The 108013-nt window shown below is 52.0% G+C and overlaps 3 protein-coding genes and 1 non-coding gene across 15 annotated transcripts; 1 reads left to right on the forward strand and 3 right to left on the reverse strand.

The window, feature by feature from the left end:
* Positions 1 to 3719: 3719 nt before the first annotated feature.
* GAS2L1 (growth arrest specific 2 like 1) lies at positions 3720 to 9288 on the forward strand. 2 transcript variants are annotated; one of them, XM_027577639.2, is made up of 6 exons: positions 3720 to 3858; positions 4626 to 5475; positions 6854 to 6961; positions 7050 to 7146; positions 7246 to 7417; positions 7953 to 9288. In XM_027577639.2, exons 2-6 carry the CDS (start codon positions 4732 to 4734, stop codon positions 8983 to 8985), a joined length of 2154 nt encoding a protein of 717 aa, XP_027433440.1. In that variant the 5' UTR covers positions 3720 to 3858; positions 4626 to 4731; the 3' UTR covers positions 8986 to 9288. The 2 variants fall into 2 exon arrangements, with proteins under 2 accessions (XP_027433440.1, XP_027433441.1); XM_027577640.2 differs by having other exon boundaries at positions 4824 to 5475.
* A 161-nt stretch (positions 9289 to 9449) lies between these two features.
* Positions 9450 to 11770, reverse strand: RASL10A (RAS like family 10 member A). 4 transcript variants are annotated; one of them, XM_027576392.1, is made up of 4 exons: positions 11521 to 11770; positions 11198 to 11272; positions 10336 to 10478; positions 9450 to 10081 (listed from the first exon to the last, which is right to left on the reverse strand). In XM_027576392.1, exons 1-4 carry the CDS (start codon positions 11737 to 11739, stop codon positions 9814 to 9816), a joined length of 705 nt encoding a protein of 234 aa, XP_027432193.1. In that variant the 5' UTR covers positions 11740 to 11770; the 3' UTR covers positions 9450 to 9813. The 4 variants fall into 4 exon arrangements, with proteins under 4 accessions (XP_027432193.1, XP_027432192.1, XP_027432195.1 ...); XM_027576391.1 differs by having other exon boundaries at positions 10354 to 10478; positions 11198 to 11323; XM_027576394.1 differs by lacking the exon at positions 11198 to 11272 and having other exon boundaries at positions 10354 to 10478.
* Positions 11771 to 21086: 9316 nt separating this feature from the next.
* Positions 21087 to 104677, reverse strand: AP1B1 (adaptor related protein complex 1 subunit beta 1). 8 transcript variants are annotated; one of them, XM_027576723.2, is made up of 23 exons: positions 104596 to 104677; positions 55435 to 55497; positions 52307 to 52412; positions 49762 to 49897; positions 48747 to 48992; positions 47169 to 47359; positions 46134 to 46355; positions 43260 to 43380; positions 42679 to 42774; positions 41287 to 41402; positions 40771 to 40936; positions 35150 to 35248; positions 34365 to 34624; positions 33339 to 33540; positions 32552 to 32572; positions 31879 to 32022; positions 27309 to 27454; positions 25360 to 25489; positions 24978 to 25062; positions 24166 to 24252; positions 23905 to 24059; positions 23197 to 23205; positions 21087 to 22337 (listed from the first exon to the last, which is right to left on the reverse strand). In XM_027576723.2, the coding sequence occupies exons 2-23, from the start codon at positions 55469 to 55471 to the stop codon at positions 22263 to 22265; spliced, it is 2850 nt and encodes a 949-aa protein (XP_027432524.1). In that variant the 5' UTR covers positions 55472 to 55497; positions 104596 to 104677; the 3' UTR covers positions 21087 to 22262. The 8 variants fall into 8 exon arrangements, with proteins under 8 accessions (XP_027432524.1, XP_027432529.1, XP_027432522.1 ...); XM_027576728.2 differs by lacking the exon at positions 104596 to 104677 and adding an exon at positions 75159 to 75299 and having other exon boundaries at positions 33417 to 33540; XM_027576721.2 differs by lacking the exon at positions 104596 to 104677 and adding an exon at positions 75159 to 75299.
* On the reverse strand, positions 26660 to 26756 carry LOC113913422. Its single transcript, XR_003517205.1, has one exon. It is a non-coding gene; the product is annotated as a small nucleolar RNA SNORD125 (small nucleolar RNA).
* Positions 104678 to 108013: the final 3336 nt, after the last annotated feature.

Genomic DNA, 108013 nt, shown 5'->3' on the forward strand with positions numbered 1-108013 from the left:
TTTGGTAGTGTTTATGTCAGAGGGCTGATTTCTCTCAGCCGAAAGAAACATCTGGACTGCACTGGCCTCAGAGGACCTCAGGCAGCCTGAGTCCCAAGCGCTGTCTTGCAGGGCTGCACGAAGCTGGTCAGTGCCCCTGGAGCTGGAGGGGGAGGAAAAGCAGGGCTGCGGCCGCCAGGGAAGTCCTGCTTCTGCCCCACAGCCTGCTCCGAACTCTCCAGGAGCTCTCGGTCGGGCACACAAAAACCATTTCTGTCACAGCCTCATGGGCCCGCGAGGCCCCACTCCACAGTCCTGGACAAAGGCTGAGGCGTCGGTGGGGAGACCGACCTGTGCCCTGCACACGCGCAGACCACAGCGAGTGGCTCACCTGCCCCGTGGGAAGGAACGTGGGGCTCCAGGCCTGCAGCAGCTGTGGGGCCGAGGACAGGGCAGTGACCGGGGCCAGCGGCCGAGGCAACTGGGAGCCAGGCTCCCAGACACCGGGACCCCAGGGCCAATGGCCAGCTCTTGAGCTGCCCCCTCCCACCCCCCCACGGAGCTGCCAGGCACAGGGCAAGCGATGGGCAGTGCAGTGGAGGCAGGTGGGAAAGCGGGCCCTCTGGGGCTTTCCGGCTTTGATTTCTACTCCTGGAGGGCACAGGAGGCAGCCCAGGGAAGCGGAGGGTCACTTGTCCCACAGCCGGGGCAGGAGCAAGCAGCTGTCATGCTTGGACCCGCACTGGAACAGAGGAGCCTAAAGACCCCTGTGGGTCACTCACTCCCCCAGGGCTGTGCTCACAGGCTCAGGGTAACCTGCCGAGCTTGGAGTGGACCCGACCAGCACCTGAGCTGCCCGGCACCAGGGCCAAGTCCTGCCAGTGAGGGCTTTACTTGAAGACTCCATGGCCATCATCTGACCTCCACCTGCAACCAAGGCCAAGCACGCAGTTCCCTGGCACCCATCAGTGGAGGCAAGAAATCTGGCCACGTGCCCACTGGCCACAGGCAAGACCATATCTGCCTTGGCGGCACAACCTTCTGTACAGCGGGGTGGCCCCTGGCGTCTGCGGGAATGGGTTCAGGACAACCATAGCCCAAACCTCCTGTCCCTCCAGCAGTTTCTGTGACTTCCCTTGGTCCTGCAAGGAACAGCAGAGGTCACCACACAACAGAGGGGGTCAAAGCTGAGGCCCTCCACAGCCTGGGCCAGGGGTCTGGCCTTGCCAGTCAGCCCTACTACCCCTGCCAGCTGTCCTATAACGAGAATGTTGGAGTCTGTGCTCTGGAGGGGGCCTCTGTGATGGCAGGCCACAGCCCAGGGGATGGGAGATAGGGAAGAGCAAGCCCCCACCCCCGTGTCCCCTCTTCCTCAGAGGAATAGTAGACACCTGTCCCGACTGCTAACTAATGATACCATTTTCACAGCTCTATGATGCACGGTCCCATTGTCCACACAGTACAACTGGGGCTCAGAGAGGTTAACCATCTCACCCAACAGTGACCAAGAGCAGGGCTTGGGTTGAATCTGACTCTCTTATGTCTAGAGCCCTGTCGTTGAGCAAGGTAGATATAAGCAGGAATCAAATTCCCGCACAGCTGCTGACCGCACACATCCCTTGCCCTCTCTGGGCCTCAGTGTTCCCACATGGTAAAATGAGAACACATAAAATCATCCTACCTCATAGGATTATTTTGAGGACTAAATTACTTCATTTCCACACCTTGCTCTTCCCCCTGAAACCGGAGTTCCCTTGCCCCATCTCCAGCAGCCCTCTCTCCCAGGTATCAGCTGTCCCAGACCTGGGAGTCATTCTTGACGCTATCCTCACATTCACACCCATTCACCGGCACATCCCATTAGCTCTCCCCTCAAATACAGCCAGAATCCACCAATCTCCACCATCCCCACTGGTATCACCTGGTCTCCTCTGGGGTTCCTGCCCTGCCCACCACAGCAACCACAGGGAACCGGCTAAGACCTAAGTCAGGTTGCACCCCTCCCCTGCAATCAATCCCTCCATGGCTCCCATGTCCCTCCAAAGAGGCATGGCCCACAAAGCTTTACTCGCTCCGCCCCCAATCTCTCTATCTTCATCCCTCCCTCCACCCCAACCTCACAGGACTCCTTACTCTTTCTTGAACACACCAACCACATGCCCACCTCAGGGCCTTTGCACTGGCCGTTCCCACTGCCTGAAATACTCTCCTTCCAACCATCCACACGGTTCCTTCCTTTAGCTCCTTTCCTGACCACTGATTTAAAACTGCAGTCTCATCCCACCCCACACTCCTAGGTCACACCCCTTGGCTCCACCTCTCTTCTCTGGTGCCTCATCCCTGTTTCAGCCCAGGGGCTGCCTCCCTACCACACTGTGAACCCTTAGAGCTGGCTCTGTTTCCTTCCCCACATTTTGCTCTTGGTTCCCAGTGCCAGAAGAGACCCAGCACACAGTAGGTGCCACATAAGTGTCAGGCATTACTATTACTATTTACCGGCCTTCCTCACTCTTTGTGGGTAGGAGTGCTGAAGGAGAGGGTAGATCAGAACCTGCACCACTTGGGTATCTAGGACGCTGGGCTGTGAGCCCATGAGTCATGAGGACTCAGTGAGATGATGCACGTGATCAGCCTGGCAACCAGCAGGTCTGGCACACAGTAGGTACTCAACAAATGGTCCTGATCCTTGAATGAGGATATTCCCATTATAGCCATGTTCAAACCCGGACTCCACCAGCTGATCTCTTGAGCCCTAGTTTGGGCAAAAGAGAGTCCCTCATACAGGTGACTTGACTAGTTTAGGTCAAGGGCACATAGCAGGCCTGGTGCACAGTAGGAGTTTAATGAAAGCTCTGAGACTTGGCTATGGGTGGTGGTGCTTCCCCCCAGGCTGGCCCGGTTTGGCCAGCGAGGCTGCGGCCCAGCCAGGCCTGGCCTCCCCGCCCAGCCAGCAGCAGGGGGCAGGATTTCCCGCGGCTCCCAGCCTGGTCCCTCCCCAGCAGTTTGAAAAGAAACCAGCAGGAATTAACCCTCCCGAGCCAAACTGACCCAGGCCACTTCATTATCCTCCTTTCCCCTTAATTCTGTGCCTGACCTGGGTAGCCAGAGGTGGTTGGGGATAGGCCTCTCCCCAAAGGGCATGGGCCAAGGTGTCAGATCCGCAGGCCTCAGCCACCTGCCCACCCCTCTGAGCCTCAGCGTCCTCATCAGAGAAACGGGTTCCCTCAACCTCAAGGTTAAAGATGAGTATTCAGTGAGGAGTGGCACACCCGGGTGGGCAGAATAGGCCATCCTCCCCCACCTCCACGAGGCCTGCACTGCTGGTAGGAAGCTCGCACCCAGAGTCACGCTGGCCTCATTTATCTGACCTAGGAAGGTTCACTCCAGACGGAGGTGACTTTGCAGCCCCAGTCCCTATCGCTTCCTGAGTTGTCTTGGGAACAGGCCGTGCGGCCCTCCCGAGGAGGCAGCTCTCCGGGGAAGGGGTGTAATTAAAAAGGCCCAAACCTCTCCCCAGGAGAGACCAAGGAGGTTTGGAAGGGACCGTTGAGACCAGCCTGAGCGGGGATGGGGCGTCCGGGCTAGCGGGGTCGCCTGGGGGCCCTGGTCCCGCCCCCACCCCAGTCAGGAGACTCCAGCTCCTCCCTCGGTCCGCCCCGCCAGCGCTGGAACAGCTCTGCCCCTTTAAGAGCGCGCGGCCCCGCCCGCCCCCTCGGGCCGGATCCGAATTCCAGGGAGGCGGGGCGGAGACGGCGGGCGGGTGCGGAGGCCTCAGCCGCCGGACCGGATCGCTGTGGCTCGGGCGGCGCCTCCCTGCGGCGGCCCGGCCCCGCTCGGCCCCGCCGGGGCGATGCTCCCCGAGGCCGCAGGATGAGCGAGGTGAGCGCGGGGACCCCCAGCAACCCCTGCCTGGCGCGCAATCACGGGGACCTGGCAGCTGCGGCCTCCGTTCCCCGGGGCTGTGTGACCTTGGGCGGCCCCCGCACCCTCTCTGGGCCGAAGACGGGAGGCCAGCGGGGGCTGTCGGAGGCCCTTCCGAGTCCCGGCCCCGCACGCACCCGGCCTGCGGCGCTAGGGAGGCTCCTCGGAGGAGGCGGGGCCTGGCTCCGGCACCCCGGGGCTGCCCCTGGTGCTTGCCGTCCGCAGCGCGGCTCAGGTCGGCCTGGCTTCGCCACGCACTGCTCTGCGACCTTGAGCGAGCCCTTACCCTCTCTGCTCCTCAGTTTCCTCATCTGTAAAATGGAGATAAAATCACTAACACTCAGCCCTGGCAGGGTCATTGCGGTTACTGTTACTGCTGTTATGTCGTTGTTATAATGACACAGTCCTTAGGGAAGGGGAGCTGAGGGAGTACCCGGGACTTTCGCAGAGGAGGTGGGCCGGGTACCAGCCCTGAGCAATGGCCCTAAGCATTCCTGCGGTTGGGACCCGGATTCCTGGACAGGTCCTGCCTGTCCACTGTGAGTCCACGCCTGGGGGCTGCATCTCTAGGGCTCTGCTTTGCACCTACCATGGGGGGCAATAAGGATGCATGTGTGCCTGCCAGGGAGGGAGGATTCAGCCAAGTCCCCCATCACCTCCCTCCCAGAGGGAAATAGTAAACACTTACAGATACTAAGTCATTCATACAAAAATTATCTCATTAGGTCCTGCAAGGAAGGTACTCTTATTGTACCCATTTCACTGACGAGGAAACTGAGGTACAGTGAAGTTTCTCACAGCCAGCACACAGAACCAGGCATCTGGCCTGAGATGACAGGCGAGTTGCAGGTGGTCAGCGGCTTAGTCTGTACTGAGTGCTTCGTGGGTCCTCACAGCAGTCCTGTGTCCCTGCCCACCCACAGTGACTCAGCTGGCCCGGGCATGGCGGACCCCGTGGCGGGCATCGCGGGCTCGGCAGCCAAGAGCGTGCGGCCGTTCCGCTCGAGTGAGGCCTACGTGGAGGCCATGAAAGAGGACCTGGCCGAGTGGCTCAACGCCTTGTATGGCCTGGGTTTGCCCAGCGGTGGTGATGGCTTCCTGACGGGGCTGGCCACGGGCACCACCCTGTGCCAACACGCCAATGCTGTCACCGAGGCCGCCCGCGCTTTGGCCGCTGCCCGTCCAGCCCGCGGGGTGGCCTTTCAGGCGCACACTGTGGCGCCTGGCTCTTTCATGGCCCGCGACAACGTGGCCACGTTCATCGGCTGGTGCCGAACAGAGCTGGGTGTGCCTGAAGTGCTCATGTTTGAGACGGAGGACCTGGTGCTGCGAAAGAATGAGAAAAGCGTGGTACTGTGCCTGCTGGAGGTGGCGCGGCGTGGGGCCCGCCTTGGCCTCCTTGCCCCTCGCCTTGTGCAGTTTGAACAGGAGATCGAGCGGGAGCTACGTGCTGCACCCCCAGCCTCCCATGCCCCCACGGCCGAGGACGATGCCCCCGAAACTGCCACCACAGCAGGGGCTCCTGCCCGTGGGCCCCGCATGACACCCAGCGACCTGCGCAACCTCGACGAGCTGGTGAGTCCGCCAATGAGGGCGCGCGCCCATGGCCCTGCCTTACGCCCCCACCGCGTGCCAGGGACGGGACAGTCTGTCCCATGGGGTGGTGCATATGTTGAGCATCAAGTGTATACCTGGCCCCAAGGAGATGGGCACCACCCAGACAGGAAGAAGTGCTGGGTGAGGGCACATGGCCCTACTGGGCCAGGGATAAAATCTGAACTGCACTGCATGATCTCCCCACTTCCTTTAAGGGCTACCCGTGCACCAGAGAAGTGCTGTATACTCCCTCATCCAGGGGGCCGCATGATTTGACCCCTTCTGTATGTACTCGAGGGCTAGACAGTTGCATCCACATCACAGAGCTCGAGGTTTGAGTGGGTGCCTGTGATGCTTGGCTGTGAGCAAGATGCCCGGCACACAGTAGGCTCTCAGTGAGTGCCTAGGGAAGCTCCCCAGGGCTCTACAGGCGCACCCACTCCCCTGCGACCCTGTGCACATCACTGATCTGGGAAGCCAGGCCCAGAGCTGCTGCTAGGAGCCAGAAGTCCTCTTAGGAGGACGGGATTAGCTCTACTGTGAGCATAAGAGGTACCAGACCGTACCCCCAGCTCCCTCCTCCTCTTCTCAGGACCTGGGTATTCCTGACGCCCCCGCAGCCTGGCCAACAGTTGCCTTCTTATCAGGAGGTTAGGACTATGATGTGCCTATCCCAGAGGGGGGTAGCCAGTTGGCCATGGGCAGAGGCTGCCACCCCACCCCTGTCTTGGGCCAGGGTCACCCGAGGCCCATTTCCTCGGGCTCCACTGTGGGCTGGGAGGCGGGCAGGGCCGCCCACATAGCCAGCCTGGCAGCTCCCGGCCTTGGCGGGGGCATGTGGGCAGATGTGTGCTTGCTGGGCGTGTGGCCTGGGTGTGCATGTTGGTGAGAGAGTGTGTGTGTGTGTATGTGTGTGTGTGTACCCACCCTACACGTCTGTGGCACCGATGTGGTGTGGGTCCCCTGCACTCGTGTCCCATGGCCTGCCTCCTCCCAGGACCTGGCCTCCCTGTGGGGCCTCAGCGTCTGTGAAGTAGGTGAAGGGGGAGTGAGGACGGCTTCCAGGACTGCCCCAGGCTCTGGGGCTGGAGGGATGCGCCTCACTGGGGTCCCAAGCCCTGACCTGACCACAGCGCCACCATCCTTTCCTGGTCAGCTCCCTGACCTCTGACAGCCAAAGGGGAAGGGGAGCTGGTGAAAGGTCAAGTGTAGAGCCTGCACCCAAGTCAGGGGCAACGCAATCTGTGCCCCGTTTACCCGGAAGGACCTGCTTCCTCCTGAGCCTGGAGCTGCTGACATCAGGCCCCAGGAGGAGGGACTGGATCCCTGACCACCAGTCTCTCCTCTCTGACCTCAGGTGAGGGAGATCTTGGGCTACTGCACCTGCCCAGACCAGTTTCCCATGATCAAAGTCTCGGAGGGGAAGTACCGCGTGGGAGACTCCAGTCTCCTCATCTTTGTGCGGGTAAGAGCTCGGGGCTGCCCTGCAGGCCCACGGGGGGCTGCTGGGCCCATCCGACAGGCCGTGACCTGCCCACGCTGGGCTCCCACAGGTGCTGAGAAGCCACGTGATGGTGCGCGTGGGTGGCGGCTGGGACACTCTGGAGCACTATCTGGACAAGCATGACCCTTGCCGCTGCTCGTCCTCGGGTCAGTGCCCATGGCGGGGGCGAGGGGGGCTGGGTGGGCAGAGCGCTCGTGTTGGTGGCACCATCCTTCACTTGCCACCTGTTCTCTCACCCCCTGCAGCCCACCGCCCGCCCCAGCCCAGGGCTCGAACATTCTCCCCACAGAGGGTGTCGCCCACCCCCAGCCCTCGCGCTGGCAGCCCAGCCCCTGGGAGTGAGCGACGGAGCTCCCGGCCAGAAGTGACGCCCATTAGCCTACGCACCTCAAAGGAGGGAACAGAGACCCCCCTCAGGTGAGAGGCAGGATGGCCTGGGGCCGGGGGGGGGGGGGAGGCATCCGCCCTGGCCTGGATGACAAAGGAGCCTGTGCTCCATAGTGACTCACACCCTGGGAAAAGTTCCCGTGGGTGGGGGCAGGCCTGGCTTCCTATCTCCATGGCAACCCAAGCAGCCGAACAACACAGCTGGGGCAGGCCCTGGGGGCTGGGCGGCGGCCAGTCCTACCCACTTCCCTCTGGCCTGCCCAGGAAGCTGGAGGCCTGGGGAGGGGGAGCTCGGAGCCTGGCTTCTTCCGCTGCCTTGGGGTGGAGGGTGGCCCTGGCTGCCGGAAGCTGCTGCCAAGTCCCTCACTTCTCTCTGGAAGTCCCCAGGAGGACCGAAGCCCTTGACAAGCCCCCACCACCACCACAGGTGTCTTCCCCGCCCCCAACCACTTGGCTGCTTGTTCCTTCCTTTCCCGGCCCTTTCTGCATGCCAGTCCTGTCTCTGTCTGCCCCATCTCCCATTCTCTCCCCCCCCCCCCCTCTCTCTCTCGTTCCCCTGCCCCAGGGCCCGGGACCAGCTGCCCCCCCATCCCCGCTCCCGCCGCTACTCCGGGGACAGCGACTCCTCAGCGTCCTCAGCCCAGAGCGGCCCCCTTGGTGTCCGCGAAGACACGGGCACCGGCCCCCGGAGGGAGCGGCCCAGCCGGCGTCTGACCACAGGCACCCCGGCCTCCCCGAGACGGCCCCCCGCCCCGCGCAGCCAGTCCAGAGACCGACTGGATCGGGGGCGGCCCCGTGGAGCCCCAGGAGGCAGGGCAGCCCAGCTGTCGGCCGCCAGCCCCGCCCGGCGGGCCCGGAGCCAGAGTCGTGAGGAGCAGACCACGCTGCTGGTGCACAGGGACCGAGATGGGCAGCACTCGTGGGTGCCCCGGGGCAGGGCCAGTGGGGGCTCAGGCAGGAGCAGCCCCCAGACTGCCCGGGCTCGCAGCCCTGCGGCGCCCCGGCCTCTCCGGGTCTCCAGCCCCAGCCCAGAGGCAGGCGCCACACCGGCCAGCGTCTTCCGCACCCCCCTACAGCTTGACCCGAAGCAGGAACAGCAGCTGTTCCGGCGCTTGGAAGAGGAGTTCCTGGCCAATGCCCGAGCCCTTGAGGCCGCTGCTGGCGGGAGCCCTGCAGGACCAGCCTTTGACCCAGCTCGGGCCCCAGACCCCCCAGCTCCTGACTCGGCCTACTGTTCCTCCAGCAGCTCCTCTTCATCCCTCAGTGTCCTGGGTGGCAAGTGTGGCCAACCTGGGGACTCTGGCCGGATGGCCAATGGGCTGCCCGGGCCCCGAGGCCCAATCCTGTCCAGCTCTTCTGATGAAGGCAGCCCCTGCCCTGGTGTGAGGGGCCCACCAGACGCACCTGGAAGCCCCCCGGCTGGCCTGGAGCTCCCAAGGACCTGGGCACGGGGCCGGATGGACACACAGCCAGACCGAAAACCCTCACGCATTCCCACGCCTCGGGGCCCTCGCCGCCCATCTGGATCCACAGAGCCTGGGTCCTGGCATGCCCTGCACTCTGTGAGCCCAAGGGCAGAGCCGGATTCCTGGATGTGATGAACCAGCCCAGCTGCCCCAGCCCCCAGGCCCACATTCCTTCTCTTCCTTTTCCTTCGTGGCCTTAACCCCTCTGCAGCAGGGAGCCCCCCCCCACCCCTGCCTCTCGGGTACCAGACCTCATGGGACCAGACCCCTTGGGACCACATGGCACAATGGGACCTCTGTCGTACATTCCGGTTGGGGGATGAGTGTTGCTATTTAATTACTAATATTATTGAATGCCTTAGAGGAGGCCAGTGAGGACCCCTCCTGAGGTCCTGTGGCCCTGCAGAGCCTGACAGTAAAGTATTGTTCCAGCCACTTGTGTCTGCTTCTTGGGGTCAGACTTGGGGCCATCACACCTTTGGGGGAACGCTTATTACATGTTGGGATTCTGGCATTAGGTGCCAGGGAGCAATGCCTGGCAGCTCTGACCTCTTAAGCTTGAGACCCTGCAGCCCATCCGAGAAATGCGAGGTGCGCTTGCATTGTTTTCCCCTTTATTACCTCCCAAGAGGTGTGACTTAAGAGTTTGTCCAGTGAAGCCGCAGGGGCAACCTGAGAGCTTCCAATCAGATTAATAGCGAAGTCCAATGGGATTGTAACCCAATGAGGTCCCAGAAAGGACTGCTCGAGCCCAATGTAGCTTGGGGCCTGGCTAGGTCCAATGAGGCTCAGAGTGTCCTGTCGCCCAGGAGACTGACTCGGAGGTTTCCTCATCCAATCAGGGAGGAGACTTTGTCCTGTCCAATCCGAGAGAAGTTGGGCAATTTCGTCCAATCCAGGTACCCGGTTGCGCCAATCAAACCACCCTCCCCCCACCATCGGCGTCGTCGTCCAGTTCAGTCACATGAGGCTGCAGCGCGCGGGGTGCAGCGCCCCCTGCAGGCGCAGGGCTGGGTGCGCAGGGCGCGCGCGCACCAAAGCGCAACGCAGCAGCTCGCGGAAAAGACGCAGCACGTGCCAATTGTACTTGGCGGAGCACTCGAGGTAGCCGCAGCGCCAGCCCCTGCGCACCAGGGCGGCCAGCGCGCGCCGAGGTCCGAAGCGCAGCCGCTGCCGGTCTCGCTTGTTGCCTACCACGAGGATGGGAGCCTCGGGTGCGCCCGCCGGCCTGTGGGCCAAATGGGGACGCGGGCTGCCGTGCCGGACACCCCACGGCCCGGGACCCCTCCCCCCAGTGGGTATATACACTCCTGTGGCCAAAGACACCCCCCCCCCGCCAGGAAATACCAGACCCGAGGGGCCCAAAGACCGCATAGCTGGTAGGCCCGAGACCCGGCCAGGACTGGGGAAGAACCCGCCCATTGCCCTTGGGCAAAGGCCCAGCCAGTCTGGCAAAAGCTCCCCTCCTCTGCCCACACACACCTGTGGCCGTGTCCCCACCTGGTCTCCGAGATGCGCTGCCGTAGCGCCTTCACGTAGTCGAAACTGTCGGGGCTGCAGATGTCATAGACGAGCACGAAGGCGTCCGTGTCCTGCAAGCTCCAGTCCTTGGGGTCTGGCCACTCCTGGGGCGGGAGGCCAGAGTTTCTCACTTTCTGACCGCCAAACCCTCTGAACGGTCTTGACGCTAAACCCACAGTTCATCCTCAGGCCCCGGCTGTCCCCACCCCCTGTGCGCCATCTCCCCCCAACAAGCTCCATAGGCCCTTACTGTCTTCACGGTGGCCAGGGTAAACATTTCCAACCCGTGCCTGAAGCCAGTCAGCTACCAGCCCTCCTCACCCTCGGCCTCCTCTCTGCCCACCCCCTAGCTTCCTCCTTCCAGCTTTCCAAAGCTCGGCTCGCGGCTGGCCCCTTGGGCCCTCCCTCCCTATTTCCTACAGCTGCCTCTAAGCTCTGGGCTCCGTATTCCCCAGGCCCTCGGAGACCATTGATTATGGACAGCTGTACACATTCGGACCTCCCCGCCTAAGCACATGCTGTTCTTTCCACCTGGCAGGCTTTTGCCACTTCTTTTAATCAAAACTTCACTCATCCTTCCAGGGTCAGCCCCAATGTCACCCTCTCCAGGAAGCCCTGCTTAATTCTGGGTGCTCTTTCCTCTTCACCTCTCTGAGGCATCCAGCTCCAAGGATTCAAAGTCTGTCCTGGACTTCGCACAAATTGCTAAGCGAGTCACAGAATAGGGCAGCAGAGAATGACTGCCCTAGAAAGTACACCTGTGTCTGGCCCCATCCTCCTCCCACTGAGGCTCTGCCTAAGGCCCCAGACATACAGTGCTCACCCTCAGGGAGACACAACCATGCTCTGTCGTGCACTGATCCAGAACCACCAGCGGAGGCAGGCAAATATACAGGCACTTTAGGCGAGTGAGGAAAAAGCCGCTTTTCAAAATCGCAGGGCCTCGGGCCTGATCTTGGGCCGCTCCAGGCCGTCAAGAAGGAGAGAGAGACACACACAAACGCCCCAGGACACACTCATCCTTCAATCCATGAACACAGTTGGGCCCCCCGGGGCTGTCCAGGCAGACACGCACGTGTGCACCGAGCACCCGCCACACATACACACACGCTGTTACACGCCCCTGCCCGCCCCTCGAGCCGCTACCTCTGGACCCCCGGGGTTCTGACCCGGACGAGCGCCGTCGCCGTCGCGGATGCTCAGGTCGTAGACGGCGCCGTCGAGCAGCACCGCGGGCCGGTAGAGGCGTGGCCCGTCCGTGGGCCGGTGGCGTTCGGGATAGTCACCAAACAGGAACTGGCGGATGATGGCCGTCTTGCCCACGCCCGGGGCGCCCAGCACGGCCACCCGCAGGCTGCCCCCCATGGCCCGCGCGCCGTACCGCGCCCAGCGCTGGAAAGCCTCATGGGCCAGCGCCGCGCGGTGCGCCCCGCGTGCCCTGCCCGGTGCGCCCCGGCCCCGCGCTCCTCGTCGCCCCCCGGAGCACCCTGGGCCGCGAGAGGCCGGGCCAGAGGACTGAGCTGGCGGTGGTCGGAGGGCAGACAGACAGCCGAGCAGGCCGACGGAGGACGCACGAGCAGCTCCGGCAGGTGCCGAAGCTCGGGAGAGAACAGACCCCGCGCGCCGTGCAGACACCGCCTCCGCCCCGCAGCGCGACTGGAGGCGCCGGCGGCCGCGCGAGCACCGAGGTCCGACCTCCTGGCCGAGCGGGTCCCGCGGCGGATCGGGGCGCGGGGGCGGCGCTGCCTCTCGGTGCTTCCGTCCCCCCGTCCTTCTGTCGCTCCGGCGCCCTGAGTCGCCGCCCCAGCCAGCGGCGCGAGCGAGCGATCGGAGCTTCCCGGAGGCGGCGATGAGGTAACCGCCGGCCCGCCCCTCCCCACCTCTCCCCTACCCGCCCGGGACGCTCCTCCTGGGAAGGGTCGCGGGAAGGTGACTGGGGCGCAGGGAGCCGGGGGAGGGATCCAACCCCCTCCGTGTCCCGCGCTCCTCTCACCCGCTCCAAAATAGAAGTCCCTTCCCGCCCACGTCCGCGTCCGCTCCTCCAAACACTGCTCCCGCAAGCTGGCTCCAGACAAACCCAGCCCGCCGGAGTCAGGCCGCCCGGGGTCGGATCTACAGCCACAGCTGTGTGACCTTGGGCGAGTCTCCGCGCTGCTCCGGCTCTCTGCTCCGCAGCCATCAGACGCAGACACCTTGCTTGAGATCCTACTACGTGCTGGCCCCTTTACTAAGCTGTTGCCCGGTGATCACTGAATCTACTACAGCCTTAGCCTGGTTATCTCCGTTTGAGAGAGGAAAACAGGCCCGGGAGGGGGCTCTCCAAGGTTGGGGGGCAGTGGGTGGCCCCTGACGCACAGCCTGTGGTCTCCTCTGAGGAGCCCTCCCACTTTTGTCCTGCACACAGAGGTGAATGTCCAGCATGAAACAATATATCAGGTGGCCGTCATCCAGGTGGGGCTGGACAGAGTGTGCTGAGCCTGGTACACACCAGGTCACAGTAGCTCAGCCCCGAAGCCCTGTCCCAACAAGGCTGAAAGATCCAGGAATTGGTCAGCACCACTTCTGTCACTGCTAAGGCCAAGTTTTCTCCACCTGTAGCCTGTAGCTTCCCTCGAAGCCCCAATTCCCCCCTCCCTGGAGCTAGTGAGAAGCTCCTTCACCATTACAGCTTGGAAAGTCTGGGTTTGTCCAGCCCCCATCCTCTGATGCTGCCTGCCTCCTCCCTGCAGAGGGGGGCTCTCCCATTTCTCTGACCGGATACACAGGTACATCTCTATGTTTCTGCACTGACCAAGGTTTTCACTTGGGTGTCTCTTCAACAAGCATTCCCAGTCTTAAAAGCTCACTGGAGAGGCGGGGAGGGAGAGAGAGGGAAAAATCCTACCTTAGGAGAGTAGGTTCTAGAACACATGGGTTCCAGGAATTGTAGGAGCATAGAGTGGGAAGTGGAGGAGAGAGGGGAGCTTAGCCCTGAAGTGAGGAGAGAGTGCATCCTCCAGGGAAGCAGGTGATGGCAACAGAAGGCTGTGTACTGGTTGTGTTTTCATCTTCCCATGCTGGGTCAGGGAACTGGGTCTGCTTTCACTCTTCTCCTCAGCCACTAGGGAGCTCAGAGCCAGACTTATGGCTACCTCTGACAGGTGTTCCAGGTCTTCAAGCCCAGTGAGTGGGGGACTACTGGCTTCATCTTCCTTTCCTGCCATGATTCTTTCCCTTCCACCCAACTTCCCCACTCACTTTATAACATTTCAGACTTACGGGTTTTGTGAGCTGCCTCAATTCCTTTGGCGAACAAGGCTGAGCATAAATAAACTAAGCTCCCCTTCCATTTTGGCATTCAGGAGAGTGCGGGGCTGACATCAGGATGGTCTTCCTTAAGGCCCTGGGTGGGACCAGCATCTCTGACTGGAGCACCCCCTCTTCTTGCTCCTTGGGAGCAAGACCACCCTTGGGAGCTAGTTCTGTTATGTCCTTCCTCTGGAAAACCTTCCTTGCTTCACTTTCTGACAGAGTGCCTTATTGGGCAAGGCTTCTTCAGAACCAGCAAACAGGGCTGTGTGTGGGTGGGTGGGGGGCATCTCTGGGTCCCAGTGTGCTTTCTCAGTGCATGGTTTTCATGGTTTGGGAATGATGGAGGACACTCTGGACGGGGAAAGTCCTAAACCTCCTAAAAAGCCCTGCAGACTGCACAGGGGTGACCCATTCCCTAGGAAACTCGTGCGCCAGCGCCCCTAGCAGCAGTCCCCGTTTAACAAGGGCCTGTGAGGTCCCACGCCCCAACCCATAGCTGCATGCTCACTGAGGCCCAAGGGTGCAAAGGTTTTCCTGAGATTTCCCAGCAGGAGAGTGGTGGCACAGGCCCTGGAACCCAGGACATTATGCCATCAGGTCTGACTATCTGAGCAGCCCAGGGACCAGAGGGCCTTCAGGAAAAGATCAGCTGGAGCCTGTGGCCCCATGGGGAGGGACTTTGAGGAAGCCCCTTTCATCCGTGGGGACTGAGCCAAGCAGTGATGGGAGTGGGCCGCCCAGGTGCCAGGCTCCCCAAAGACTAGCAAGCCAGAGAACTTGGGCTGGGATGTGAATTTCTAAGTTTCCCTTGGCGGTCCCCTCACTCCTTCCCCAAGGAGAAGCAGCGGGAGTGCTGTCTGTTGCACCACGGCCCCCAGGCTCCTCACATGCTTCCCATTCAGTGCTCCAGAGAGCACTCATCAAGGATCCATACATCTGTTCCTGTGGCACATAGGACCTGGTGCTGGGCCCACGGTGGCCAGGCTGGTTCCTGCCTGCCCTCTGTGGCTTGTGAAGGAGCCAGGCATGCAGCCAGGCACAGCCAGATGGAAAGGCCTGGGGTCTCTGGGGGCTGAGGCGACCCAGGGGAGGCACTAGGCTACTGAGGTGGGGGGCTCAGGAAAGGCCTAATGCCACACCTAAGCTGAGCCCTGAAGGGTTAAGCCACAGAAAGTGGGGTGGGCTGGGAGGTTGTTGGGAGGCCCCGGGCAGGTGCAGGGCAGGCACCTGGTGGAGAATCCTGAGCCCACAGCCTCCTGATGCCAGCCTGCTGAGCACCGCCCTTCCCTGCCACCTGTGCCCACACAGCTTCTCCCCAGCTGGCCCGATTCCAGCCCTTTCCTGAGGTCGAGCACCCTGGACTGCATCCAGCTCCCAGGAGCATTTGCTCTGGGCCCCGCCCCAACCTTGCATCATGGTCTGTCCTGACCTTTAACACTTGTCCACAAGTCCACTTGTCCCAACAGTGACTCACCCCCTGAGCCCTGGATGGGGGGGGTACCCCTCTCTCAGATGCTTGGCATATAGTGGGTCCTTGGTCATCCTTATAATGCCACCCACTGAGGGTAGTGGTCAGCCTCTTGAAGGCCCTCAGGACGCGAGGAGGCAGCACAGAGTGGGTGCTGAGTTTGAGGTCTTCTCCCAGGAGTGTGTAATCTGTGCAAATTACTTAAACTCTCTGAGCCTGTTTCCCTCTCCGTAATGGGATAACAATGGTCTTGACTTCACACCGTTGTGGGAGGAGATGGGATAAAACGGAGAGAAAAACAAGATAATTTAGTAAGGTGGGAGGGGTAAAAGATGTGTACATATAAAACAATTTCATTTTATATGCAAATAGCTACTAGTTATGAAACAACGGAGGGACACGTGTGTCTACATGGGTAAATGTGCACACAGATATTCCTAGCTCTGTCTACTGAGAGGTCCTAGAAGTGCTAGCCCAGGAGCAACAAACACCCAGCACTCACTTAGATCTTGGTTTCTAAGGCCACTCACCAATGAAAGGCACCACGCTCCTTGGAGAAATGGCTGATGCTAGGGTCGGGGCAGGACAAATACAAGATGAGCCTGGAGCATCTTGTAATGCCAGAAAGCAAAGAAGTCACAAAGTAACGAAAGGATGGGCCATATCAAAGGGACACAGAGGCTACCCGAAAGAGCTCCCAATGGCCAAATTGGCACAATGTATGCAACAAAATAAATAATGCACTTTTGGATTAAATCCAAATTGGAAAATAAATACCCATTAGTCCAGACTGATATAAATGACTAAATTAATAAATAAATATGGGAGAAGAAACCAATTCTTTCCTACAGAAGAATTTCAAGTCATTCTGTAGCTATTCCCTGCCCCCACAGTCTTTCCCAAGTGCAGGCTACACTTAGTGACTTGCTTCTAAAGAACAGACTAGGGGAAGGCGAAGAGAGTAACTTCACAGTGGAGAAAGCTGGAAACATGACCTTGGCCAAGTGATCAGGCTAACGTGACAGTGATAGACCGATGTTGTGTGCCCCTGATCTGATGTAACAAAGAAGGGCAACTCTCTGGTCTTAAACCCACAACCCCGTCTAACCACGAGAAAAACATCAGACAGACTGAAATTGAGGGATAGTCTACAATATACCCCACCAGTACTCCTTGAAATTGTCAAGGTCGTGAAAAAACAAAGTCCAAGAAACTGTCACAGATGAGCGGAGCCTGAGAAGACATGACAACCACATGGAATGTGGGATCTGGGCACAGAATGAGGACATGAGTGGGTAAACTAGTCAAATCTGAATAAAGTCTGGAGTTTAGTTTACAAATTATATATTACATAACTTATTTTATAAATATATATTATTCTTTTTTTAAAAAAAGATTTTATTTGACAGAGAGAGTATGAGCAGTGGGAGCAGCAGGTAGAGGGAGAAGCAGACTCCCCACTGAGCAGGGAGCCTGATGTGGGGCTCCATCCTGCGACTCCAGGATCATGACCTGAGCCGAAGGCAGTCACTTAACCATCCAGGCACCCAAGGACAAACTAGTTTTAAAGTTCAATTGGGACAAAGAGGGTGAATAAGAGGGCACTATAAATAAAGAAATATAAAGGTACAATACTTTTTTAAAAAATGCAGTGGCCAATGAATAGACAAAATTCTCTGCTGCAGAACAGGGTCCACAAAAGCACTCATATACATATGGAAATGTAGTACATGTTACAAATGACATTTCAGCTCTGTGGGGAAAAGATGAATTACTCAGTGAATGGTGTGGAGACAACTGGGTAACCATCTGGGAAAAGAGAAAGTTGGATCCCTACCTTGTCCCTAACATAAAGCCCAGATGGAACAGGATTGAAATGCACAAACGAAGATCAGACAAGCACCAGATCAGGCAAATATAAAAGAAATTAAAGGAAGATAGCATACAAAAACAATTGCGGCATGGTAAAGTCAGACTGTAACAAAACGGGGAGAAATAATGACAGATCAGTAAGAAGACCAATAATTATACAAATGGGCAAAAAAAATGAAACATGAATATGAAGCAGCTCACAGAATAGGACATGCAGGGGCACCTGGGTGGTTCAGTCAGTTAAGCGTCTGACTCTTGATCTCAGCTCAGGTCATGATCTCAGGGTTGTGAGATCACAACCTGTGATCTCAGTGCAGAGTCTGCTTGAGATTCTCTCTCCCTCTCCCTCTCCCTCTGGCCCCAACCCCCGCGCGTGTGCATTTATGCTCACTCTCAAATAAATCAATAAATAAAATATTTTTTAAAAAGAGAATAGGACATGCAAATGGCTTGCAAACACACGAACGGAGGCACATTGAAAACACAGTAAGGGGCGCCTGGGTGGCTCAGTTGGTTAAGCGACTGCCTTCGGCTCAGGTCATGATCCTGGGGTCCCGGGATCGAGTCCCGCATCGGGCTCCCTGCTCCACGGGAAGCCTGCTTCTCCCTCTGCCACTCCCCCTGCTTGTGCTCCCTCTCTTGCTGTGTCTCTCTCTGTCAAATAAATAAAATCTTAAAAAAAAACACACACACACACACAGTAAAGTACCACTCTTCACCATCAGTTTGGCACACATCTGTACACTGGGTTGTCTGTGACGGTATGGGGGAACGGAGGCATCTCACTCCTGGCTGGCAGGAATGTAAATTGGAGAATTTTTAGCAAGAGCTATCAAAATTATGAGCGCACCTACCTTTGACCCAGCAACTTGTGCCTGAGGAATTTATCCATGTATGAAAGTGAGTATTTTTTGCAGTATCACTCATACTAGCAACACCCAAGACCAACTCAATGGGCATTGTGGGGCTTCTGGTTTTGGACCGTACCTCCATTCGATGGAAAACCACACAGCCATTATAAAAAGGCATGAGGATGCTCTCTGTAATGGGCTGATAAAGTAGAAGTCTCCAAGACAGAATATGGTGCAGATCGGGGTGTATTCCATGCTACCCATTGTGTATAAAAGGGGAAAAAGCCATATTAGACATCTTTGAGTCTCTTTGGAAGGTAACATTGGTTCCTTTGCAGAGAGGAATGAGGAGTAGGATTTTTCACTTCTTTTTTTGCCTTTTGGATTTTGAGCCATGTGAATACATTACCTTCTCAAAACAAGAAGTACAATTTAAAACAGAAAATGCCATACTCTCCAGTCTAGCAATTCTGGAGCTAGATCCTACAGCTACATCTGTTGCCCATGAGCAAGGGCGTATGTAGGCAGATATTTACTGCACTGTTGCTTGGACTCACAGAAGATGGAAACAGACCGAATGTCCGTCCATAGGCACCAGCTAATGGCAGCCCATTCACACAAGAAATTCTGAGGTGGGTCTGTTTGTGCGGATAGGTTAAGAAAAGCAAAGTGCTGGTAGTATCTGGAATGTGCTGCCATTTGTTTGGTAAATATCTCTGTGGATTTGCTTCTAATCTAATACAGAATATTCCTAAAAAAAAAAAAAAAAACCCAAATCTAGCAACAAAGTTTGCCTCTAGGGAGAAAAACTAAGAACTGAGGAAGGGTGGGAGGGATCTTTTGTGTGGCTTATCTTTTACCAATGGTCCAGAATCTAGCCCTCTCCATAGGAAAAAAAAAAATTTGCAAAAGCAAACCACTAGCTGAAGATAAAGAAAAGAAAATGAGGTCACCCCGCAGGCCTTAGCCCAGTGTCTGGCACACAGGGAACCCCTCAGGCCCCTGGCTGAGTTCCCTGACTGGCTGGGAAGGCTCAGAACCTCGGCAGGATGCTAAGGCTCCCGGGAGGTGTCAGGCCCTGAGGGGGCAGGCCCAAGCACATCAGGACCAGGCAGTGTGACCTGAGAAGAGGTACGTGATAGGTCCTCAGTAAGGTGGGGGGAAACAGGGAAGCCAAAGGGCACAGAGTTGGGACTGATTGGCTATCCCCTAAAGCACGTCTCCTAAAGGCCTGGGTCTTAATGGTGGCCCTGGGTGCTTGTTTTTCTTTTCTTTTCTTTTTTTTTTTTTAAGATTTTATTTATTTATTTGAGAGAGAGAGAGAATGAGAGAGAGAGAGCACGAGAGGGAAGAGGGTCAGAGGGAGAAGCAGACTCCCTGCTGAGCAGGGAGCCCGATGCGGGACTCGATCCCGGGACTCCAGGATCATGACCTGAGCCGAAGGCAGTCGCTTAACCAACTGAGCCACCCAGGCGCCCCTTTCTGATGCAGTTATGTGGGAAGGCCCAGGCTTGGGGAACTGGGAATGAGCATGCTCTCTGCCTCGGTTTCTTTTCTTTTTTTTTTTTAGATTTTATTTATTTGAGGGGGGCTTGGGTGGCTCAGTTTTTTAAGTGTCTGCCTTTGGCTCAGGTCATGATTTCAGAGTCCTGGGATTGAGCCTGGCATTGGGCTCCCTGCTCAGCGTGGAGCCTGCTTCTCCCTCTGCCACTCCCCCTGCTTCTGCTCTCTGACAAATAAATTTTAAAAATTAAAAAAAAAAAAAAGACTTTATTTGAGAGAGAGAGAGACAGAGCATGAGTAGAGGGGAGGGGCAGGAGAGGGAGAAGCAGACTCCCTGCTGAGGAAGCCTGACCTGGGACTTGATCCCAGGACCTGGAGATGATGACCCGAGCCAAAGGCATATGCTTTAATCGACTGAGCCACCCAGGCGCCCAACTCTCTGCAAGTGTTAAGACTCTGCTGGGTCCCATCATGCCAGGTGCCCTTTGAGTGGGAGAAAGGCACAATCATGGTCAGGTCCTGCCCACAATGGCCTGAGGCCTGAGCACAGCTTTACACATGAGGGCAAACCCCAGGTGTTCGACGATGGTCCCGGGTGCTCCATTCGAGCAGGGCAGACTTTCTCCTCACCCCCAGCTACTTGGTCCTGGACCTGTTCACCCAACACCACTCCACTGCGGAGAGCTTTTCCCGCACAACTCTGCCCTCGGTGGCAGAGGGGTGGGGAGCCGTAACCCTGGCAGTGCACGCACAGGGCTCTTGGGTGGGAGCCAGGCGCCCAAGCAGTCAGGAGCAGCAGGTGACAATGCAGGCCAGGGCGAAAGTCTCCTCAAGGGCCCCACACCCCTCTCCTCTAGTCCTCAGCCAGCGGTACTCCAGCTGCATCAGTGTAGGGTCTTCTGAGCCCTGGACTTTCAGGTAAACTGAAACCTGGATTGTGCCATCAAGGGATTTGGTTGGCTCTGGACTTTTCAGCCCCGGGGGTCAGAGGTGGGGCAGTGGAGGGCCAGGTACTCCTGCTGATGCGCTCTTCTTTCAGCCCCCCAGTGCTAGAAGGCAGCAGTGGGTCAGAAGTGGGCAGTGTAGGGAAGGGCTGGGCTGAAATGGGGTGAGGGCACCCAGGCTGCTCCTCCCTTAGAGGCAGGCTGAAGGTTCCCAGGGCCACCAGGCAGAGAACCACAGGCAGCTTTGCCATCGGGGCCCTGCCCAGGGTCTGGCTGGCCTCCCCTGGAATCCAGGCCAATGCCAGCACTGGGCCACAGGGGATTGTCCTTGGTGGCAGCTGGGTGGGCGCCAGCTTAGTAGTCCCCCTCAGCCGGCCGCAGATTCAGGGTGGGGAGGAGCCTGCCCAGACAGGCCTGGTGCCCCGCCTACCCGACCGTTCCCTCTCTCCTGCAACGACCCCCCCACCAGAGTACCTCCCCTCGGCTCCTGGGAGCCTTCGTGATGGCAGGGAGCGGAGGAAAACCAAAATAGAAGTCAGCCCTCTCCGCCAACATCAAAAGGCAAGACAGCTGGGTGGAGTTCCGATCAAGGGCAAGAGCAGTGCCTGGGAGACCAGCAGGCCCCAGAGGTCTGTTTTTAAGAACAGGGTAGATGGAAAGGCGCTATCCTCAGAGTGCCAGGGAAGGGGCTAAGCACACAGCTCGAGCCCTGGATCCTGGACCCAGGACCCCACCCACAAGAGCCTTAGGACCTGACACACGGCCAGGGACACACTTGATGTCATCATTTTTATTCACTTTCTCTTTGAAAGTAAGAGTAAACATACATTATATATACGTGTGTGTATATCATGTGTACTATGCTATACGTATATACGTATGTGTATGTGTAGGGATGTAACGCTATGAATGTTACAGTTACCGCAGGGGTCAGAAAACAACCCTCCCCCACTCGGAGGCAATTTTCAGTTCTGGCATTTAGTGGAGGGGGAAAAAAGTGTCCGTGATTGCCAAAAGCAGAATCTGTCTTTATTATTAAACAGCAGTACAGGAAAACCTAACGCTCTGTCAGACACAACTGAAATCTGGGAGGCCAGGGGGAGGGTAGCAGACACTAAGGAGAAACCCCAAAGAAACCCCAGATGGGAAGCACCCCGCTCACCCACGTGCCCCATCCCTCAGTCCTGGCCCTGCTCCAGGAACACGGGGGACGCCAAGGACAATACTACCGGCAGTCAGCGTCTTCGGGGGCAAGAGAAGGGAGTGGGGTGAGTGGGTGTGTGCAACTGCCGGGGAGCAGAGGCCTGGGCCAGGGCTTTGGACATTTCTGCCCATGTTGCCCGTATGGGTCAGTGCTCAGGAGGCTGAGGCCCGACTGGCACAACCACAGGGGCCCAGCCTGGGTGGATGCAGAGAGGGAGGGTAGGGGTGTAGGCCCCGGGAGCCCCAGACCCGACAGAAGGGCTCTGCTGGCACGCCAAGGGACTCTCCACACACACCAGGACAGCCTGGCTCGAGAGCGGGCATGGGGAGGCCCTCTAACACTGACCCGAGAGAGACTGAGGGGCAGGGAGCTTCGGGAGAAGCCAGGAGCCCGGGGAGGGAGCCACAGAAGTCGCCCGCAGGCATCGGTCGGGAAAAGGAAGAGAAGAACCCTAGGTCTGCCCGAGCAGCTTCTGTGGCCTCTCTGGGTCTATGTCCTTTGCCCCCCCCCCCCTCACCTGACCCTGTCAGCAGCAGCAGAAGAGCGGAGTCCCCAAGCACAGGGGTACACTGTGATTTCACTCCAGGAGGAATGCTGCCCTGCCCTGAGGACCCACGCGGGCCCGGCAGTCAGGACCAGGGAACTCCATGGTGGCCAGGAGCCTTGCTCGGCCTCTCCAGAAAGGAGGTGCTGCCCCTTCCAGGGGACTCCTTGTTGGGGCTGGCAGAAGGCTGGGGTGGGCACTAGATGGGGCCTCAGTTCTTGAGGATGGTCTCGTAGGCCTGGTACACGTGTTGGGACACCTCTGGCGCTCGACATTTCAGGGACAGCTGCAGGAGGAGAGAGGTCAGGGGATGGAGAGGGCTCAAAATTCCCCAGGCTCCTCTCTGGGGCTGGGAAGGAACCCAGGGAGGGAGGAGAGAGTGAGAGCCAGATGGAAGAGTGTGGTGCGCACACGTGGCCTGCTGGTGGCGCGGCTGGGACAGCTGTGTAGTAAAGCGGAGGGGGTGGCTGCCACGGCCAGCTGGGTGCGGACCAAATATACTCGCAGCCCACACACCTGCCGTCAGCCTGGCCCCCGCGGGCCTCACAGCGTGAATCATGAGCTGGCGGGGAGGGCCCGGCCCCCGGCCCACAGAGCTGCTGGGGCCCTTTCCCCCCTGGGAAGGCCTGGGGTCTCCGAGGAGGTATGGGCGCTGAGAGGGCGCAGGTCTCTGCTTGGAGAGATGGGGGCGGGGGCCCCGGGGAGTCTTCCTGGGTTCTGGCACATGAGGCGAGGCGTTGCCACAGTGGGAGCCGAAGAGCAGGCAGAGAAGCAAGTGCCACCAGCACTTCTGCTAAAATCACTGCTGCCCCAGGGGGCGATGAGGAAAGGGAGGAGCGCATGACGCTCTGGAAGCTGGCAGTGGTGGCCCTGCGGGGCCCTGATCTCCTCTGAAGGGCTCTGTGCGTGCCGTGCGTGCTGGGAAGTGGGGGTACCAGCTCCTCAATCGGGTTCACCTGGCTGGGAAGCTCTGGGGTGCTCCATGCCTGCGGCCTGCATGCACGGCTGCCGGGCTTTGGGGAGCAGCAGGGGAAGGCGGGGCTAGGAGAGGCAGGGTGCACTGGAGCCAGGCCAGGAGATGGGCTGTGCAAGGTGTGGCTGGGGAGGGTGGAGGGGAAAGAGGAAGAGAAGAGCAATCTGCTAACCTCCAGGTCCTGCACCACGGGCACCAGCAGGGAAGGCGGGCATGCAGCAACCAAACACAGGGAGATGGAAGTTACCACCGCCGAAGCCATTGCCGCAGCCCCCGCCCCACCTCAGAGCCAGCGCCGCACCGCAGGGCCCGGGGAGCAGCGTCTGGAGGGCCACGCCTGCCAGAGACCGGGGTGCAGGGGGGAGAAGCAAAGCCCGGCACTTTCTGGGGCCTGAACAGCAGCACGGCTGCCAGGACAACCACGCACTCCGTGGAAGCCATGTCCTGACTGCGGTCTGACACAAAGGCCAGGAAGGACACGGTGCTCGCCAGCAGTGCCCTCCCAGGCAGGCCCTTGGGCAAGGGAAGAGCAGGAAGAGGGCCAGGGCCTGGGCCCAGCAGTGCCATTTCCCAGTCAGGTGGGCCTTGGGCCAACTGGGCCACCTCACGGGGCCCAAACGTATAGAATTTTCTAGTCCAACTCACTGTTTGGTGACAGTTTCGTGTCTTATCTGGGTAACCAGATGGGACTGAGTTGGAAGCGAGGGTCAGAATTCTGATGCTCATTCATTTCAGGTTCAGAGGGACCCCAACCTAGCTGGGCTAGAGTGCACCCCATTAGACTGACCCCTGGTCCGGGAAGAAGAGAGGGAAGGAGAGGCTGCCCGGAACATGGAGGTAGACACGCCAGGGCCGGCAGGGCAGGAGCGGGGACCCTCACCGTGAAGCTGGGGTTGCTCGGCTGGATACGCAGCTCCGCCAGCACCCAGATGCCGTTGGTCAGCTTCAGGGACTGGTAGAGCATGTCCTGGCCCTCCACGTTCCTCTTGGCGACCGTGAAGATGTTGCTGCTCTGTAGTCTGCTGCTCACAGCCTCTGAGAGTGAGAAGGGCCCCCAGTCAGCAGTGGGAGAGGGCCGGGGGTACAGGTGAAGGGCAATGTGGACGGGGTGGGAAGGTGGGGGAGGGCTGGAGAGTCCTACCCGCATTGAGGGGGCAGTCTCTGATCTGGAACTGGGCTTCATTTTCATTGGGAATGTCCTTCCACGTGGCCAGGAACATCTGCCGGTCTGCGGGGGTACAAGGTAGAAGACAGGACCCTGATAAACCTGGGGCCCCACTCAATAACATCCAGCAAGAAATGGGTCTTTTGGGGGTGCCAACTTGAAGCTGAAGACAGGCACTAGGTCTGCCATGGCCCCCTCCTGCTTCCCCGAACAAACCTTCAGCTCCGTGACAGCGGCCACCAGGGCTGCTTCCAAAAGATCCTGGGCTTCCCCCCTCCCCTTGGGCCTTAAATCTTCCTTCCCAGTATCCACATATGCACTCCCACCTGCTCTGGCCCAGGCAGCCTGCCCGTTAATCACAGCCTGTGTCACAGGGCTTCTGTGGTGACCGAGAGGTGACGTGGGCAAAGTCCTTTGCTCAGCTCTGAGCTGGCAGCCCTCCCAGCATGGGGATGAGTCTTCTTAGGGGTTCCAAGCAGCGCACAGGAGATGGACATTGAGTGTGACATCGTCTGGGTTCCCCAGCTCGGGAGGCCATGGGAGGGCTGTCTAAGGACTATGGGCAAGGCAGAGGGGCGGGCAGAGCAGAATTCAGGAGTACACAGCTCCTGCATGGCATGGCCCCCACTGTGGGACAGAGCTGGCCAGACAACACCCAGGGGTCCTTGACGGAGGAGGTGTGACCCTCGCCTCAGGCTCTGCAGAGGGGCCGGCGACTCACAGACTCCATCGTGGGGCCAAGCCAATCGTTATATTCCAGGGACTCTCGGGGCAACCTCAGGACTCACCCATCTTCCCATCCTCCACAAAGAGGATGTGCAGTGGGTACAAAGTGCTGAAGTAGAAGACGTCAATGTTGTTCTTCACGGCCACCTAGGAACAAGGCCACCCAATCAGTCCCTGATGCTTGATACCGCCTGTGAAGCCCCAGGAAGGGCCTGCTCCCTGTGCCTTCACCTGAGCAGGTTCCCTCACACACCTTCCCTGGTAACCACGCCCCTCTGTCCCCTTGGATCAGGTCTCCCCTGCCAGGCCTCTGGCAAAGAGCACAGCTCCAAAAACATACCCCTTTGCCAACAAAGGCCAGGCCCCGGACCCCTCCGGCAGGCTCCTCCCCTGTGGTAGGTGGGAAGCTAAGGAGTGGGGTGCTTAGCCCTGCCTGGAACACACCTGGAGGTTGTTCAGAGGCTCCATCTTCATGACCGAGCCCACCGTGTTGAGAGGCAGGGATATCTCCACAGTCTGGTTGGGGCTGAGTGGTGCGTGCACCTGGAGGGGGGCAGCAGGGGCCAGGCCGAAGCTGGGGAGAGAGAAGCCCCCGCGGGAATGGCAGGGGAAGCAGGTGCTGACGTGGGATGGGTGGGGTCCTCAGGTTCCAGAGCTAGGGCAGCAGTTGGCAAGAAGCCTCTCCAGTAAGCTGGCGTCACCTGAGCTCTAGGCCCAGGACAGATGGACAAGTTCCTGACCCCCACTCTCAATGGCTGTGTGGACAAGAGGAATGAGCCCTGGGCCAGCTGCAGGCCCAAGGCCATCTCAGCTCCACTTTCTCTTCTGGGCTACGCACCGAGCAGGCCCAGGTGAGCATGGCCTTACTCAGTCCTGCACTTGAGAAGCTCCAGCTAACACCAGGGGCCTGAACTATAAGCTGCTTCTAACTGAAGACTCTGAATGCCCAGGTTTCTGCTACCAATCCCCATCTTCCAAGAAGGATGTGACCATCCCAAGTGAGACACCAGGTTTTACTGTCTGGGCTAGAATTGGCCAGAGATTCAGGAAAGCCCTACTTCTTAGTAAAGCAACACGTAGGTAAATCAGGAGGGGAGGATCCCCATGAGCATGACACACAGGACCATAAAGCGACAGCTCACTGTGCCCAGGCTGGGCATTTGATATTATACCAACTCCTACCCTCATAAAAACAGAGAGAGGTACACATTCTCTCATCTTCCAAGACATGGAAACTCGGAGGGGCAGGCCTATGCTCAGACCCTGTGGAATGAGTAGCACCGCTGAGGATCCAGAGCTTGAGCTGCCTGACCTGGCCTGCACTCTGCCCACGATGGCAATCAGACCTGCCTGGGACATGGTGGGAGACGATGCGGGGAACCCCAGGCCTCTGTGGTGGCCTGCTCTTCAGGCTTTCCTGGAAGATCCCCCAGAGCCTGCTGTGTGATCCTGGGCAAGGCACTGGTCCTTTCTGAACCCAGGTGTCATTATCTACTGAAAAGGGAAAAATGGCATTGACCTCACTGGGCTGTCAAGTAGCTCAAAGTAAGATAATACTTCTACTAAAGTCCTCAGCACAGGGCCTGCCACCCAGGGCGTTGTCAGCACGCTCTAAGTCTGTTGTGAGTAATCGTCGAGACTTCCCCCTTGGAACCTGGAGTGCTTCTATGAACTCTAGGGCCATCTGATGATAACTAGCAGAGCTGACAGAGGGTCAGGACCCACCGGCCTGCGGGCTCTCCTTGAGAAAGCAGCCCCTTCAGTCAACTTCTTAGAGGCTCAGTTTGCTCATCACTAGAGCCGCTCAGGAAGAAGAATCATCAAGAGAGGCTGCTTGGGTCCCCCAGAGAGCCCCGGCCTAGCTGGCCTGGTCCATGAAGACCCCAATGGTACCAGAGAGGAAACCTTCCCCAGGACCTCCAGTGCAGGGGACCTAGTGGGGTGAGGAGCCTGGAGCAGCCATTACTCCCAGAGGCCCCGTCTGTGGTTTAAACCTGTATCACAAGGGGCTGGCTGGGATGCAGGCCCGCTCCCCGTCAGCCCTCTTGGAGCTAGGCCCTGAGGTGGCAGCAACTTGGGCCTGGAGAGGAGGCTCCATCCTGTCTTGTGGGGTGTTTGCCAAAGGCAAGCTCCTAGTCTGGAGCTGGGGATTTTTGTCAGCAAACACTCTTTGAGCAGTGGAGGAAGGCGAAAATAAGGGGAGACAACCTACCCCTCTGCCTGGTACTTTGGAGTCCACATAAAGAGGTCGTGGGGAAGGGAAAAAAAAATCATTGCTTTAGAGAGTTTTGGCCTGAGATGCAGTTGTGAGGCACCAGACCCCCCAGAGCTCTTGGCCCCTGCCTGCGGTCACCAGCAAGGGCTCTCATCACACTGGCCTTGGGAGCTCTCACCTGTTGCGGTTAAACTGGATGGCAAAGTCAGTCATGACCTGTAGGGCCTTGTTGGTCAGCTGTAGGTCCATGGAGATGGAGCCCACCTGGCGGGTGAAGGTACCTGAAATCTCCAAGCCCTTGGCCTTCATGGCCGGAAGCCACACCTGTAGGGAAGACAGTGGAGGAGGCTCAGGTCTGCCACTCCCCTAAAAGTTAACAGCCCGCCTGAGGCGACCCACCCCTCACCCAACTCTTCTCCTCCACCGTCTTCTCTCCCTCTCCTTTAGGGGCCTCCCAGATTGACCACACCTGCCTTTACCACTAGGAGATGGTCATGTGGATCTCGGGATGAGAGGAACAATCCCACATGGCCTACCCAGGGCCACCACCACAGTGTGGCTGTGTATCTGAGCCGCTTGGTGTAGAGAGGTGCCTGGTGTGCCCAAGAGCTGACCTGAGTCTTCAGAGGTCCGAGAAGGAACACTCGGTAAGTAGTGGTGACAAAGGGGATGAGATAAGTGGGCCTGGCCAGCGTCCTGAAGAGCCAAGTAGAGTCGAGAGGAGCCCAAGGGCATCCAGGGCCTCAGCCAGAGCCCAAGGCCTCCCTGGCTGTCACAGTCTGTCGTTCCTCACAGAAGGCAGAGCTGGCCTTTTCGTTGTAGAAACTGGGCTCACCACGGACAGTACCTAAGAGGACCTCTCGCCTGGCAGGCCCTCTGCTGCTTGGCTGTCACAGGAGTCTCAGCTCAAGAGCCGCCTCCTCTGGGAAGCCTGCACCTAGGTTCCTTCCCTACGTCCACACTACTATGACATTTTAGCAGATAAATGTGAGCCTGTGTGTCTGTCTCTCCTGCACCCCGTCAGCTCTTTGAGGGAAGGGCTCTGCTTTTCTTTTTTACATCCTTGGCTTAGATCTTGCTGTGGCACGGGCATTCAGGCAGTGTTTGCAGAGCGAAGCTTGAATTAAAGCCCCAACCATGAAGGACATCTGCACGCGTCATCCAGGGCCATGCAAATGCCTTTGAGGCCCTTATTCTCTCAGATCCCTCACAGCCCCCTCCCTGCCCTGGCCAGAAGTCAAAAGGCCCAGGCCTCCTGGAGGGCTGCCCATGTGTCGGCGAACATCTCACTGTCTCTTAAGGTGCCAACACCAGGAACCTCAGAGCTGTCTGGGTCCCCACCCTCAGCCGACCCCAAGCCCCACCCCACAGTCACGCAGCCTGGGCCCGTCCCCACCACCTCCTCCATCTGCCGCCAGGGCCTCTGCTTCTCTCAGCAGGCAGCATGTGCGTCTGGGCCACAGTCAGAGTCCACCAGGTAAGACAGCAGCCCCCCGGGGCACCCCAATCCCTCCCCCCCCCCCCGCTCTCCACAGCAGCTCAAGTCATCTTCTAAAGTGCAAATCTGGGGGCGCCTGGCTGACTCTTGAGCTTGGGGTCATGAGTCTGAGCCCCACATGGGGCAGAGAGATCACTTAAACAAATAAAATTTAAACCCCTCCAATGCTGCGACACTTCCACTGCCCATGGCCTCCAAGTCCTGGCGCCTGCCTCCGCCGGGCTTCGACTGAACCTGCTCCTCTGCCCCCTGCCCCACTCTGTCCCCTCTGTCTGGAAAGTGCTTCTGCAGGCCCACCCCCACCCCCACTGTACTCGCTAACCTAATCATCCTTTGTTTTCCTGGGACAAAGGTGTGAGGGCAGAATCACAGGGCTTCAGCCTCAGCTGAGACAGGCAAGCAGAGAGGTCCGAGCCACCCCCCCACCCCGCCCCACGGGCCACCTTTCACAGATCTTGCAGAACTGCCTCTGTTACTGAGACTGGCTGCTGCCCATGGGGACTTTTCTCTTGGTCACCATGGCTTCAGGGAGTCTAGCACAGGTCCTACCACGGAACCAACCCTCAACATTTACTGAAGGACCCAAGGAAACGTCACCACCCACTGGTCCAAAGACATGAGGAACTCCCAAGTTCTTGCGCAGAAAAGGCCTCATTCCCTTGACCAGGAAGGTTAGAGAACACAGTTACCCCCACAGGTGTGGTGGGGAGAATGCACCGGGGACAAACCATTCCAGGCAGTCACACGGCTGGGGAATCATAGCTGACACACCCACACCCCAGAGACTCCTGTGTCTAAGATAATGGGGAAAGTCCTGTGTTGTGAGAACTCTTCCAGGCAGCTTGCCCTGAATTCCTCTGACCAGGTGATCCCCTAACCTCTCATTTCTAGCACTCACTGTTGGTCCGCCCATCTGGGCCTCCACTAAGGAAAAGCAGCGATGGGGCGCCTGGGTGGCTCAGTCGTTAAGCGTCTGCCTTCGGCTCGGGTCATGATCCCAGGGTCCTGGGATTGAGCCCCACATTGGGCTCCCTGCTCCGCAGGAAGCCTGCTTCTCCCTCTCCCACTCCCCTGCTTGTGTTCCCTCTCTCGTTGTGTCTCTGTCAAATAAATAAATAAAATCTTAAAAAAAAAAAAAAAAGACAAAGCAGTGGTAGCATCCGTTAAAATGAACACACACACAAAGGGCCAGCTCTGGACTTCATATTCCTGGCACCTCTGCAGTCCTGGCAAGGCCTGGTGCCCACAGGATTGCAGGAGTCTTTGCTGCTCTTCTGTCACTCGGTCCTGCCTTATGCCTGTTACATTGGGCTTTTAACACGTATGCGCTGGCCTCATGCACGGAGGCAGCCAGTCTGGGTAGTAATTAGTGATTCTGACGACCCAGGACATTAAGGCACACAGGATGTTCTCAAACACTATGTGGCAGGATCATATCGGGATCAGGAATGGGGGCTTTGGTGCCACCAACCTGCATTTAGTTTTGACTCTGTCACTTAGCCACTATGTGACCTTAGGCAAAAGCGTTCAAGATTTGTCAACTGCACAGCAGGAAGAACAGTGCCATCAGGCTTCTGGCGGGATTCAGTGGGGCCTGCAGTCCCTGGCACATCTGCCCGGAGCTCTGGCCACCACCGCTGCAGGCACGGCTGCCACACCTGGTGAGGCCAAGGCAGGCGCTGGCTCACAGCTCCCCAGACCCAACCGAAAGCTCACCTCACCCCTAAAGCCCAGCAGCGTCCTGCTCTGGGGAGGGGATTTTGGAAGAGAGAGAGGGGCTCTGGCTGGGAACGAAGTGGCAGACACAGTGTCTGCCCCGAGCTTTGAGGGGGTCAGGCCAGGTCCATGCCCTCTGGCAGCTTCCTTGATGCTGAGGCTGTGGCCCACACTGCGCCCTCCTCGGTGCCAGGCCCACATGTTCCTGCCTCGCAAACCCAGCTCTCCATCCCCAGCCATCCCACTGCTGGAGCCATCATCCCTCCTTTCCCACCAGCCCCCACATCCTGCCAGCTCCACCTCCCAAGGAGCTCTCCAGTGCAGCCTTTTGCCTCCGCCCTCAACGGTGCCCTTGTCCAGGTGCCACCAGTACACAGGAGTTCCTGCCGGTCTCCTCACTGGGCACCTTGTCTCTGTCCTTGCCCTTCCAACCTACCTGGCGCAGTGTAGCCAATGCAATCACTCTCCAGTGCAAATCCGTTTCATCTCTGCTTAACCTTCTAACGGCTCCGCCACACCAGGACTGAGAGAGACCCTCACGGCCTGGCGATGCGGACCTTGCCAGTTTCTTCCCTCCCTAATCTCTAGTCTAGGCGGGAGTCTTGGGGAGTACCAGGCCTAGGCAGCACGGTGGGCACCTATGGGGCAAATGCAGGTGGCATAATGGCGGGGTCAGGGATGCTGGACGTGCTGCCGGAAGGACAACAATCCCCTCAATGAGCAACTCTCCTGCATCCCTTTCAACATATCCTGAAATTGCTGGGAACCCAACTATGGTGAAAATCAAAGAAAGCCTGTTCTTTGTTTTATGAGCACTTTACTGGGAGTCAGTCACCATTTCAGGAACTAAAGGCACCACTAGCCCCATGGTTCCAGCACCTGCGCTACAAACGCTAGGTGTGGCCATCAACACCCGACAACTTCATGAGATCTTCTGGGGTGGGTGTACCCAAGCCTTTACAATACTAAAATGTATCATTTTATTTTCTTCCCTTTGTGTCTCTTTATGAAGTGCTGGCGTCTTACTAATATTGAAGTGATACGTATAGCTAGGCTGCACAGTCCACACATCTCCTTTGAGCACAGGAAACAAAGGACACATTAGACAACGTCTATCACCAATAAGGGGCACCAGGTGGGACAGCCCTGAGAACTGCTGCTCCAACTAGATGGGACCTCTGCCAGTTCTCTGGGAGGTACGGGCTCTCCCTCCCCTCCAAGCTTGGCCACAGGCTGTGATAGCCACCTGGAGCCTTCTCCCCACTTTCACCTAATTCTGACTTGATCCACAGGCCTGAGCCCCAGCAACCCTGCTCTGGGAGGTCTTCCCAGGCCCCCGGGACCACGTGGTCTCTTCCCTGTGCTCTCAACAGCCCCTGGCTGCCCTCAGCATCGTGTTAGCAAACTGTTGCTCCTGGAGCCTATCCCTGTTGGCCTGAGCCAATTCCATGGAATGGGCCATTTAAGGAACCCAGACATCAGTGAGTGTCTAACTTCCCTCTGCTCCTGCCACGGGAGGACGTGTGGTACTTACTGCTTTGGGGGCCACATACGACCCTGACAGTGTGCCCACGCCACTGGTCAGGTCAAAGAGGTCACTCAGGCCACTGCCCATGGATGCTCCTAGGTTGGCTGGGACTGCTGCTGCTGGGGGTGCCACAAAGTTGGGGCCCCCAATCTGAAAAGGAAGGGAAAGGGGTCAGAGGCAGGCATTAGAGGTGGGGACATCAGGGGCCCAGCATGAGTGGAGCAACCCGGCACTTAGAAAATGGGACGGGGCAGGAAGGGGGGCCGCGGGACTGCTGTCACACCAGCTTTAAGTTGCAGAGATGACAGGATAACAGGGGTGGAAAAGAAAGACTGTGCCCTCCTATGACCTGCAAGTCTCCAGCCTTAGGGGTGACCTCTGGGAAAGGGCTGGGACACGGGTAAACTAATCCACAGCCCACCGATAAAAGGAGTACCCAAGACCACTGCCGAGAGGCTGTGCTAAGTGGACAGGAGCACTAGGATGTCACAGAGGGCCCGTGGAAACTGAGAGCATGACAAGGCAACTTTGTCTTAGGGTACTGAGGATGGGACACTGGATAGAAGGCCATGGCTCAGCAGGGAGGGACTGCTTTGACATCATCCACCCCTTGGGACGCTGGGCCAGCACTCAGCAAGAGCAGAGACAAAGGCTTGGTGGCGCAAGGGTTGAACCATACCCCTTCAGGCTCATCCCCCATCTCCAAGCAGAAGCAGGCAGGGTGAAGAGAACAGGCAGCCACATGCAGAGAGAAAAGCCAGGAAATAAGACAGAGACAAGAGAGAGGGAAAGAAAGAAAAGATTAGTCACTGCTGCTCCACTGAGAGGAGTCTGGGGCGAAACAGCGCCAGGCTTAAGGGGGGGCCCAGACCATTTCCATGAAGGGCACTACTTCTGGGGCTTCACTCCACCACCCACGTCTTGTGCCATGGCCCTTCCTACCCTTTCCTATGTGATGCCTTGGGGACCTGAGCCAGACATGGCCAAGTGACAGGGGCTCTGCTACCCCCTCCTGCTGGCTCTACCAGCTGCCTGAAGTCCCAGGGAGATACCCAGTCTAGTCTTACCACCCCCTTTCTACAGGGGAGAAGAGAAGGGACTGTCCCTGACCCCTCATGGGCCTCTCAGGCCTCCTGGGCTGTTGCCCCAAGCTGGTGCAGGGTGTGAGAGTAAGTGGACACCGGTCTGGCTCCTCTAGCCCTACAGGCTCCAGATCTCTTGGGGCTCAGTGGCCCGGCAAGGGACTAAGTCCGGTGTCTGCCACATACTGTGCGCTCTTAGAGGGAAGGTCACCTGAACTCTTGAAGCCTCAGTTTTCTCCCCTTTAGGTAGGGAGTGACACAGTCACCTTTGCAGACAGGTGTACCCTGAGGCCCTTGGTTGGTGAACGGCACAGACAGGGTGCTCAGTGATTGTTCCTCTGAAGGTCGTTATCAATGTCATCCAGAGGGGGCCCCAGGACATACCAGGCTGTCGAGGCCTCCACCAAGAAGGTCCACAGCTCCCATCTGCACTGAGGAGGTGGCTAGGGGTGGGCCGCTCACCGGGGGGCCGAGGTCCAGGTTGAGGAGGTCACCCAGCAGGTCGCCCTGGGTGGGGATGACATCTGGCTGCTCACTAGAGGGCGCTCCGGCAGGGGCCGTCTCAGGGCTCTCTGTGCTCTCGCTCCTGTGATGACACAGGAGGGTGAGGGTCAGTGGGGTGGGCGCTGGGCTGTTTCAGGGAGGTCAGAGTCCTCAGTCTCCAGGATAGGCACATGGGTCTCCACACTGCTCCAGAGGGCTCTCTACAGGCCCCCTCCTCTTCCCCCTTCCCACGCCTGATTCATCTTTTTGGCTCTCCAAGAGATCCAGCATCATGGGGGTGATCAAGGGAGGGGCCCTCTGTATTTCCACCACTCAGGGCACTCTAAAGACTGGATGCCTGCCCTGGAGAACTGGGCACCTAGGCCAAACCAACCACCAGGGGGTGGCAGAGGAGGGTGAGAAGAACAGGGCTCTGGAATTAGAATTGGGTCTGGGCCTAGCTGTGCTGGCTGTGGGATGCTGCCCCAGGCCCTCAAGCTCTCTGTCCTATTGTCCTTGTACGTTAAATGGGGATACCTCTTAGAGCTATTATAAGGATCAAATGAGGTCACCCTGGCATGTAGTAAACAGTCATTAAAAAGTCACTAGAATGGGGGCGCCTGGGTGGCTCAGTAGGTTAAGCGTCGGACTCTTGGTTTCAGCTCAGGTCATATCTCAGGCAGTGGGATCAAGCCCCACATTAGGCTCCATGCTCACTGTGAAGTCTGCTTGAGATTCTCTCTCCCTCTCCCTCTGCCCCTCCCACTGCTCGTGCGCGCGCTCTCTCTCTAAAATAAATAAATTAATTAAAAAAAAAAAAGTCACTAGAATGGTAATTTCCCTCAGACTCAGGCCTGAGTGCCTGGGCTAATGAACTGGAAAACCAGGTGGGAAGGCTCAGCCTGGACACTGGCCCACTTCACTCACGAGGCAGTGCGAGGTGGCAGGCTCTTGTGCACAACGCCCCGGCCCCCCTCCACAAAGGCACTGGGAGGCTTATGGTAGACGGACGCCAGGGTGCCAATGTAGCAGATGAGCTCGTCCAGCAGTGTGGGCTCAATGAGGTCCGTCTCTTCAGAGATGAGTGGCTTCTCAGCCAACACCACCTCCTTGGCAGCCACTGGGTCCGTGGAGAGCAGACGCCAGTAGATGTAGCCACGGTCCCGCAAGTCCGGGTTATCAGAGTCCTTAAGCAGCGGGAGGTGATGAGAAGCATATTAAACTCAGAGCAGAGCAACTAGCTGAGCAGGAAGGAGCTCCTCCCAAAACCCCATGACCCAGGCATGGTCACAGTGCTGGCCGACGACACTGATTCTGAGAGTCCCATGAACCTGTCCCTAAACATGGCCTGGCCCCTCAATTTCCTCCCCTAGCCCAGGGTTAAACAGTACATTCCCACTCCTGTCCCCACTCCTCACGCCCCTCCAAAATCTGCCCTCCCTATCCTACAAATACTCTGGTTCTTCTGGACCTCCCTCCCCTCTTTTGTTTGCAGTCTGTCTCAACTTCACCACCTGACCCACTCCATTTTGATTTTATCTGTGACTGAGTTCCCTGAGCAGGAATCCTGGATCACTCTAGGGCCAATCCCCCAGTGAGGCCAGTCTTAGGGGCAGGACCTTGGCACAAAGGTCTGGCTGGCTCCTTAGACCAAAGTGCGCCCTGTGGAGTGAGACCTACATGGGGCACAGCAGAGAGGCTGGGGCACTGACCTGAGTGGCCAAGCTGAGGACCTGCTGCACCAGCTCCTGGGTCTCTGTAGGCTTCTTCAGAAACAGTTTCACGATGGCTGTCAGTAGCTGCAGCTGGACCTGCAAGAAGACAGAGAGGTGACAAGGAAGAAGTAGCAAGGGCTTCATGTGGGGATGGGAGGAAACCAAATGAGGGCCTTAAAAGACAGAAAAGGGCATTTTTCAAAGGCCCTGGAAGCTGAGAGCAGCTTTCCTAGGTTTGGAGTTGGCCACAGAACAGACTAAGGCCAGGGGGCTGTTGGTAGTGCTGAGTAGCCTGGACCTTGGCATTACCACTCAGGGAGGAGCTGGCCACGACTATCTGGCAACCCTACCCTAGGGTCCCAGAAATCTGTCAGGGCACCTAGCCTCACAGTGCCTTAAGGAGTTCGCAGCTTAAGAAGGCAACTTGTGTAGCTGGTGTGCTTCTTAAAAGGACCATCTGTCAACAAGCGGAGATGGTGCCAGCGACGGACTGGGCCGGGAGGGCCCACAGAGCCAGCCAGTCATTGAGGAGCAGGGCTTCTACCAGAAGGTGGGAACCACTCCTGCCCAGTCCTCTCTCAGCCCCCGTCTCTCACCCTGCTGCTGCTGCCTTCACCTGATCATGTGCCCAGCTGCCCTCAGCCTGGCCAACATCTTCTCACCCCTCGGAGCTCATGCTGTCCCCAGCACCCCCACACTTCTGCAGCCTCTTGGACCCCCTCCTCAGCACTGCCCCACAGTATTAGAAATGCTTTCCAGTCACCAGCCTGTCCTGTGAAGACAGCCCTCTGAGGGCAGAGATCATGCCTGTCACATCTGTATCCCTGGTTATTGCTCTATTGAGTGTCCAGTGCAGGCACTTGCTAACTCAAAAAACATCTCTGAAAGAACAGTTCTATGCACATAGCCCTTCCTTAGCCACATCTCACTTCTGCCAGTCCTGGGACAAGAGGGCAGCCTGAGGCTCCTGAGCCCGGGCTGTGCCAGGGACAGGCCTGTGGCAGGAGGGAGGGAACCGGGCGTGGTCGGCAGGATGAAGGCACAGAGAGTGGGCTGATAGCAGGAGGCAGGATGGAGGAGATGTGGTCTGCTTCTGGAATCAAGCAATCCAGAGTCCTGGTCATTCAGTTACATGTGGGCCAACAACAGAGGAGCGGTGGGCTGGCTACTGTCAGGGTAGGGGGCAGCCCAGGGACTGGTTTCTAGAACCTGGCTACAGCCCCTGGCCAGGCAGTCCAGGGGAAGCTATTTCTCCTCATTTGGTGCAGAGATGGGTGGCCTGCTTCAGGAGGTTCTTGTGAACTCACAAAATCACAACTTATGACTGCTGACTTTGAAGCCAGAGTTACATCACACCTCATTTGAACGTGACTCTGGACAAATCATACAACTTCTCTGAGTCCACTTCCTCATCTATAATATCAGTATAAATACCTCACAGGTTTAATGGAAGAGTCCATGAGACAAGAAATGTAAAGAACCTATCGTGTATTCTGCTCAACACACGACACCTGTCACCATGGCCATCAATATCACCATAGCCAGCACACAGGGATTCTTTACTGAGTCCTCAATCCAGGTCAGCTGGCTGCCTGGCATCATTCATTACTGTCGGGTTTGCTCTACCGCCTAGGAACTTGGGCCACCAGCCCGAGTCCTCCCACCCCTCACCAACACACTGACACCCCGCATGTTAGCCTGCATGTTCAAGGCAACCCTCCTGCAATGATGCCACTGCCCCTGCCATCCAGACGGGCGAGACGCAGGCTGGACTGACACACCACCCTAGGCAAGAGTTTCTGAGCTCCCTGTCCATGGTTGGAGAGGCCTAGGAGCCCAGGACAAGGGGACTCAAAGAAACAATCTAAAGTTTGTTCCCTGGGGCGCCTGTGTGGCTCAGTTGGTTGAATGTACAACTTTTTTTTTTTTAAGATTTTATTTATTTATTTGACAGAGACAGCGAGAGCAGGAACACAAGCAGGAAAAGTGGGAGAGGGAGAAGCAGGCTTCCCGCCGAGCAGGGAGCCTGATGTGGGACTCGATCCCAGGACTCTGGGATCATGACCTGAGCCGAAGGCAGCCGCTTAACGACTGAGCCACCCAGGCGCCCAACTGTACAACTCTTGATCTTGGCTCAGGTCTTGATCTCAGGGTCATAAGTTCAAGCCCCATGTTTGGCTCCACGCCCAATAAATATAATAATAAATAAAATATAAATAAATATAATAAATAAATAAGTTCCCAAACTGCAAGGCACTAAACAAGTATTCTTATAAAAACTTTGAATGATGGGGCGCCTGGGTGGCTCAGCTGGTTAAGCATCTGCCATTGGCTTGGGTCGTGATCCCATTGGGGAGCCTGCTTCTCTCTCTCCCTCTGCTGCTACCCCCCCTTGTGCCCTCTCACGCTGTGTCTCTCTCAAATAAACAACAACAACAACAACAAACTCTGAATGGTGTTGTGAACCCAGGAGGCACAGGGAGCTGGCCAGTGAATTAAAACCACCATCACCCCAACCAGCAACCGTGTGCAGAGCACTGGAGTGGCCAGTTTATACACATCATCCAATCAGCTTTGCAGCAACCCTGCGCTGGAGACAAAGAAACTGGCTTGGCAAGTTTAACTTGCTTCAGGCCACCCAATGGGGAGGAGCATAGATTAGATTGTTTCTTCAAACCAGGCTCCTGCTCAAGCTTTCCCTTGTCCCACTTCTCTAAGCCTGGGCTCCTCAGCAGGCTTTGCCCAAGGGGGAAGTGACTACAAAAGTATATGGGCAGAAACACCTCCCAGAGGACATCCTCTGCAGTAAACCCAGGCAGGACCTGATTGCAGGGGCAGAAGGGATCCCAAGCCAGGCTCTGCTTCTCTCAGAGACAAGCAAGTGAGGAGGCTAGTATGGTGAAAGTAAAAGCAGCTCAGGGCAGGCTGACAGTGGACTTGGCAGGTGGCAGTGGGAGTGGGTGATGGTAGGAGTTAGTACTATTATTTTGTGATGGACATCTGTTGTTTTTGCCCATCCAGCATCTAGTCTGTCTTCTGGTAACAGAAATGCTGGCTTTCCTTCAGAGAATCACCCTCCTCTCTGCCCCACAGAGATTGGGACAGGAGTCTGACAGACCTGGCCAACTGGAATTATAGCAATTAGCTCAAGATAATGCAAAGAGGCCTGGACCGCTGCTGGAACTACCAGAAGGAAGGGAGTTAGGGGAGTCACTGTGCTGTAAGGACATAGCCTGGAACAACTGACCCCACGAAGGCCTACTCCTGGGAGTCTTTCTAAAGGAGAAGCCACCCCAGGGAGACAGACACAGCCCGGATGCCACCATCTGGGTATCCTCACCCAAGCATGCGAGAAGAGAACACGCTCCCAGAACTTACCAGCTACAGGAACCAGCAGGTCCCCTTTGCTGCCTGGACCAATTTACTTTTAAACCACTTCTGATCAACACCAATACTACCATTCATGAATGCTTATCATGGGCTGGGCCCACGTTAAGGACATTGCACAAAGCATTCCATTTAACTCTCAGAGCAACAGGGTGAGGCAGAGTCTTAGTGTCTAGGCACCAAGCCAGGAAGGGACCGAAGAGGGGTTTGGAGTCTGGGGTCTCCTATTCCAAGGCTCATGCTCTGACCCAACAGGTTACACTCCCCAGTTGGGCAGCAAAGACTTCTGAGCTTACAAACACGTTTTAAAAGCCCTCTTGCAGGAGCAGACAGTGCCTGGTTCACAGAAAAGGGAATACAAATGAAAAGACGCTCAACCCCACTCAACAGAAATGCAAACAAAACCAACCAGGTACACCTTGTTGTTCATCAGATTGGCAAAAACAGTTTGCGAATGTACTAGGTTGGCAAGGAGGTAAGGGGAGGATTATGCCACCTCTGAGACTGGACTCTAAACCAGAACAGTCTCTACACCAAAGGGAATGTGGAACAGCTTGCCACGTCTCCAATGCACAGGCCCTTTCACCAGAAAGAATTTATCTCATGATTTACCCCCAGCTATACTCGCAGATGTGCCCTACATAGATTATTCATAGCAGTATTGATTAAAAGAGGAGAAGACTGACACCTACATATCCATCAGGGGAGGCTGGTTAAATAAACATGGAACTACGCAGCCGTAAAGAGTCCCATCAGTTAGTAATAGCAGCACCTTCAGATACATTTTTAAGGGAAAAAGGCAAGGTGCTGTACAATTTGAATGTGTATAGCATGCTACCAGTAGTGTTTATTTTTAAGTAATCACTACACTTAACGTTGGGCTCAAACTCACAGCCCCGAGATCAGAAGTCACATGTATAGCCACATGCTCTACCGACAGAGCCAGCCAGGCACGCCACAGTATGAGAGGTGGGGGCCTGGGTGGCTCAGTCAGTTAAACATCCCATTCTTGATCTCAGCTCAGCTCTTGATCTCAGGGTCACGAGTTCAAGCCCCACGTTGGGCTCCATGCTGCCTGTGGAGACTACTTAAAAAAAATAAATAAATAGAGGCAACATATATACAGTGGTGGATCCTCATGATCTGCAAAGCCTGTATTTTGAATTTGCCTATTTCCTAAAATGTACTTGAAACCCCAAAATCAATGTTTGGGGAGCTTTCATGATCTTTCACAATGAAGTGCAGAGCAATGAAAAGTTCAAGTTGCCTGAGGTACACACTCCCAGCTGAGGTCAAGGAGGTGATGCTCTGCCTTGTTGCTTCTGCTCTCATACCACAAATGAATGTCCTTTTCACAATCTATTTACTTCCACATCTTTCACGTTTTGCTTTTTGTTGGTGATTCACTGTTTAAAATGGCCCCCACCCCAAGGGTCACACTGAAGTGCTGTCTAGTGTTCTGACGCACGAGGAGGCCGATGTGCCTTATGGAGAAAATATATGTGTTAGAGAAGCTTTGTGCAGGCCTGAATTATAGCGCTGGTGGCCATGAGTTCAACGTGAATGAATCAACGATATATATTAAATAAGGTGTCCCTAAACAGAAACACACAAAAAAACAAGATTATGTATTGATTGACAAAAATGTTGTGATCAGAGGCTCGTAGGAACAATGGTCCAGTACTCGCTAATTCAGTGTTTGCAGTGACTTTATAGAACATAATTATCACAAATAATGAGAACCAACTATATACATGTATGTTTACTTGCACGTAAGGGTGTGTATTCCTTATACTTTCTCTGGAAAGACAAGAAACCAATAAATGACACTGATGATCCCCGTGAGCAGAACTGGGTCGCCAGGAGAGCGGTAGGAAGAAGACTTTTCACCATATATCTGTTCATATTTTTTCAATATTGAAGCAAGCCAATTATTACTTATCCAAAGATAAATATGAAATTAAAGCCCCAAATTTCTGCCTGCCTTCAGTGTCCACCATCACAGACTCCCCACAGTCCCCTGTAGGTAATGCAGGGTGAGAGGAAAAGGGGCCACCCCTGTGAGCCCCACCTCACTTATCTGTCCACACCGTCTGTGCTGTGTCACGAAGGGCTGGGCCCTCTCAGCCTCTGGCCGAGGGGAGGGTTTCAGGGTGGGATGGACTGCAGCGGTACCAAGCTGCCTGTCATGACCCACACCCTGGCCCAAGTCGCCCCACCTGATGGCTCACCTGGGTGCTCTCATCATGGAAGCCCTCCAGGAAGCTCTCCAGCAGCTCATCAGCGTTGTCAATTCGCTCGGCGTACTCGCCTACAATCCAAATCATGGCAGCCCGGGCCTCAGGCTCATCCAGGGAGTCTAGGTTCTCACACAGTGTGGCAATCACGCTCTCATACCTAAGAGATGAGCACAGGGCCAGCATGTGAGCAATGAAGGAGCCCAGGCAACCCAGAGGAGGCCCAGCAGGGGCCGAGAGAGACAGGAAGATGCCCCACAAGATCCTGAGAGGGTGGTATGTAATGGGATTTGAGTTTATTTGTTACATTTAAGTGCTTATTTAGTTTGGGGAGTGGAGGAGGGGTGACTCGGGAGAAATAAGAAAAAACAATAGGTTTCTTTTGAGAATGCCACTTGTGGCAGAGAAGTAAGGAAGAAGGGAAAGGCTCCTTGTTGCATTTCCTCCGCCCCACCTGCCTGTCTCCAGCAGAGCCACATCACCCTCACACTGGGAGGGGTGGGCACATACTTGTTGGGGTACTTGCGGAAGATGTCCTTGATGACCACAATGGCTTCCTGGACCACGTAGTTGACCTTGGTCTGGATGAGATCGAGCAGCGTACTCACACAGCGCTCTGCAGATTGCTGTGGGAAGAGGAATGTGGGCAAGGCCCTTGCACCCACTTCCAACAGAACCTCTGAAGATCATGCCTTGGCCAAGGGCTCAGTCATGTCTTGCCCCCTTCCTTGCCACAGAGGGAAAACAAGAGAACACTCTCCCCAGAAAACAAGTGGGAAAATGAATACAAAATGACAGCTTGAGGACGGCAGGGACCTAGAGAGACAGAATTAGATTGAGAAGGCCAGTAGGGCTCCTGAGAGTGGGGCGGGTATCTGAAGTGCTTCCAGGCCAAGCCTTGAGGGCAGTGACTATGCTTCAGCCTGACACTACCTCACTTCTACTTGTTTCCAAAATGGGCCCCTATGACCAAAAACAGAAAGTCTCTACTTGAACCACCCCCCACCCCTTATTCCAATATGCTGCACTAATGCCCTTATGGGAGAGATTCTCAGGATGCCATCATAAGCACCAAGGGGAAAATGCCTCAAGGGGCTGGGCTGGGGTGACCAGCTGTCCGAGGATCTCCCAGTCCCCAGTGGACTAACTTAAAGAAAGTCAGCTCGGGGCGCCTGGGTGGCTCAGTCATTAAGCGTCTGCCTTCGGCTCGGGTCATGATCCCAGGGTCCTGGGATCGAGCCCCGCATCGGGCTCCCTGCTCCGCGGGGAGTCTGCTTCTCCCTCTCCCACTCCCCCTGCTTGTGTTCCCTCTCTCGCTATCTCTCTGTCAAATAAAAAAATAAAACCTTTAAAAAAAAAAAAGTGCATGAGATCTCAGCTCAAAAAAAAAGAAAGTCAGCTCAGTGGTCAAGGAACATCACCATAGGCAGAGAACAGGAGGGATGAAATGCCAGGACACAGGGGCTGGACAGTCCTTGGGAGCTTGGAGAAAAGGGCATGTGGATAATTGAATCATGATTATTGCTAATTTGTTCAGCAGGCAGAGAACCCTGCTCCAAAATCCCATGAAGTGAAAGCTAAGTCTACCAGGGCCATCACCAGCTGGGGCTGCCCCACCATCTTAGCTAATGCTTTGGGAGAACCCATGGTTACAGACGGGTTTGTTTCATCTGCAACAACCCGCCCCACTCTCAGAAGCCCTACTGGCCTAAAGGTGATCAGAGAGAGGAGGAGGAGCCCAAGCAGATCTGCACAATGGGTGCCTTGGGGCCTCCAGTGGTGACCCTCAGGCCTTCCTGGACCAGGAGTAGCTGGCAGGTTCTGCTAGAATCAGACTGGTTTCCTGGTTTCAGCTTCCTTTCCCTTCCTCTCCCCCTACAGAGGACAGTCCCAGAGCCTCACCTCCACCTTGATGGCACAGCGCCCAATGGCTCGCACAGCCTTCCGTACAAAGTCCACATCCACCTCTGTTGCATACTCTTTCAACTCTGCCAGGACCTGTGGCCCAAACAGAGAAGATGGGGTTGGTGGGGTGGGAGTGGGGGGGTGGGATCTGCCAGGGCAACCAACATGCCTGGACAATGGGTATGCACAGACCCCTAGAAGGATGGGATTCTGCCTCCTGCTCGAGGAAGAAGGGCCAAGGGAAGGACACAGCTATCAGGTGCCCCAAGAAAGCAGGGAAGAACTAGTTGCCGGGACCGGACAACCCTTGTTTAGGCCGAGCTGGCTAACACAGCCACCTAACTACCACTTTTCAATGAATAGATAATAAGTAATAGTAGGGAGAACGAATGCTTTAATCACAAAAATATCAGTTAAGATTTGTTTAGTGCTTGCTTACAGAGCCCTGTGCTAAAGCACTCTTTGTGAGATGAACAGTTGCCGGTGAGACTAGGCAGCCCGCTCAGAGACCACAGTTCGGTGGTGGTGTTGCTGTCCAACACCAAAGCCCATGCCCCGGGCCATAGCCCTCTGCTGACCTGGGCGATGTTGGCCTGGGAGGCCAGGCGGATCATGATGTCCAGCTTCTCCAGCTTCACGTAGATGGGGTCATTGTATTTCACAAAGAAGACCTTCATTTCGTGCTTCAGGATCTCAGGCCTGGTGGCAAGATAGGATTGTCCAAACAACAAAAAGCAAGGCATAAGCTCTGTGAGAAAACCCCTTCCATGTTTACTGGGACACTTCTGGGGCCTAAGGTAGATCCTGACATCCGTGAAGGCAGTCACTGCCACAGCTGCATGTTCCTGGGAGAGGGTCCATTGACTGGCCTGAGCCCAGGTTCTGACTGGCCATTGTATGTCCAACCATATCCCAGGAGGGGAAGAGGGAATATGAGTAAGAGAGAGTTCATATTCGAGAGGTAGCAGGCAGCAGGCGACGGCCATGGGAATCTGACCTCCATGCCAATCCCAGCTTGTGACCTCAAGCCTCTGCTTCCTCACTCATGAAATCAGAATGACACCATGTAGGAAGTGTTAGCACTGCAGGCCTCAGTCTCCAGTCTTAGAAAGGCCTGATGTCTGGGAACTCTTGTTTTTGGAAGTGTTCCACTGTTGCCTAAATAATAAAGGTGGCTAACTGTGCCTAGACTGTTTGTACAAACCATATGATTTATGCTGAGTATCTGCTTTCCTTCTGGGAGTCTGAGATTTTGGTAGGTGACTATGTGATCAGCCCCCCATAAAAACCCAGGGTGCTGAGTCTCCAATAGGCATCCCTGGGCAGAAAAATTATACATATGCTGTTGCATCTTGCTACTGGGGGACGAATGTGCTGTGTGTGACCCCCTTCATGGGAAGGAAGGACCATAAGGAAGCCTGTACATGGATTCCTCCAGACTCCACCTGGGTATCCTTGCTATGTCCATACTAAATCTAAGCCATGAAAACAAGTATATGCTGACTCCCACGAGTCCTTCTAGTGAATCTCTGAACGTGGGGGTCGTCCCGGGACCCTGACCGATGCCTATATCACAGCACTGTTGTGAGAGTTAGACGGGAAGCATCTAGCATGATCGATGCCTGCCTCAGAGAAGGCACCTGCTACGCGGGAGCTGTCAGTCACCAGTGTTGCTGCTCCTCCCTCAACTGGTACCACCCACTTCGTTTCTCTTAGGATGAGGAAACCTGTAGGTGGAGGGGCTTGCACCAGGTCACACATCTAGTGCTAATAAGGGTGGAATCGAGAGTCACCGCTCTCAACTCCTACTTCTCTGCCCTTTCCAGAACTGAAGGAAGGAAGGAGAAAGAATGAGGACAGACGGTGAGGAGGGGAGAAGACACAGCAGAGAGAAAGGAGGGACCCTACCCAGGCAGTACTCAGTGCTGCTGTGCAAGCTGCGGGAGGTCCTGGCAAAGCAAGGAGACTTTGTTGTGCCTGGTGGGGGAGACAGGGTCCCAAGCTGGGGCGGGGGACATGGTTTCTGCAATCAGGACCTGGCAAAAACTGCCCAACCACATGGGGACTGGACCAGATGGTGCTTGCGCAACACGGTCGACTTCTTAAGAGATTTGCCATGTTAAATATAGCACAGGGAGCCCTTCATGCTGATAGGGATCTACAGGTCACTACACCTCGCTAAATCCCACACCGCAATGAATCCCTAGTCTCATGGCTTTGTTTAGGCACCCAAAAAGCTTTCCCAAATTTGCCTCCCAAACCTTCTCAACTGCTACGATTCCACTGATATCTCTGGGTCCCCAAGAGTGTCCTAAGAACCAGAGTGATGCTACAAGGACAGGAAGAAGTGCTGTCTTCCAAGAAAGAATGTCCACAAGAGGCCCTTATTCTCTGTGCCCAGCAAAGGGGCTGCTGTAACATATGGACGCTCATGAGTTAGTTGTTGAGTGAGCCATTTGACCAAATAGGCTGGGAGGAGAACTCCGGAGGCCAGGCCCATTCTGTTTTCTGGATTGTTCCAGAGAACCCCTCCTATTCTTGGCCCCTCAGACTGGCACTGCTAACTGTTTTTCAGCTCTACCCATCCTGGGTATCAGGTACCTTCTCTTAGAAGCAGTGGCTTACAGCTGTGGCTGTTCCCATGGGGCCAACAGAAATGGGCTTCTTCCTTTTTTTTTTTTTTGAAGTAGGCTCTATGCCCAGTGTGGAGCCCAATGCAGGGCTTGAACTCACGACCCTGAGATCAAGACCTGAGCTGAGATCAAGAGTCAGATGCTTAACTGATTGAGCCACCCAGGCACTGCCAGATATGGGCATCTGAGTGACTCTCACATACCCCTCCTCAGACCCAAGGCCAATGCAAAGTCCACAGTATCTCACCACTCTGGGGTCCTCCAAAGTCAGAAAATTTGGCTAATGCTATAGACTCTGATCCCAGCAAAAATACACACACAGAATCTTACACACTGTTTGAGGGGGGTTCTGTGGACTGTGGAGCCATCCACTGTTTGTGGTTAAGAAGCATCATGCTGGTGCTCGCTTCGGCACCACAGATACTAAAAAAGAAGCATCATGCTGGTCTTGACCTGATCTGCTACCTCATTAGGCTAAGCCAGGGTTTCTCACCCTCAGCACTACTAACAGTTTGGGCTGGATGGTTCTCGGGGGGTGGGGCTGTCCTGCACACTATAGGATGCTGAGCAGCAGCCTTGGCCTCTGCCTATTAGTGCCAGTAGCACCCCCTGAAGTCTGACAACCAAAAACGTGTCCAGACATTTCCAAATGTTCTCTGGGGGACAAAGCTGCCTGTGGTTAAGACTCCTAGGTTAAGCTATTGAGACTTCCTACACGGCAACAGGTCAGTTTCCCTTTAGTGTCCTGTTCCCAGGAGACATCCCTACTCCCCGCCACCCCCAGGCACACACCCTGCACATATGCAGCAGTCTGGGTACCTTTTCTGTACGATGAGGTTGATGTTGCGCAGGGCCACGTACTGCAGCTCAGGCTCGGCTGACAGCAGCGTGACCAGGGGCGGGGCCAGCTTCTTCAGCAGCGTGCCATAGTAGTCCAGGTCCTTGGACAACATCTCCATGAATTTCATCAGCACCTTCACAGCAGACAGCACCACAGCAGAGTTGGCGTGGGAGAGCCTGGGGGTGACCCGCTCGCAGATGCTGGGGTCCATTCCAAGGGGGGCAAACAGGAGAGACAGACAAGGGCAACACCCTGGTTTTAGTTACTGAGAGAGCATGTTTCCTGTAGGAGGATCTAGATCCTGCTTCTGGTGCTTGTTAACTGACGCCAACAAGTTAAAATCACTCTGAGTCTCAGTTTCCTCGTCTAGAAAACAGAGATGATGGGGCCATCTTCCCAGGGTTGCCGAGGGCTTACGTGAGTCAATGCACGTAAAGCCCCAAGCATCATGCACGGTAGTTAATAAATACTGGGGAAGTGTCAAGCCCCTCCCTTCCCCCCATGGCAAGGGCATTCAAAAGGGGCAAGATATCATGTTGGTTCCGTCCAAAGGTCAAGGGAGACCCAGCTGGGTGACCTGCATGACTTCATCTACCTTCTTAGCCAGTGTTTCCTTACCTGTAAAATGTGGACAATGACGGGGCAGTTTTCACAGAGGTGCTTCAAGGAGCATCTAATGCATAGGAAGCACTCAGCAGAGCCCCAGCCACCCAGAAAGATCCAATGAATGGTGACTCTGGTGCTATTCACCTCCTTTACTCAGCCCAAGGTGACCAGGGTCTCTGTCAACAACCAGATGCTTGGGGCTTTACGTGCGCTGGCTTCTGTTCTGTCTGTATCATGCTGAGCAGGGAGCTGACTGCCTGGCTCTGGGCTCCCTTGTGTGTGTGAGGATGGTCTGTGGGGCAAGGCCCTGGCAAAGGGCCCAGCAGAGGTCTGAGGCCCAGCTCATGATTGGAGCCCTGAAAGGACCAGGTCCCACTGGGCTGGCAAGCAAAGAGCAGCCTGCTCACCTCTGGGCCTCCCGGTCATCCTTGGGCGTATAGTTGGCCAGGCAGTCCAGGATGAAGATCTGGCCCCACTCGGTGCACTCGTTCAGGGCTGTCAGCAGCTTATTAATGGACTGCGGGTTCAGATCAAGCAGGTTGCTGCTGGGGTGAGACTCAGCGATCTCTGAGAGGGCAGCCACTGCGTTTGCCACCACCTGGTTGAGAGGGTGGAAGGGGCAGAGGCTGGGGGCGTTGCTCGGGCCAAGGGACATTGGGGCTAATCATGCTGGCAGGTCAGAGGTTGAATATCCTGAAAGGAACAGGACCCGATGGACAGGGTCTGAAAATGGAGACCCACTCCGAGCACTCATTCTACTGACTCTCCTGTGAGCCAGAAAGAACATTAAGTGCCCCCACCAGTGAAAAAAAAGAGGGAAATGAAAAGAAAGATCTAGTTCCAAATGCCTGGCAACAGAAAACATTCCTAGCTACCTAACACACAGCCCATGCCTACCAGCTACAACAGCTTCCTTTGGGGAGTGTCAAGTGTGCTTCCTGGAGCTAGAAGATCCTTGCAGAGCTCCTCAGGGCTGCTGGTAACAAATGGGGGCTGGAATCCAGAGGGGTTGCCAGGTGAAGCACTGGGCTCTCAACCCATTTCTACCAGAGCAGCTATTTTTATGTGTGTTCTGCAGGGTTTTCACCTTTTCCCTATAACAGACAGTGCTCCAATGGCCAATCCTGTATTGGCCACTCAGGGTCCATGTGTGATCAGTGTTTCCATAGGACAGAGTGGAAAGGCTGGGCTGAGAGGTCTGTGCATTTCACTTTATTTATTTATTTATTAAGATTTTATTTATTTATTCATGAGAGAGAGAGAGGCAGAGGCAGAGGGAGAAGCAGGTTCCCTGCTGAGCAGGGAGCCCAATGCGGGACTTGATCCCAGGACCCCGGGATCATGACCTGAGCCAAAGGCAGACGCTTAACCATCTGAGCCACCCAGGCACCCAGTGTGAATTCTACTTTAAATAGGGCCTGTTGAACTGCCATCCAAACTGCTGCCACACCCCCGTCCTCCCAGCCACCTCCTGGTGCCCTGCCCTCCAGGCCATGCTACTTCAAGGGTGACGCTCTGCAACCCTGCAACCCCAGAGATGTGGGGAAAGGGAAAAGTACCCACATTTAGAGCTCACTGATGATCTCAGTGAGAAGTCAGTGACAATGACAGTGACTGGAAGGGGAAGGAGAACACTAGTCTTGGCTGCATGCCCACTGTTACCTTCACAGCTTAAGCCTCACAGTACTCCTGCCAGCCACGGATAGTTAGATCCATTTTACTGATGAAGAAAAGAGGACTCTGGAAGGTTAGGCAGCCTGCCCAAGGTCACACAGCTCATGTTAGAAAGGGTGCAGAGAAGGGAATCCAGGTCTAACTCCCTCCAAAGTTGGTGCCCGAACCACTGCAGGCACGAGAACAATCAGCCTACCCAGCAAGGCTCTGACTTCCAGGAACCGGGGAGTGCCTGGTGGAGGATGAAGCCAAGGTGTTCCCAAGCAACCCAGGAGGTAGTGGAAGTGGCATGGTGGGTGGCAACAGCTTACCATGGGGTTCGAGTCAGAGATGAGGTCTTTCAGGGTGTCCAGGAAGCCCTGGTCCTCCACCAGCTGGGCATTGATGTCGTGGAGCTTGGCTACACACACAGCCGCTGTTTTGCGCACGTATGGGTCCTCGTCCTTCAGGCACTTCCGGAGTGGCTCACACAGGTACTCTGTGATCTTGTCAACGCGGATGCAGCCCATGGTCCGCACAGCCAGGGCCCGGATCAGGGGATTAGGATCCTCACAGTCCTGAGGGGAACCAGCCATTGGCCGGGAGTAGGGGCAGGCTCAGCAACATCAGACGCTGCTGTGGGATCTCCCACCAACTGTGGCCAACAGCACTAAAAGTAAGTGCCATGTATGGGCATTTAGCATTTGCCAGATGCTGTGCTGAGGCTTTGTGTATTGTTGACTCTGATTCTCACAGCAAGCATACAATACTGTTCCCGTTTTACAGGTAAAGCAGCCAAGGCTCGCAGGAAGACTGGGAGCTCACCCAGTCACAGAGCAGAGCCATGATTCAAACCCACATCCATCCAGCACCATAACCCACAGAATCCCTCATGTGCCTGTATCTGAGCACTGTGGGGAGAGGAGAGCTAGGAGGGTTCTAAAGGTACACAGAACTGACACTTCAAGTCTCTGTTTGCTCCTTAATCTAGAAGGAAAACACAAAAAGGGGCAAAGTCTAGAAGGGGAACAGAGAAGCTCTCAGATGCTTGCTGAATCCTGCCCTGGCAAAGGATGTAGGACAATGGTGTATCCCAGGGGAACATGGGGATCAATATAGGCCTTAGGCTACCTCACACAGAATGAGTTAGCAGGGTCTGTAGCAACTGATTTTCTGAGAGAGTGGGAGCCCTCTGCTGGAGGACTAGGAGGCCCTCAGGCTGGGTGTCAGAGGGACTGGAAAGGAGACTGAGTGTTTTTACTCAGGGCCATAGTGTCCCACCCCGAGATGGAGGGAAGATGGAGCAGTGAACACCTATGCCCTTCCTCCCACCAAGCTTCTACTCACCTTCACAAAGGTGTTGACAGCCATGATGGCCATGTCGGGCTGACTCTTGGCGTAGTTCATCAAATACAAGTACACCAGCTTCTTCAGCTCTAGGTTGTCTGTCTGCATACAGTTCACCACGTCAGGGAAGAGGGCACTGGAAAGTCAAAACGGCATGAGTGTAGGTAAGGCTGAAGAAAGGAAGATTTTTCAGAGAGCTAATGGGGGGGTTTGGGGTGGGGTAGGGGCACAGAGACAGTGGATGAGAGAGAAGGAAAAAAATAACAGGACTTCCAAGTAAAAGGGAAGACATCAGCTATGCTCTGTTACCATGAACACTTATGGGTAGCACTGGAACCCAAAAAGTGACTTGAAAAGCAAAGTCCTCTGTTCTTTTCACAAAGTTCATTCATACAGTAGCTCTACAGCCCATTAGGCCTGGCTCAAACCCAGCTCTGCCTCCTGCTAACTGTATGAAATTGGGAAAATTCCTTCATCCCCCACCCCATGTCTCAGTTTGCTCACCTGCAGGAAAGGTGCAACAAAATCCCATTACACAGGGCCCTTGTGATAATTAAAGAAGACAACATATTTCAGGTATCTGGTCCTTGACATCTAGCAGGTGCAGAATAAATGAAAACAACTATTTTCCTTCCCTGATACTTAACGTCGCCCCCTTATATTTGGGTTGCTGGTTCCAGAAGGCTATAGGGAAGCAGGAATGGGCCATGCTGCTTTCACCACAAGGTGAAAACTAGCCCAGCATGTACAGGACATGCGCTATATGCTGGGCTTGGCACTAAGGGCTTTATATATGTGATCTCAATTAACAGCCCCAAGAAGCCAGTGTGTTATCCCCATTTTACAGAAGACAATACTGAGGCTCATAAATGTCAAATAACCTGGCTGGCTCTAAAACCTGTGCTCATGACTGCTGTTATTCTGGGTGGAGCCCTTCCCAACACGGAACCCCAGAGTCCCAGAGTCCCAAACCCCTTGAGATGTGAAATATGCTCAGAGGTCAATTTTCTCTCCTGGAATCATCGCCTCCCCTCTCAGCTCTCAAGTCTTGTGACTTAGTGGCCGAGAACATGGTAGACTTAAGAGGTCAAAGTAAGCTCCCTGGGCTCCCTTAGGAAGGAACTCAGTTGATGCTGACATTGATGCAGCACCTTGGAAGATGAAGAACCAGGAAGAGGGGGGTGGAGAGGAGAACCCACTGATGGGCCTGTCACATCAGCACAACAAGTTCACTTGAGACAGAAGAACAGAGATGCTTCCTCTGTAAGGAGGTGACAGCAGTGTTCTAGTTGAAGGGGAGAGTGGCTTTGTCCTGGAAGGATGTGACTTGGAAGGAGGCCCAGTTCTCCAGCAGATGCCCAATCCTTTTGCCACTCTGTCTATAGCAGGTCTCTCTGCAGAACTGTTTCTACTGTGGCGCTGTCAGGAGGTCCCTTGCTGAAGTGGCAAGAGGATTGGGCAATCCGTGGAGAAGTCTGGAGAAGTGTGATCCTGACATGCGATCCGGATGAGGAACTGCTCCACATCAGCGCCCAGGCCTGTGAGGCATGGAGCTGGGCAGCATAAGGGCACAGAGGAGAGGGTATGGGTGGAAACGCCCTGGATTTGGATTTCAGAAGGGCTGGGCTTGAGTCCTAGTTCTGCTATTAACCACATGACTGCTGAGCAGTCACTATACCCCTTCTTTATCTGGTTTCCTTAGCAGGAAACACATCATTACCTACAATATGGGAATTGTAAGTATCTGAAGGTTTTCTGCATACTCTCAAATACTGTGCGACTGTTAGGTGGTTGCAGAATCCAGTCCCTGTCCTCAGGGACTTTATGACACAGTGGGCAGGTAAACACAAGTACACATAAGAAAAGGACAGTCTAGAATTAGTGCCGGGTGACAGGAACACAGAGCAAATTCTGCACATTCAGGCCAGTGGGCTGGGGTGACGAGGGAGGGCAACAGGGAGACCTTGAATGGGTTGTTGATGGGAAACAAGCTGGTAAATGGAAAAGGGACACTCTACACAGGGGAAAAGCACGAGCAAAGGTGAGGCAGCAATGCTACGTATGATCTGCTCTGGAAATCAGATGCAAACCAGAGGCTGCAAAGTGGCAACAAATCCGATAAACCCCATCTGCAGGCACATGTTAGTGTCACTGCAGTGTTTGTTTAGTATCATCTGGCAATCTAAACAAATAAGGAGATTTAAAATGAATAATTTAGATTTCTTATTCTTTTAAAAAGCCAGGCCTGCCCATGCTGGGTTCATTTTCCCCAGCTGGCAGCAATCCTCTGGAATTCCTGCAGGGTCCCTGCCACATCCACTTCATAGCTTGTTACCTTTTTGACCTTGCCCACCTCCCTCACCGTGCGGCCGCCCGACCCTGGTAGCATGGGACCCAGGACCCCTCTGTACCAGAAACCTTCTGTTTGGAAAGGGGGTTCATGAAGGCAGCCACGGGTCCCCAGAGATACCGTCAAGGAGCCATCTGAACTATACCCGAGCTATGGAGCCCCGCTCTAGCTGCCACCCGGCCTACGCCTGCACACCTGACATCTTTGCCCACGGTCATTGACGCAATCACTTTCTTTACCGCCTCCTTCTTCTTCTCCTTCTTGTCACTGTTGAGCTCTGCCTTCAGCTCGAAGATCTCCCCTAAAAAAGGAGGCAGGCATGAGTGATCCACCCCCACCCTGCCAGGGGTCCACTCCCAGTCCCCAAATTCCAGAAGAATGGGAGGCGAGAGGCAGGTAAGAGGCTCTGTGCTGCCAGCGGAGGGCAGCTTTAGGACCTTGGCCTCAGTGACAGAGGTAGCAGAGAGGGACAGATCTGAGGAGGGCAGCTTGGAGGCCGTGCTGGACTGAGCAGAGGGAACTGTGGAGGCTACCAAGGTTCTGAGGGAGACAAGAAGTGTGAGGACAGGTCCTGCTCAGCCAGACAGTTAAAAACATTCAGAGGAAAGCAAAATTCTCCTCAGCTACCACCCTCACCCAAAGCCCTCAAGGCGGCGTGTGATGGAATCTGGGACTGAAGATCTGAGGGGAGAGGGTAGGATTTGCTCGATTCCCACACTTGGCTTTTCCTGTTTTCCTAGAACCTCCAGTTAAAACAGTGCACTCAGGGTTTCACTTCCTGAGCCACAAGTGGTTGCTCAGCTCTGAAAATGGGAATTCAGCTGCCCCATGAGGGCTCGAGCGCATAATATGCTGTTCTTAAGAACTTGATGATCTGGAAAAAACAAATGAGGAAATAGGGTTGTTCAGGGCCCAGATAACCCCAATGACAGGTTACAAAGGCAGACTTTGGAATCAGCCAGGCCTCCCGCCCTCAAAACAGCAGCCACCAGGATTTCCTGAGCCCTTCTCTCAGGCAGGCGCCACACTTTTCCCCATTTCTCATTTCATCCTCATGACAACTCTGCGTTTCCCCCCATTTTACGGATGAGCAAATGGAGGCTATGACTGGCCCAAGAACACACCTCTAGTAGCAGGTAGGGCCAAGATTCAAAATTGCATCTGCCAGCTCCAAAGCCCATATGCTTGGGCCAACCAAGGATATCACTTTGCTTCTCTGAACCTGTTTCGTCTAATCTCTCTGCTTTGACGGGGGCAGTGGATTCCCTCATTTAACACTCAGATGTAAAATGCTCATCTCAGCGCCTGGCACTCAGTGGCCTGCATTAAAGGTGACTGCTATTGTTATTTGCCATGTGACCCTTGGCTTGGATTCCTCTTGAAATTCGAGTCCTGAGCTTCCCTCTCAAGTTACTTGGGGGTGGGAATAAAGCCAAAGACTGTCATGTGGGGGGAAGTTCTGAAGAAGTTCTAGATGGATTTACAGTGAGAAAAAGAAAACTTGCAGGTTTTTATCATGACTGAACAATGTGGTGCTTGGGAAAGAACTTAAGATGACAGACAGCAAACAAAGTTAATTAAGAACAATCACACAGTAGAGCCCAGGGCAAGGCCACACTGAGGATATTGCTCAACAGAGCCAGGAGAAATCTGCAGACCTTGCAGTTCAAACTCTTGACTTCTGTAGGATTGGAGGGACACATGCCCTTCCCCTGCCAGAGACTGAGGGGGCCCTGTCTCTCTGCTGCGGGATCTAACAGACCATGATGACTTTGACCCTGGGTTCTGCTGCAGGGCTGTCCCAGCTTTGCTCAGAGCCTTTGGTCAGATTCAATACAACTGGCTGTCAATTGATGGATCTAGGCCTGAGTCACTTCAGTTCTAAGAAAGCTGATGAGGTGAACTTCCGATCTGCCTGTTGCCAAAACGTCTCTTTCCTCTAATGGGCCCCAAATCCAATCAGTCACCAAGCCTACCTCCTCAATTGCATACAAAGCGTCCGATTCTCTCTACCCACAATACTACACCCCAGCCCACCCCCTCCCCCGGCTCAGGTACTATCATCTCTCATGGGTACTGGTCCCCCTGCTTCCCCAAATCTTCACCCCTTCAATTCTTTACTAGAAACTGCCTTGGACCTTCTCTTGCTTAAGACCATCACTGATGTCTGGTTTGGACCTAGGCATCCCTCTACAGACATTCTCCTCAAAACAAAACCCACAAAAACCCCACCCCTGACACCCCAATACACTTAGCACTAGGTTCACCCCCTCTAGCCCCTTACCTCTCCAACTCTCCTTCCATCACACTCTTCAGTAACTTGTGCCCGGGTGCTTTCCTTCCCCTGAGCAGAGCAAGTGCTCTGCTCTGCCCCACCCCCCGACCCCTTCCCCCTTTTAACTAGCTAGCTCTACCCAAGGTTCTCCCACAGCCCCTTGCACTTCCCTTACCACAGCACCTACCACCTTTAGAGTGATTACTATTTAATAGACTGTCTTCTCTGCTTAACTGCAAGTAAAGCCAGGTCAGAGACTCCAATCTGTCTCCATGGCACAGGGAGGGGGCTCAGGAAAAACTGGCTAGAACAATAAAGAAGGGCTCACTAAGGGGCAGACTGCAGGTTCTGGCTCAGCTGCCTCAACAACAGACTCTTTTCATCTGGTCAGCAGGCATGTGTCAATCTCATTTGGAAGGAAGAGCCGGTCAGAAAGATGCTTACAGGATTCAAGCACATTCATCAGCCACTACAACCACCTCTGTTTCCCAGAAAGCAGAAACAACCACAATACTCTACAACATAAGACTAGCTTAGCAAATTTCAGTGCAGCAACTCAGCAGACTAACATTGAGTAGTTAGAACTGTGGGGAAATGTTTAAGATAATGTGAAATGAAAAACAGGATATAAATTCTGACTCTGATCACGTAAAACATGTGCCCGTGGATAAAAGACCAGACACACACACACACACACACACACACACATATCACTGTGGGGTTACTGATAGGATTATGTGCTTTCTTTCCTCCAGGAAAAAAACATATTTAATAATGTTAGGCCATTCGGAATAAAAGGGGGCTTTTTTCCCCCCTCCATTTGGAGCTAATGCTCTTCCCTTCCTGAGTTCTAAGAGAAGTGGTCAATTTCTTATACCATCAACACTTCAATGTTCTGGATCCACAAGGTTAAAGATGCTCTGGGTAATTTCCGCCACTTGCTCCCAGGTCTCCACCCCTGCCCCCAAACCCCACCCTGGCAGGGAGAAGGCAGAAGGGTGGAGCAGGGAAAGGGTTGGGCAAGACCCCACGATGAAACAAACAGTACCTTTCTTGGTCGTGGTGAAATACTTTGAGTCAGTCATTTTGGTCCCTTATCTGTGGCCAGACTCTGCAAGACAGAAGAGAGGGGTGACTTTCTGTTGTGTCCGCTCCATTTTCAGTTACAGACCACAGGAGGAGGGCAGGATCCAGCACACATGTGGTATGGGAAGATAGCTTCTTATCTCTCTACAGGGCAAATGAGCTATTAGATAATAGCTGATCAGATTTTGGAAGGTAACTCTGAGGGATCTACCAAATTTTTGAATGTGTATATCCTTTGACCCAGCAGTTCTACTTCTAGGACTTCTAGGACTCTCCCACAGAAATACTTGCACAGATGTAAGGGTTTTTCCTACAGCACTGTCCATAACAATACTTCACTGGAAATAACCTAAATGCCCATCAATGAGGGAATGGCTAATGGGGTGGCTCAGTCGGTTGAGAGTCTGCCTTCGGCTCAGGTCATGATCCCAGAGTCCTGGGATAGAGTCCTGCATTGGGCTCTCTGCTCAGCAGGGAGCCTGCTTCTTCCTCTCCATCTGCCACTCCCTGTGCTTGTGCTTTCTCTGTCAAGTGTATAAAATCTTTTTATTTTTTTTAAAGATTTTATTTATTTATTTGAGAGAGAGAATGAGAGAGAGAGCATGAGAGAGGGGAGGGTCAGAGGGAGAAGCAGACTCCCTGACGAGCAGGGAGCCCGATGCGGGACCCGATCCCGGGACTCCAGGTTCATGACCTGAGCCCAAGGCAGTCGATTAACCAACCGAGCCACCCAGGTGCCCCCAAGTGTATAAAATCTTTAAAAAAAAAAAAAAAGGGACGCCTGGGTGGCTCGGTTGGTTAAACGGCTGCCTTTGGCCCAGGTCATGATCCCCGCATCCTGGGATCAAGTCCCACATCAGGCTCCTTGCTCAGCAGGGAGCCTGCTTCTCCCTCTCTCTCCCTCTGCTTGTGCTCTGTCAAATAAATAAAATCTTTAAAAAAAAAAAAAAGAAGGGAATGACTAAATACTCCGACAAGTCCACAGATTAAAAAGCACTTAGTTATAGCTACCCCTTCGTGTGCTCACTCCACCCAACACTGTTTTAAGTGCTTCCCGGAGGTTAACTCATTAAAGCCTCATCACAGCCTTAAGGAGGTATTACTGTTACCCCATATAGTCCAAAGAGCTTGGAAAATGCCAAATTTGAAAAGCTAGGGAGGTTTCTTCTCTCCCCAACTTTTCTGAACTTCTCTAACGGTGATATGTGCTATTCAACTCTAGAGAAGGCTAGAATCTGTATACTGTAGACTCTACAGCATTCCCCAAATCTAACTGGCCAGTTTCCTTAAAGCATCTCTCAGGACATCTCCCAATGCAAAAGTCACAGTGTGAAGTGCTGTTCTAAGGCAATAAAACAAAGAAAGTACCAAGTCCCCCTCATTCATTCAACATTTATGAAGTATCTACTATGTACCTTCAATAGTTCCTCTTAACAGGTAAGATGAAAGATTAAAGAAGCTACACAGGGGCCAAGTACCCTGGATACATGGCAGAGGCTCCAGGGGTTGTTTACTGAGTCCCTGTTACAGCCACGGGTTCTTAATACATTATCCCACTTAATCCTACCAATAAGGTAGCTGGTTTTAACCCTATTTTACAGATGAGGAAACTGAGGCTCAGGGTTGTTAAGTAACTTGCCCAAGGTCACATGACTTATAAATGGTTAGACTGGGAGACCATCTGAGGTCTGCCTGACCTTAGCAGCTGTATTCTATCAATGAAGGAATTCTGCTTCTCCCATCTGAAAGGGAGGATGGAGCCCTGACAGTGGCTAAGGACTCAGTTCAAAAACCGTAAGACTTTCAATGACAACTGTCCAATCCTACCTGTAGTCTCACATGGTAGAGAAAACCACAAAATCCAAAAAAACAGACATTTGAATGGAAAAAACTCACTCACTCTGTCCCTTCTGTTGTCTCTGTGGAAGAGACTGAAACATAGAACCCATCGAGGGCACTTGTGATAAGCACTGGGTGTTATATGTAAGTGATGAATCATTAAATTCTACTCCTGAAACCAATATTACACTGTATGTTAACTAACTAGAATTTAAATAAAACCTTGAAACTAATTAATTAAAAAACCCCACAGAACCTATTAACATCTTCTTTCAATGCATTACTATGTGGAAGCAAGATAGAGGTTACTGGTGGGATGGGGGTGAGAGGTCAAGGATCATTTCAAAAGTCTCTGGAAACAAAGGTGACATGGCTCCTCTCCAGCCCAACTGAATTCTCCAGACTAAGCTGGTATTCACAGCAGGATGGCAATGAGGCTGTTCCCCAACTGAGACACCCAATAGATTTTGTCTCAATGATCAATGGGAAACAAGTACGTACTGTCTCGGGGGCTGCCTTAAATCCTTTGTGGATCCCGTTGGAATAAAGGCTTCGCTGACAAAACAGTACAAAGGAAAAAACACAATTCTAGTTTCTTTGCTTTGCAAGGTTGAAAAGGGATGATGGCACTTTTCTGTGGGAGGTGCAGGAAAAAGCAGAAGAGACTGCTGTGTCTGATGATGGCAGACCGACAGTAGGGACTCTAACTTGCAGGTCCTGGCAGCAGGAGTCAGGGCTGTGGACAGATCCACAAAGGGAGAACCCACGTCAGCCTGGTCCATGGCTCTGTCCATCCTCCCCCTTCAGAACTGCCCCAGGTTCTGCACATGGCCAGTGCTGACCTGATAGTTGTTAAAAGAAATGAAAAGGGGCCAATGAGCATCCCAGGGAGGCTTGGCTTGCTGACAGCTCTGTTATGTAACTCTTTAGCATTTGTCTCCTAAAGGAGTTTACTTATAGTGAAAATCATTTTCTTTGGAGCACACACAAAGCCATTTTCTCAGAGAAATCTCACCAGCCTAGAGGTTCTTTCTGGAGTGCTTCGAATGAGCAGCTCAACAAGATAATAGGATGTCTGCCACACAACAAAGGGCTGTATGACTTTAGAAGTCACAGCGTGAAAGCACAACCGGCAGAGCTATCCAAAATAGAAGTACCCCATTTCTCAAAGTTAAGTTTAGTCTAAGAAGAGGGATCAATGAAAGCAAAAGCGGCTAAAAATTTTAGACCAAAAGAATCACAGTAACATATAAACCCCTCCATTGTTAAATCTAGAAGGAAATCAAAGTGAACAAAACCCCAAAACTACTCTAGATGTCTAACTTCAGTGCTGCCCAGAGATTCTTCCTTCTCCAATAGAGGAGGCTATAGGGGGTTTTCTCCTCATCTGCAGGCACAACACAACATCTGGGGCCCTAGGTTCCCAGAACACAACCTCCTGGGGACAGATTTGTGTTGCATGCAACTGCCCAGGTGGAAGAAAGGGTGGGAAGCTTCTTTTGGGGGGATTAAAAAAAGCAACAGAGCTGCAGGGTCAGCTAATTAGACCACCACAGTTGCCGATAGCCCTATAGCGTTAAGCTTTGATGACACCCTTCCTTTTACAGGTGCTAAGCAACTACTCCCAACTTAAACTGCTACCCAGTGTGAGTGCTGGCTGCTGCTTTTCTCTGCAATATCTATTTCGCATATCTCTCTGCAGAGGGCCCAATGGGACTGATGATACAGAAATCGTATCCCTCTGAAGTTGTTTCACGTACAGGAAATTAAAGTGGAGGAGGAAAGGGAAGTAGTGAGAAGTGAAAACGCTTTTGCAAAGGCACCCAGAGCATGGGTTTTTAAAAACCTCATTTCACTGTGGAAGATCAACTGCCCCTGGTTGACCTGCTACGGGTGACTAGCTCCTGTGTCCTTTCTCTGCAGTTATCTCTTAGATGTCAGTGCAAGAGATGTTTCATTCTCCCTACAGGAATGGGAAAAACCCTACAGTTCAGTCTAAAGGATCAGACTTGTGGATGCCACAGGGAAGACAGGTGCTTTCCCTGGCACTACTCAGCCATCACCATACACTGCATGCCTCCTAATGGAGGCCAAAGGCGCTAAGACCTTGTTTGATGGATCTGACTGTGTACATGAGCCACAACTGAAAGCGGACAGCCAATTCAGGCAAGAAAAAGCTTAGGGTTTGGATTCTATCTTTGGAAGTGACAGGACGCACATTAAAAAGCAATAATCAGGGGGAATTTTTGGTTTGGAAACTGCTCTGGCCAGTGTGATGAGTCACTTTTGCTAAGGAGAAAGCAGTCTGGGCTGGGATACCCCTCACTTTCAGCATTTACTGGCTAAGGAATGCCTGGAGGGGAGGGAAAGTCAAAATTAAAGAGGGGTACACCTGGAAGGACTGGTTTTGTCTTTGAAGAGCCACTGATGATGTCCTTACCTTAAATCTACCTTCCCACTTTGATCCTATAATCCCAGGACCAGTCCCTATTAATCTTACTTAAAAAAAAAAAAAAATCCTACTGACGCTCCTGCTTTCCCCTGCCACCAGACTTAAAGCAAAGAAACTGAACAATAGGGTGCCTGGGTGGCTCAGTTGGTTAAGTGACTGCCTTCAGCTCAGGTCATGATCCTGGAGTCCCAGGATTGAGCCCCATATTGGGCTCCCGGCTCAGCGGGGAGCCTGCTTCTCCCTCTGACCCTCTCCCCTCTCATGCTCTCTCTCTCTCAAATAAATAAATAAACTCTTAAAAAAAAAAAGAAACTGAATAATAAAGCCTGAAACAGAGTAGTTTTAGGTGTTCTAGAATTATAAAGAACTCTCTGATGAGAATCAGTGACATACTGGCTAGGACAAAGATGTAATGTAATCTAAGAGTGGAAAAATGAGGTCCTAGGAAGAAAATGGAAGGGGGGAAAACTCAGAAAAATCTTCCCAGCTAAAGACTGAATTTTAGGGCGCCTGGGTGGCTCAGATGGTTAAGCGTCTGCCTTCGGCTCAGGTCATGATCCCGGGGTCCTGGGATCGAGTCCCGCATCGGGCTCCCCGCTCAGTGGGAAGCCTGCTTCTCCCTCTGCCTCTCTCTCTCTCTCTCTCTCTCTCTCTGTCTGTCTCTGCCTCTCATGAATAAATAAATAAAAAAATCTTAAAAAAAAAAAAAAAAAGACTGAATTTTAGCCACTGGAGTTAGTTAGGTGTAAGGAAAGTTCTCAACACTTTAAACTTGTGAGGTCTTCACATATCTAAATGTAGTTCTATGAACAAGAGATAAACAATCGTGGTGTTTTAAACTAATAAAAGTAATTTAAATCTATAAAAAATACATTAAGAAAATAAATATTGAATATATTTCAACTTTTCTCCAAGATCTCAAAATTGCTAATGATAACAATAATTATTTTATTTTTATCATTTTGATTTTTTAGGTAGACTTCATGGCCAACGTGGAGCTTAACTCACAACCCTGAGATGAAGAGTTGCATACTCTACCAACTGAGCCAGCCAGGTGCCCCAACAATAATTTTAAAAGAAAGAATACTGAACTTATGTTAGTTTACTTCATCTCTATGATCCAATTCCTCTCTTGAAAATGGGGACAGCAGCACTTGCTCTTCCACCTAGTTCACTCATTTCTTCTGATAGGGGACAATGTGGGAATGGAAAGCACACTAACAAGTATAAATACCATGGGGTTCTGGGGCACCTGGGTGGCTTAGTGGTTTAGGCATCTGCTCGGGTCGTGGTCCTGGGGTCCTGGGATCTAGCCCCACATCGGGCTCTCTGCTAAGTAGGGAGCCTGCTTCTCTCTCTCCCTCTGCCTGCTGCTCCCCCTGCTTGTGCTCTCTCTGTGAAATAAAATCTTTTTTTTTTTTAAGATTTTATTTATTTATTCATGAGAGACACAGAGAGAGAAAGGCAGAGGGAGAAGCAGGCTCCCAAGGAGCAGGGAGCCCGATGCGGGACTCGATCCCAGGACCCTGGAACCATGACCCGAGCCGAAGGCAGACGCCCAACCTTCTGAGCCAATAAAATCTTAAAAAAAATAAATACAATGGGGTTCCATTTACATGAAATTCTAGGATAAGAAGAGGCAAAACTAAACTTATGGTGGTAGAAGTCAGATCAGTGGATGCTTCTAGCTGAGAAGGACTGTCTTAAATGGGGCACAAAAGAACTCTAGAAGTGATGGAAATGATTTGCATCTTGATGCAGATACTGGCCAGACTGGTACACTTAAGAGCTGACATATCACTTGTTGTAAATCACAAAGATTTTACTTTTTTTTATCTGACAGAGACAGAGAGAGAGCACACAAGCAGGGGGAGCGGCAGGCAGAGGGAGAGGGAGAAGCAGGCTCCCCGCTCCATGGGACCTTGGGATCATGACCTGAGCTGAAGACAGACGCTTAACCAACTGAGCCACCCAGGTGCCCCAAATATTGAATTTTTAAAAAAAATAAAATAAAACCCAATGCTGAAGAAGAAAAATGGAAAACTGTATACTCTAGACGAAACAAAGCCTTTCTGAGTATGACATTAAATCAAGTCTTTAAAAATCTGTGAGTTTGATTATATAAAAATTAAGTTTTCCTGCATGGCCAAAAACATAAAAAAGACATATGATAGACACACACATAAATTTCTATCACATCTCAGACAAAAGCCTATTTTCCTTCATACATAAAAAGTACCTAAAAATAGGAGAACGGCAAAGGATGTAGTGTGTTCACAGAAAATGAAGAACAATGGTTTAAGCTTACTTATAAGAGAAATTGATACTACAATGAAATACCATCCATCAGCTACTGGACTGGTAAAGACACAAAAGTCTGATGACATTCCACGTTGGTGCTGATGTGGGAAAATAGATACCCTTATATGATGCTAATAAGAGTCTAAATTGCTACAGCCTCTACACCAATTTGGCAACAGCTATCAAAATTGTAAAGGTGCTGACCCTTTGACCCAGCAAGTTTGCTTCTAGGAATTTCTTCTTCTTCTTCTTTTAAGGTTTTATTTATTTATTTGAGAGAGAGAGAGAGAACACGAGTGGAGGGAGGGGCAGAGACAGAATCAGAAGCAGACTCCATGCTGACTGTGGAGCCCGACGCCCATGACCACAAGATCATGACCTAAGCTGAACTGACTGAGCCATCCAGAAGCCCCTAGGAATCTATTCTATATGTACAAAAGCTATGTACATACAGTTATTCGTGTAGCATCCTTTGTAATAACAAACTATTGTAAACACCTTAAATGTCCTTCCATAGAGGGCTTGTTTAAAAATTATGGCACGACAGGGGCACCTGGCTGGCTCAGTCAGTACAGCATGTGACTCTTGATCTCTGGGTCATGAGTTCGAGCCCCACATTGAGTATAGAGATTACTTATTTTAAGAAAAAAGGAATTAAGGATGTCTGGGTGGCTCAGTTGGTTGAGCATCCAACTCTTGCTTTCGGCTCAGGTTGTGATCTCAGGGTCGTGAGACCAAGTCCATCAGATTCTGCAGTCGGTGCAGAATGTGCTTGTCCCTGTCCCTCTGCTCCTGCACCCCCCCCCCCACAGCTACACGTGCTCTCTCTCAAATAAATAAATAAAATCTTAAAAAAAATTTAAAAAGAAGAAAAAGTAAACAAGAAAAGATAATCTTTTCCTCCAGAAAAGAAGCCAGATTGCTAAAGGATGGGGTGAGAGACTGACCTTTCATCACTCACCAGCTTATGTCTTAGGAATTTTACATCCTGTGCATGTAGCACCTCTTTCAAATATAATACAGTTTAGAAAACAATGGGCGTCTCTCCAAAACACTGTTCCCAGCCCCATGCTTATCCCCAGTCTCAGCTCAAACACTGCTGCCTTACAGGAGCCTTCTCCAGACCCAGAGTGGCAGAGGCCTCTCTGACATTTGACTCAAGTCATATCGTGGACTTCTCCACATCCCTCCTCACGACTCTCATTTGGGATCTGTCCTATTTAATGCTGTCAACCCAGTGACTGGCACTATGCCTGGCACATTCCAGGAGCTCACCAAATGTTTGCTGACAAAATTAATGAAAAGACAGGTTCCCAGAGAAGCTACAAAACCAGGGGCCTATAAAAGATCGAGGTAAGAGGACTCCCTGATGAGACCAGTGAGTGACAATGGGGCAGACCAGGGACATAAACCTTTGTGGTTAACTTTCAACAAACATGGCAAGTCTGGTCCAATGCCAAGATAGCTGCCAGGAAATCTAGCTTTGCTACCAACAGCTGTATGACCCAGGGCAAATCCCTCCACCTCTGGACCTTACTTTTTCTAACTGTCAAACAAGAGAATTCAACCAGATCAATGGCTTTCCAAGCCCCTTCTCACTTTTAAACTGTTTAAAACAAAAATAGAATTGCTCTGTTTGACCTTAGAGTGGAGGACTTAGAGCCTAGCTCATTCCACTATGCCCAACTCCCCCTCTTCACCAGGGGCCCTCAGACAATCCACAGTTCCACAGGACAACAGTTCCAGTCTATTAAATGACAGATAAACGCCCATATCTCACGTTCTACGATTCTCTGCTAAAGATGAGAAATCCATTTCCTCACCAATGAGTGTTCTTCCAGGGTATCAAACAAGAGGAAATGGGGCATGATCATTCTCTGAGCATGACAAAAGACATTTCCAAGGGACAAGAGAAAACAAATTCAGAATGCAGCCAGGGCTACCAAGCCTTATTAGGTCTTCAGTAGGAAGGAAAACAGTAACAAGCCAAACAATTCCCCAAATGGCCTGCCAATGGCCAAGGAAAGGACTTTTCTAGTCTCAGGGCAGTGATTCATGCCAGAGCAACCCATGCTCTGCACTCGGATGAGAGGCATAAAGTTGGTGGCGCTAGCACAGTGCACTGCATACCACTGGCACTTGGTGAATTAACAAGGGAGACAATCAGTATCGTGAGATCAGCCAGAGAAGCAGCTTTAGGAAAGGGAAAGGGAAAGGGGAAGGAGATATTTGGTAAGGTCTGATCCAGCTGTCAAGACTCATCTCTGATTTCAAGGATATCTGGGAAGGGAAAAATGAGCCCTAAAAGTCTGTTGGTGGCTTCCATCTTCAGTGCTGTTTAAAACTGTCACTGTTGGGCACCTGGGTGGCTCAGTCGATTAAGCGTCTGCCTTTGGCTCGGGTCATGATCTCAGGGTCCTGGGTTCGAACCCTGCATGGGGCTCTCTCCTTAGTGGGGAGTCTGCTTCTCCCTCTCCTTCTGCCTATCCCCCTGCTCATGCCCTCACACTCTCTCAGATAAATTTTTAAAATAAAAAACAATAAAACTGTCACTGTTAAACTCTTGCCTGATGAAGAGCTGTTCAGAAACCTGCTCCAGGCACGTTAGCTCAAGGACAGTTAAGAATAAGCTAGGAAGAGTGAATAAAAGGGGTTAGAGTGGTGCTACTGTTTCTTCTTCATTTAGAACAGAAAAGCCAAACTTTAATCACCCCACATGTTTGCTGTTTCAGTTCTGTCTCAAAGGCACAGGTTGATTCATTGACAAATACTCCCCTACTCTGTGCCACACTCTGGATTATGTTCCTGCCCCATGAAGCCTAGAGTTTATAATAGAGACAGTGATTCTATTCACCACCCAGCAATTACTCACCACTGCTCACCTGACAGTCTCCTTTTCAAAAGGAAATGGTCCTCACAGGTAAGTCCTAAAGTTCACTTTATAGACAGGGGAACAGGTGAGGCCAACTTGAAGATTAAAAGGTGACTCAGCAGTAGAGAAAACCAGATTTCAGACTTTCTCTCTGAGACAACATGGCCACCAAACTCAGACAGATAGGTTCTTTCAAGTCGGTTTAATAACTATGAGAAAATAAGTTATGCTCTTTTTTGGGCTTGGCATGAAATTCAGAACAAAGGTGGCAGGGGTAGCAGTAATGGCAAACAGATATGCTCTATGGGCCAGACACTATGAAAAGAGCTTCACATTTAATCCTCACAATAATCTGTGGAAAAGGTATTGATAATATCACAAGTTTACAGATGAGAAAAGTGAAGCCCAGAGAGACCAGGGCATTTCTCCGGAGTTACACAGCTAGAAAATGGTAGCACTGACACTCTCTACCCTTGCCTCATAATGAGGCCCCACAGGTCCCACTCTGTCCAGCAAGGCAACTTCTCCTCCCTGAATGAAACCCTGGCAGAATCAGACACACTCCAAGCTAAAGGATACATGAAATATGTTGCCACATATTCCTGCAGAATTCCTCGAACATTGAATTACAGGTATTTTAGGACCAGCCCATCCAGTTTGGACAACAGGAATGTCAAGTTTGGTAATGTGCCTAGTGAAAGCCTGTCTGGATGAGCCTGCCGAGTTATGGGTCTGGGATTTGGATGAAAAGTAGTTAGCCAAAATCAATCTCCTGAGACCCACTAGCAATTAAAGCCTCAAAATGAAAAGGAAGTAAAGACACGCACATGCCACATGCAAATGTGCTTATATTAGCACTGAGTCCTTAGAAACTAATTCTAGAATCCTGTGCCAGTTCTCAACTACCTACAGAAAGAAAGCTTGGAAAGATCTGCTGTCAAGAGAAAGAAAGGTTCCTTTGGACTTGTAAAAAGAAAGTAACAGGGGTTTCTTCTGAATAATACTTAAATTAATCAAGAGAAAGAGGCCAAAGACTAGAACGAGGCACCCTGAGAATTTCAGTTTTCCCATCTATACAATGAAACACTTTCTGAAGATCTGTGAAGTGTTGGAGTCATCCATTCAGCATGTGTAACAGTGTAGAGCACTGTCAACTCTGAGACCGGGACTGTGCCCCACACACGAGCATGCGCACAGCAGACAAAGGACAGTTTTCCCGCTGGGCTTTTACAGATGCAGAGGCCAAGAAGTGCAGGTGAATAGCAGAGCAATCATGCCTTCCATAGAAGTACCACCACTGTTCAGAGGAGGGTTCTGAGACTGGGGGAATGTCTAGGGAAGCCCTCTTAGATAAAGAAGTGCTTTCCGGACAGGAAAAGATGGGTCACATTTGGAAAGGGAGGACTGAGGGTAACCTGGAGAAGACCCACAAGATGCCAGCATAACAGGGAACAAATAGAGACTAAACCACCAGCAACACTGACTGGCGCGCAGGCCCTGTGCTAAATGGTTTACAGCCCCTCTGTCATTTAATTCTCAAGGTAATCCACTTATAAATGAGGAATTAAAAATGCTGAGAGAGGAGTTACTTATCCAAAGCCAAAACAACCATGTGTGTTCAGGAGTTTGTGAGAATCCCTGCCTGGCTGAAGGCAAGGACTTGGAAGGGAAAGGAACAGATGAGGTTAGGCAAGGAAGGATGAGATTCAGCGATGGTCTTGGATTCGAGAGCGTGTTAGATCCTGCTGGCAGACGATGAGTGATCCTGTCAAATGACAAGTCTCACGCTGATGAGCATTTGACACTGCTTATCACTCCCTTTTCCTTGAAACACTTTCTTCCCCCTGGATTCCAGGATGCTATGCACTCTGCTTTCCCCTCTACCCCACTGCCTGCTCCATCTCAGTCTCCTTTGTTGGTTCTTCCTCCTCTCCCTCTCCATTACTGGAGGGCCCCAGCATCAGGCCTGGTACCTTTTCCCCACCCCCACCCCCCATACTATCTCGCCTCTTTGATGAGCTCGTCCAGTGTCAAGGCTTTAAGTATCATCTACATGCTGACAACTCACAAGTTTACACCCCCCAGGCCCAACCTCTCCAGTGAACTCCCAGCTCATATATCCAAACTGCCGAATCAATATCTGAACTTGAATGTCTATACAGCTAACAGGCAGCTCAAACTTAACATGATAAAAACTGACCTCCTGCTTGTCCCCACCCCCCAACTGGCTCATCTGCAGTTTTCATGATCTAGTTCATTATCAACATCTTTAACAGGGTCTCAGGAGAAAACAACCTCAGTTACCCTTGACAACACACACACTCTCTCATATTCCACATCTAATCTATCAGCAAATCCTATGGGATCTACCTTCAAAATGAATCCGGAATCCATAAAGTGGTTATTCACCAGCTCCATCACTTCCACCATGCTCCAAGCCACCATCACTTTTTTTTTTTAAGATTTTATTTATTTGGCAGAGAGAGAGAGAGAGCGAGAGAGAGAACACAAGCAGGGGGACTGGGTGAGGGAGAAGCAGGCTTCCCGCTGAGCAAGGAGCCTGATGCGGGACTCAATCCCAGGACCCTGGGATCATGACCTGAGCCAAAGGCAGATGCCTAATGACTGAGCCACCCAGGCGCCTCCCACCATCACTTCTTATTGGGATTGCTACCAAAGCTGCTTCCACACTGCTCTCAACAACCCATTTCAGCAACAGGCAGAACGATCCTATTACAGTCGAAGTCAGACAGTGGTACTCCTCTGTCCAATCCTCCCAACGGTTCCGTGTCTCACCTTGGAGTAAAAGCCAAAATCTCTCCCATGGCCTCATGGACTATGGGCTCATATGAGACACACACCCCTTCTGTCTCTCTTTCACACACATACACACCACCCATTACTTCTTCGAACTCTTCTCCCACTGTTTTCTCTATCATTCCCTCAGTTCCAGCCATTTGGGGCCTCTGCTGATCCTTGAACACAACAGGCACATTTCCACCTCAGGGCCTTTGCACATGCTGTTCACGTTGCCAGGGAGGCTCCTTCTCCAGATAGTGCCATGGCTCAGTCCTTCACCTCTTTCAAATTTCATTCAAATGTCACCTCCTCTGACCACTTCATTTAAAATTCTGCACATCCCCAACCAATCCCAACTCCCTATCCTTCTTTTTTTTTTTTAAGATTTTATTTATGGGCGCCTGGGTGCTCAGTTGGTTAGGCGACTGCCTTCAGCTCAGGTCGTGATCCCAGGGTCCTGGGATTGAGCCCCGCATCAGGCTCCCTGCTCAGCGGGAAGCCTGCTTCTCCCTTTCCTACTCCCCCTGCTTGTGTTCCCTCTCTCGCTGTGTCTCTCTCTGTGTGTCAAATAAATAAATAAAATAATCTTTAAAAAAAGATTTTATTTATTTGACAGAGAGAGCACAAGTAGACAGAGAGGCAGGCAGAGGGAGAGGGAGAAGCAGGCTCCCCGCTGAGCAGAGTGCCTGACACGGGGCTCGATCCCAGGACCCTGGGACCATGACCTGAGCTGAAGGCAGACGCCTAACCGACCGAGCCCTCCAGGTGCCCCCCAACTCCCTAACCTTTTTCTCCTTTTGTATTTAAGATACTTATCACCAACATACTATAAAATATATTTATATTGTCTATTTTTTCTCCTTCCATAATGTGCTCCATGAGGACAAAGATTTTGTCCTTCAAAATAAATTTGAAGAATTTATTCACTATTGTATCCCTAGCTCCTTGACTGTTACCTGACAAACAGTAGGTGCTCAATAAATGTCTGAATGATTAGTGCTCAACTCTCTTCTTGGGGAAATTTCAAGTTTTGTAAACCACCCTCAGCTAGAGACCAGCTTCCCCATGTTCCATTCACAGGGTTTGCCAGCATCAGACGTGCATCTGATCTGGTTGTCAAGCTAATTTGATAAAATTGAAGTTGAAAATGTCAGACCCCCTAGCCCATTTTAGAGCCAATAAATAAATGGAAAACAATAAAGAAAAGAGAGAAGGGCAAAGGGCAGAAGATCAGGCGGCAACAACTCTGATGGGAGAAAGGTCAAGGCCACCTCTTTCAGTGAGGCCAGATCACCGTCCCCTGCTTCCACAGGTATCAGCTCAGAGACTAAAGCTGCTGGAGGTGGGGATGCAAATGCTGGGGGCAGGGGGTCTGACACAGCTGTGATGTGAACACAGACAGGCCCTTCCCTCCGCCTATAACCCTCTAGGCCCACAGGCCCTCTGTGTCAAGCTCTTCATTGCTTTTGTACTTAAGGAGCCTTCTGCCTGGATGATCCTCTCCAGCTTCTAGAGTGGCTGCTCCAACTTATCCTTCAAATCTCGGCTCAGATGACATCATTTCAAAGATACCATCTCTGGGGTGTCTGGGTGGCTCAGTCGGTTGGGCGTCTGCCTTCGGCTCAGGTCATGATCCTGGAGTCCCGGGATCAAGCCCTGCATCGGGCTCCCTGATCACTGGGGAGTCTGCTTCTCCCTCTGCCCCTCACCCCGCTCATGCTCTCTCTCACTCTTTCTCTCAAATAAATAAAATCTTAAAAAAAAACACAAAAAACCCACAAAGATACCGTTCCTGTACTAAGTACGTATTTTCCTGCTGTCGCCCCACCCCCATTCCTATTCATATGTTTGCTGAGCACCTCCCATGTGCCATAAACAGGTCTACATGCTAGGGATACAGCAGTGAATGAATCAAACAAAAATCCTTCCCTTCATGGAGCATACATCCCAATGGCAGACAGAGACCACAGGCAAGATAAATAAGTACAATAGGTACTATCTCAGATAGTGATAAATGCTATGGAGAAAGAGAAAACAGGGAAGGAGGATAGGGAGTGTGGAGGAGGGGAGGAAAGGAGGTTAAAATTTAACCAAATGGCCACCTTGAGAAGGTGACAGGACACTGTCTCAACATCCAGCCACTGAGCTTCATTCAGAGAATGAAGACCACAGAAGCAGACTCACTGGCTAATGAAATTTTGTCATTCCACTCTCAATATGGTTAAGACCCTAAAAACAATTAGGTGTGGCAAAAACTATGTGTCACCCAAGTCTATTCCTTTACAGAGCTCTGCTTTAACGAATGTTTTCAGTGCTGAAAATGAATGATGGAGGACTGCTTTTAAAGCTTTGAGACCTTACTTTCAAACCTACCATCTTCCAGCTCAAGTCCACAGAGGAGACGGTAAACCTGGGAGAGCAGTCACTAAGGTGGGCATTCTGGACTCAACCAGCCTCTTACCTTAATGAGAAGAGGTCTCCCAACTTTGGGGAGACCCTCTTAATGGAGGTAAGAGGTCAAGCCCAAGGCTAAAGACCCCAAAAGCATGAGGCTTGGAAGTCTAAAACCACAGCCAAGCCCCTCCTCAGCAACATTAAAAAACAGGAGACAATCCAAGAATGAGGTGTTGGGAAAGGGAAGGTGGCCACCAGAGGCCTACACAACTTAACAGGCACAGGCATTCCACTGCTGTAAACTGAGAATTGTAATGTCACATACCTGAGGGATTTGTGAGGCTAACACAGGTCAATACAGGGGCGCCCGGGCGGCTCAGTCAGTTAAGTGTCTGCCTTTGGCTCAGGTCACGATCCTGGAATCCCGGGATTGAGCCCCAAGTCGGGTTCCCTGCTCAACAGGGAGTCTGCTTCCCCCCTCTTGTGCTCTCTCTCTCTCACTCTCTCTTAAATAATAAAATCTTTTTAAAATTTTTATTGTTATGTTAATCACCATACATTAATTTTTTATTGTTATGTTAATCACCATACATTACATCATTAGTTTTTGATGTAGTGTTCCATGATTCATTGTTTGTACATAACACCGAGTGCTCCACGCAGAATGTGCCCTCTTTAATACCCATCACCAGGCTAACCCATCCCCCCACCCCCCTCCCCTCTAGAACCCTGTTTGTTTTTCAGAGTCCATCGTCTCTTAAATAATAAAATCTTTTTTTTTTATTTTTTTAAAGATTTTATTTATTTATTTGAGACAGAGAGAATGAGAGAGAGAGAGCACGAGAGGGGAAAGGGTCAGAGGGAGAAGCAGACTCCCCGCCGAGCAGGGAGCCCGATGCGGGACTCGATCCAGGGACTCCAGGATCATGACCTGAGCCGAAGGCAGTTGCTCAACCAACTGAGCCACCCAGGCGCCCAATAATAAAATCTTTTAAAAAATAAAATAAAACAGGTCAATACATACAAAGCCTTCAGCAGTGCCCCAAGTGGCCTATTGCTATAGGCTGGCCACTATGACTATTACATAGGGAGAGTGGTTACCACCAGCACCTCCTCACTGTTCCCCAACCCCAAGTCTCTGGGAGGCCCTGAAGCACTGTGGTGGTGCCTGTTGAAATGTAAGTCAGATCTCAGAACTCCTGCTCAAAACCCTCTAGCAGCTCCCACCTCACTCAGAGTAAAAGCCAGGGTTCTTATCTTGACCTGGAAGCCCCCTCCATTCTCCTCTGACCTCATAACCCACTGCCCTGCTCATTGCTCACTCAGCTTCCCTGCCGTTCTCAAACAAGCCAGGGACACTCCTACTCTCCACTATCTTGGGCCTGGAAGGCTCTTTCCCCAGACAATGTCACTCTGGTGGCTGTCGGGGTGGTAGCAACAAAACCAGAGTAGTTAATCCTATCACTGGTCAGACTTCTCCCTATCCCTCTGGAGTCATATGAGGATGGACAGGAAAGTGCTTTGAATTCCCTCTTCCTAGTAATCAAAGAATTGTAACAAGTCAATGCAACATTCATTCATTCGCTGAACATTTTCTGAGCACCTATGTGCCAGACATTTCACTAAGTGCTAGAGACACAGACAGTTAAGACAAGTCCTCCCCAAGGATTAAGAGCTGTTTACTTAGAAGCCAGCCAAGTAAACAATGACAAATCCTCCTGAGCAGTGCCACTGGACACTGAGGAGGTTCAGGCCTGCAAGGTGAGAGAGATGATCAGACAGGAAGCTCCAAGTAGTGGTCCAGCAAAGAGGCATGTGTGACAGGAAATGGTGTTCAAGCAGAGAATAGCACAAAACAAAGACACAGAATGTAAAAAGAGTTGAGAGTTCCAGAAGTGGCTGAGTTTGAGTTTGACTGGAGTGTGGGAAGAGACGGAAGTGGAGAGTAGGAGAGATGAGGCAGGAGAGCCAGGCAGGAGTCAGCCCAAAAGGCCTTGAAGGCCATGATAAGGAATGTGAATTTTAGTCTGAGGGCAAAAAGGAGTCACTGATGGATATTCAAGCAGGATTATTTTTTAAAGGATTCCCCAAGTGCTCAAGTGATATTTTCTCTCTGGTGTTATTTGTTCCTCTCTGTGTGAAGAGAAAAACAAAACACACTAAAACCATTTCTGGGCTGTAATCATGTATCAGTGACCTATCTCAGGCAAAAAAAAAACCTGTTCAGAAAAAGAAACATCTACATGTAACAGATGCCCTCTCAATCTTTCATAATTACACTAAAATGCAAAACTCATACCCAAGCCATGTTTGCTCACTGTCAGCATGTCAGGCTTTGGTGCCAGGCATGGGGGGTTTTCTGGGAAGTGAGCAGTCAAGACATGCAACAGCTTCAGAGGATGACCAGCAAAACATGAAAGTCCAAGTCCAAAGCCAGTAGGACCAACAGACTAAACTTGTTCTGAAACACTTTTAGGAAGTGAAACGAGAAGGGTGGGAGCAGTCCTGTGTACGTAAAGGTCTCTGTTTGCAGAAGGAAGTAATACCCCACAAACCAGGGTTGACAGCCTTCCTCAGACAGAGGCTCCCAGTAGGCATCAACTGCCTAGGGTCAAGGCAACCAACCACAGTAACAGTCTCTGCACAAATTTCCTTATCTAATCCCCACACACACCAGTGGTGGGGTGGGGGGGATAAGGAGAAGGTGGTGGTATTATTTTAGAGCTGAAGTAAATGAGGCCAAGCCTAAGTAAGTTGTCCAGCTCACACTATCAGGAAGCTGCTGAGCTGGGTTCAGAACCCAGGGTTGACTCATGGGGAGTCCGGCAGTGCTTTTTCCACTACACCTCTGAGCCCTTCAGGCCGCTCAGGATGAAGCCTCTGCTCAACGCATACTCAACAGATAATCTCTCCACAACCTCTGAGGGATCTGATTCTTTGAGAACTACTGAAGCTACTCTTTATGACAGTTTTTAAGAGGATGGAGGAGGCTGGTGGGCTCAACTCAGGACAGGGAGCCAGATGCTCTGAGCTTTGCTCATGTTCCCACCATCTGTGACAAGTCACTTCATCTCAAATCCCCCCTTGGAAGGATGGGGATAAGGTGACAATATTAAGTTTCTGTTAATTCAATGGAATGAGAAGAACAGATCATAGAGTTTAAAAAAAGGTACTACAGGGCACCTGGGTAGCTCAGTTGTTAAGCATCTGCCTTCGGCTCAGGTCATGATCCCAGGGTTCTGGGATAGAGTCCTAAGTCAGGTTCCCTGCTCAGCGGGAAGCCTGCTTCTCCCTCTCCCCCTACTTGGGTTCCCTCTCAGGCTGTGCCTCTGTCAAATAAATAAAATCTTAAAAAAAAAAATGTTTTTTTTTTAAAAGGTACTACAGTAATATTTAAAGATTTTTATTTATTTATTTGTCAGAGAGAGAGAGAGAGAGCACAAGCCAGGGGGAGCAGGAGAGGGAGAAGCAGGCTCCTCACTGAGCAAGGAGCCCGATGTGGGACTCGATCCCAGGACCCCGGGATCATGACCTGAGCTGAAGGCAGACGCTTAACGACTGAGCCACCCAGGCATCCCAGTACTACAGTAATATTTATATCACAGCTTTCTTCAGAAGCATGTGATATAATGGGTTATATCACGGGTTCATTAAGGCTTGTAACACCACCCAGGACTGGCTGGATAGGAAGGTAGCAGGTCTTTCTCCTGCTGCTATCAGGGAAACTGAGCCAGAACTGGAGCAAGTGAATATCTGCAAAGGAATAAGGCTCAGACTCCCAGAGTCTGGTCCTCCAGCCATCAAATGACCTCACCATCTACCAAGCAAGATGTGTGCTTCCCAGCCAAGAAGCCAAGGGGCCTGCACTTTTCTGAGACAGAGACCCTCCCTTTGAGAACGTTCTTCAAGAACCTAGGGCCAAAAGATCCCCTAGGGGTCATGTGCTTCCTCTCTTTATTCCAAAAGGAATGCAGCTCAACCACTCTTAAGAGAGGGTCTGAATATTCTTAAATCAGCTTCATGAATAGCCTGTTTTGTGTCTCACAGTTCTCAACAGTCAGGAAAAACTTCCACTTTTGCCCTGAAATGTAATTACTTACAGCAATAGCCTGCAGGATTGTTTCATCCTAAACATGTGAATCAAATGCCCCTTATGAAGATCAGACACAACGTAATAAGGCTACGTCTTTACATAGCTTTGAATAAATACAACAGCAGCTAAAGATATCAAACAGCCAGCCCCTACACCCCAACCTTGCTCCAGCCTCTTCTGTCTCTGCACTTTGCAGGTCCCTGAAAGCCTGGGTAAGAACCCTGGCTCTGCCTACACCTATAGTAAGGACTGACCTTACCATGTATGATTCAACCTCTCTGTGCCTTAGTTTCCTTGTGGATAAAATGAGGATATCAACAACAGCTACCACACAAGGGTTGTTGTGAAGTTTACATGTGGCATTGTACCTACAGTGCTTAGCGCAGTGTCTAGCACACAGTTGGTGCTCAGTAACTAGTAGCTAGCATTTCGTCAGTATTTTTAGCGTGATCACAGGTGTCCCCAGATAACCTGTCCACGAAAAGCCGACGGCTAGACCAAGCCCAAGCCTACGGCGGGACAGGCGCGCAGGGCCGGTTCTTGATTTTTTTTTTTTTCTTTTTGAACCTTGGCAAAGAGATAAGGCCCTGAAGGACAGGGAGGCCTCAGGATGGAAGGAGGAAACCAGGACAGGGAGAGGAGTTTCTCCCCTGGCGAGGGGCGGACTCCTCGGGGCCTTAGTCTAGGTAGGAGTCTCTCGGGAGGACGCCCCAAGAGGGGCTGCCGGCTGGGGCGGCTGGGATTCAGGCCGGCGGCCAAGTGGTCACGAATGAATGAACCCGCAGTCCTTCTGTCTCGTCGTGGCTTGGGAAGCCACTTTCGCCCCTCTAGCACCCCGTCCTCTCCGTGACCTCTGACCCCACCAACCTCTCACCTCAGACCACCGCCTCCCCGGCCCACTCCTTCTCCTGCCTCTCCGACTCCCCGCTTCCTCACCCACAGGTCCGAACGGCTCCCGGCACCACGGCGCGGCTCGGCTCGCCAGCAAAATGTCCGCGGCCTCGCCCTCCCGCTCCCCCGGTGCGTCCGTGCCGCCGGCCGCTCGGAGCCCCGCGGCTGTCACCTGCCGAGCGGAAGTGAGCTGCCCGCGCGCGGGCACTTCCGGTGGACGCACGGCCTGGGGGCGGGGTCAAGGGTGCAACCCGGGCGGGGGTGGTGCCCGACGGGGCGGGGTCAGTAAAGGGGCGGGGCCAGACGGAATTAACCCCTCCCCAGCCGCGGCGTTGCCTCGCCGCTGCCTCCTGCAGAGCGCTAAAAAATTAGTTAAGTAATTTAGGTAACTTAAGGTGATGACTTTAAGGGCCATCTCTTACTTCTGTGTTACAGACAGGAAAACTGAGACTCTGAGAAAGGCAAGGTTTTGCTCAAGATCAAGTTCCTTATGAACGTTAGAGTCAAAACCAGAACTGTAAATCCAGTCTAGCGCTTGCTGCCCTTCAGGGCAGCCCTTTGAAATTCCGACTGGAAGAGTTAAACCCATGTGCCTCCGAGGAACTTTTATCCAAGAGGAACTTCATAATATCCCATTTTCCTTTGCTGGGTCTGCCAGGACGTTGATTCCTATAATCACCTCACTCCCGATTCTGGTACTATTAACTTCCTCCTTATAGATAATTTCTGATCATCCCCCTTAAAACAGTATTTCGTCACTGCACTTTAAAAATGTTTTACTGGAAATGAGTTTAACTATGACAAGCTCATATTCTGACTCTTAGAGCATTTTCTTTTTGCCATGATAGTGATTTCATTAGATTTGGACACATTTGTAACCAGATATGAATGCCACCTCTGTCAAAGGTGTTTCAGCAAAGACAGTAATTAAAGGTTTATAAACTAAACTTCAGGTTAAGAAAAGAACACCTATTTTTTATTTTTTTTAAAGATTTTATTTATTTATTAGAGAGAGAATGAGAGACAGCATGAGAGGGAGGAGAGTCAGAGGGAGAAGCAGACTCCCCGCTGAGCAGGGAGCCCGACGTGGGACTCGATCCCGGGACTCCAGGATCATGACCTGAGCGGAAGGCAGTCGCTTAACCAACTGAGCCCCCCGGGCGCCCAAGAACACCTATTTTTTAAAAGTTGCTTATTACTAGAAGCGCCTGGATGGTTCAGTGATTCTTGGTCTTGGGGTTGTGAATTCAAGCCCCACAGTTGGGTGTAGAGATTACTTAAAAATAAAATCTTAAAAAAAAAAAAAGTTCTATTACTACATTATGAGACCATTAATGTCAGACTGAAACGCTAGTCACTTAAAATGATTTAGAAGTCTAGTAACATTTACCTGTTTCTTATATGTAAAAGGTGACTTTACTGCATCCTCAATTCTTTACAGGAAATGTAAAGAACATCTTCTTTTTGGGTGTGGGGAGGAAGTATTTCAATTATGAACTATAAATATATATAACTGAAAAGTGTTATTTCTAATGTTTTAAACCACTCTGGTTAGCTAAAGATATATTTGTGTTGTTTTTGAGTACTTGTATAGGGTTTTTTTATAATTATAAATTTAGTGAGCACTTCATATGTGTAAGGCACTCCTTTTACATACATTGCAGCATTAAACAAGTGACTTTGGCTTCACACTCTTTCTTACATTATTCACCTAAGTATTAGAAAATATTGCTTTTATTTTATTTATTTTAAATATTTTATTTATTTATTTGACAGAGAAAGACACAGCGAGAGAGGGAACACAAGCAGGGGGAATGGGAGAGGGAGAAGCAGGCTTACTGCTGAGCAGGAAGCCCGATGCTGGGCTGATCCCAGGACCCTGGGATCATGACCTGAGCCCAAGGCAGACAGACGCTCAACAACTGAGGCATCCAGGCACCCTGAAAACACTGCTTTTAGATACATCACTATCATCAGGTTATAAACCAAATATAAATAAGAAAAAGAATTAGTTTCACCCTCTAGATTATATAAGTAAAAGGTTAGCATTTGAAATATGTGTTAATTCAACTCCAGGGGGAAGGATGAAGTCAAACATTAACCTAATGAAAATTTTTGCTAGTGAAAATATGAAAACCTGATGATGGGGCACCTGGGTGGCTCAGTCAGTTAAGTGTCTGCCTTCGGCTCAGGTCATGATCTCGGGGTCCTGGGATCAGCCCCAAGTTGGGCTCCCTGCTCTGCAGGGAGCCTGCTTCTCACTCTCCCTTTGCCCCCCACCCCCACCCCTGCTCGTGCTCCCTCGCTCTCCCTCTCAAATAAATCTTAAATAAATAAATAAAATCTTAAAAAAAAGAAAAATATGAAAACATGAATAATGGCAATGTTTGTTTGCTTTGCCTTTACTTATGTTTTTCACACTGCTTAAATATTAGATATTAAAAAGCCAATCATGGGTTCCTTTGTACCTCTACTGACATGATTTCTTTTTTTTCTTTTTAAGATTTTATTTATTTATTTGCTAAAGAGAGAGAGGGAGAGCAGAAGCAGGGGGAGTAGCAAGCAGAGGGAGAAGCAAGCTCCCCTCTGAGCAAGGAGCCCAATGAGGGACTCCTTCCCAGGACCCTGGGATCATGACCTGAGCCAAAAGCAGATGCTTAACCGACTGGGCCACCCAGGTGTCCCTCAACTGACATGATTTCTTAAGGTATGTTCGACCTTTGTTTTGCTTATCTTTGTGGCATATAGCCTGATAAATAAGGTGATAGTAAAAGATACATTTTTTCTTTTCACTTTTTTTAAGATTTTATTTTATTTTATTTTTATTTTTTTTAAAGATTTTATTTATTTGACAGAGAGAGACACAGCGAGAGAGGGAACACAGGCAGGGGGAGTGGGAGAAGGAGAAGCAGGCTTCCCACGGAGCAGGGCGCCCCATCCGGGGCTTGAGCCCAGGACACCGGGATCATGACCTGAGCTGAAGGCAGACGCTTAACGACTGAGTCACCCAGGCGCCCCTTTAAGATTTTATTTTTAAGTAATCTCTACACCCAAGGTAGGACTCAAACTTACAACCAAGAGTCACATGCTCAGGGGCCCCTGGGTGGCTCAGTCGTTAAGCATTTGCCTTCGGCCCAGGTCATGATCCCAGGGTCCTGGGATTGAGTCTTGCATCGGGCTCCAGTCCTGCATTGGGGTCCCTTCTCAGTGGGAAGTCTACTTTTCCCTCTCCTTCTGCACACCCCCACTTGTGTGTGCTCTCTCTCTCAAATAAATAAATAAAAGCTTAAAAAAAATTATCACTTCCAGGGGCATCTAGCCGGCTCAGTCAGTGGAGAAGGCACCTCTTGATCTGGGGGTTGTGAATTTGAGCCCCATGTTGGGTTGTAGAGATGACTTAAATAAATAAATAAATAAAATTTTTAAGGGGCGCCTGGGTGGCTCCGTTGGTTAAGCGACTGCCTTCGGCTCAGGTCCCAGCTCAGGTCCTGCATCAGGCTCCCTGCTCAGCAGGGAGTCTGTTTCTCCCTCTGACCTTTCCCCCTCTCATGCGCTCTCTCTCTCTCTCAACTATAAATAAAAAATCTTTAAAATAAATAAATTTATTTTTTTAAAAAGGAATGATCACTTCTAGTAGATTGTAAGGTACAATTGAATATGATAGTTTCTAATATTCTCTTAGATGTACCTAATTTACCAAAGGAAAAAAAATATATTTACCTGATGCTCTTCTAAGGAATTATGATACTGAAAGTGTGAAGGCGGTTAGTTTCTTAGTTTGTTTCAAATCACCAACATTTTTATTTGGAGTGATTATTGCAAAGTGCAGAATGTCTTTTTTATCCAAGAACTTGAAGCATACCTGGAATTTACCAGTGCATGTGCCCATTTTAGAATGCCATTTCCTAAAATAATCCACTAATGTTTTGAACATTTTCATCATTTGGTTTCTCTTTCTGCTAAAGAACAATTAAATCCTAATGTAGCATAGGATCCCTTTGGGCTGAAATCTGCATGGGCCAATAGCAATTAAACAGTTCTTTAATGCTTCTTCCCCACCCTGTACCAACACCTAGCAAGACACCAAACTCTTATAACATGTCTTGTTAGAAACTCATGGTCTGGGGGCGCCTGGGTGGCTCAGTCATTAAGCGTCTACCTTCGGCTCAGGTCATGATCCCAGGGTCCTGGAATCGAGCCCCGCATCGGGCTCCCTGCTCAGCGGGGAGTCTGCTTCTCCCTCTCCCACTCCCCCTGCTTGTGTTCCTCTCTCGCTGTCTCTCTATCTGTCAGATAAATAAATAAAATCTTAAAAAAAAAATTCACAGTCTGCCCGGTGCCTACGTATCTTCTGCTGTTTAATCATTTTATTTTATTTTTTTTAAGATTTTATTTATTTATTTATTTGAGAGAGAGAATGAGAGACAGAGAGCATGAGAGGGAGGAGGGTCAGAGGGAGAAGCAGACTCCCTGCTGAGCAGGGAGCCCGATGTGGGACTCCATCCCAGGACCCTGGGATCATGACCTGAGCCGAAGGCAGACACTTAACCAACTGAGCCACCCAGGCGCCCCTGTTTAATCATTTTATTTTTAAAGATTTATTTATTTATTTGAGAGAGCGAGAATGAGAGAGAGTACATGAGAGGTGGGGGGACCAGAGGGAGAAGCAGGCTCCTCGCCGAGCAGGGACCCCGAAGCGGGACTCGATTCAGGGACTCCGGGATCGTGACCTGAGCCGAAGGCAGTTGCTTAACCAACTGAGCCACCCAGGCGCCCCCTGTTTAATCATTTTAAAAGGTGGCTGGACATGCAGGTTTTGTCATACATAACCTACTGGGTAAGAAAGATAATCTTTGGTAGTACTTTATGCTTATGGTAGTTCTAGATGGTTTTGTTACTTATGGGGAACTAATAGCAGCTCTCAGGCTCAGCTGAGTAGAATAGGAGCTATTATTTTTTTTGAAGGCCAAATAGATCACAGAAGATTCTAGGAAACACTGGAGAAGGTAGTGCATATTTGCCATCACCAAAATACTTATTTGCATTTATGGAATGTGTTTTGTTTTTTAAATGTGTATTCATTTTTTTCATCTTGGCAGTGGAGAGTTTTATTCTCAAAGAATAAAAAATGTTATGGTTAGGGGTTCCTGGCTGGCTCAGTCAGAAGAGCACGTGATTCTTAATCTCTGGGTCATGAGTTCAAGCCCCACATGGGGTATAGATATTACTTTTTTTTAAAGATTTTATTTATTTATTTATTTGAGAGCGAGAATGAGAGAGAGCGAGCGAGCATGAGGGGGGAGGGTCAAAGGGAGAAGCAGACTCTCTGCCGAGCAGGAAGCCCGATGCGGGACTCGATCCCGGGACTCCGGGATCATGACCTGAGCCGAAGGCAGTCGCTTAACCGACTGAGCCACCCAGGCGCCCTAGATATTACTTAAATAAATAAAACAAAACAAAAAAATGTTCAGGGGGGCACCTGGGTGGCTCAGTCAGTTAAGCATCTGCCTTTGGCTCAGGTCATGATCTCAGGTTCCTGGGAACACCTGCGTAGGGCTCCCTGCTTAGCAGGGAGTCTGCTTCTCCCTCTCCCTCTGTCCCTCCTCCCTCACTCTGCTCTCTCTTAAATAAATAATAAAATCTTTTTTTTTTTAAGATTTTATTTATTTATTCATGAGAGAGAGAGAGAGAGACAGAGAGAGGCAGAGGGAGAAGCAGGCTCCCAAGGAGCAGGGAGCCCAATGTGGGACTCAATCCCAGGACTCTGGGATCATGACCTGAGCCGAAGGCAGACAGACGCTTAACCATCTGAGCCACCCAGGCGCCCTAAATAAATAAAATCTTAAAAAAAAAGTTTGGGTTAGGGACGCCTGGGTGGCTCAGTTGTTAAGCGTCTGCCTTAGGCTCAGATCATGATCCCAGGGTCCTGAGATTGAGCCCCACATCGGGCTCCCTGCTCAGCGGGAAGCCTGCTTCTCCCTCTCCCACTCCCCCTGCTTGTGTTCCCTCTCTCGCTGTCTCTCTCTCTGTCAAATAAATAAATAATATCTTAAAAAAAAAGTTTGGGTTATATGCAGTAAATAGGCTGCTCATGCACTGGTGACCTGCTTTTAACTCGTCCCTTGGCTAGAAGAAACAAAAGGTATAGGTATAAATATTTGTCTGATTTTTTTTGGAAACTAGTATTTTTCTTACCTCATGAACTATTAGGGGACCTGTGGTTGTACTTAATAACCTTATATTTACCTCATACTTTCATTGCAAATAAAGTTTGAGCTCCATGCCCCTTTCCCCTCTTATTTTGTCAGTGACTAAGTATATGTATATTTTTTAACGTACTAGAAAATGTAAAGGTTGGTAATTACATCACTTCCTAAATGATAGGAATAGATCATAATTAAGAATTTGTGTTTTCTCAAAAATAAACTCAAAATGGATGAAAGACCTAAATGTGAGGGCGCCTGGGCGGCTCAGTTGGTTAGGCGACTGCCTTCGGCTCAGGTCATGATCCTGGAGTCCCAGGATCGAGTCCCACATCGGGCTCCCTGCTCGGCGGGGAGTCTGCTTCTTCCTCTGACCCTCCCCCCTCTCGTGCTCTCTATCTCTCATTCTCTCTCTCTCTCGCAAAAAAAAAAAAAAAAAGAAAGAAAAGAAAAGAAAGAAAGACCTAAATGTGAGACAGGAATCCATTAAAATCCTAGAGGAGAACACAGGTAACAACCTCTTTGAACTGGGCCATAGCAACTTCTTGCTAGTCTTCAAAGGCAAGGAAAACAAAAACAAAAATAAACTATTGGGACTTCATCAAGATTAAAAGCTTCTGCACAGCAAAGGAAACAGCTGACAAAACCAAAAGACAACCTACTGAATGGGAGAAGATATTTGCAGATTTCTTATCAGATAAAGGGCTAGTATCCAAGATCTATAAAGAACTTATCAAACTCAACACCCAAAAAACAAATAATCTAGTCAAGAAATGGGCAGAAGACATGAACAGACGTTTCTCAAAAGAAAACATACAAATGGCCAACAGACACATGAAAAAATGCTCCACATCACTCGACATCAGGGAAATACAAATCAAAACCACGATGAGATTACACCTCACACCAGTCAGATGGCTAAAATTAACGGGCGCCTGGGTGGTTCAGTCAATTAAGCATTGTCTTAGGCTCAGGTCATGATCCCAGAGTCCTGGGATCAAATTCTGCTTTGGGCTCCTTGCTCAGTGGGGAGTCTGTTTCTCCCTCTCCTGCTTCCCCTGCTCCTGCTCTCTCTCTCTCTCTCTCTCGGTCAAATAAGTGAATAAAGTCTTAAAGAAAAAAAAAGAATGGCTAAAATTAACAAGTCAGGAAATGACAGATGTTGAGGATTCAGAGAAAGGGGAACCCTCCTACACTGTTGGTGGGAATGCAAGCTGCTGCAGCCACTCTGGAAAACAGTGTGGAGGTTCTTCAAAAAGTTAAAAATAGAGCTGCCCTATGACCCAGGAATTGCACTACTAGATATTTACCCAAAGAATACAAATATAGTGATCTGAAGGAACACCTACACCCAAATGTTTGTAGGAGCAATGTCCACAATAGCCAAAATATGGAAAGAGCCCAGATGTCCATTGACAGATGAATGGATAAAGAAGATGTGATACATATACACAATGGAATATTACTCAGCCATCAAAAAAAAAATCTTACCAGGGGCACCTGGGTGGCTCAGATGGTTAAGCGCCTGCCTTCGGCCCAGGTCATGATCCCAGGGTCCTGGGATCGAGCCCCACATCAGGCTCCTGGCTCAGTGGGGAGTCTGCTTCTCCCTCTCCCTCTGCCTCTCCCCCTGCTCATGCTCTCTCTCTCTCTCTGTATCTCTGTGTCTCAAATGAATAAATAAAATCTTTAAAAAAAGTAAATAAATCTTACCATTTGTAACAATGTGGATGAACTAGAGGGTATTATGCTAAGCGAATTAAGTCAATCAGAGAAAGACAATTATCGTATGATTTCACTCATGTGGAATTTAAGAAACAAAACAGAGGATCATAGGGGAAGGGAGGAAAAATAAGACGAAATCAGAGAGGGAGACAAACCATAAGATACTCTTCTTTTTTTTTAAAGATTTTATTTATTTATTTGACAGAGAGAGACACAGCAAAAGAGAGAGAACACAAGCAGGGGGAGTGGGGGAGGGAGAAGCAGGCTTCCTGCAGAGCAGGGAGCCTGATGTGGGGCTCAATCCCAGGACCCTGGGATCATCACCTGAGCTGAAGGCAGACGCTTAACGACTGAGCCACCCAGGCGCCCCCATAAGAAACTCTTAATCATAGGAAAGAAACTGAGGGTTGCTGGATGGGAGGTGGGTGGGGGGATGGGTAACTGGGGGATGGGCATTAAGGAGGGCAGGTGATGGATGTTATATGCAACTGATGAATCACTAAACTCTACCTCTGAAACTAATAATACACTATATGTTAATTAATTGAATTTAAATAAAAAAAAAGAATTTGTGTTTTCTGTGGGGCACCTGGCTGGCTCAGTGGAGGATGTGACTCCTCATCTCAGGGTTGTGAGTTTGAGCCCCACGTTGGGTTTAGAGATTACTTAAAATCTTAAAAACAATTCTAAAAAAAAAGAATTTGGGTTTTCTATGTTTTTACTGCCTTCCCCATACTTACTATTTTGTTTTGTTTGGGGCAGTGGAGGGGCAGAGGAAGAGGGAGAGAGAAAGAATCCCAAGCAGGCTTCCTGCCCCGTGCAAAGCATGATGTGGGGCTCAATCTCATGACCCCGAAATTTTGACCTGAGCCAAAATCAGGAGTTTGACACTGAACCAACTGAACCACCCAGGCGCCCCTTCCCCATACTTTTTTAATGTGGTTTTTTTTCTCTGGCATAAGGAAACAAATTCCAGAACTCTGCTGAGTTGAAAGGCTCACTATGCCAAAGGTGGCTGTTACTTTTTTTTTTTTTGAGTCACTGGCAAGGCTGAGTTCTCTTTCAGTCCCTACTTTCCTAATTTTAAGAAGAAAATTGTCATAATTGAGATTTACTAAGAAATCGAAGGGAGATGTAATGTTCTAGCTTGCATATTATGATTACTGAGAAATTCATCTCCTACAATATAGCATCTCTAGTTACCCTTCAAGAACAGACATATCTCACAGGCTAGATTTGAGATGAGAGTCAGACGCTTAACCGACTGTGCCACCCAGGCGCCCTCTAAATCCTTTTCTGAAGTAGGCAGGGAATAAATAGAAAAATTTTATACATACGTCCCATGTTCCACATGCTATGCTCAGCTATCTGGAGGAACTACCTTCTTTAATGATAAATGTTGGCAAATGCTATCAGCCTCACTGGGGAACAAAATTTCACTGGGGATGTAACATGGAAAGAAAAGAATATTGAACAAAACAAACCAACAAACCTAAAGGTACCAGGGCTGCCTGGGTGGCTCAGTCAGTTAAGCATCTGCCTTTGGCTCTGATCATGATCCCGGGGTCCTGGGATTGAGCCCCATATTGGGGCTCAGTGGGGAACCTGCTTCTTACGTCCCTCTGCCTGCCACTCCCCTGCTTGTGCTCTCTTTCTCGCTCGCGCTGTCAAATAAATAAATAAAATGCAAAAAAAAAAAAAAAAAAAAAACCCAAACCCCAAACCCTAAAAGGTACCAAGCTGGAGAGCCTATGTGAAAGTAAGTTAGCGGTAAAAGCAGTCAGAGCTTTAAGGTTTCCCAGAAGACGGGCGCCTGGATGGCTCAGTCTGTTAAGTGTCACTCTTGATTTCAGCCCAGGTCGTGATCTCAGCGTTATGAGATTTAGCCCCGAGTTGGGTTCCACGCTATGTGGAGCCTGCTTGGGATTCTCTTTCCCTCTCCCTCTGCCCCTCTCCTCACTCATGTTCTCTCTCTCTAAAAATAAATAAATATTAAAAAGAAAAAGATTTCTTGGGGCACCTGGGTGGCTCAGACATTAAGCATCTGCCTTCGGCTCAGGTCATGATCCTGGGGTCCTGGGATCAAGCCCCAAATCGGGCTCCCTGCTCAGCGGGAAGCCTGCTTCTCCCTCTCCCACTCCCCCTGCTTGTGTTCCCTCTCTCGCTGTGTCTCTGTCAAATAAATAAATAAAATCTTAAAAAAAAAAATAAAAAGATTTCCAAGAAGACAGAAGTCACAGTGTTAGTTTGTTCAGGAAGGACATCCGAGGGAAGGGGGCATTGGTGCTAGGCCTTGCCCAATGAGAACAGAGCCTCACAGGCTGAGATGGAAAGACAAAGCAGGGGCGCCTGAGTGGCTCAGTTGGTTAAGCAACTGCCTTCAGCTCAGATCATGATCCTGGAGTCCTGGAATCGAGTCCCGCATTGGGCTCCCTGCTCAGCGGTGAGTCCGCTTCTCCCTCTCCCGCTCTCCCCTTTTATGTACTCTCTCTCTCTCTCTCTCAAATAAATAAATAAAAATCTGTAAAAAAAAAAACAAAAACGAAAGACAAAGCAATCCAGGGACAACAGTGCAAAGGCAGGAAGGCAAGAGAGCCGGGCATCTGGGTCCTTCAGAAAGCATTTCACAAGTCCCTCCTCGGAACCAGGCCCAGAGCTGGGTGTTGGATAGTCACATGGGTGAGGCAAAGGCCCTGCCTTTGCTGAACCTACAGTCTGTCTGGGGACGGTGACAGAGCAGCAGACCCAGTGTGATTGGTGCTGTGATGGGGGATGCCTGAGAGGCTATGGGAGTCCAGAGCAGGGGCTGAAGCTCCCTGGAGTTGGGGTGGAGGAGCCTAGACAAGTGGAGGACATATAATCTGGAAGCGCAGAAAACAATGAATGTTTATGGAGCACCTAGGGTGTGGCAGGTGGTATGTAGAGGGTCTCATTTGCCCCTGATATCAGCCCCATGTTATCTGGGGGTGGGAGGGGATGTAACTCTTAAGAGCTTAAGTCAAACAGTGTGTGAGTGTCAGAGCTAAGGGCCTGGTCCTAGAGCCCCTTATAAGTCCCACTCATTCACCTAAAATCTATTCATCACTCCTGCCCGAGCCGGCCATAAGGGGCATACATGAACAAGGGCTAGCACAAGCTCTCCTTGGGCTACTGTTGAGTGTGGGAGAGAGACAAATAAAGGGGCAATTATAACACAGCCCAGAAGGACCAGGGAGGCACAGGAGACTTGAGCAGCAAACTTGCCCTGGGAAAGGCAGGGAAGGCTTCCTGGAGGTGGTGACATCTAGCCCAAGCTGTGAAGGATGATGTGGCTACTATCAATAGTTGCCATGAACCAGGCATTGTGCTACACTCTTCCACGTATTAAGTCACTGGACTCTTCCCAACAGTTTGAGTTTCCATGACTGTCCCCAGGTAAAACTGAGAAAACAGGCCAGTAGGCACGCTTCCCTGTGGGCCTGGGTCTCCTCTCTCACAGCTCTGCCTGGCAGGAGAGCTAAAAACATAGTACTACTATATTAAGGCACAGCTTAACATCAAAGACTGGACACTTATGGTTTGCAGAGGTGGGAGCCAGAAGCAGAGAAGGGGGAGCCTCTCAGGGGCTTCCCTCTCCACCCCCCGCCACCGAAGCCAGCTGGTCACTCTGCCTGAGTCCCACTCATCAAATCCTGACAGGCGTGACCCAGTCACACCTGGGTCTTGCGCATCTCACCCGGTCCTCTGAGACCCCAGGCCCAGGAGGAGCCCCTTGCTTCAAGAGGGTGGCATAGAGCCTATGACTGTCAAGCCCGCCTGGATAGAGAACTGACTTCTCCCAACAAATTCCCCGTCGCTAACAACATCATCACCTCCTGGTTGGACAAGGGTGTTTTAAAAACTTTTCTTCAAGTCCTGTTCACTTTCCACCCTGCCCTATTGAGCTGGCTGATGTGGGACGGGCCTGTCTCCCTCTTTTAGCCTCAGTCTCTCCTCCTTGTGAACCCTGCACTCAATTAGGGGCCAAGCACCATCGTGTGCCCTTGATGTCCATCCCTTCATGTCACCTTCACCATTCCCAAGAGGTGGAGGCTACAATAACCTTCACTTTATAGGTGAGCACACTGAGGTCTAGAGAAGACGAGGAACTTTCCTACTTTCACAAGGCACCAATGGACTGAGCTAGGAGTGGAGGCTGGTGACAGTAGGGCCCATGCTTTCCCCTTCCCCCACCCATACCTGCCTCACGGGGTTTCATCCAATCAGAGGAAGGTTGGGAGTTCTTGTGGTGTCGCGAAATGACCAAGGACCTGCTGCTGGCACTGTGTGCCCTTCAACAAGTCCTTTCCTCCTTCTGACACACACAATCTCCCAGCAGGTCCTTCCCCACCCTCCCGCCACAGTGGTGCGTAATCAACGAATGTTGCACAAATTATCATTTCCGCCTATGCCCACTAGAGGGCCCCCAAGTGACACTAACTGCCACGCTTCCCTTCCTATGTAATTGATACAAAGGCAGGCCCACGGCATCCCTGTCCCAACCTTCTTTCTAGATTCTTCTTCCTATGTGATTACTAGTCCTTTACTTCAATTTCTGTTTGCTTGCTGTTTTTATTATTTTTACCCTAGAAATTACTAAAAGTTACCTCAGATCCTTTCTGGAGGGATGCAGGAGGTGACTTTGTCCACAGTCTCACTAACAAGGCCAGCACTGCAGCTGCTGAGGTGTTGGCTGGCTCACTTTGCTGGCATGAGGCTGATGCCGACTGGCTAGGTCCAAGGACCTGGGGGCCGGGGGGGGGGGTCCCCGCAGGACCAGCCAAGAGGGTCCCTGGCTTCGCGCAGGATAGAAATCAAATGCGAGCCAAGAAGTGAGAGCAGAGTTTATTAAAGATAGAGCGAGAGGGTAGACACAAAGCGTCCGCGAGACTCGGGAAGGAAAGAAGAGTGAGTCTCATCTTTGCTGGGGGCCTGGGGTTTTTATTGAGGATTGTGGTCTGGTGCACATGGCTTCTCAGGCATCCAGGAACAAAGACGAGTGTTTAGGTGTCCTCCATGAGTCACTTCTGCCCTGGAGCCAGGGGTCTCGGTGAGTCAATGCTCTTGGAAAATGTTCGTGACAACCCTGCCCAGTCACTCCTTAGATGTTATCTGTGGTGCTGGAAGACTCCAAAGAAATCAACTCCTTGACCTTTACAAGGAGGACACACATCACCTGTACGGGAGGCATGTGTAGGGTGGGGGTGCGGGTCCTAGCAAGAATAGTAGCAGGAAAGGGAGCAAAAAGCAGTTGTTCCTGGAGTCCCCTCCATTTCCCTGTCTCAGGGCAGTGACAGGTCTGCAACTGCCCCACCTACCCTGGGATTGGCGTTCGGCTCTGACTTCTGCTAAGCCAGGTGTGTATGTTTAGATGTGTGAGAAGGATCCTGGCTTCTCCAGAACCCCCACGTACACCATCAAGGTTGGCAGCAGCAAGAACCAACCGGGGTTCCAGTCTGCCCACATGGGTTCCAGCTCATTCCTGTAGATCCCGGAATGTTCTGGACCTCCCCTACATTACCCTCCCCCTGCCCTTCCTGACAGCCTGCCTGTCTGTAAGCTCCAGCATCAGACTCAGTGACAACATCCTTCCAGAGACCGCTTAAGCAGCTCCCATAATCGCCCAGGTTCAAAACTCTGAGACGAATCAAGAGAACTCTCTATGGCCTGGTATTTCTGCTTGAACCCTGACTGAATCAGAGGAGGGACACTGGTTCAGAACTGGCAGCTTCTTAGAGCTCAGGGCCTCCAAAGGCTCAGTGTGAGGTCCTCCTAATAGACCCACTCAAACAGAGTCCAACTCTCCTAACCTCCTTGTAGCCATGTGTGGCTGGAGGAGGAGAGACTTTGGCCAAGCTGGCACTGACAACAGAAAGCTGCAGTTACCTGCCGTCCCATGGGCCAAGCAAAACAAAAGGTAACCCAGAATCCTACATAAAACCAGATCCTCTGTATCACATGGGGTAATGTGATAAGTGGGCATCCCGGAACGGGGACACACTGGGGACAAAATGGTTGATGGGAGTCTGTGGGTGGGTATTAACACCCTCCACCAGGATGGAGTCCTGTGCTCCCCAAGAGAAGAGTTTGAACGTCAGTATCCAGGTTGGGACATTGCTTTAGAACTCAGTTGGGTAAAGAGGCACATGTGAGCCGGGCTCCCAGCTGGGGCTGAGCTGGACTTCGGTGATGCCCAGACTCTGCAGCTTCAGCCCTAGATGGCCACCAGGGGGCTCTCAAGCCATGTCCCGGGAGGCAGTGATATCCCTAGGCTGTGACGTAGAGGAAGAGTCCAGGGTAGAGGAGTGGGGTTCTCCAAGGTTGAGCAGGGCACATTCCCTGTGCAAGGCAGTCAGCCACATGTATAGGAACTCTTGGTGCTGTAGCTCATCTGATCCACCTTGGGTAGCTGGGGGTATAAAGCTGGGTTAGTGCCCCTTGGGACCCCCACTGGGGCTAAACTCATGGAAAGGCCTGAAGCTATCATCATGCAGGGTGGGGAGGCTGGAAGGTGGCAGGCCTCAGACTCATGAGGATTTTTTTTTTTTTAAGATTTTATTTATTTGAGAGAGAGCAGAGTGGGGCAGGGAGGGGGCAGAGGGTGAGAGAGAAGCAGACTCCCCGCCTAGCAGGGAGCCCAACAAGGGGCTTGATCCCAGATCCCAGGAACTTGGGAGCATGACCTGAACTGAAGGCAGATACTTAACTGAGCCACCCAGGTGCCCAACTCATGAGGACTTCTGATACTCCTTCCCTGCTCACCAACTGTGTGATCCACCGCCCCCTATTCAGACCTCAGTTTCCCCATCTGTACAATGAGGAGGCTGGATCAGATGATCATTCAGGTGGCTTCCAGCCCACCAGCAATAATGGTGATGATGGTGGCAAAGATGATAACAGTACCATTTGCCAAGAACTCATTATGTGCTAGACTCCACAAAAAAAAAACATTTAATTCAACTGTCTTCCTTAATCTACATGGTATAGGCGTGACTGTCACCCCCATTTCATAGGTGAAAACACAGAGGCTCATACAGCTGCAAAAGAGTTGGGCTAGGAGAGAGATAATACATCTGGTAAGAGCCCAGCCCAGGTTCTGCTGTTTCTGGCTGTGTGACCCTGGACAAGTCACTCACCCTCTCTGTGCCTCTGCTTCCTCTGATGCCTGCTCCACAGGGCTGCCACAAAGACCAAAAGCAGTAATGCCAAATGCCCGGCATGCAGGGAGCACAGCACGTCAATCATTGTTCCATATTATTATTTGTGGCTGGGATGTGAACCACAGTCTACTTGGTCCCACAGCACCAGCTCTCCACCCTCTGGTCCCATAGCACCAGCTCTCCACCCTCCTGCTGAAGCAGGAGATGAAATGCTGTCTGGGTTGAGGACTCGGATTTCATGACAGGCTCAGGTCGCCACAGCAGCACAGCAGGCTTGCCAGTCGCCCAGAAAGCTGCCCAGCTCCGCTCTCGAGCCAGACGAGGCTGCCCCCAGTGGGGGCCGCACAAGCATTCCTGCTCACCTGGCCAGCAGCCTTCTGCCACCCCATCCTGGCAGGCCCACAGCCAGCCTCTGCCCCCAGGAGCTTCCCATTTGCTCCTCACCGAACTCTCTGAGCCTCCTCTGCAAGGCTCACCTGCTAGATAATGGAATACCTTATAACCTCCCATGGGCTACCCTCTGGAAGATGTCACTTCACTGTCTCCCCAAACTGGCTTCCTGCCTGATCCCTTACCTCGTAACCCCCAAGCTGGCTGATTCCCTTGCCCCCACCTAGCTCACCTGCCTGGGTACCAAGCAGACACTGTTCTCGAAGAGGACATTGCTGGTATCTGTGTCTGGTAGATGCCATCAAGAGACAGAACTGGCAGTGTTCCTGGTCTCCTGGGTCCCTACCGTCTGGTTTCTACAAAAGTTGCTGTTCTTTGCATACAGGGTAGCACTCTGGGAGTGGAGGGGTTACTGCCTCTCAGTGCCTGACAGAGCCAGGCACACAGTGGGGCTCAGGAGAATGTGAGTGAATGAATGAATGAATGAATCAATCAATCAATCAATCAAGTGAAAGAATAAATGATGCAGGGCCAGGTTTGGTCTTTGGATGAGGGGGACTCCAGGGCTCTCAATGGCACTGGAAACCCGGGATCTGGGTCCTGGTTCTGTCTGCCACCACTCTGCAGCTCTGGGACCCTGGGCAAAGTTCTCAACCCATTCCAAGCCTGTTTCTTCTTCTGTAAACCAGGGAGAGTAACAGTCCTGGCCTCCAGGAGGCAATGTGGAGACACCGTGGAGAGAAGTGAGCACAGCCTGTTATGATTACCCACCCTATGAATGACCACCGTCCTGAGCCACCTGGGAGCTAGAGGTGGGTTTGGAGATGCAGGCGTGATGCTCAGCTGGTTGCGAGGGTGCCGGCATGAAACCTTGGTGCTGAGCTTCTGTCGGCCCAGCTGGGGCAGGACGTGGGGCAGGAAGCCAAAGGTGTGAGCCCCCTGGCCGGCTCTGTGGTCCAGCCCTGTTTACACTCAACCCAGTGTGGCACGTGGCCTCTGGCAGTGGCCTCCTCCCCACCCTCCCATCCCCAGCTTCCCCCAATCCAGCCTCAAGTTAGACGGAGCCTTCAAATATTGCATCTGAGACATGGTCAGCCCCTGCCTGAACCCTTCTCAGAAACTTCCCTGGTCCACCTCTCCACACAGCACGAAGCTCCTAGCCTCTGCCTTCTCCCTCACCCTTCCGCTCTGAGCTCCAGCCACCTGGACCTCCTACCCAATTCCTCGTGTCATCCTGCCTGTCTTTTGTCCCTTCTCTAGTAACTTCTTGTCACTAGCACGGTAACAAGAATCTGGCTAGGCCCTGTGCTCAGCGTCCTCTCTCCAGGTTGGGGGCCCAACACCAGCTGGGGAGGGATGGGGGGCAAGGGTCTGATCCCAACAGCACCCTCCAACCCCACCCCATCCCCACGCTCTAGGCCTGTGCCCTGGAGGGCTTTCCTGAGTCTGGAGGAGCCGGGCCTGACCAGAAGCTGACCCACAGCAGGCACTGCGGGCAGCATCCTCCCCAAGTGCTGCACCAAGCTCTTTCTCTGTAACCTCGAGCTCCCGGTGGCCGTAAATCTTCTCCCCGCAGGGACTGCAGAAGCCCTGCCTGGTAGCTCAGCAAGGCTGACTCCCTCACCCTCCTTCTGGCTCTGCATGCAGAACGCAGTTCCTCTCGGGGCCAGGGCAGGATGCCCAGGACCAATCAACTGCAGCATCCTCGCTGTTCCCCTTCAAGGCCATCCTCTGGGGCTGGGCTCCCCACTCCCCTGCCCTTCCCCTGTCAGCCACGCTCTGTCCATTGGAAAAACAAGGGGCCTGGGTCTGAGTCTTTTTAAAAATCCTGATGACGCTCATAACCACTATCCCTCAACAGTGCTCACCCCCGCAACACACAATTTTGCACAAAACTTTACTTACCAATCGCTTCCCCCACCAGATCCACCACACACCTGCCTGGTTGGGAATGTTTGCATCTCAGGAGCTATTGTTACTTGCAAAAAGCAAGTTGCAAAACAGAATGTATAATCTTCTTTAAACCTAAATATCAGGGGCGCCCAGCTGGCTCAGTTGGTGAGCGTGTGACTCCTGATCTCGGGGTTGTGAGTCTGAGTCCCACGTTGGGTGTAGACATTACTTAAAAATAAAATCTTTTTTAAAAAACCATACAAATTAATGCTTACTTGTAGATGCATAAAAGGATCTGGAAGAATATATATCACAAATGGTTCCAGAGCTTATTTCTGGAGAGTAGGATTATGGGAGCTTTCACTATCTACTTCAGACATTTTTATAACTGAATATTTTTTTAACAAATGCATGCTACTTTGAGGGCTTTTTTTCCCCCATCTAAAATATAATCCTATAATATTATCGCCAACAATCTCAAATTCTCCAGACCCTTGATCCTTTTGTTGAGCAGAATGATAATGAGAACTCAGGTTTTTGGGGGCATCTGGGTGGCTCAGTTGTTAAGCGTCTGCCTTCGGCTTGGGTCATGGTTCCAAGGGTCCTGGGATCAAGCCCCGCGTCGGGCTCCCTGTTCAGTGGGGAATCTGCTTCTCCCTCTCCCACTCCCCCTGCTTCTGTTCCCTCTCTCGCTGTCTCTCTCTCTCTCTGTCAAATAAATAAAATCTTAAAAAAAAAAAAAGAACTCAGGTTTTGAAGTCTGAGTGACAAGAGATCAACAGGATTAAGACCATGACTTGACACTTAACCACTGGGTTCCTCTGAGCAAGGTAATTCACTTATCTAGGCCTCACTTTATTCTCAAAAATGGGGTTAGTAGTAACTCCTACACCTCAGAGGATTTCTTACTTTGGCAAGAAGAAAAATGTAACAATGTCTTTCTCTCTCTTGTTTTTTTAAAGGAAAGACTCTTGAGTGAGGCTGATTCCTAAGACCCTGCCTGGGTCCCCAGTGGAGGCGCCACATCTCGCACCTGCTTCTGTTGGCCCTGGCCAATGTCTTCCCAGCTGTTGAGTCTCACCCTGGACCCCTGGAAGGTCCCCACAGGGCCGGGAGCCTCTAGGACAAATGTGGCTAATGGAATCTGGCCTGGACTTTTGTGTCTGGCTCCAGTTCAGCAATTGGGGATATAAAAAACCCAGACATCACCTCATCGCTGTTTCATCAAAAAAGGAGAATTTCTCCCTGCACATCCCTGCAGAGGACAAATTCCTGCTGGCTGTGTGGACTGGGAGGGAGCAGGAAGAGAGGAAGAGGGAAGCTGGGGAGTTCTCCCCATCTTGGGGGTTACAGGGCAGCCCGGGTCTGTCATTACAGGCCTGGGAATGGCTCTTTGGTAACCATGATGACCCCACTCCCAGGCACTGTGTGGGCCCCTGACAAGCATAAGCCCCTCTACCCCTCCCAACATCCTGTGAGAGAGGTACTGGATCCCCTTCTAAAAGGGGTGAGGGCCTTGTCTGAGGTCACTGAGCTATGGCCAGGATTTGGCCCCCAGTCCAACTGACTCCAGAACAAGTGCTCTCAGCTTCCTGGGAGCCAAGAGGCCTGTGGCTTAAGTGCAGTTCTCCTCAAATGCCATGTGCGACCTTGGACAGGTCTGAGACCCTTCCTGAGTATCCCTTCAGGGATTTTCAGAGGAAAACTCCAGGCCAACCAACCACCGCCTCTAGGATAGTTCTGCCATGAGTTTACATGTTGGGCTTTCCTGGAAGATTTGGTCTGAACACAGGGCCTGACAGCCTCAGAAAGAAAAATAAAACAAAAAGCAAACAAACAAAACCTCCACAGGACCAGAGAGTCTCCAAGAGCTGGGACAGGAAGGTTCCCCATGGTCCTGGAAACCCAATGTGCTCTTTCTAGAGGCCAATCCAGCCCCGCCAGTCGCCCCCCCCACCCCCAGCCCTGCCTGCTCTGTCACCTGGCTCAGGGTCCTCATGGCTTCTTCTCTATCCCTGCACTGGAGACCCTGCAGCCTTCTCAGGACTCCTCAGCTGGGCTGCCCAAGGCCAGTGCCCTAGCACGACTAGACAGAGGTGGGCCTCACTGACCCCCATGCCCTGTCTTCCTTTCCTTTCCCAGTCTTCAAGGTCATTGCCAGGACAGGGGGCCCAAGTGTTTCAGGAAAAGCTATGAATCCAGATTTTTATGTTAAATCACCCAGCTGTTAAATGTTGACAAGTGTAACAGTCATTTGCTATGTGATCTTAGACCCATTCCCTGCCCTTCCTCTGCTTTGCTTGGCATCCCAGGTGCTCAACCCTGTGAACTACATTTCCCAAGCTCCTCTGCCAACTGATTCTAGTTAGGTTCAGCCAATGGGAGGTACTGAAGAAAGACTGGCAGGTGGGAAGAGGTCAGGCTATTTCCCATCTCTCCGCGCATGCCAGGGTCTCCTGCAAAGCTTCAGTGCCCTCCAGACAGCCCATCCTCCATGGGTCCAGGCCACAAATTTGGGTAACCACCCCTCTACTGCCTCCTGTTTGGTCTTTCAAAATTGTCCTTATGGACTCCTCTAAAGTAGGCTCTGTTTTTCTGACTGATATGGCAATTAATTCAAATCCTCTTTATTCTTTTTTTTTTTTTTAAGATTTTATTTATTTATTTGACAGAGAGAGGAAGAGAGAGAGCACAAGTAGGGGGAGCGGCAGAGGGAGAGGGAGAAGCAGACTCCCCTCTGAGCAAGGAGCCTGATGCGGGGCTCAACCCCAGGATCCCCAGATCATGACCTAGCTGAAGGCAGACATTTAACCTACTGAGCCACCCAGGCTCCCCCCAAATCCTCTTTTCTCTGCACATTTTATCATAGTAAAATATATAACATAAAATTTACCATTTTAACCATTTCTAAGTGTACAATTCAGCAGTATTAATTACATTCACAATGCTGTGCAACCATGACCATTATTTCCAAATGAAATTTAAAAAAAATTTTTTTAAAGATTTTATTAATTTATTTGAGAGAGAGAGACACAGCAAGAGAGCGAACACAAGCAGGGGGAGTGGGAGAGGGAGAAGCAGGCTTCCCGCTGAGCAGGGAGCCCAATGCAGGGCTGGATCCCAGGACCCTGGGATCATGACCTGAGCCAAAGGCAGACGCTTAACGACTGAGCCACCCAGGCGCCCCTCCAAATGAAAAATTTTTAATACCCTTGGGTGGGGGGAGGGGCCGAGCCAAGCTGGTCCACAGGCCACATCAGCCTGTGGGCTGCCTGCTTGTGACCTCACTTTGCAGGTGGCAAATATTCTCTCATGTATTCCCCTGCCTGAGCACCCCAAATCCCACGATATTAACGGGAGCGGACAGATGACCCCCATTCCACAGCAGAAACTGGAGCTCTGGCAGGCGCGGCTACTGACCAAGACACCAGATTCCCAGCCCTGTGCTCAGTCTGGAACCCCAGCCAGCTTCCTGTTAGCTGCCGTCCTCCCAGTCTTCAAACCTGTGCACGTGTCCCCTGCTGCTCCGACCCCCAACAGAGTGAACTCCTGCCAGGGGGCTCCCCCTCAGTGTCACCCGGAGAGTGGGGAAGGGGTGGGGGTCCTTGGGGTCTACATACCCAAGGACATCACGGAACTGGGCACCAAGTAAGAGTACTAATAATGCCAACAACAATAATACAACCTAATGTTTATTCACATCAGTTCCTTCTGCGTGTGGGAAGGAAGGAAGGGCTGAGGGTCTTGCATCCCTGACTTCCAGGGGTCAGATGGAAGCTTGGAAAAGCTCAGAGCAGAGGCCTTCATAATTAAAACAAGCCAATGACCAACCTAGCGGGGGCCTACTACATTCCCAGAGCACCTTCAGGTACTTTGTCTCTTAATCCTCAAGTATCCGGAGGAAACAAAGGTTCCTTAAGGAGGCCCATCGGGTTCCACAGCAGAAAGGGGCGGAGCTGGGACTCAGACCCAAGTCTCCTTGTGCACAAAGACCATGGCACCTACGTACCCCCTGTGCTCACTCTGGCCTCCCTGCCTTTGCCTGTGCTGTTCCTCCATGTGGGGCTGCCTCCGCGAGGGATCATAAAATGAGTGTCAGACTGGGCTGAAGGGGTCCCCCAGGGCCTGCCGCAGTCCCTCCCCCATCACTGGGCAGGGCCCTGGACCAACGCCCAGGCTCTGCTGCAGCCTGAGGAGAGCCAGGCAGGCCCTCAGCCAACTGCTGAAGAGGCACAATGGCAGTGGGGAGAGGGGCCTGGGGCAGAGGACAGAGGCTTTTGGTGACCCCAAATCTCTGCCAGGGCATGGTGGGCACTCTGTGTCAAGCCCTGGGCCTCAGTGGTAACAGGGCATCTCAAAGGTGTGGGTTTAAGCCTGGCTCTGAATAACACAAGCCCAGGTTTGTCTGGGAACACACAAACCTGCTCTGAAGGATACGTGAGAATCATCCTAGTTGCCTCCAGGGAGGGGCTGGGTGCCTGGGGAGAGAAGAGGGGAAGGGAGACTTTTCATTGTCTACCCTTTGGGCCTTTGGATTTTTAAACCATTAATAAATCATTTAAAAACTTTAAGCTCTGGTTTGGTGAATCATTGCTGTGTGACCTTGACCAGGTCACTTAACCTCTCTGAGCTTCTATTTCCCCAGCTATAACATAGGGTTAATCATAGCGCTTACTTCATAGGGAAAGAGTAAGGTATAAATGAAAGTATTCACGCAAAGTGCTTAGCATGGGGCCTGAGACACAAAAAGCTCTTAAAATGGGATTACTACTATTATTATTAATACCCTTATTATTATTATTGACCATCCGTCTGTCAAACCCCAAGCAAGGGCTACTGTCACAGTCCCCTGACACCTCCCAAGATTGCTTCCTGAAGACTGAGGCCATTCCAGCAAATGCCAGCTCTGGTACTATTAGGTCTGTGACTTGGGTAGATCATGTCATCTCTCTGTGCCTCGGTTTCTTCCTCTGTGAAACAGAGATACTAGAACTTGCCTAGATTATTAACAATCAAGATTTAGGCATTCAACATTTCCCAGTGATCTCTGTACCACATATGGTGGCAGGCATGGGGGGGGGGGTGCCAAGGTGAGGGCAAGCGGCTCACAGTCCGGTGGGAGGCAGCTAAATTAATAGATGCTTGCAACAAGAGAGAGAAGTGGTGGGTGGGAGGAGAGGGAGCTAAGAGAGGCCAGCTGAGGAACATAACCCAGCCTGGGGTGAAAAGGGCACCAAGGAAGCCTTCCTGGAAGAGGTGTTACCCACAGCTGAGCACTGAGAAATGACCAGAGGTTGGTCAGTCAGAGGAGAAAGAGGGTCAGAAAATGCCCTGCCGGCAGGGGTAGCAGTAAGAACAAGGGCTAGAGGTGGAAGACCCAGTTGGTTGTTCCAGAATGAGCAGGACGTGAAGCCAGCCCCAGTGAGGGCAGTGGGAAGGGGAGGGGAGGCTTTTGTCACTGACCTGAGAGGACTGCCTGGTTTCAGACACCAGGTCGACCACTTATCTACTGTGTAAATTGGGCAATTACTTAGCTTCTCTGTGCCGAATGAGGCAAACAGTGCTTATCCCACTCTGTTGTTGTGAGGATAAAAGGGAGTTAATTCACATAAGGTGCTTAGAACAGGGCCTGGCACACAGCCCAGTTCTGTTCTGTCCTCCACAGGCCCAGGCATGCCGTGGCCTTCAGGGAGATGATGCTGACTCAGTGTGTGCTGAGTGGATGAATAAGTGAGCAAACAGGGCGCCAAGCTCTCCGACAGCCCCATGCCCCCACCATGCTGACTCCAAGGGCTGGAGCCTGCTCTGGCCTCCCCACCTTCTGCTCACCACTGAGCTGAGATCACACAGATGGCCTGGAGGGAGCGATGCGCCCACCCCCCTGCCCCCCCTCCCAGGGGAACCATCTCAGCCACAAAATGCCTCGTGCTAGTTCATCCCCCATCTCTGACACTGCAGGGAACTCAACTTGAGAGCCCCAGGCTTGGGGGGCTAGGCTGGACCTCAAAGGGGAAGGAGACCCCTCCCTGTTGACAGCCACCTGCTAGTGCTCTGTCTGACACAGGGGTCCACCTCCAAACACTCAGGTCTGACTCTCCCGATCTTACGGATGAAGAGACAGAGGTTCAGGGAGGTGAGGACTGGCCTGGGGGGAAAGGGGAGTCGTGCCCAAGGTCGCAGGCTCCAGAGCTGGACTTCTCCACTACCCCCATCACCCAGCCTATCTTAGCCCTCTCTTGTTTGCCTGGCCTGGTTGCTGAGGCCCCTGCTCAGACACACAGGAGACCCGATTCAAGGTTGGGGGGAGATTAAGAGAAATCAGAAGGATGGATGGCAGTGTTGACACCGTCAAGGTCATTCACACTGTACAAATGGGGGAACTGAGAGCCAGAAAGATTCTGTAAGCCACTCTGAGCTGCTCAGCCCATTCACGGTAGGGCTGTGGTGGGACCTTGTCCTTCCTCTCAATACACAAAGTGCCCCAGTACCCCAGGTGCCCAGGGAAGCCCAGCAGACTGGGCACGCTGTCTGCAAATGGGAACCAGGGAAAAAGGGAGGAGTGGTTGGCAGGCAGTTTTGGTGGAGAGAGGTCGGAGGGAGCTGCAAAGCAGGTCCCGCGGGTCCAGAGTGGGGACTAGCACCCATCAGGGGAAAGCACACCCCTCTATCTGTGCCCTCTGCCCACCACAGCAACAGGGATGCTGTGGATGCTACTGCGGCCCTGGCTGAGTCCCCAGCGCAGCTCACAGCTCCGCAGAGGGAGGGATGTGGGAGGTGATGCTGAGTCGGACTCAGCCTGCTCTAGATCCAGCTCCAGCCGCAGTGAGAGCAGAATGCCCAGAAGGGCCCGCTGGGGGGTGGCCTGGTGACCTTACCCAGCAGCTAGGCGGGAGGAGAGGTCAGGAGCAGGGCTTAAGTTCTCTGCTCGGCCAGACCCGCAGGCCCAGAGAAAGGGTCCTAGAGAAAGGGGGCAAGAAGGGGGGCTTGGGGCCGCACAGAGGGGAAGCTTCTTCAGGCCCCAGGCCTGGGACTATAAAGGGCAGCGCCGGAACAGGTAGCCAGGCCGTGCCCTGGGGGGTAGGGGGGGTAGTTGATGGTCTGGAAAGAGAACAGGGGAGATGGAGCCCTGACACCATTCACTGTGTGACAAGAGAGCTCAGATGGGGTGACAAAAGGCACTTGATGATCCTGATATGAACGAAAGCAACAATAACAGTAATGGTTCCCATGTATTACGTGTAGATGCTGGGCCAGTCACTGTGAGCCTCAGTCCAGCCCCACCCCGGGATACACTATTTTTTCCCCATTTCACCGATAACAGAGGCCCAGAATGACAACATGACACCTTGCTCCATCCCAGCCCTGGAGACGCTTGTGTGCCCGTCCCCCTGGGCTCTGAGGTCCAGGCCAGCAGGGCTCTTGTCTGTCGCAGGCCGTGCTCTAGCCTCTGCCCAGCGCCTTAAGTGCAAGCTGCACTCAGTACTCAAGATCAGTGGACGCGTGAAGCCAGCCCCACCAGGGGGCAGACAGAGGGAACATCCAATCTCCCCGCTCTGTCTAAGTGGAGAAGCATCCAACCTTGCGTCTGTACCCAGCAAAACCCAGAGTCTGATCTCACAGTGTCTCAAGTGGTGGCCAAGGCCTGGAAAATCACCCCCCTTTCACAGATGAGAAGACTGAGGCTCAGAGAGGCGATGTGCCTTACTTGGGGCCTGCCAGGCAGCCAGGGCTGGGCCAGGCTCCCTCCCCTCCTCCAGGAGCCTGTCAGCTCTCTCTGACTCTCTGAGGGCTGGAATAAACCATACCAGCGAGAGCTAAGGCTCAGGCAGCAATTCCAATGGCCACCTGGGGGAAGGTCCGCTGATCCTCCCAACAACCTTGTATTTTTTGGTGACAGTCTACAGAGATGTAATTCACATACCATCCATACAATTCAACCACTTAAAGTGTATGACTCAATGGTATGTTCACAATTGGGCAGCCACCACCTCAGTCAATTTTAGGACATTTCGTCCCCACAAAAAGACACCCCATGCTCCTTAGCTATCATCTCTCCGTACCCTCATCCCCTCTGCTCGAAGGCAACCACTAACCCACTTTCTTCTCTGTAGATTTGCCTATTCTGGATAGTTCATATAACTGGCATCATATAATATCCCACAACCTTCTGAATGGGTTGTTATTTTACCCCCATTTCCCAGATGGCAGCAACTGAGGCTTAGACAGGGTGAAAACCTTAATGAGGGCCTTATTTTAAAAAAATTTAAAAAAAATTTTTATTTATTTGAGGGAGTGTGGTGGGGGAGCTTGTGCAAGTGCCGAGCAGGGAGCCCGACACAGGGCTTGATCCCAGGACCCTGAGATCATGATCTGAGTCAAAGGCAGACTTTAATAGACTGAGCCACCCAGGCGCCCCCGGGGGGCTTTAATGAAGCAATGATGGGTAGGCTTGAAACCCCTGGCCACCTGACCCAGAGGGCCCGCTCTTCACCATTAAATCCACCAGTTAGTGAGTGCTGGAGCTCAAGGACTACCCCACTCCTCCCCTCCCTTCTACCTGCACCCAGGGCCTCACCCCCAAATTCCTTCATCACACCCAGGGGTTCTGCCAGGGGCCCCTCTCAGCTCTCTCATGATCCCTGCTCTTCATCCTTCAGGCCTCAGCTATGCCACCTCCTTTGGGAAGCTCTCCCTGATTGTTCACGGAGCTCCCACTGCCCGTGTGCATTTGCCCACGGAAAACTGGGCCACCAGGTTCCCTCTCTGTGGGGGTAGGAAACTGAGGCCCTGGGGAGGTGTCTGGGGTCACCCAGTGAGACCAGGCAGAGAGGGAACTGGAGCCAGATCCCTGACTCCCCCACCAATTCTCTTCCCCCTGGCCTATTCCAAAGGGGAATCCTTTATCTCCTTCATCCTCACCCCATCCCGAAAGTGGCGCCATCAGGCCTATGGGAAAGAGGGGGAAACGGAGGCTTAGAAAGGCTAGTGATCTGCCCAAGGCTACAGACACTGAACTAGGACTCCCCTCCTGTCTCCCCAACTTGCCCCCCAAACACACGCTGGGTCAGGAGCCCCAATTTGTGACTCCCACAGCCCCTGGACTTGCCCTTCTATCAGCCCTTATAGAATTGGCTCCTTATTTGTTCATGGTAAGAGGAGCTGGGATTCCTGAGTGCAGGCCTGGGCCTGGAACAGGCCTCAAGAAATGTGTGTTGACTGGATGACGAAAGAAGGGAAGGAAGGGAGGGAGTCTGAGGGGTGGGGGTGGGCGGTTCAGCTACCGGCCCAGTCACATGAAGCCATTTCCTAGCATCAGGGTGTCTTATACCAGTTCTTCTGACCCCTAACCCTAGAACTTCAGACATTTTGGGGATCTCGCACCTCTTGGAGGATCACACAACCCTGCGCACAGTTATGGGGGCTCCTGACTCCCGGCAGCTCACCCACAGGCACCCAGGAATAGCGTCTCTGTGCTGCAGGTGGAAAATTCTGTCCTGTCACCTGGCCCTGCCCTGGGGACACTACAGATAGGAACGCACTTCATAAAAGCCTGAGGCACAGCACGCACTTCAGCCGTCTCATCTGGAACCACGAGCCTGCATGTTGCTGCAGCCCCTGGCACACGATGCAGCAGTCCTGACACAATTCCTCTGCCTCTTGTTCTCAGATGGCCTCTGCGCCACCCCAGGGGCTGCCACCAGCCAGGGACACGCAGGAATGCCCGTTAATGTTACTTCAGCCACCATCAGGCCTGGCAGCCTACGCCAGCCACCTCAGGGGTGGGGGCTGCCTGTTTCTCTTATCTGGGTCCCCTGCTGACTCAGCAGGACCCTGCTTCTCCTCCCTCACTCCCAGCAACACCTTGGTGCCAGGGGACAGAGGGTGACAGGGTCCAAAGCTCAGGAACTCTCCTAGTCCCCAGGATGGTGCTGCAGACATAAACAATAACAGTTTTGTTTATTGAGGGGTTTCTAGGCCAGAAATGGTGTTAGGTTTTCTGCATATGTTTTCCACCAGATCTCAAACGAAGCTGGTATTATTAGCACCCCATTTTATAGATATAGAAACTGAGGCACAGACGGGAGAGGTCGACTGCTCGAGGTGCCCCGCTGGGAAGTGGGAGGGCCAGCATTCAGCCTTGGGTTGGTCTGACCTGAGCGGTGAGCTCTGAACCACTGGAGGAGTAAGCCTCCCCCAGCAGTTACTGCTGTTCGTCTGGAGGTTGCTGCTCCCCTTCATCCATGTAGAGTATCTGTTCTTGGAAGCCTACCACCAGGGATGTTCTGAGTGAGGGAGCAGATTCACAGTCACTAGAAATTCTCAGGGGATGCAAGGTTTGCTGAACCTCAACTTGTCTCTTCCTCCGCAGTCATAAAATATTAAAGCCAGGGGCACCTGGGTGGCTCAGTCGTTAAGCGTCTGCCTTTGGCTCAGGTCATGATCCCAGGATCCTGGGATTGAGCCCCGCATTGGGCTCCTTGCTCCGTGGGAAGCCTGCTTCTCCCTCTCCCACTCCCCCTGCTTGTGTTTCCTCTCTCGCTGTGTCTCTTTCTGTCAAATAAATAAAGTCTTTAAAAAAAAAAATTAAAGCCAGAGGGTGCCATTGCAATTAGGATGGTCTAGTCTCTACATTTTATGAAGGGGGTAAATTGAGGCTCAGAGATACAGGGGACTTGGCCAAGGCATTCCCAAGTCACAGATAATTGGGAACAGAGCCAGGACTCCAGATATCAGGTCAATGCTACCTAAAAATCAAAGAATGTGAGCTCGGGAAACAATGTTCAGGGTCCTCTGGCCCAAGCCTCCCATTTTACAGAAGGGGAAAACTGAGACACACAGAAGAGTCAGGTCTTCCTTTTTTTTTTTTTTTTTAAAGAGTGGGGTCAGTCGTTAAGCGTCTGCCTTCAGCTCAGGTCATGATCCCAGGATCCTGGGATCCAAGCCCTGCATCAGGCTCCCTGCTCAGCGGGAAGCCTGCTTCTCCCTCTCCCACTCCCCCTGCTTGTGTTCCCTCTCTCGCTGTGTCTCTCTCTGTCAAATAAATAATTAAATCTTAAAAAAAAAAAAAGAGTGGGGTCTTCCTAAGAGCAATATACAGGCAGGCAGAATGCACCACTGATGAACCCAGTTTTTTAGTAGCAGTGTGACCTGAGACATATGAGATGACCTCTCTGAGCCTCATCTATGAAGTAGAAATAACAAAACCTATAGTGTAGGGTCACTGTCAGCAGTATAAAGGATGTTGGCCCTTAGGCCAGCACCCAACACATATTTAGTGCTCAATTCAGGATATGTATTATTAATACTGGTAGGCCCTTGTCATTTTCCCTGTCTGCCATTCTGTCTTCCAGGTCAAACACTTCTCCAGTGTAGTGGGTAAGGCTGTGGACTGCTGCTTCAGCTACTTCTTAGCAGGGAAACCTTGGACTGGTTACTGTTCTGTGATTCTGGGCCTCAAACACCGCCTCAGTCAACTGGGGATGGCAAGAACAGTACCTACCAGACAGGGCTGTGGTGAGCTGGAACTAACACATGTGTTGGGCTTCATGTAAAGCCAGGCACACAGTAAGTGCTCAATAAATCTGAGCTAGCACTGTTACTTGTTACTGGCATGGCCATGTCTCATCTCTGTCACATCCTAGGCTGCGGGGCGCCTGGTCCACCAGGAAGGGGCTAGTCCCCAACCGCTAGGGCTCTCCAGTCTCAGGAGTACTAACGCAGCAAGGGAAGGAGATCCCAGAGCTCTGCAGGTGCACACGGGAAAGCCTGACCCAGCTCTGATTTCTCAATGCTTGCCCGGGGGAGGGGAATTCTGAAAATGCTGGACGAAATCCCGGTTTTTGCAGTTACGGAAGTGTCGCGAGCCCCCATTTTACAGGTGCAGAAACTGAGGTCTAAGGAGGGGGAGGATGCTGCTCAAAGACGCACAGACACATGCCCAGGGCTTGATGCACGGAGTCCTCGTTTGCGGCACTGTCCCCCAGAGAAGAGCCTCTGCCGCAGGAGCCCCTCCCAGAGCCCCGCCTCCTCCGCTCCCAGGTGGGCGTCGGGCCCTCCCGGATGCCCCGCGGCGTCTGTCTGGGCTTTACTCACGACGAAGGAGACGACGGCAGCGAAGGCCGCCTCCACCTTCCCGCGGTCCCCGGGGATGCCTCTGACCCGATGCCGCGGCGACTAAGGCTGCCGGGAAGTCGGGTCCGGGCTGAACGCTGTGCGCCCGATTTCTCCGAGTCCGGACCTTTGGAGGAGTGCTCGATAACCTTCGGAGGCTGTTCGGACGTTTCCGGCGCCGAGGGGCGGGGCTGAGCGTGACGCAGGCTTGGCCATCGCCGCCTGCAGGGGGCGCTGTTGGCAGCGCGATTCGTTCAAGTGGGATTGCGGGCCAAGCATTCTGGAGGCACAGGAAATGGCTCTGTAGTCCTGGGGCCTCGGTTTCTTGCCCCGGAAAAATGGGTTTGATGACAAGTTTGGTGAGCCTTCAGTGGAACCTGGATAAATTTATGAAAGGAACTAGAAGACACATGGATAAGTATGCAGTTACTTACCTTGTCTCAGTTTGTTCATCTCTAAATGGGGATAATTGTACCTTCCTTCCCTGTGTATATTTGTGAGAGTTACAAACTGTGGGAAAAATACATACAAAGGGCTTGGCACCTTGTAAGCACCCAGTAAATGGCAATGTTTGTGATAAGAGGCAAAGTGCCCTGCCAAGCCAGGAAATAATATCCAAGACTTGGTTCCTGCCCTCAAGGAGCTCCAACCGCAGAACCAGAAACAAGGCAGCTGGCAGCTGCAGTGAAACGACTGGCTGGGAATCGGACCTGCCACTGACCACTTGGGCCTCAGTTTCCTCCTCCTTTCTCTGAGGCCCTTTAGCCTAGCTTCCTTGGATTCTGGCTTGTGAAACGCAGTCCAAGATGGATTTTTTTTTTCAAAGATTTATTTGTTTGAGAGAGAGAGCATGAGCACACAGAGGGAGAGGGAGAAGCTGACTCCCTGATGAGCAGGGAGCCCGACGCGATCCCAGGACCCTGAGATCATGACCTGAACCAAAGGCAGATGCTCAACCTACTGAGCCACCCAGGTGCCCTAAGATGGATTATAATTAGATCCATAAGGTGGAGTAGAAATCATAGGAAGTCACCACCAATTGGCATTTATTCATACAACAGATTTCACTGAGCTAACATTCTGGTACCAGATCTTAGGGAAGCAACATTGAATAAGAGATGGCTCTTGCTCTCGTTGGAGCTCACAGATCCATTAGGAACAAATAAATAGCACTTTAGAATAGTGTTAGGGCTAGAATGTCAGAAAGACAGAGGGGCTGTGGGAGCCTAAAGGAATCAGCTAACTTTGGGGGTTAGGGAAAGTACCTGAAGGAGTAGGTAACATGAAGTAGCTGAAGGATAGGAAGGAGTTATGTGAAGGAGGGGGAGAGAGTGAATATTGGAGTGAGGGAAAGGGTTTCAGACAAGAAGCTCAGGGTGAAAGAGAGTATGGCAGAATCAAGAATTTCATGCAGGCAGCCCTGGAAGGCAGAAGAGATTTGGAGAGAGAGAGATGTGGGTAGGGGAGGGCATATGAGTTCTCTCTTTCCATTCTATCCAGTCCTGCCCCCCTCCAGAGCCACCAGCAGGGCACATTCTTGTGTTTCTATCTGCGACTCGCGTGTTTATGTCCCCACAGTTGGTTCACCCATTGCACACATCCTGAGCCTCAGGTGCAAAGACCATTCCCTGCACCCACAGGTCAGAAGGCACGAGCACCATGGACCCCAGCACATGCCATCATCTAGGACCCAGGACATACACTTAAGTAATGTGCAGGGCACAAGGCACATGGAAAAGGATGAAGGCATTCCTGGGAGAGATCCAGTCATGAAGAAAGACAGGGAGGTGGGACAGGGTGGCTTTCTAGAGCCAGGCTGCGAAATTTTGTGCCTGGTGAGTGCTTTAACCTCTCTGGGCCTCGATTTTCTTACCAGAGCTTCTTAGAAGGGATGTGACACCTAAATGAGAGAATGTGTGTAAAAGGCAAGAGCAGGAGCTCAATCAATGAACTTGGAGGATTGGCTGAGAACAGATTTGAAGGTAGTTCTGCTCTAGGGACACTGGCTCAGAATGCACCTCCCCAGGCCCCTCCACCAGAGATTCTGACTGGAGGATCTGGGTGGACCTGGGAATATGCATTGGTGACCAGCCCTGAGGCAGAATTATTTTTAAAATTTTATTTTATTTTTTTTAAAGATTTTATTTTATTTGAGAGAGAGCACATGAGAGGGGGGAGGGTCAGAGGGAGAAACAGACTCCCCGCCGAGCAGGGAGCCCAATGCCGGACTCGATCCTGGAACTCCAGGATCATGACCTGAGCCGAAGGCAGCCGCTCAACCAACTGAGCCACCCAGGCTCCCCTATTTTTAAAATTTTAATAAAAAGCACATTATTTCCACTAACTCCCCCTAAGACAGCAAAGACCTCAAGGTCAACTTTGTCTCCTCCTTCTTGCACCACTAACTTCTCCAGAAGACAGAAAGCAGTCAGGCACCCTGGTATGTGTGATTGAGTCCCCAGTCCAGGTGCAGTCTGGGCTCCCGTCTATTGCAGGTGCCTGGCAGTTCTGTCTATGGTAGGCGTCTGGCTCAGGACTGAGGAATAGGTTTCAGAAACTTTCCTGGCATGTCTCCTCCCTGCTGGCATTTGCTGCTCTTGGGTGGTCCCTTGTATCTTCATGCAGCCTGACTCCAGAGCGACAGGCCAGGGTGCGGCTGCCCCCGAGTAAGGCAAGCTTCATGTCCACCAAGCCCAGGGCCATGCCCACTTGTAGGAGCCTCTTTTAAAGCCCAGGAATGCCTCATTTACCTGCCAACACTGACCATCAGGAATGACCTTTTTTTTTAAGATTTTATTTATTTATTTGATGGGGGGGCGGAGAGCACAAGCAGGGGGAGAGGGAGAAGCGGGATCCTCACCAAGCAGGGAGCCCGATTCGGGGCTCAATCCCAGGACCCGGGGATCATGACCTGAGTTGAAGGCAGACATTTAACCGACTGAGCCACCCAGGTGCCCCAGGAATGACCTTTTATTCAACAGATAGTTCTCCCCTCAATCCCCAACACCCCCAATTTAAACTCATTGACATATAACTTCCTAAAATTGTCCTATGTACTGCTTTCTCCTCTGGAATAAAGAAATAAAACATCACTGAAACCTTTTTCCCCCCCCTGAGAACCATTGTGGAAACTGGAAGTGCTGGAGGCCTAGGTGTGAGCCACAGCCCCTCCACTACCTTGCTCTGTGACCTTGGCAGGTCACTTTCTTTCTCTGACCTAGATGTCCTACTCTGTACTAGAAGATACCTTGCAGATCTAGCAGAGTTGTTGCAGACACCCCATATGTAGGTGGTCAGCCCAGCAGGCAGGTGCTCAGCACACGGAGGTTGCCAAAATTGGTTTCTGGTGATTACTCAAGATCAGTCATGGCTCCATGGCTTTCTACTTATCAGTGTCTCC

The sequence above is a fragment of the Zalophus californianus genome, chromosome 14 (assembly GCF_009762305.2).
Source record: "Zalophus californianus isolate mZalCal1 chromosome 14, mZalCal1.pri.v2, whole genome shotgun sequence".
NCBI lineage: Eukaryota > Metazoa > Chordata > Mammalia > Carnivora > Otariidae > Zalophus > Zalophus californianus.

Excerpts from the sequence above, each read along its gene's own strand:
- RASL10A (XM_027576391.1), bottom strand. The coding sequence starts at position 11,739 with ATGGGGGGCAGCCTGCGGGTGGCCGTGCTGGGCGCCCCGGGCGTGGGC. Across the intron at positions 11,324-11,520 it reads AGAACCCCGGGGGTCCAGAG|GCCCGAGGCCCTGCGATTTT; the intron begins GTAGCGGCTCGA and ends GCCCAAGATCAG. Across the intron at positions 10,479-11,197 it reads ATGGTTGTGTCTCCCTGAGG|GAGTGGCCAGACCCCAAGGA; the intron begins GTGAGCACTGTA and ends CTCCCGCCCCAG.
- AP1B1 (XM_027576723.2), bottom strand. The coding sequence starts at position 55,471 with ATGACTGACTCAAAGTATTTCACCACGACCAAGAAAG. Across the intron at positions 52,413-55,434 it reads TTTCACCACGACCAAGAAAG|GGGAGATCTTCGAGCTGAAG; the intron begins GTACTGTTTGTT and ends CTCCTTTTTTAG. Across the intron at positions 24,060-24,165 it reads AGACTGCCCCCTCAATGCGG|AGGCTGTGAGCAGCAGACTA; the intron begins GTAGGACTCTCC and ends TCTCACTCTCAG.
- GAS2L1 (XM_027577639.2), top strand. The coding sequence starts at position 4,732 with ATGACAGGCGAGTTGCAGGTGGTCAGCGGCTTAGTCTGTACTGAGTGC. Across the intron at positions 6,962-7,049 it reads GTCTCCTCATCTTTGTGCGG|GTGCTGAGAAGCCACGTGAT; the intron begins GTAAGAGCTCGG and ends GGGCTCCCACAG. Across the intron at positions 7,418-7,952 it reads GGAACAGAGACCCCCCTCAG|GGCCCGGGACCAGCTGCCCC; the intron begins GTGAGAGGCAGG and ends CCCCTGCCCCAG.